Below are 144,179 nucleotides of genomic sequence, written 5' to 3'. Positions count from 1 at the left end.
GTTTAAAACTTTAAAAAGTTTCAGGATTTTCTTCTTTTGCCAAGTTTAATGCTGATATTATTTCCAAAGTAACTACCAAGGCTGATCCTTCTAAGGGCTCAATTTCCTCAGCAGCAGCTGAAATCCACATTAAACTGGTGTGTGCATATAGTGCCAGTCAGAGCAATGCAAAGATACCACCTAGAGTTGTACAGAAATATTAACAGTGCTGCAGTTCCTAACAGCCAGGCAGACTGATACATCTCTTTCAGCCCTGGATGTGATGTGGGTAACTCCAGAGCAATAGGTAATTTATTTAATCCACCAGCCTGAAGGTATAGTGGAAAAGTATGTTTTGAAAAAGCACCTCTTTTCTTTTTTGGCTCCATGTAATTCTCTTTCAGATTGGAATAGCTTTCTTTCCAATTCTACTGCTAGAAAGCAAGTGAGGCTGAACAAAAGTGGAAAAAATCAGTGAAGAATTAGTGTTCTTTACTATGTAAGCACCATGTATGAATACAGCTTGGAACAAATGTACCTCTGCTGACAGGTGGAAGAGATAGACTAGCTTGTGTTGATATAGCTGTATGAGAAAGGAGCTAAATTATCACTTTTCCCAACTATTCAGTATCCATGCTGGGAAGAGAGCTTATTATCTCTATGACAATTACTCTCCTGTGCATTGCAATATGGAGAGTGGTTCAGCTAAAGCATGCTGTCTCTGCTGAACTAAAAATGACAAATTTCACAAACTCATATTCAATGTCAGCTTCTCCTTTGTTCTTCAATTTTTGTGATCCACAAGATTAATCTCTTGGTTAACTCACTTAACAGCTACAGTACTTACAGCTTTATTGTTTTTACATTATCTAGCACATCAAAACCCAAGCCAAAACACAATCACCCAGGCCAAATTTTTGAATGGGTGTGTTTAGGAATGAGTTTTTCTTTGTGAATAAGGAAGCACTTATATAACTTTTTGATTAAGAGTAAATACTGTATAACCAGTGACAAAAATATTAATTTTGCAGTGATGCTTTGAGCATCACATGTTTCCTGTTCTGTGCTGTATTGTTGACTAAAGTGGGGAATATGGTTTGTACATATTTTACCTACACCATGTTTTGGTGTCTGTAGTTTTCCATGTTGCAACGTGTTCACAAAAATCCAGGATCAGGGGAAGAAAGCTCCAGAATGATGAAAATTACCAATATACTCTGAAGAACTGACAAAGATAAAAAATTAATGATGCATACAATAAAAAACCCTAAACCCATCCAGAAAACAAACAAGAGAACAAGCAAACAAACAAACAAAAAACAAACATAAGGAAAGAAGTATGTGAAATTATTTTTTATCATAACTTTGTAAAATGCTTTTATATCACTAAAAAATATTTCTTCAACCCTGCTGAAAAGACCAGTTATTCAAGACCCAGAGATTTAAGGGGGTTTTTTTGAGGCTAATACAACTGATATTCACTTTGACATACATAAAACACTCATAATTCTAGTCATAATTCAATTTTATCAGTCTAATTTAAAAATTTGAATCTGTATTCTGAAATCAGATGCTTCTATAGAATTAGAGGTTTTGCAAAAGGCCAGGTAGATTAGATTTCCCAGATTTTCTTTGTCTCAAAAATCCGATATCTTCTCAAAGCAAGTGAACAAGCTAGTACATAAAAATTACCTTAAACTAATTTGTTTTGTTCTGTTTTTATTTGCATTTTGCTGTGCTTTTTTTTGCAGCTTTTCCGACAATCTCACCTGCGTTTAAGAGCCCGGCAGCCCCAGCGCTGCCTGCGGCTGCCAGATGGAGAGGAGTCCTGGCCCAGACTTCTGCAGGGATCTTGCATTATTTTATGTCTGTGGCTCCAGTGGTTATCTCTGAAATGGAGCAGCCCTTCCTTTAAACAAAGCTGTGAGGAGAATGCCAGCAGTGGTCAGTGGCACCCTCCAGCCCCCCAGGAATAGCGGGGTGCACCCCCAGCTCCTCGTGGGCTCTGCGCAGCTCTGCAGGCGCGCTAGCAGACATGAGCGCACCAGGCCGCTTGCCTTGAAACATGTCTCTGTGTGGGTGCTCATGAGGCCCCTGCACACACCTAATCAGGTACCAGCCAGTCTGATAAAGGTTCTGGGTGTTGCCTTGGGAAGGAAACACGACTGGCAAATTGTTTCTTCCTATTCTGCAGAAGAACACGCTGATGCCTCCTGATTGCACGCGCTTCTGGCTATTGCCTCTGCAAACAAAGGTAAAACATGAAATTCAAGATGCTTCTGCCTCAGAAGAGACACAAAAGAAGCAGAAGGAATAAATGTAGCAAGTGTAGCTGTAGGGGATAAAGCTATCCTCCTTCCACTAAACATGTCTGCAGAAAAACACTTGAGATAAGCCTCATTATCTTTCTATAGACACCTTGCTAACACAGGTGGGAGGCACTTAGGTAGCTAGCAGATGAAGGGTTTGCTCAAGGTCAAGCAGACTCTGTCAAAGTCATTGTTTAACCCAGTGAAAAAATACATACTGAAAGCCTCCAACAGGAAAAAAAAAACTCCTTTTCTCTTTTCAAAATGCAAATTTCCTCAGAGAATGTATTTTTTCTTTTTTTGTTCAGTTTTTCCACACAAGTCATCAACAAAGGTTTGATTTTTTAATTGTGATTTTTTTAAGACCCCACATTTTTCATGTCTTTCCAGTGTTTTGTGTGGACAATATTGCATCCCTCTTAGTTGGAGTCGGTGCCAGTTGTGGAATCTGGAAGTACTGATTTCCAGACCCTTGTACTTAAGTATTTCATTTTATGTTTCAAAATTTCAGAAATACTATGGTTTAACAAAAAATATAAGAAAAAAAGATAAAGAAAGGAAAGGAGAAAAGAAAGAAAACTCCCAAGATACAGCTTCAAGTGATCTGCATAAAGCAAACAGAAATGGAGATGCTGGATTTTGTCCAGGGCTCCTGGTTTCCTGCGACACTTACAAGACAAAAGTTAGGGCAACATGCTGCAAAAAGATACCACGCTTTTCCAGCACTGATAGGCTTTCCACATCTGCAATGCCACAGCTATAGAATTCGTTTTCAGACCCAAATTATCTCTCTTGCAGGCTGTACTGTTCAAGTTGCAGTGCCATAAATCAAGGCTATAGTCTGGCAATCGGGAGAGGAAAGAGCTTTTAAATAAATATTTTTTAAAATCTATTACTCTTTTAAAAAAAGTAATTCCAAATAACTTTTTAATCTTTCTGATATTTCGTTTGGTAGTTTGGGGTTTTTTTCCCCTCCTCCTACTACTTTTTTGTGGCAAAAAGTTCATTCTGTGGGAGCTGCTGGAACAGGGACTATAGGGAAAAGACAAGCGTGCCTTCAGAGATGATGTTTTTAATTAATGGCTGAGGATTGCCTTGGAGCAAAGATGAGCTAGAATGAAAATCTGGATTTAAATATTGTTGAACTGGGACCAGCTCATGCAAAAACTTCAGGTACAGGACCTTCAGAAGCAGGTCAACCAGAACAACAAAACTAAATTTAAATCTGATTTGAGACAGGTCTAAAATAAGTAGGTTGATCTTACATCTCATTCCTTGACCCTTGTCTTTCTTATCCCCATATTAATATATGACCAGACTGTATTTGTGTTATTTTACCTTGATTTTAAATTTTTCTTGTGTAAAAAAAAAGAAGGGTTTCTTTGGAGGAGAAAAATATATGTGTATTTTAGGGAGGGGCCACCTGCTTCTATGAGGAATCACAGAAAAAGGAAATTTTTATCAGAGTTGGAAACCTGAATATGAATGCCAGCAGGAATGCAGTTGAAGTGCTACAGCACCATCTCCTGGAAGTCAAACATTTCTGAATTTCTAGACCTGATTTAATGCAGTCATGCAGAGAGATGAAATTTACCTTGGGGTTAATTTATTTATCTTCAAAAAAATGTTTTAACAAAATATGGAGCTAGTAAAAAAGATTCCCATGACCTATAATTTCAGGAAAATTTTTCTGTATAGGAGTTTGCTGCCATCAGGCAGTACTTAGTCCTTAAATTCAAGCATTTGAGGCTAAATAATGAGAAAAGGGAGTCATAAAATTTCACACTAAATTTTATTGGAAATTTTTGTCCTTCAAGTATTAATTATTATGTTAGTTTTTAGTTATTTATTGTGAGATAATAATAAAAATATCAAACTAATTCTGTAAAAGATAATAAAATTATCTAATTCTGGAAAAAAAAACATTAAAAGTACTATTCAAGATTTTGAGAGTTTACATTATTGATTTCTGCTGTCCTAGAATCAGCTTCATAACACAGTAGCATAAATTAGTCTTCAAAAATAAAAATCAACATGTAAATATGTGTTTAAAAAAAAAATACAAGTGTTATATCCTTTTGCCATGAGGATTCTTGATGATTTCCTCCCAGATAACTACTGAAATGATTTAGCTGATCACAGTATGTCCAGGCATGTTTCTTCCCAAACCCAGAGGTTTTTCTCCATGATAAGAGAGCAATTTCCCACTCTGGCTGAGGATATCTCTCCCTGAGTAAAGGTCCTGCTTATCCCCTGCCCTGGCCTGGAGCCTGTCCCAGTGCGGGTGGCCACAGCTCTCCCAGCTGCTGGCCAGCATCTCCCTGGGCTCCTGCTGGCTCCCGGGCACAGAGCAGAAGCTGCAGTCTGAGGAGCCCTGACTGAGGCAAGTCACAAACAGGGCTGGCAGGTCACCTCTGTTTTCCAGCGCAGGTGTTTTGTGTTGGGACTAAATCTTCTCTTACCGTGTTTGTGTTCCATATGCATTTTATCTGCAGAGGGTTAGACCCCACTTTTTAAAAAGTGATGTCCAGCAATAATAACTCAGAGGGTCCTGGAAAGTTGTTTCCTTTGCTACAGCTCAGTTCAGCAATATTGATAGATCACAGAATCACAGAAAAAGCATAACAGGCACTCAACAGAGCTCAGTGGGCTTAAAGACAATTTGCACTACTCATGCACCACTGCTGAGACATATTTTGGCATTTTTTTATACTGAATCCTTCTCTCTTTTCTGCCTGCTCTCTGCAAGAAGCTGCGTCTTGTTGAGACACATCCAGAAACAGCTTATGTTTTTGCGGTATTCACATTTCTGTTTTAAATTTACAGTGTGAAATGTCTCAGAGCCGAGTTTGGCAGGCGGGGCAGCTCGCTCCGTGCCTGGCAGCAGCGCCCGCAGCTCCCCGCGCTCCCAGCCCGGGCAGCGCACGGCACAAACCGCGCAGCGCTGCCCGAGCCGGCACAAACCGCGCAGCGCTGCCGGAGCCGGCACAAACCGCGCAGCGCTGCCGGAGCCGGCACAAACCGCGCAGCGCTGCCGGAGCCGGCGGAAACCGCGCAGCGCTGCCGGAGCCGGCACAAACCGCGCAGCGCTGCCCGAGCCGGCACAAACCGCGCAGCGCTGCCGGAGCCGGCAGAAACCGCGCAGCGCTGCCCGAGCCGGCACAAACCGCGCAGCGCTGCCCGAGCCGGCACAAACCGCGCAGCGCTGCCCGAGCCGGCACAAACCGCGCAGCGCTGCCGGAGCCGGCAGAAACCGCGCAGCGCTGCCCGAGCCGGCACAAACCGCGCAGCGCTGCCCGAGCCGGCACAAACCGCGCAGCGCTGCCCGAGCTGCCTCTGCCCTGCCGCGCCTTCCCTCCCGCAGCGATGCTCTGGCTCCATCCCTTGTGCCAAGCGCAGTTCAGTCTGGAGGCACCCCGAGGGAAACCTCTCAGAGGGGCTCAGGAGGAAGGGCTTCAAATTCTACCCCTCTGAGCATCGCTGGTCCCTTCTACTTTCACCAAGTCAGGAACTCAAACGGGGCACACAAAAGGTTAATGCAACAGCGCTTTCAACATGGAAAGTAAACTCCTCTACGGACGAATCATGAAGAAATCACATTTAAAGATAGCATTTACCATAGGGCTTTTCCAAAATTATTCCAGTCTTGAGTGAATAATGGCTAAACACTAACTGTCTCATATCAAAAAACCAGAACCATAAAAAATAGGATTTGAAAGAATTTCAAAACTCTACTGCTCTGAGATCAGTTACACTTTCTAATCACACCCTAACTATGCCTTGAAAGTATAAATATATAATATTTATGCTAGATCTCCTAATCATCAATCAACCTCATCCACTGGTTCACTAACTTCTACTTTTTTTTTTTTTATTTCAGTATGCTTCCACAGTGCCTGAACTGTCTTCTGTATTTCTTCAATTCCCTTTGTTGTTCAGTATATCCCTACTGGATGTGAAAAACAGATTATCCTTTTGGTCTCTGTATTAGCTCTTTCCGTTCTTGAATCTTTTGTTCTGTCTTCTTTCAGGTTTCTCTTTTTCAGGTTGCCCTGCCCTCCCCTCCCCTTTAGTTATATATGACAGCATTGCCTCATTACTCATGCTCTTCAGACATCTAATTCAGCTTCCACACTCTCCAGAAGGTCCACTTAATTCTTGCAGTACAGCACTCAGAGCTGAGCTACTCGACAATAGCTGTAATGGTCCAGCTAAACCCTTAGCAGCAAGCAGAACACTATAGTTAGCAGTACTTACTTCTGCCTTGTTTTTTGTGGGTTTGGTTAGGTTTTCTTTTCAGATATAAATATATCTGCTATCTTTTATGTTCTTGTGGTATTTTGTCATCAAGTGTACATTGTATTCTATTATACTGTTCAAAATTCCAAAATGGATAAAAGCACACCCTCCCCTTGGAAATCCAGTCTTTTTTGCATGTGAGCTCTTCAAAGTCAAAGCACTCTCGTCCTTGAAACACAGGCTGGGGTCATGTCAAATGTATTCAAGATTGACTTTGTGATCAATGTTACGGTCCAACAAGAAGACAGAAACCAAATGGGCTGAGAATTTCATTCCATTTGGAACAATAGCAAAACACAGTTGGCCTGAGTTTCTATCCATCACACCTGGCTCAGAGGACTTCTAAGCTAAAGAGTCATGCCGGCATCAGCTGTAGATTACATTTTTTTTATTATTTTTGTGAAATTCCAGAGGAAAGAATGTTGAAACGCTGCATATGTTACGTATCAAAACCACCTGGACATATGTTGCTTCAACTATTGACATTACATCATGACAACTGAAATATCATTGCATAAATCTCTCTAATACCCTTCATGAAGGCCATCAATAATTTTTAAGTGTTCACAACCCTCAAGTGTAAGATAGAAAAGATAGTGTTGCTCCTTTGGATGTAGACATGCATTGCACTTAACCACAGCATTTTTAATAAACTCTCCATAATGAGAAGGCACATAGTGACATGATGATGGTCTTGATTTATACCTCAGTTACTTCTGACAATTTTAATATCTTTAAGCAACTTTACTTGTACTGCTTCTCATTCTCTACTTTTTCACAGTTGTAAAATGGACTTACTTTAAGATACAGTTTGAAAATTGCTTCCGGATCAGAAATATATGAGAAACGTTGAAACATATCGCTTTTATTTTCACATTTGTGTAGTCAAGATTGTGAAGATTAAAGTCTTCCTTTAAACAAGTAGTTTTATGAACTTTATAGCCCACTATTTGCCTGTTTTGGGAATAGCAGAAATGGTATTACACTGTAAATGTTGTAAAAATCTTGCAATTAGAAACAGACTGGAAAAGGACTTTGGGCTGTCTAATAGAAGATACCAGGAAGAATATTATCTGTTAGACATGTAATGAGAAAAAAATATAAAAATAAAAATTACATATCATTATATTTGTAATACATTTCCCTTTTCTTGCCTTGAAATTTAGTCTGGGAACCTGTTTCCACTGGAGAGGCTTGCTGGCCATGGACAGACCCAAGAGCACTGACAGATTCAAAACTCCAGGTGCCACATGTAGGCCACCATTGTGTCATTTGACACAATGTGGGAGAGGCTGGCTCTGCTTTATTCTGTGTGCAGCTGCAGGTTGCTGTGCGAAGCAGCATGGACAGGTATTTCTCCTCAGCAGTCTCTCTTATGAATTTAAGGGATCAGGAGACAGGAGAAAAGCAAAAAGGATGCTGGAAAAAGAGCACTGCAGCTAATGAGGAAAGGCAATAAAAGTCATTGTGAGAACTGAAAGGAAACATTTATATATGTCTGTTATATATATATACACACACACACACATACATATATAACAAACACTAGGAGACAGTCCTAGAGTTTGGAAAGAGCCTAAATATCCCAGCTTCCATAAAGCTCCAAAGGGAGCAGAGATATTGGGAAACCTTGAAAACCACACCCTCCAGGAACAGGTGCTCCATGCTGGCTCATTCCACCTCTGTCCTCTCCTAACCAGGTAACCCACACCTCCATGCCTCTGTGAGAGGGAAGTGTATGAGATCTGTCCCTAGAGAAATGAAGCAGCAGAATTAAATTGAGGAGGAGGAGGAGGACAAAGAGCCTGTTAGTCACTGCCTGTTAGACAGTGAGGAACAGGAATTTTTTATTTATATAGGCGCTAAATCCAGGTTGAATTCACAGAAAGGTCAGCTCTGATTTACTGGCCCTGCAAATGTACAGGGGGAGGTGGGGAGGGGAACAGACTTGACCACTCAGGGGGAAAATGTAAAACAAGGAAAGGTAAAGGTGAAAACTGCACATAACCAGATGACATGAAAATACCAACTTGCCTGTGTAAATTACAAATTAATGGTCAAAGTAAATGAAGAAAAACCAGAAGAGGATAAAAATGTAAAATTGAAAAATATGGACAGTGCATCCCTGCTAAAAACAGTCTTTCATTAAGACTGGTGAGAGTTTCAGAGAACCTGAAGAATGTCAATGACACAAAGATGACACATTATGTCAAATTAAAGACACATTAAAAATTGCATTAAGCATAGAAGAAAGGCATAAATTTGAAAAAATATAGCCACTGAAACAAGACAGAGAGCAGGTACAGGAGCAGTTGCTTATAAAAGCTGAGATAATGCTGCCATTTTATCAGATTCAGAGAAATCCAGGAAGATCCTATTCCCTATCTCCTCCTAAGTAGAAAGCCAGAAATCTGATAGGACAGGCACGAGAAAAGTGAGCTTATATCAGAAATTGTACTTAGAATGCAAACATATATGAGAGAGGGAGAACCAGATTAAGGGTGCTGTAACACTCTAAAGTTAAAGAAAACCAAAACAGCAACCATTTCTGGAGTTAAAATTCCACTTTTCCCCTGCTCCCTATGAATAACATTTAGCAACAGCTGTTGCCTTCAGGGGAAGGCAAGGCGACCTGGTTTCAAGGAACAGCACGGCAGCCCAGTCTCCCCTGGGCCACTCGGGCCAACGACACACGCAGACACCAGTGTGGTGGACGGTCGAAAGCCTTTATTATCTTATCTCATGGGTTTAAATAGTCTTGGGGGACTCTGCTACGTCAGGGGGGGTTGGTAGGGTCTCTAGGGTTAGTCAGGAGTGGAAAACTACTGGGTTAGGTGTGGTTACATTCTTTGGGGTAAATGGATAACATGTTGCAGGGTGAGAGGGGGAAGGGGTCTTTCTTTCCGTCACATCCCGAAATCTTCCGTTCGCCTGTCCCTATCTACTACATCTCCCCCCTCCTTTTCATAAGTAACATGAGGTAGTCGTAGATATAGGCACTGGAGTGAGGTACAAACTTGTAACTTGGTAAGGAAAAAAGGGTTTTTGGTAAACCTGAGTAAATCTCGCAAGGTGAGTTTTGAAGGCTTTTGCAGCTGATTGTGTTCGCACTTTTTGGTTTACAGCATTTGTTGCTGGCCTACAAACAGAATGTTTGCCCGTTCTAGACGGGCCTGAACAAATGAGACTAGCTTGTTCAGCAGGCATGGTCCTATGGTAACAGCTAAAAGCAGTATTGCCAGTGGACCTACTAGGGCAGAAATTAAAGTGGTGAGCCAAGGTGATTGATTGAACCAGGATTCGAACCAGCTCTGCTGGGTTTCCTTGTCTCTCTTTCTTTGAGCCAGTCTATCTCGGAGTTCTGCCATGGAGTCTTTAACGACTCCTGTATGATCTGCATAAAAGCAGCATTCCTCTTTCAAAGCTGCACACAGTCCTCCTTGTTGCATGAACAAGAGGTCCAGTCCTCGCCTATTCTGTAAAACTACTTCTGAAAGCGAAGAGACTGATTTCTCTAGATAGGAGATGGATTTCTCGATCCTCTGCAGGTCTTCATCGATGGTCATTTGCAGCTGAGAGAGTCCGTGCTGTTGGGTTGCGATGGCTGAGACACCTGTGGCTGTACCAGCTGCTCCCAGGCCGAGCAGCATTGCGATAGTTATACCTGTGATTATTTCTCTTTTGTGCAGTCTGTCAGGTTCTTCGAAAAGGTGGTACACTTCTTCATCTGAGTGGTATAGGACCCTAGGAACAATCAGAACTTGGACACAGAAGTCAATAGAGTCATTAAATTTGGCAAGGAACACACAAGGACTCACTCCGGATCGCTGGCAAACCTACATCCCAGATGCGGATGGGACCACCCACTTATCGATCTTTCTGTTGGGCTTGACAACTTTAGTGCAGAAGTTGCCTTTCTGCTTTGCTAAAGTTGCATTACCAAAACATTTGCCTTGTCCTGTGATTTGACTCAGGGTGATTCCTCTGCGGGGAGTGTCCCATCTGCACTGGTGGGGGGCACTGGCTGTGGAGTAACTGAAGGGGGTGTCTAAAGCAATGCCTTCGTAGAAAGGGGGTTTAACATCATAACAAAGCCAACAGGAGTTAGTCAGGTTCGGTTTGGTTTCGTTTAGGGTTAGAAAGGTAGCTTCTAGCATACGAAAAATTGGGTTTGGATCGGACTCGGCTGTGCGGCTTATCTGGAATACATCTGCATGGCCAGCCAGGGTGTCGGTGACTTTTGGGGGCAAGGTTTTGGGGTGGGTTGTGTTTTTCCCTTTGAGCACATTCCTGATAACTTTATTGGGTCCTACTGGTCGAGGTGCTGGTGGTTGGAGTTTGATAATTCGTACATTCACCCACCTTCTCGGTCCTCTGAGGACCACTGTCCACGTTCTACCCGTGGTCCAACTAGGGTGGTCTGGCTGTAAAACGGTCATGTTATAACTTACACATCCCCGATATCTAGGCTGTGCATTGTGATCTCCGCAGCCAAAGGGTGCCCAGGTGAACTGTAAGAATTTGTCGGGCTCCTGTGGTTGCCACCCATCTCCCCATGGTCTGGCATCTGTAACAATGGTTTCGCAGCCCCAATATCCGCAATGTCCCCACCCCGGGTAGTCACAGTACCTTTTCCCTGGGTTGGACGCTGGGCACCAGTAGGCTGTGTACATGAGTACGATACGTGGGTTTATGGGCCGTTGTTTTGGTTGTCCTGGAAACAGATCGGCTATGTGGAACACGAAGGATGGGGTGTTTGCTGTGGTGACCTCTTTGAACACCTTGTCACTTGAGAGATGTTGCATCACCCACCTGAATGGCTGATGAGGGTAGTGGCCTGGGTTGGCTTGCCCCCCGGCCACAAGCCCCAACAGCAAAATTGCACAAAGACACTGTGCATGTCTGGGTCTCACCGGTGTGGGACTCTTGGGTTTTGTCTGGCAGCTTGCTGGTCCGTCATCTCCCTCTGGAACAGGGGTGTACACATCACGGGGACGGTCCACGAGCATGTCCTGCAAGTAGAAACTCACAGTTTTTCATTAGCTTCATTCTGAAAGGTCAGGTTTGATTGACCTGAGTGGACACCATTTGGTTTTGCCCTCTTTTTTGACTGCCGCGTACCCTCGTCCCGTAAGCGCCAGTCTCCAGCCCCGTTCCCATTCACCTAGCTCGTTTCTGATCATGACCTGCGGGCCCTCCTCTAGTGTCTGGGTGGCCCAGTGTTTTCGTATGGGACTGTTTGTCTCATCTCCCCTAGGGAATTGGTTCAGTGCTAGCAATGCGGTTGCCAGCATACGCGTTTGGTCTTTTGAGGGAATGGAATTGGCAAAGCCCTCTGCCTTTGCCAATACTTCTAACTTGGCTTTTAGGGTTTGGTTTGCTCGCTCAACAATGGCCTGTCCGGTGCTGTTATATGGGATTCCCTGTACTAAGGTGATGCCCCACACCGAGGCGAATTCCTGCACTGATTTGGAGATAAAATTGGAAGCATTGTCAGTTTTAATTTGCTTGGGGATACCAAGCCATGCCATAACTGTCAGCCAGTGCTGGATTGTGGCCTTAGAGTTGGATTTGAGGTGCTGTGTTGCTATGATCACTCCACTGTAAGTGTCTACTGTCACTGCAAGCCATGCTCGGGGCTTCAGCAGTTCACAGAGAGTGAAGTCTGACTGCCAGATTTCTGAGGCCTTGAGACCTCTCGGGTTGACCCCACCAGTCCATAGGGGTGATTTCTGGCAGTGAGGGCAAGTGGCCACTACGTGTCTCGCGTCTGCTGTCGAGATCCCACATCTCTTTGCCAGTGCTTTGGCTCCGATGTGGAGTGACTCGTGTAGTTGACGAGCTTCCTGTAATGTCCACACTCCCTTCGCCGCGGCATCTGCTTTGTCATTTCCAGTCTGGAAGAAGCCCTTGACTGGGTTATGGCTGTTGATGTGAATGACAGACACAGTGCCCTGTCGTGAGGAGAGTGCCTCTTCAAGCATCGAGGCCGCTGTAGATGTTGACACACCTGGTCCTGACATGGCTAGGCAAAGCTTTGCCACGAATATAGAGTCTGTTACGATGTTGAGGTGTTCATCTTGGAAGAGTCCGCATGCCAAGACCACTGCTGCTGCTTCTAGCTGTTGCACTGACAGCGTGGGGTCACAAGTTTTGACGCAATGCCATGTTTCTTCTGCCTGCCACACCGCTGCTGCAGTAGAAGTCGTGGAGGAGGCGTCTGTAAAAACCGTCGGTCCTGGCTGCGGTCTGTCTATGACCTTTGGTGGCACGTCTACGTCGACAATGGTCAGTAGCTGGGTCCAAGGTGGTCTGGTGGCGTAGGAGACTTCTCCTCCGAAGCCAGTGAGAGCGAGGGCCAGGTGCTCCGATATCGCAGTTGACTCTACAGTCGGTTGCTTGCGGAAGGGGAGATGGATCCTTGCCGGCTCGGTCCCCAGGTGTCTCAGGGCGAGCTTCCTGCCTTTCATGATGAGGTTAGCAACGCATTCGACTCCTGGGGAAAACGCTCGAGTTGGTCTTCCGAGGACCACCCATTGGATCGGCTGGGATTTTTCGGAAGGTCCTTGGGCCAGTGCTCCCACTCCTCCTTTCTGCGTGAAGTGGACGTATAAATCTAGCGGTACACTTGGGTTCCACCTGGCAAGCATGCCAGTGGACATCTGATGTTCTATGAAGCTGAGGGATTTCGTTGCTTGTGGTGTCAGCTCCTTGGGGTCCCAGGGGTGTTTTCCTTTCAGGAGGTCATATAAGGGGTCCATGACCTCTGGAGGAACTAGGATGATGTTGCGGAGCCACTGTAGAGATCCCACAAGGCGCTGCATGTCATGGAGGGTCTTGATGTCTCGGCGGACCTTCATCCTGGGTGGAGTCACGTAGGAACTTGTGACCCCCACTCCCAGGAAGGTCACGCACGGTCCTCTCTTGATCTTTGTGTTCGCGATCTCAAAGCCGTTGGCCTGGAGAGTTTCTGTGATCGTGGACACTAGGTGGTCCACTTGGCTTGCTGATGGTGCAGCGACGAGGATGTCGTCCATGTACTGAATGATGGTTGCAGCAGGGTGGGAGTGTCGGACTGGCATCAGTGCCCTGTCTACGGTGATTTGGCATATGGTTGGGCTGTCTACGAGACCTTGTGGTAGCACCTTCCATTGGAAGCGGAGGTTGGGTCGCTCGCCATTTGGGAACACGATGGAAAAGGCAAATCGTTCTTTGTCCTCAGCATGCAGGGGTATTGAAAAGAAACAGTCTTTGATGTCCAGCACTGCGCATGGCTGCCCTTCGGGGATGGCTGAGTTCGCGGGCAGCAGTGTTTGAACTGGACCCATGGGCTGGATTGTCTTGTTCACCTCCCTCAGGTCGTGGATGAGACGATAACCTTCTCCAGATCTCTTGGGGATTACAAACACGGGGGTGTTCCACGGGCTGGTGGAGGGCTCTATGTGACCCTTTTGCAGCTCGCGATCGACCAGTTCTAGCAAGGCTGCCATTCGAGGCTTTGACAGGGGCCACTGCTCGACCCATACGGGGTCTGGTGATTTCCAAGTCAGTTTGATTGGCAGCAGTGGGTGTACGGCAGTGGCCCTTATTATAAATTTGTAATCCTGACTCCTAACATAGCAAGGATGTCCCTTCCTATCAGGGGTGGGGAGTTTTGCAAAATGTAGGGGTGGATTGCTACTGTTTGTTCTGGTCCCTTTTTTGTATGAAGCGTTATGGCTACTAATTGGGTGCTTTTCCAAGCTCGGGACGGCCCTCCCACTCCGTTCACTGGGGGGACTTCTTTGCATTGCCAGTGTCGGGGCCACAGTGCTTGGGGAAAAATCGAGCAGTCTGCTCCTGTGTCTGCCCAAAACTGAAGCCCTATGACATGGGGGTCCTGACTGCCATAAAGGCAGCACGTCCCCCACACCTTCGGTGGCTCCTTCCCTATTTTCATGGCCAGGGCCACCCAGGGGTCCCGTTCTGGGGCGTCCCCTGCTGACCCTGCGGCACAGGCGCTGTTTGCGGCAGTAGTGGGTACGAAGGTACCGCAGGCTGTGTTGCGAAATTCGCTGGCGAGGGTACGAAGCTGGCTGCCTCCCGTGGGGGTATGGGGTATAAGGGCGCCCCGTCCCACTGGGGGTTGGCATAGATGGGCTGCCTTGCATTTGCAGCGGGAGGAGGCTGGGTGCAGCCCGCACGCCCCCTCCCTCTCCCGTTTCCCTGGGGCTGGGACCTGCATTCCTTAGCGAGATGTCCTTTCCTCCCGCAGCTCCAACAGGCTCCTCTCTGGCGTGTTTGGGGTGGAGGCGCCGCGGCGGGCTGCCGTGTCGGCTGGGGACAGCTCACCGCGATGTGACCTGCCTCACCACACTTGAAACACGCCATGGCACTGGTCAGGGTGTGGACGGCTGCCTGAATGGGTGTCAGGTGTTCTTCCCTCACTACATGTCTGATCATGTCAGCCAGGCTGGCTCCGGCTGGCAGGGAACGTAAGATATCTTTGGTGACAGAGTTGCACTGCTGGCGCAAGCAGTCAGCTACCACGGGGCCCCTTGCCTCTGCCGGCAGGGTAGAGGAGTCTATTGCTGCCTGCAGGCGATCCACAAACTGCGTGAAGCTTTCGCTCTCTGCCTGCCTCACGGTGGACCACGGCGATGGCTTGGCCACGACCCGAGAGGCTGCACGAATAGCCTCCCTAGCAGCCTGAGTGGTCGCCCTGACCTCCTCAGCCCGCATCTGTGTGGCTTGTTGCTGAGGCGTGATCATATCATCGTGCTTTCCCATAAGCCTGGATAGAGTCGATCTGTGTAGTGGCTGCCTCGCGCCAGATGCTTGGGCTAATAGCTTTGTACAATTATCCTCCCATTCTTGTCTAAATACAATCATTCCCGCGCCATCAAGTATCATACGACCTATTCGCTCGATATCAAAAGGAAGCAGGTCGTCATTACTAAAAAGACCATCAATTAGTGTAGAGACCATGGCCGAATTGATTCCTTTTTCTGCAATGGCTTTGACAATTGATTGTACATCTTTTGGGTTTACCGGGGCATATACCCTCTGCTGGTTCCCTTCCGGGCCGGTGATCCTCACCGGGAAGGCTTGTACGGCGGCCGCTGGGGACCATTCAGCACAGGCTATTTTTATTTCTCCCCAGTCGGTAAACTGGGCTGGTTCGTATTGTGGCTGCTTTTCGGTGCGGCTTAAAGCTTTACTTGGTTTTGTTTTAAATTGCATTGGCTCTATTCTCTTTGTCTCAGAGTTCCAGCCGGCTCCCGTCAGCTCTTCCGAGCTGCCGGAGCTGCTGCTGGACTCCGAGTCGGAAGTCGAATGCCAGTGTACTTCCGGGGCTCGGTGCCGTTTTGTGCGGCTCCGACCCCGCTCCTCCCCCCGGGGGTGGCGCCGCTGCCGCCCCCCGGGCTCGCCCTGCCTCCTGCAGGGGTGGGTTTCTCCCTTATATGGTGGCAGCGTCAGGCGCGGCTGCCGATCGGCTCCGAGCCCCCTGCCGCTCTCCTCCTCTTTCTCCCGCACACGCGCATTAGCGAAACTCCGCGCCTCTGGGCTCTTCGCGCCGAGACTGCCCGCGCCCCGCCCCTCCCCTTGGCTGCCGGCGCCATTTTCAAAGGGGTATGGAGGCGGCGTGGGCAAGATCTCCTCCCGAGCCGCGGCTCCCGCGGATCTGGCTTCCCCCGCCAGTCCCTGCCAAAAGAACTCTGCGCGCTGCTGCACCTCCGGTACCGGGTCACCGACCGGCGGTGGCGGGGCGGATGGGGAAGCCGCGGATTTTTGGGAGGTTTCCGCGGGGGGTCCCGGGCCCCGTCCCGGGGAGGGGGGCGACGCGCCGAGCCCCCCCGGATCCCCGCTCCCGGGCGGGTCACCCTCAGGGGCGGTTTGCCTTGCCGCTCCTACCCCTAGCTTGGGTGTAACCAATAAACACATACGCGCTGCGCTCCATGTCTCCTGCTCTTCTATTGCTCTGCGCAGGGCTTTCTCTACTTTTCCCCACGCCTTAAGGCATTTGCCGCTGCCTGAGGATTTCGTGTCCTCGGCCAGCGCGGCTGTGCATTTTTCCCATATCTCCGGATGCAAAACATCCACAGGGCGTTCAATTGCCCCAAGCTCAAGCAGCCTTGCTATAGCAAGATAAAAGTCTTTGAGCTTACACTCAATTCCCCATTGCTTATGAACTTCACTTACGACCCTGGCGAAGGCATCCATGATGATCGCGGGTCCTGGGACGTCTCCCTTGCCGAGAACACGGTTCCACCGGTCCGGCCGCTGCTCTTGTCCAGGCGACACCCGCTACCCGAGCGAATTATTCCCGGGCTTCGGCACCAGTTATGTTGCCTTCAGGGGAAGGCAAGGTGACCTGGTTTCAAGGAACAGCACGGCAGCCCAGTCTCCCCTGGGCCACTCGGGCCAACGACACACGCAGACACCAGTGTGGTGGACGGTCGAAAGCCTTTATTATCTTATCTCATGGGTTTAAATAGTCTTGGGGGACTCTGCTACGTCAGGGGGGGTTGGTAGGGTCTCTAGGGTTAGTCAGGAGTGGAAAACTACTGGGTTAGGTGTGGTTACATTCTTTGGGGTAAATGGATAACATGTTGCAGGGTGAGAGGGGGAAGGGGTCTTTCTTTCCGTCACATCCTGAAATCTTCCGTTCGCCTGTCCCTATCTACTACAAACAGCTATTCTGGTCCTTTAACCAACTTCATTCTGAGACCACTCTGTGATAACCAAAGATTTAAAAACCCCTATCAGACTTAAACAGAAGAAATTATACTAATTCTCATCACAAAGAAAACCATGTCAGCAGGAAAAAAAGCAGGGGAGTTCACTGCATCTTGTTCTGGAAAATCTATCATACCACGGGCATAACTGCGTTGCTATAGAGAAATAGTCGCACAGCAAGCTGGAAAATAAGGTTTGCCACTTTCCTACCCTTTTTTTTTTTTGCAATCTCTCCATATCTTTCTCTATGATCACATCTCCAGCGTTTAGATGATGGTTTAGTCATGAGGACTTTTTAGAAACTGAAATTTTAAGAACCTCTTGAAGTACTCCACTGAGTTTACTGACTGAAATAATAACAGACCTAATTTTATGCCCCATTTTTTGTAATAGTTTTCAGAAGATTTTCTTGAATAGATCTGTTCAATTTTTTTCTGTCAACAATTAACACCTGATTTACAGGTGGATCTTTTTTAAAGGACTTTCCTTTTAAAGTATTATATATATTGACATAATATGAAAATACAATAACAGGTGACTAACTATATTTGCTCTGAATGTAATTCAAACTAATATAAAATATCCCATTAACCACAATGGCTTATGTCAACTCAGTTGCTGCTTTCCTTTAGATCCCTTTTCATGTCCCCTGCCAAAGGCTATTGACCTTGATTTGTTTAGTTTGTGTCATAAAAGGTGTCAACATAGGGAAGTTCTGGTGTTTTCCTGGAGATACTGGGGGGTGAAATGCTGCTGAGCTCAGTGGAGAAGTCGGTACGAGAAATAAATGGGGCCCTGGTCAATCCATTGCACTTAAGCACAGAGGTTTAATCCAAGCTGTTGGTCTGGTCTTAACTTGTGGCTCAGGGGCAGCAGCTGTGAGGGTTAGCTACCATGGAGAAATGCTGATTAGTAAAATGCCACTAAGAACCTCTTCAGAACATCAGCTGACATTTCGAATCAAATTTCAGTTTCATCTTTGAAGAATTAAATCAGGGGCTTAATTAGAAGCCCCCTTTCCCATAGAAAGGTTGGGATCACTTAAACTGCAACAGATGGCAGCAAGAGAGAATTTCATAAGGAAATTGGAATAAACCAAGAGTTTACATGCTATGGAAAAGAAGGCTATGTGACTTCTCCCTGCTAGAGCTGTCTCAGCAGCCAGCTCTTCCTGCACCTGCCCTCAGGGGAGCTATGACCAGACTAGGATCCCAACTGTAGATGTTTTTATCTTGGTCACAGTCTGGATTTTCAGGGAATGTGGTTTATAATAGAATCCAGAAAGCCGGGGAGTGCAATTTCTTAGAAATCAAATGGAAGAACTACAGGAAGAAAGGGTGGGCTGAAAATATGAGGGAAAGCAAAAACTTCATAGATGTACTAGGCATGGAGACTCTGAGAACAAAGAAGCTGAGGTCTGCAGAAGCCCCAGCAAAAGAAAAGGAACACATTTCTCCACAGGGAGAAAGTTGGCTGTGACCTAGTACTGCTGGCAGATGGAGCTTCAGCCTCAGCTGGCAATCTATTAGGCTTTAAAAAAAGTAGTAAACTGTCTTGGCAATGAGGGGGAAACCAACTGCATTGCTGAAGGAAGAAAAACCACATGCTCTGACAGCTTAGTAGTTCATGACCCCTGCTCACAAAAGAAACTGAATGGTGGCAGTTGTTGGTGACTCACTTCTCTGCATAGCAGAGACATCAGCTTGTTGGTATGACCTAATGCTTATGGAGAGGCTTTGCCCAAACCAGAGCTATTGCAAAGTTTGCCAGGGCTTGTTCAGCCCTCTGACACCTCCTCCACATGGCTCAGTCACTTCTGAGCTAATGCCACTGCTCTAGGAACAAGCAAGGGAAAACCATAAAAACCAGCAGGCATTCTGAAGCGATGGTGAGAGAATTGGAGCCTCAGCTGGTGTTCTTATCAATCCCATCAGAGAGGGTAAAAGCCCAAGCAAGGACAGACACATCCTGGAGATAAATATATGGCTGTGCAGATGGTGAGGCTTGGAGTACTTGGGTTTCCTGAAGGAGGAGGCTGTATTCATAATAGGGTCATAAGAAGGATGAGAAGGAAATGACTGAATCGGGTGTAGATATGTGTAAAGTATTTTGCTTTGTATGATGCAGGATGCATATGTTCACTCTGAGATCTGGAGTCTGGAGGGAGATAGACCTGTTAAAATTCCCCAGGGTAATGACAGAAGGAGGAAAGGATATCTTTGGAAAAGAAATAAAACAGAATGCAGAGAATGCAAACCACAGTATGTTTAAATTTATTTTAGTCTTTTCATAGTTAGGTACCGAATTTAAACTAGTCATGTAGGCTAGTATTGCAATCAGACCCTGTCACCTGTCCTAGACTGCTATTTTATGATGAGAAGAACTGCCTCTGAAGGAGTTTGTTTCTCTGCAAGGACTCTGAATGAAACCTAGATAATGGAGTGCCTAAGACAGAAAAAAAAAAAAAAAATATCTCTTTCACAGATCTGAGTAGAATCCAAATCTCTTCTTGACTCAAATTTGATCAAAAAGGAAAACATGACTGAAAATAGTGAGGGGCAGGTCAATTAAGGGAGAATGAGCAGTGAAGTAGTAGAATTGATACATCTCAGAAATGGAGGAGAAAAGAACACTGGAAAAACAGGACAGTGATCTTCAAGAAAAGAGACTTTCATAACTTATTGAACTGAACCCATTAGGAAACACAACTATAGGAAAGAGTCCAAGGGAGTTGTAGCTGGCAGTTTCTTAAATAAGACACAAAAAATACGAGCAGCAAAGTAAGTATAAGGAAGAGTGGCCATTGAAGGGCTTGATTTAACCTTTTTTTCAGCAGCATTGGAAACGGAAGTGAAATCTTTCACTACCTCACAAGTTTTTTTCTCCCTTTTCTCTTAATTTCCCCAGAGCTGAAATGAAAAAATATTCCTTATATGTTCCACCTCTGATTTTCCTTGAAAGAACATAAATAAACACAATAGCGAGATGCTTTAGATACCTCTTCAGTATTTCACTCTCAAGAAAGAAATTAATATAAAGTACAAACCGGCCAAATTCTTAATGACAAGCATGACAAATGACATAAATGTGAAGAGCCAATGGCAGAAAGAACAAAGAAAAAAAAGTAAATTTCAGTGCACTTGTCTCAAAACACAATTAGCATCAAAGTCAAAGGAGTATGAAGTCTGCTGGCAAAAGAAAAAAAAACATCTTGGAGGCTATCTAAATAAGTTAACTGCTTTAAAATAATTTTATACTCTCTTTAAATTCTCCTCAGAGAAATTAGGGCACTGTCTAGGGCAATGCTAGAAAATGTAGTCATGGAGGATAGCTGGGCTCCAGAAGACAGAAAAAATAAAACACAGTGTAATGTGTATAAAAAGGAAAAAATGAGTCATTTACGGGTCACTGGAGCTTCACTTCCACTGTACAATGACTCTGGAATAAATAAATACAAAGAAAAAGGCTGTAAGTATTTGACACATAGATTAGTAAAGAATAAACATTTTTGAATCCATTGAAAGACCTTTGATGGCAGAATAAATGAGTATGTGGATAGGAAAGAACCAAGTATGACATAGTTGTGTTTTTTGAAGGTTTGACTGTCTTCTATCCCAATTCTATAAGCAGGTTAGGAATATATGGTTAAAAAAAAAATAAATGCAACATCAAGATGGAAAAATGCATAAAGATGGGATCTACAATGTTCTGTGGATAGTCTAGTAGTTTCTAGATGAACATTTAAATTATTTAAACATTAAATAATTTGGACAGGTTAACATAAAAACGTTTTTGCAATCTGAGGCTGTACAATCCTGTAACGATAATTGTAGTAGACAGCAAGATTAGAACTCTAAATGACTTTGATAAATTCAATATATTCTTGATGTCAAGAATGATATTGAGATTGAGTAAATTACATACAATAAATGGGACACAATTCAACAAGGCTGTGTGCTAAATATGGCACTGTGAGAGAGAACCAAAAGTGAAGTACAAATACATTACTAAATCAACTGGCTACAGGTAAAGCACTTGAGGCTACAGTGAATAACACAGCACATAAACTGATGGGTCAAATAAAGTGCAACTTCAGAAAGATCTCCATTCTAAATGTATTTCTGAAAGGCAGGACACTTTTGGAGATTGTTCAGAGGTCAATGACAACTCTGATCAAAAATCTGAAACCTAGAAGACCTAGCAAGGACACTAGAAGTCATTGTGTTGAGAGTTTTGTTGGGGGGTTTTAAGTGCAAAGAGAAGTGAGGGAGATACTTAAAAGCAGTTTTCAACAACATCAAAGTTTATTCAAAAGGGGGAAGAAAGTTTTGGCATTACTTGTTTTGAATTTTATTTTCATACACACTGGAGACAGAGCAAGTACTACTAAATTACAATAGTAGAAACCTTCACAAAGTTTTCTCACTGTAAGGAGAAGGAAAGTCCAGATTGTTTTGTTAAAGATTATTACAGTATCCTCAAAGTATATTAACCAAGTTAAGCAAACAGGTATTATACACAGTAACATGAGATGGAGAGAAGGAGGAATTTTGCATCAGGTTTAGACATTTTGGGTTACTTCTTTTAGTCTTTTTCCTACATACTTTCTTTGAATCTATAATCTTAGAAAATAAAAATTATTCAGAGCAATATTAAACTCTTTTTGATGCTTCAATCCTTCTGCCAGTTGCTGGAAACTGTATTCATTTTGAGAAAGATAAATGTGGAGAAGAGAATATGACAGTCATGACACTGAGATTACAAACTTCTCTGGAAGGGTGATAGATCTGTGATGGACTCACTTCTACTCCTGTGGGAAACTTCATCTCACTTGCAGATGAGACACACTGTACAGCATAAAGTTATCCCAAAGGACCTGAGCCATCCATGGCCCTAGATTTAGGAAGTTATTTTTAGATACCCTGGGTTTAGACTACAAAGAATCTCAAATGCTTGGACTACAAATTGTCTGACAGATTCATATTTTGAAGTATGGCACAAAATTAGTCCATTTGAGGGGTGAAAAAGACACAAACCATTCCTTATCACTCAGGTAGAGCATTATTGTTTATCTTCAGGTTGTGTGCTAGAGACAAAAAGAATTTTTATTGCTTTCTTGATTTAATAAAGGTTGATATCTTGTTCTATGTGAGGAATAAATAAACACAAGTGTTCTCCTTTGTGATAAAAAAAACATAACAGCAACTTGCATTTCCATTCTAATTATCATGGAACTGTCATATATCTCTCTGGTCTTTAATGCATACTTTAACCCTACAGTTTCAACCTTACTTTCAAGACAATTTTAACTTTTCTTATGCATGTATGGGAAGAATTAGTATTTTGTGGATATGTACTCCAAGAAAAAAAAATATCAGGAAAAAACCACCAATGAGACATTTTATTTTTATAGAAAATCTATCATTTTATAAAATTCTTTCTAACACCTAGCTGACCTCATCCATTTGTAATTGTTTATTAGCTGAGGAGGAAAACCCAAATAAAAATAAGTCTTCAGCACCTCTGTTAGGTAGTGGATAATTTTTTTTCTGATTTCACATAAAACATGGGAGTTATAAGCCTAATAAGCCTACTTGGTGAGTGCTTATTATTAATTCTACCTAAAAAAAATTTAACATTCAGGAACTAATGAAAAAGAAAATCTGATCAATTTAAGTCAGAGGATTTTTTTAAACATATATTTCATTACATATTGGAAGTTTAAAGAAACTGATTATAGAAAACTTTTCAGGGGACATTTCTCATGTATTTGTCCTAAGAAAACACATAAGGCTTAGTCTAGAGTAAATTGGGAAATGATTGTGTTTATCCAGCTTTTACAATGTCATAAGAAAAATGCTCCACACCACTGTTGTTCATTGCAACTGAAAATGTCTTGCTTTTTGAGAATGGTATGTGAGGAACACTGGTTCATTTAAATGTGCTTCCTCCTCTAGAGAGCTGAAAAAACAGACATCAGTTACTCTTCCCCCTGGTAAAGGTTTTGAGTGTGAATAATCAATGCCAGTAAGACCAAGGTAACAGAACTAGCTAAGCTGAAAATTGATTTTGAAGTTTTCTTACTCACAGGATCAGCATAATGGTAAAGACCACAGATTAGTGTGACTGAGCGAACTTTGTGCAGTTTGCTATACAAAGGGACTGGAACTGAAAGGAAAACATGAAGATGATAGAATATTTATAATATATCTATTGGATAAAGTACTCTGTACCAAAAAAAAAAAAAAATATTACTTGGGCTCTTGAGAGAGTGTGTGGAATAACAGGAAAGTCAATCCTTGCACTGGTGTATCTCAGGCATTCAATTACCAATGTCATTGTTTCCAGAAGTTTGTAGAATGCATTTAGGGTAGGTTTCTTCCAGGTTTCCTGTGTATCTGACCCAACACTAAGGTAAAATGCCAAGCAAACAAGAAATTCAGGGCACCTCCATCCCTGAATCACATTTCCATAAAATCAAAAAATTGTTAAAATTCAAAGGCACTTCTGGAGCTCACCTAGTACAACTCCCTGCCCAAAATTTAGCTGACCCTGCTTAGGGTCAGCTAAGAGCAGGTTTCCCAGGACTTTGTCTTCTCAGGTGTTAGATATCACCAAGGCTGGAGATGCCACAACCTCTCAGGGCTTTCTATTATAGTGTAAAACCAGCCTTGCATTAAAAAAAAGCTTTTTCCTGATGTTTAAATACATTAATCAGTATTTCAGCTTGTGACATTGCCTCTTGTATTCTCACCAGATACCACTGAGAGGAATCTACCACTATCTTCTGATCAGGTATTTATATAGATTGACAAGATTCCCAAGCATTCTCCTCTCTGGGATGAATCAACTTTTACTCCTATGTCAGATACTCCACTGCCTTCATCATCTTTGTGGTCCTTCCCTGGATCTGTTCCAGCATGTACTTGTAGTGTAGAACTGAACAAAACTCTCCATGTGTTCAGAGCTGAATACAGAGGAAGGGTGACTTTCCCTGACCTGATGGTAATGCAACCCCTGATTCAGGCCAGGACATTGTTGATTCTGGCTGTGAGGGCACATTGCTCTCTCATGGTCAACTTGGTGTAGACGGGTGCCCCCAGGCTGCCTCTGCAGAGCTGCTTTCCTGCTGGCTGGCCCCTGGTGTGCCCTGATGCACAGGGTCACTCCCTGCCAGCTGCAAGATTTGGAATTTCCCTTTGTTGAGCTTTATAAGATTCTTGCTGGACCATTTATTGAGCTAGCTGAGGTCTCTCATTGCAGGGCAAGCACCTGGTGTGTCAGTGTGTTAACCCTAACCCTAACCCTGCTCCTCACAGTTTTGCAATGACGCTGATAAAAGTGGACACCATGTGTTTATGCATAGCACTGATGGTTCTTTACACAGACATACACACACACAAATATGCATATGATGCACTGGGATATATAAACAATTATGTAGGCACTGGACTGAATGAACATAGTAGCTTCTTACAACTGAAGTATTCTATTTTATGTATATAAATGTGTTATGTAAGGATGTGTGTGTGTGTGTATATATATATATATATATATATACACACTGATAGGTATACATGTGGTGTACTAGAAAAATTCATGGCATATGAGTAGCTTTTAGGAAGATGACTGTCATTTAGACCAGGTTTTGGAATGTGTCAGTCCCATCCATAAGTCACAGACAATGGAGAATTATGTTGATGGACAGTGAGCCACCCCAAATCTGATCACCAGAATATGGCAAGCACAGCACAGGGGTGGCACATACCAACACTCTCCTGGATCTCTCAGTTCTTCAGAAGGGTGGAGATTGTTGTACCTATGTAATATCAGGGTTCATTGAAGCACACACATACTGCCTGTTATCCTGCTGAACAAAAATGCCTACCTTGGCAGCAAATCACAGAGAAGATGGCATTAAAATGCCTCTTTGCCTCCACCCAGTGCAAAACTCCTTTTAAAAATTTTCTATGCTGCAAGAACTGTGCTAACTGTTATATTCAATATTCAGAAATTAGTTGCATTTTGTTGAGCATTTTAAACAACTTAATTAAATGGTGCCTAAAGGAGAGCTGACATTCTTGAATGTCCTTTAATAGGATATTGCAACCAATGCCAAATCTAGCAAATAAGCTGTATTTAATGTCTTTAATAAAAGGCTTTGGATGTCATAGCCACAGCAGGAAGTAAAACCTGGATTTAGAGAGAAGCAAGCTGATGTTTAGATTGAAATAGATTTAGATATGAGATTTAGGCAGAGTGGACAGAAAAAGATGTAGATGGGTAGACACAGTGCAGAGATGGAGACATGAAGAGATAGATACAGCAGATAGATTCTCATGGAATAGTCCTTCCGTGTTTGGTGTGCAGCTGCATAGCACCTGCCTGACATTTACAGCAGATAGCTTTTATTCATTTCATGGGATATTCATCAAAATGTGGTTGAGAGATGGAGAAAATTCCAAGTATGTGTCATCACTTTACTGGTTTGTGCAGCTGTTTCCTAAAGCACACAATGATGTTGTGTTGTTAAGGAAATACACTGTCACCCTGCTGAACAAATAAAGCATTTAGTTTATTGAGTAACATTACAATAACGATGGGAGATAATAGACTAAAAATACTGTTTATTCAGTAAGAATGGACAAAAACTTTACTGTCCATGAAAGAATCACTTCATGTACAGAAAATAAAAATTGTATTATTTATTTAAGCTACCTTTTTAACAGTACCGGTGCAAAATACTTCCTGACATAAGCTTTGATCAAGGATAAGAACCAGCAAACATCCTTAGTGGCAGAACTCATCAGACTAGAGCTCATACTGGAACCAGACAGGGGACTGCATCTACCACATGCAACAGCAAATAATTATGCTGGCAAATACAATAAAGTTAAGATAGATAAGGGGTGGGGAGTGGGGTGGGTGCTGTGGTTTTTTTTTTTTTAGGATATAGAATTTATAAATTTCTGGTCATAACAAAGACTCATGCTACCCTTTCCTGCAAATAAGCCTGTCTTGATTTTACAACTCTTTTTATAGGATGCTAAATATGTCTCAAAACCTGATGCTTTCAGAAATATTTATTTAAGATACTTCTGATGAACACGGTATGTCAGCCAAATCACCTGAGAGAGTTACACAAGACTGGGCTGTTAATTGTATGAGATTCTTTTACACAGGCAAATCTAGCCCATAGTCATAGCATTTTCTTGTGTCCTATTTTGTTTCTTTCGATTTTGCAACTGTTGCAGGAAAAAAGGAAGAAAAAAGGAAAAGAAGAAAAAGAAAAAAAAAGAAAAAAAAAGAAAAAGAAAAAAAGAAAAAGAAGAAGAAGAAGAAGAAGAAGAAGAAGAAAAAGAAAAAGAAAAAGAAAAAGAAAAAGAAAAAGAAAAAGAAAAAGAAAAAGAAAAAGAAAAAGAAAAAGAAAAAGAAAAAGAAAAAGAAAAAGAAAAAGAAAAAGAAAAAGAAAAAGAAAAAGAAAAAGAACAGTCTGTCGTAATATTTCCTTTAGAGAGACAAGTCGGGCCAATTCTCTTGTCACTTTCATTTGTAATAGTTTTTTCATATGTTTTTTAATGTTTGAGCTTATGTTTTGGGGCTCTTGATTTCAAGACTGTGTGATGGTCTAGACTGGATCAAAATCAGACTTAATTTCAAGCAAGGCCCCTTTCATATGCTTTGCCTGCCTCATGCTGAAGCCGTCACGGCCTCCGCGCACGCTTTCCTGTCTGGGATGTTCTCCAGGGAACCCTTCCCTGCTCAGTGCCCCGGGCCCGCTCAGCAGGGCGGCTGCCTGGGCTGGGAAAGGGCTCCTGTGAGGGCGGTCCTGGGGCACACACAGCCCAGCCCCTGGCTGCGGGACAAACGCAAAGCTGCATTTTATGGGCCCAGGATTACCCAGCAAACCAGCGTGAGCTTCCCTCACACGGCCAAAGGGGATGTGCAAAGGACGCGAGGCTGTGCTCTGCCAGACCTGTCTGATGGAGCAAAGGAATGGCGCTGGCAGCCAGGAGGGATAAAAACTTCTACAAACGCGAGAGAGTGCAGGAAATAGCGTTCAATTGGTTTATGGGTCTTTTTACTAATTTATTGGAAATCAAAAAAAGAAAAATTCCTCTGTGAACAAGTCGCTGCAGAGGGCTGGATGCTGAACTACTGACGTAAGCCCTCAGGACGATCCCTGCAATCAGCTATGGTGACACACAGTTGCTGAGCTGGTCCAGGCCATCTGTGGTGGCATCTGAAGCAGGGAGCTGGGATGCACGACTGTAATTTATGGAGCCCTCCCTGTTCCAGTGGCAACCCCAACCACTGCAACCACAAGCTTTTCTGACTTGGGCACTCAGTAGCATCCTCTCGAGTAAAAGGAAAGTTTATTCAATTCATAATGCAAACTGTCTGCTGAAGCCTCCTGGAGTTAAGTAAGGAACTCACAAGTGTTGGAACATTTTAGGCTTTGTCCTTTAGAAAAAAGTTGTTAAACTATGACCTCATGGTGCCTCTATCTTGGCCTAGATCCAAAGGCAATTGAAGGCAACTCCTATTGACTTCAGTGGGCTTTGGAATAAGCCCTCTTCCACTTCAGCACAAGGCTATTTTAAATTAATCAAGAGAGCCTCATTGGAATCCATTTTGGCCTTTAAAAATGGAGTGTACTGTTGCCCTGGAACTGAAGGTCTCGTCATGATGCTTGGCTGTGATATCAGGATGGAAGCAGAGATAAAAGCCCTTTTTTGCATCAAGCTGCTCCTGCTGGAGCTGCTCTTTTCTTGTTTCTTGTTGCTAAAATAAAAGTGTTATTGTTTTCTCTATTGGTCTCATCTTTGGGGATTTGGAAGTCCCTTCTAGGGCAGGCAACCTGCACACACACACACAGATGCCCTCAGACCCCCCCTGTCTGCACAGCTATTTTAACTTCATTGTCTACAATTCAGGGGTTACCTATTCAAAATAATTTATTTTTGCTTATGTATAATCCAGGACAGATTTCCCACAAGAATCTGCTATCATAGTGCTATACACAAGCACTTATTCCATTTCTTAAACATATGGCAAAACAACTACATACAATTTTTTGTGATCAAGGGAATTGTTTTTTACTTTATTTCCATTAGTTTTCATAGTGTGTTGTCCTCCCTAAAATAATCAATTATCTAGTAACATAAACAGGAGATATTGATTAAAAATAAGGGAAAAAGAGGGAAAAATTGAGAGATTTCATTTTTTGCTATGCTACTAGAGAGCAGACACCTCCACAATCTAAAAAAGAAAATAAAATCAAACTGTTTTTCAGCTATATTTTTATCATGTTATGATGTGTTACAGGCAGTGTAATTTGTACAGTTTTTCAGACTGTGATTAATGATAGATGTTGACTGTCATATGTATAAAAGAAGAAAATCTAATTTCATAAGTAAAATATAAAATTGAAAAATGATCTCTGACTTGATATTTCAAAATGTGAATAATTTCTTAGGTTATCATAATTTATAATATTCATGTCATAAGAAATCAAAGATTTATAGAATATGCTGAGTTGGAAGGGATCCACAAGGATCATCAAGTCCAACTCCTGGCCTGCACAGCACCATCCCCAAGAGTCTCATCATGTGCCTGAGAGCACTGTCCAGATGCTTCTTGAGCTCTGTCAGGCTGGTACTCTGACCACTTCCCTGAGGAGCTGTTCCAGTGCCCGACCACTCTCTTGGGAAAAAGCCTTTCCCTGATATGCCACCTAAAAACATTGTATTTCCCTAATTCAGAATGAGAACAATTTTCAACATGTTACAGTTTCTTATGAAAATTAATTACAATTTTGAGCTACCTCTGAACTCTGAGGAGGTCAGAAAACCTGCGTTTCATGACAAAAAAAAAAAAAGTTTTTATTTTGCTTGATATTAATAGAACTCATAAAAGGAAATATTACGAGCTTTCACTGAGCTTTGTGAATGTAAGTCACCATAGAAATGGAAAGTATTGTTATTAAAAAGAAAAACAGTGATTTCAGGTCCTGAGCCAAAATGAGCCAGGATATGGAAAGAGCCACTTCCAAAGCCCTCTGGAATTAATCAAAGTCTTTCCATTGCTTGCTGTGGAACTTTATTCAAATTGTGAATTTCTCATGGTGACATCTGTGCGTCCTTCAGTGATGGATGTGGTGAAACAGTGCTGGAGACAATCACAGAGAGATGCCATTGCTGCAAAATGACAATTTCCTGGCTTTGTGTACCATTTCTTCAGTTTTTCATGTCATTCTTTGGATGTCATCATTCATCTGTTTCCCACGACTCTTTTCTGTTTCCTACTTGGATTTAATTCCCCCCTTTATTTTTCCTTTCACAAGGTAAAATAATAACTTCTACAATCAGATATAAAACATCATTCTGGAAAATGACAAGTCATACTCTCTACTTTCTGTTTTACTCTATAACATTTATTTTCTGCTTTTTTATTTTTCTTCCATAAATACAATACAATACAATACAATATAATACAATACAATACAATACAGGTAAGGGTGGAAATGAAGTACAGTATTTGAGACTACCTGAGGTCTAGAAAGGGTCTCTAGATTCCAGAAACACTGTGATATGGCAGGCTTTTAAAGATTATTCCACTTTAGTAAAACAATAAGAAAACAAAGAAAAACTATTGACTTCCCAAATAAGTCTGACACAGTGAACATCATTGCCTGCTATTTCTTTCCCCTCATAAAAAGCTTTTTTTAAGCACCACACCTAATAACTTCAAAACCATCAAGTCTTGTCTCCAACTAAATTAATATTTCATTCTATCTGAAATCTAGTCAATCTGGCAGGGCTGGTGTACCAAACTATCCCACTATGTGGTTATCAAACAGAAAATAAGGTTACTGAATGTGTCTGCATCACATCTTGCCTTCTGAACAAGCAAACTTGGTTTGACATAGACCTTTGAAGCAAGGCTTTCCTTTCCTAAATACCCTTTTCTGTGTTTTTTATTTCTTGAGCTCTCTCCATTCCCAAATTTATGTTGAAACTATTTCAAAGTCAGATATTTTTCTGTCTCACTCTTTTCTCAAAGCCTCTATAAAACGACCTCATTGTGCAGGGTGGTCTGTCCTTTCATTTTAGGCTGTTGGAAGGAAAAGCAAAAGCCTCTTGCATGTGTTAAGCAAGACTTCTTTGTTGACAAACAGCCACTAAATGGTGACATGGATACTCACATTCTGGAAGTAATCATGTGAAGCAGTAGCTAGGATAAACTAAAGCTGCCTTCTCCATGTGCTATCTTGAATATTTGCCTCCAGGGAGTGAGATTTTAGTATCATTCCTCTGTTATAAAATACTTGAGTGACCACAGTAACTTCCCCAAGTGTATGACCATAAGTCTGAATTTTCCTGAAAATTTGGAATAGGTACTCCCTCAATCGTTACAGATAACACAAGGTTTCATGGTGGATTTAAAATTGTTGAACAGGAAAGTTCAGGTGTTTTGTGAGGTCCAAATCCATCACCAGAAAATCGTCTTCCCATGGAATATTTGTCCAGTCTCTTATTAAAACTTTTATCACAGAGAAGTCTGAAAATCTTTCACCTATTCTTGGGCTTCACTGGCTCTGCAATTGGTAAACTTTTGTTTCACTTCATTGTCCTTTTTTGTTTACCCATCCACTACAGGCAGAACATGCCTCAACCATTCAACATCTTGCTCTGAGAAAAGCAAAGCAGCTCAGTTATTGCAGGATAGCCTGGCACAGTGGGAAAAGGTGATAGGAAATGATAACAAACCCCTGCCAGAAGAATTTTGATGTAATCTTTGATTTAGCCATGTAAAGTATCTATTTTAAAATTACTCCATAACTATTGGTTCATAACTTGGAAAAGTTATAGTTGACTTCCTGTACATGAAGAGGACCTATGAGAGAGCTGGAGAGGCACTTTTTACAAGGGCATATAGTGCCAGAACAAGGGGTAGTGGCTTCAAACCTAGAGCAGGTTTAGATTAGGTGGTAGGAAGAAATTCTTTACTGTAAGAGGGGTGAGCCACTGGAACAGGTTGACCAGAGAAGCTTTGGATGTCCCTCTCATCCCTGAGAATGCTCCAGGCCAGTGTGGATGAGGTTCTGAGCAACTTGGTCTAGTGGACTATGTGCCTGCCCATGGCAGGGGGGTTAGAACTGGATGAACTTTAACATCCTTTCCAATCCAAACCACTCTATGACTCTGTGATTTTGTAAGATTACTGTTTAGGTTTTCAGGGGCCGGCTGCATAGCTGCAGATCAAAATAATTGGCTGAGGGGTGACCAGTGTTCAGGTGGAAACTCAATATCTATCTGAATTTTAAATGAAATGCCCAAACAGAAGAGGCCCTTCCACTTTTCATACAGGCACATATCTTCTCTGTGCAGCCAGGAGCTGAAGTGAATTCTCCAGACATCTCATTTACTCAAGTCAGATTCTGGCAGGAGACGTAGCAGAACCTTTCTCAAATACCACATGTACTTCAGTAGCCTTGTAGGCCATTAATTGTAGAATCCCCAGACCAAGTGACTAAAATAGAAACTATTTTCTTTTTCATTCTGATTCCCAGAACATTGTCACTTTGAGTTAGGAAGGGATTTAGAGCACAAAATATAAGATTAAAAAAAAATAGATGCTTCATCCTAAGTCTTACTACTACAGAAATAATATCACTGGTCATGGCCTTCAGATTTGGGAAATTATGCTTTCAAACAAAAGTGAATATAAGACACAAGCAAGACTCGATTTCAGCCAAAATATATTAAGAGGTAAGACTTGCCAAAAATACAATAATGGCAACAGTAAGGGAATTTAGTTTGACCTGCATTTTTTGAACATATTTTTCAGTATAAAATATTATTTTGGAATATCAAATTGCCCAAACTGCTTAACTTGTGTTAAGCAAGTCTTATAGAGTCACACCATAAAAAGAATTATTTTTTAGCATTTTTCAATAAGAAAATATCAAAGCATTCATTCTTCATTGGGATTTTTGAAAGTATCACACTCATCTATTTTTAAACTGATGAATTGCTCTAAAAACAAAGATCGGTTAGAAAAAATAAACCAGAGGAGACTATAGACTACATAGAAGAATTCAAAGTGAAGACATATGGCTTCTGGCACCAGTGTTCTGCAGTTGTGCTGAAAGAGAGAAGAGAATGGAAAGAAGGAATATTATCCAAAATGGTATTGATTTAAAATGTGAATGTCTTGATATGGATCTTCTAATATGTGGGTTACACCTGGATTTATGAAGTAGTGAACTGCTAGTAGGAAAAGGTACAACTGCAAACCTGGTGGATATGAACAACTATAAACAAAAGAGTCACCAAGATGGCCCCATATGTTTTAGTTGAGTTTAGGCAAGTGTCCCCCACAAATAATTCGGCTGACTTACTAATCAGAGTTCAGAACAGGCACAAAAGCTTAACTATTTGCATGTTTGCTCTTCATTAAATTCACTTTGAGTTTCCCATGTATGTCTGTATCAAGTTCACTGCTTTAATTTCTTCACTATCAGGTACTTCCCTCAGGAATTCAATTGCTGAAATATGGAGCATGTGCTGTTTGCATTTCCCCAAGAGATTTCTAGACTTTTTTTTCCCCACAGAAATAACACTTAAAAACAGCATATCTATCCTGACAGCTCAGAAACTCAAATGAGAGGCAGGCATTCAGGAACACAACACTCTAACCAGTTCCACAGAAACAAACATACAGAACTTCTCAGAAACAAATTTATCTCAGGATGTTTAAACAGGTAAAACTTATTCATCTCAGACTGCAATTTTAAAGTGACTACAGTGATACTTCCAAGGGGCTGCCTAATGTACATGTGGAAAAGTATCCCACAAGTTCCAATGTTGGTTCTTGGGAAGAGAAAAACCTTCTGTCAGGCTTACTTGGGCTGTGGAAAACCAACCCTATGGTTCTTCAACATCAGTGGACTGAGAGAGGGAGCATTTAAACTCATCTCAGTTTTCTTAGATACCAACCTAAACATAACTTGTGGGATAAGCCTGCTCTGGAGGGAACTGTTTCTTCCTGTTGGATGTGATGGGAGGCTTTAATGTATAGCTCTAATTCATAGACATCCAGTTTGGCTGAGATAAAAAAACATGAGAATCAGTGTGAGAAACACAGTTTTGGGCACCTCATTACACCTCTGTGAAAGGAATGAATAAATAATTTTTCAGAATTTAGTAATTAAGCCCATCAAATGTAAATGATAGAAATCTGCATGTGTGCGTGTAAAAGGAAGAGAGTAAAAGAATTTGAAGAAATAAGGCTGTCTTGTAAATCTCTATTTCTTTTGGACACATTTTCACTGTTGCTATTTATACCTGGTCCCCAGACTAAAGTGGGATGGAAAGTTGCTGTGTTACTGCAAGGTTTTGGTGTATGTTTTGCCACCACTACTAGAACCATCACTGCTGTTTGATGTAGATTCCTTTAGAGTTCTTAAAAATCAGAAGTTTCTCCAAGATACTTAATGATTTGGTTGTTTCATAGAAAAAAAGTAAAAGGAAGAGAAGATGCTGAATAATATAAAACAAATTACTTCTGTGTTTACGTTTTGGGTCGATTTCTCAACTGGTTGCAGTATTTGCTTGCAACACTGAATACAACAAAATGTTCTTAGAGAGAAAGGATTGGAAAATCAGGGTCAGAGACTTTGCAAATGTGGAATACAAGTGTATTTCTTTGGAAAGATGTCAGGTTCTATCAGCAAGGCCAGCAAAGACTGCCACCTAAACATCTAGTCCACAAAAGGCAGCAGTTTCCAGCCCTGTCCCCTGAGGGGTTTGACCCTTTCATCAGTAGCACTGTGTTTGGTTGAGAATGGTGTCTCTGGCTCCCATCAACTTCCTACTAGGATTGCTTAGCCTCTAACTTGGGCAGGAAAAATACTGACTGGAAAAATACCCTTGAAAGGGTGCCAGTCTCTGATTTCAGTCCACTTTCTGCCAAGGTCAAATTCCCCTCCATTTCTAAACTTTTTTCATTTAGTGTTATTCCCTGTGGTTGAGAAGAATTTCCCATGGACACCATTGGAACTGTTTCATAATTCTTTATACTAACCTAACTCTCATTAAATGTAAAGTTATAAGAAGCTAAAATGACAGTATTACAATATTTGGCCCTTGAATTTGCCTGGTACTATGATGAAAAGTGCCTCTCTTCAGTGACCCTGGTTGGAATGCTGGATGAAGGCAAGTCAGTCTGTGCTCAGCCAGGTGGGAATGCTGCTGCTGTCAAGGGAAGCGTCCTGCCAGCAGTCCTGCCTTGAACAGTTTTGCATAGCAGAAGCAAACTAACCCTAATATGCACTTGTCTACACAGACAGTTTATTAAACCTAGTAGAAATAGTTTTTTACACAGGTACTCTAGGAAATGTATGTCTTTTCATGTCAATGTTTTACACTTACTTGATTTGTTGGTTTTATTTTCTTCTTTCACTTCTATTTGCATGATGGGCTTATGCAGTGGTTTTGTTTTGTTTTTAATTACACTGCTGTGTGTTTCCTTTTTCTCATTAAATACAGTATCCTCTTGTACTCTGTTGGACAATTCTCTCCTTATACTTTAGGCTTTTGTCCTTGCCCCCACATGAATCTGCTTTGCCAAGTTTTCAGCTGACATAACATTGTTCATGTCCAGGAAGTTACTGAGCTCCTACTGCTTTCCCACTTCTGTTTAACTATGGATTAAACAGACAGCCTCTCTTCAGCTGCCTGCAAGGTCTCCCTGTTCTGCTAGCTAGGACCACATTTTTCAGAAGTGACAGTTTTGGGAGCATTTTGGGGGAAAGGGTTTTCTGGTATACATCAGGATTCTTGACTGTTGCCTGTGTGCCAGTCTATATGGAACAAAACCTGTGTCTCATTATTGTCATGCATAAAAGAAAACAGAGTAATTTAAAACAATATCCAAAATAAATGGCAATAGTAATTTGTGGAACTATCTGAAAATATGCTAGAGCAATTCAGATGCTAGAAATCCTCCAGTATAATCTATAACCAGTGCTGGCTGCAGGCAGTACAGATGCAAAACACTGAAAGAGAGCCACAGTAAGAGAGCCACAAGGAAAGCACTACTCCTCAGATTACCTGTGGACTAGTACATCTGGTTATTTCCTTGTCTCTTACCCACTCTCATTTAGTCTCACAAATTTCTTCAGAAAGCTGATACTAAAGTGGTATCACATACCAGAATATTTTCATCCTGCATCTTGGGGAAGGGTCTACACCCCCAAATATTTCTGTTGAACTGAGCAATTTTCTGTTTTCAAAAAAATATGAGTTCACCTCTTTGATGCTCCATATGTGGAGCCAAAGAATCAGGAAACATGCCTGACTTGTCTCTCCCATCTGGTAAGTGGATCAATTCCTCAACACTGCATGGAGGACATGTCAAGATGTTGTTCAGTGCTTGTTGCTACTTTTTCTACATGTTCTTTCTCACTTGTTGCAATGAGTTGATTGTTCTGACCGAAATTAGTTACAATATTCAGAGGTTATTTATGCAATACCACTGATCCCTGATGCCAGTCTGGGAGGGCATTAGCTTCTGGAATTTCCAGTCATCAACATATATAGCTCTAGAAATTGTGTTGAGACCCCAAAGGTAAATAAGTGTGGAGAAACTTGGGATCAAAGTGCCCTCCAAGTAGCTCTCACTGCATGCAAAGGCTTGAACAGTGATGTTCACAAGCTGCAGGACTGCTCAGTGCCTAACTTCTGTGGGTTATCAGCTCAGTTAAAGATCTCCTTTCCCCTTCACTAAGTCAAGAACTAAATACACTGTGACATCTGAATATAGGTTTTGCCCCCTAAAAAAATAGAGTTCTTCATGCCAATAAAAAAAGCTTTTCTCTTTCTCATTATATAAAAAAAAGAGAATATTCTGTTTAGTCAATGGTAGGTTGTTTGTGGTTATCTTGAACATGTAAGTCGGACTGATTTGGCATAAAGGAACTAAGCCGCAAGCAAAATATTTTGTACAAACAAAGAATAAAATTCAACACCTTGTTGTCTCTATTATTTATTCCAAAATCCTACTTTTGGAGATTGTGCTGTATCTCAGATTTGATTTGTTTTGGGATTTTTTTAAAACATATTGGTTCTGGTGATCATTATGAATGATAACTTGCAGACATTAATGTTTGTCATTCAAAAGCCAAAAAAGATGGAGATAGATAATTCAAAACTTCCTTTTTCTTTATGATTAATGTTTTTACACCTCCCATGATTTTCCAGAAGCTGCCTCATAAATGGGTCACTCACACATCACATGGGAACTATTTATGCATCATGCAGAACTGAGGCTGAAGGAATCTGCTGCAGGGTCTCTCAGTCTGCATTTCGTCCTTCACAGGATGCACATTACGGCTGCAGGTGGAGGTACAAAATAGACTTGCTGGTACAGATTTGCAGGTTTGCCAGAGCTGGCAAACCAGAGATGGCATTCCAGGTGTAAGAATTCTATCTAATGGTTAAAAATTTAATTTGGTCCTCTCTATGTAAAAAAACTATACAATACATGACTCTTTAACAATGCAGAGCAGAAGAGAAAAATGAATTTAGTACTTTGGCTTTGAATGAGGAAGTAAACTGTAGGCTGGAAAGTCTAATTGAATTTTTATTTTGTTCCCTTTGTGTACCATCAAGGTATCTTTCAGGTTAAGGCACCACCACATTGAAGCAGGTACTGAGCATTTCTCAAATTAAACACGTTCTCATATCTGATTAATAAGTCATAAATCAAATCTTTTTAGGGAAATTGTTAACAGTAATAGTTGTAGAGCTGTTCCTGTTAAAAAGAGTATGCTTTGTTTTACTCTTAGAATTCACTAAAGTTTAACAAGATCTGTTCCACTTAATCACTTACTACCTCTTCCTGCTTTTTCTTTTGAATATTCTTTTGTCTCATATCTCTGTAATAATTCAATTTTCATTGGCAGCTTGTTACATACTCAAATTATTGACCACAAGATCTTTACCAGACAAAGAAAAAGCCGTAGTAGCAAAGAGTGCCTCTGACATTGCTTTGTCAAAAATAAATCAGGAGGCCAGGCTAAATCAAACACAATATAAGTAGAGCCCATCTTGCCTGGATTATAATTAATTTTGAATTCCTCCTGTTGCCATGACACCATGCATGAAAAGAAATAAGCCAGGCATTGTGCAGTACTCAAGAGCTTGTTGAAATTTTGGGGTTTGCTTCTTTTGTTTAAAATAGGAAGAAAATAGTGAAATAAAGCCAGGAGTAACACAATATATTTTCCTCTCTGTGAGGTGGGAGAAGGGTATATGCCAGATATCTTTATATCTTTTTAAATTTTGCCTGTTGAAGGAAATAATAATAAATTTGAGATGTTTAAATTTTCTGATTCTACTCCTGACAAATCAAGTGATTATCACACTTTCTAATCTTTGTGGACTACCTTAATTTAATATTCCTCTGTGACCACCCCCTCCCAGCTGCTTCAGGGGCAGCAATTAGCCTGAGCACTGCACACAACCCACACACTCTTCACATAAACCTTATGTTGAGCCTTCATTAGTTCTTCAGAGAAGGCTGGAGAGAAGGAGTTCTTCAGGTGGAAAAACCTTTTGTACACAAAGGACATACCAGATACTCTAGAGAGGAATAAATTTTTTTCTGAACCTCATCTTGTTACTGCTTTTGTGGCTTTTAAAAAGATTATGATATTTTCCTGTTAAGTTTTGAAAAATGTTTTCTTCTCCCTACCAACATGTTGAGCGCTTCTTGTATCCAGGAGCTTTGTTTGTAGTGTTTCACATGCGGTTGTTGAACACTCAGATACATAAAGCTCTATTAAACCCTTCCATTGGAGCGTTGTTAGTTGTTTTATTGGCAAATCCTGCCTGACACAGCCTCCTGAGCAAGTCCAGTAACTGTTGCTCCAAGAAACACCATAATCATTTCTGTGGGGCTGCAGCCCATCACTATTTGGAGACGGCCATCTCGGAGCAGAGACAATCATGACCATTGCTAGGGAATGCTCCACGGTGCTGTGAACTGCATGAAAGGGGCAGGTAGCCCCTCAGCTGCTTTGCTGGCACTGCATAGCAGCTGGAGCTCCTCTGCAAGCTTCATATTTGAGTTGGAGTAAGCAAAGTCATAGTCTATCCAGCTGAGAGCAGTATTATAACCTTACTGTTATAACCTTACTGAGCTGTGCTGACAGGCTCCACATCTGAGGCTGCCGTTAAAGACTTTAAATACTGAGTGTCCTGAAGGGTCATTAAGGTATCCTGTGATTCAAAACAAACGTTGCTGCAACCTCAAGCATTTCTCAGCTTCCTTTCCCTCACAGCCACAGCTTTTCCCTGCAGCTTCTGGCCAGATGCTGTGACACAGAAGGCATTTTCTCAGTCTTAATGTTAAAAGTTATGAAAGAGAGATGGTTGCACCAAACAGAACTCTTTAGGTTTAAGGAGCCCTGGGATCCCTCTATAAGGACAAATGTTGCTTGCAGGTGTTGTAGCTTTTCACATTCAGTTTACTCCCACAGCACAATAGCAGAGAAAATATCTGGGTTAATTCTCTCAGTCTTAGGGCACAGGAGAAGCTGAGTCAGAGGGTCAGCTCTCACATAAGGCACTTGTATTTTAACCCAGTCACAACCCTCCTCTGCTTCTCCTACCAAGTATTAGTTGTAAGGAAATGCTAGTACTTGACTGCAGAACCTGCAATGCAGCACATCCTGAGATCACAAGTGAAAGGATAAAAATTGCTGGTAAGGATGATTGCACAGAGCACCAATGTACATTTTAATCACAGCACAGGTAGAGGCAACATAGATAAAGGTGAAATTTCTTATTGCCTCTGCCTTTTGCTGCTCTGGATGTGTCTCTGCTCTCTGATTCCAGCTGTGGGAAAAAGCAAGATAGCACACACCCTCTCCCCTTCAATTTGCATCTTTCAAGGGCTATTCTTCAATACTCTGCACCTAGAAACACTACCCTGCTCCTGGGAAGCCAGGAAAAGCTGCAAGGAACACTGAAAGGCTGGAGGCATCCTGCACTTTGAAGATTCTCAGTCTGTAGCTCCCTGATTGATATTGAAGGCTGGGAAAATTTCCTGAACAAAATGCATGGATATGGTGTGGGGAAAATGTAAGTGGTCTGGTAAGAGACACTGTGTTACCCCAATCCTCTAATTGCTCTGCTTCACCTGAGAAAATGTCAAGGTTCTGAAAAGGAAAAACAGATTCAGCTCAAAAACATACTCCAAACATATTACTAACAGGCTGTAATTGGCATGAATTCCAGGAGTCCCTGGAATTTTGTCAGAGAGATGGTGGCAGCCAGGACTGCACATTACATCTTTTCTTAAAAAGGTTAATGCTTGTGTTAGTATTGGCAGGATCCTAAAACAAACCTCTAGTCCACAAAAAATGAGAAACCAACTTTTCACTTTGCTCTATTCAGATATACTTGGTGTCTGGGCAAGGGTAGGAAGACACACAAACTTCGGAATGTGTATAAATAGAGAGGTAAAGACAGAAGTAAAACTTCTCTGTTGCATCTTGCCTCCCCTGCCAAACATCTTGACTGCTGAATAGATGGCTGGAGTTATTGTTTGGACAGTTGCATTGTTTCTGCTGAACATCTGTATTAGAGAACACAGACATGACAGCAGGAGTGGGTAGGAAGACAGAAAAAAAAAATAATTTGGCTGAGCTACAATATTTGTCCAATATAAAACATAGAGAAGATGCAGTGTTATTAGCCAAATCTTACTCTGTTAGTAACCAACTGATTTTAGTGTTCCCCCTTCTTCTCCCAGTAAAATCAGTGCTTTTTGAACTCGGCATTTTCAAAGAGACCCCTGGTTTGCACCCCTCATTTTACATCTGTATACTGGAACATCTCTATATCTTCTTTTGAAAGTTTAACCCTTGGTCTTTTTCCATCAGAAAAGGTTTACACACCCTCAGAGAACAGGAGCAATAATGTATGTTAATATCAGAGACTAGAACAGCCCCAGCAGTGTGAGCAGGCCCATCATAACATCGTTATTTTTAGCCCTATCTTTACAATTAGCTCTGAAGCAGACTTGACAAGCTCGAGGTGGAAATCTGGCTCCCAGGGATTTCTCCTGCGAGGCAGCCCACGCTGAGCTGCGCTGTCGGCGGCTGCTCCCTGCTGGCAGCCCCGCTCACTGCCCGACACCTTCCCGGGAACTCTGCTAAGGCAGCGGGAAGAGCTTATCCCTATTCCAACCCAGGAACCCCTCAGGAGACCTGTACCCCTCGCAGCAGTTACATGGCACTTCAACTAAATGGATTCACAAGGCATGAAAACAAAGAAGCCCTGAGCTCTGCTCATCTGCCGAGGAAATTTAAAAGCAGTTTTGTGCAAGCTCCTGCATTTGTCCTGTGGCTAACCCCTAAAGCGACAGTGGCGTTCTCAAAATACAGTAAGACCTCAGGGTGTTAAAGCAGCTCAAGTATTTCTGCCACCCACCAAAACATCATTTTGAGGGAGCAAAGAGGAAAATAAAATGTGTGCTCTTTTGTAATTGTTCTCAAGAATAACATACAGCAGTGAGATCTCAAGAATGGCTGAGACAACAACTTTAATTTAGACTGCTATGAGGAGGTCAAGGCCTACAGAACCTGTTAAATTATTGCATTTCCTACAAAATTATGCAATAGAATTTCTTCCTGTAGTCATATATGAGTACACAGACTAGAAGACTCATTTGACATTCTAAAATACTGCACCAAGTTAGGACACCTACAATTTACTCCCAAGCACTCTCTTCATTTGGCTTAGTGTTAATTGCATTTTTTGCTTTAAAACCCAAACAAAAAAAACCCAAACAAACAAAAACAACAACAACAACAAAAAAAACCAACAAGGAATATAGAAATAAATTCACAGATGGCACACACAACTTGACATTGTTCTCTATGTCACATACCACAAAAGAACAGGATTCCAGTCTTTTAAGTGTGTTTCCACTGCTTGCATGTGAGTTGGTTTGTACAATTTACAGCATCTAAACATTTTGTATGTGGCACGTATGTTAAGTTATGGTTATCACATAGAGAGACATCTGGAAATACAGAGTAACCTGGTTCTGATTTGCAGCACTGAGTCCTGCCCTGGTGTCTGAAAGCAGTCCTTGTGATAAGGCATTCTATGGCTGCTGTCCTCAGTTTTAGTCATGTAATAGTTATATGCCTGGACAAGGACAGTTTAGACTTCTGTCATCAAAGTATATGAGAAAAAAAAAAAAAAAAAACACACCTGAGAAGCAGCTTGAGAGGCTAAAAAAGTTAATTTGTCTAGACAACAACCTTAGTAAAAGCATGGGATGGGAAGGGAGATGTTGCAAAAACTCAGGAGATGTGTCTTTGCCTCAATTACCACCAGATGAGGCCAGACACACATATGTGAAGGCACCTCATACTAGAGTGATGTCAGATACTATTAGGCTGAATCTTGGTTCCCAGAGCACAGAACCTGGGTAGCAAAGACTTCCTGGTACAAAATAGCCTTACCTGTCATTCCCCAAATCAAATAAAGTTTCATTGGTTTCAATATATCCTGCATAAAATAACTCTTGATACAGATTCAGTGTTGACAGGTCAAGTACCCAGGGCACAAAATCTCTTATGAGGAACTTCCTAGCTGATCTTCAATTAAAAAAAAAAAAAAAAAAAAAAAAAAAAAAAAAAAAAAAGGTGCTTTGTGGATGCTGTGGATGCACTGTGCTCACAAGCTGGTAGTTACAATATCTAGCACAATCCCCCATGCATGTATGTGTACACAGTGCTAATTCCATTAGCATCACTGTAACAAGCAGAATGCCAGAACTAGCACAAGGGCTTTGTGCTGTGCAATTCTCTTGTCTCAATCTTTCAGTTCTTACAGGACAATTAATGACATTATTCTGAGCAGAACTCTTCTGTCCACTGCCCAGATATACCTCAGGAGTTATTCTGGGGCTGTGATTCCTCCTAACAGAACTTACTACTATGGATGTGATTCAGCTCCAGCAACTGAATGATCCTGGACACTGTTTACTAGAACATACATGTGCTGTAAGTTTGCCACTTGAGAATTCAACTCCTATTTTCTAATTTTAGACAGATGACTGTTACCCCTCTTAATTTCTGCGGTGCTCAATTCTCTAATGACAGCCTTCTTGTGCAGAAACCCAGTAACACAGCTGAAAGGCACAGGTTAGAAAATCCTTCTACAGCAAGGGAAGATGAACCTGGTAGAGAAATAGAGGTACTTCCCAAAAGCAAAAGGTCACTAAACTACACAGTTATTGCACAAGACTGAGAAATAATCCTACTCTTGAAGAGAAAACTGCAACATCAGACATCCATTAACTGGAAGCAACACAAGCAGAAAGATCATTATTAACAATACCTGCCCTAGAAGAGATCAAAACCCCTTATGGCTTTTAGACACTATTTTCTGCCCAATTAATTGAACAAAATATCTAACTTGCTCTTACCTTTGTGGAGAAAAATCATTATGTTCCATGAAAATGAAAGAAGAAATGAGTTAGTAGCAACTATTACATGGCCTTTTTAAAAATTGTCAGGTAGAAAGCACATATATACATATTCTTTATGCACACCATTTTCTTGAAGAAATTGTGCCTACGCTTTTTTTACGGGTATAGACAAATTGTATCCTAACAAGTGAGAAATAAACTGTGGGAACCAAAGGAAAATCTACATTCTCAATTACAGTTTAGGCGAAATGCAAAATGCTTGTTGATGAAGTCAAGAACATGAGAACTCATTACCACTGTTAGAGAGCTAAATATGCTCGGTTATTCAGGAGATTGGGCTTTACTTTTAAATTTCCACACCAACCTGAGAGGAGTACAAGCTTCTTGCAGCCACCTGCACCAGACCTAAACCCATGGTGGCAAGAACATGCACACACCTCAGTGATCCCTGGGGCAGCACGTTCACCTGCTGTGCATCAAATTAGTTCTAGAGATATCCAGATTCCCTCTTTTAGCTAAGCTGGGAAATGGGGAGTCAGAAACCACAACTATGTACAGAATTGTGGCAGGAGGTCTCCAGGCCACAGGCTGTGCTTTCTCCAAAGGTCTGAGAGGCAGAGAAGCACAGGGAAAAGTCACTATGAAGAATCACAGGAAACACATTCATTTAAAATATCTATTGAAATTACAAATTAAACTCTCCAATATGATTCAAAGTACAAAACACCACATTAAAAGGCATTCAACAGCTCCTTTATACATCACAGTGTTAGTGGCACAAAATGCACTTACATTTCAAATACATCAACAGAACTATTTTTACACTGGTCAAATACATTATTTATACATATGCATGACTCCTTCATGCTTATCCCTATACAAGTTTAAAATACAGCATAATAAAATGATCAAGAAAGGTTCAGTTATGTACCATGAACCTGTACCCAATGTTCCTGGAATTCTTGTAAGATACACACAAATCAAAGCAATAATGAAGACCACAGGGCTCTAAACACAAACAGCATGCCTTACTTAGTACAAGTGCGTTAGCAATTAAGGGCTGATGCAGGCTTTTTTGATGTCCTTAGTATCACTGTCATCAACAACTGTAATTTACTTGTTTTCTTCAGGCTTTTAGATTATGTACATGAAATGTACAAACTTTGGTTTTAGAAAAGCAAACCTGCACAAAGGTTTATGCATGCTGCACCTTACTGGAATGATAATGGCCTGCATGAAAAAAATGTATTCCTGTACAGTAAAAGGCCTAGAGATGAAATGCACAGAACTTCATTATCATCTTCCTGCCCATAACAATTAAAAAAAAAAAAAAACCACTTTGCATTTTTCTCATATATGGATATTTTATCCTGTCAGCTCCCTAAATGAGCTATCCTGCCAGCTCCATAAATGAGAGCTATTCACTAATTTTGACTGTTTTCTGCATGTCAGGAGCTCAGCTGTAAACCGAGAGTTGGTTCAGTCTGCTGTTATTTGGGATTTTGCCTAATTTATGCACCAGAGTATCTGAGGAAAGATCATGCTTCTTAGTATGTGTGGGAAAGTATTCTAAATTTTTGACATGCTAAAGTCAGTAGTAGGAGGTTTCAGGATGAATAGCAACATGAATAAAAATGAAATATTAACATAAAACTACAGTAATCTTTTATATATAATTGTTCATCACAAACTTTTGAAAAGTTTCAAAACCAATGAATTTGCCCTCACAGCCCCCCTGAGGTAAACACTGGTCCATTCATTTAAAAGATGGTTAAACTGTGATAAAAGGCAGTAAGTGACTGCCCAATGTCACAGGGGAAAACCCAACACTGCCACCATTGAAGATGAAGTGGGCTGTGCTCCCGATCTCTCTCAGGACTGGCTTCAGCCCAACTAATGGCAAGGCTAGGGAGATGCACAGCCTCTGGAGCTGTGACTCCACACAGACATGACACCCCAGAAGAACATGCAGATGATGTACTGGTACAAACTCCATTAAAAAACATTTATGAACAGACGAGTCACTCAAGGTCTGGACTTGATCCTTGTGGGTGCTTTCAAATCAGAATATTGATTCTGATGTGAATATAAACCCCCTAAATAATAGCATAACCATAAAAATGCAGCAGAAATCACACTGTGATACTTATTTTTCTGGTGCAAATCCAAAAAGCCATAGCTGTTGTAACAGATTTTCATTTGAAAAGACAAAGAAACAAACATTCCCTTTCTTATGGCAGGGGGTTTAAATGTCAGAGTTTAAAACTATGTCTTTACAATTGAGTTTTGGAGTATTAAATGTCACACTATCAACATAAGCTGTAACATAAAAGCATCCTGAACTTAATAAATCACCACCAAAAGTTGCTACTTTGGAACAAAATCATCATTAAAAATAATAACAGTAATAATAATAACATTAACAACAATAAAAACAAACAAAAAAATCCCCGAGAATACAGATGGAATGATATTTAGCAAACCTGAAAAGACTGGGTAGGTATTTGGTAAATATAGCCTAGTCCAACAGCTGGGATGTGAAACTAAAGTTGTGTCATAAAAATCACCAGTAGCAATTCAAGTATGTTGAGATCAGAGACATACTGACACAGTTTTCTGATTGTATATAATGTTACCTATGAGTAGCGATTATAAATTATCATTTTAAAATTTCTATATATGCAAACAACTTATTTCTCTTTCTTTTTTCTTTTAAATGTGGAAATGAATTAATTCTGACACTGATTATTAACTAGCCACACAGCACTTTGGAAAAGTAAAATTTTGCTGTATTTTGACATAAATTCTCTAAGAAAGGCACAGAGAAAATAAACCTCCTCATACCAGGACACCTAATACTGTTCACAGGCCAGTGAATGTCTCCTGTTTACTATGATCTCAGTAGGAGAGTTGGTCATCAGTCACAACCAAAATACAGCAACACCCCTTAGAGTCCCAGCTGGAAAATTAAGAACCCATGAAGTCTTTACATCATATTGTCCAAGGTTTTTTCCTCCAGTTAAACAGGAGTACAGGGCCAGGAAGGAAAGGACATAGTTCAAGCTAACCTTCAGGAAGCTGTCCTTTGCAGAAAGGTTTCCACTAATTTTGGACAGTGAAGTTATGATTCAGGACAGCTCAGGTGCGTGGCTTGGGATCCTTCTGGGAAATGGACTGAGCTGATGCCAGAGGGAGAGAAGCACCTCCCTGCCCACTGAACCCAGCAGTGCTTCACAGACCCTGGAGCTGGCAAACAGGGATCAAATGCACTACCAGATTTCCCTACAAGGATTTTTGAAGCAATTTTTAATAACAAAGATAGCCAAGATACTAAAGGTACTCAGATAACAAAAGATCTGAACTGTGCATTGCCATAAACAATCTGAAGATATCATGAATTCAGATTTGCTGGAAACAAGCTATCCTTTTTATTCACATTACAGAGGCTGAACTCACTAAAATAAAACCAAGTAAGCAAATTGCAGACAGTCTCCAGCTCCTAGAGTTAAAATCTATGGTTAGATACAGTTTGAATTTGGACAGCACTCAACTTGGAAGATAAGGGAGGAGAATAGTTTTATAAAAATAAATTAGCATTTTCAAAACTGTGCCCTACAATATTTTTATTAAACAGATAGACAGTGTAAACCAAAAGCCAATAAAGAGTAATTTTTTTATGGTTGAGCTACGAAATCATATTCCCAGCCTGTGAGAGCAGCCAGAAGCAGATGCCTTTAAGGATCTTAGGACATTTTCAGTGTAAAGTTATCCTGGCTTCAAGATATTCATTCCTGTCAGGACATTGCTAATGGCAGAAATAAATTATGAACAAAAAAATGTGGTAAAACTTCAGTCCACAGGCCATTCAAAAGAATGTTTTCCTTCGTATTACAGACATACACATTGTTGCAGGTGCTTCACATTTCATGGCAAGAAATTATAAGTCAAATTCTTGTTGGCTTTAAAATAGAGCAAAATGGTTTTCAAGAAAATATTTCTACAGAGAAACCTCAATGGTGTAGTATGTTGAACAGCACACTTTACTACCCTGAAAACAGAGCACTGAATTCTGCAAAACTATCAAGTGATTAGCTTTCAAATAAAAACTTATTTTGTCACAGTATTGTTATTAGCACAATACACCACATATCATACAATACTATCTCTGAAAATGGGCTAAGTAGTTTAAATGCAAACTATTCCACAAATATCCCAGGCATTTTCATATTAACTACAGGGATAACAATGATGTATTTTTGTATTTAAAAGGAAAGACTCATTGATAACCCAAAAGTCTGCTAAACAGTAAAGTTAGTCCTGTATTTTTTATTAATTGTCCTAAAGACAGAAGCAAGCTATTCTCAATTTCCAAAATAATTCAATAGCACAGCTATTTACACATTTGGTTTAAATAGGGTTTTATATATATATATATCTATGTATCTATAAAAAGATTAAGATACCTGGATTAGAAGTTACATAGCCCTATAAGTGTAGCAGAACCCTAAAGAGTAACAAAAAATAACAATTCAGAAAAACATTAGTGGTCCAGGGGTAAGCATTATCAGTGTATTTTTAAAAGAAACTTGATGAAATAGCAGGTTTATGTCACCACTCAACCTTACAGCTTCATCAATTAATTTTTAAAATGTAGCTTTTATTCAAACAAATTTCTTATAAAATTCATGGAAGGCAGCAGGACCAATTTTTTCCCTCTGATCCTCCCCAAATTTCAAGAAAGGCATAGGATGGCCTGTATGCACCTTACTACTTTTGTTATACTTGGAAAAAGCACTAAAAAGGACATTGAGATGGCTTTAACAAAATCAGATGTGCAATAAAGTCACATGAAGTTGACTATCAGATTTAAATGATAGTCAACTCAAAGATATGCAGGAGTAAGACACCAAATTTGGAAGCAAACAGATATGCAAAAGTTTGTAGGCTTTTTCAGCTTGGTTTGCTGATGCCGTTCAGTACAGTCCCCAGTACACCAGCAGGGCAGCACCAACCTTTTGCATTATTTTTATAATAAAAGCAGTATCATCTCTTAATTTCAGACAGCTACCCAGGTCTGTGCTCTCCCTTTAGCACCAAACTTGCCTTATATTACCCTCCTTGTCTGTTATCAAGTGATCTGTACAACAGTAGTAACAACAGTTCCTGGAATCAAGACTGTGTCAATGAAAAGCAGAATGGGCAAGTAAGGCTACAGCAATGTAAGTGCAGGAGGGAAACATAACAGCAACAGTAAAATCAAAACATGTTGTCCAATCTTGACATGAGTCCACTCTTCTCTCAGTCTAGGTTGGTAGAGGGTCATCATCTCCTTTATTACATTTGCACTTGCAGCACAGAACAAATGGTGTAGCAAGTAGAAGGAAAGGGGAAGCCACCAAAAGTAGAAGACCAAATCCTGCAAAAATGCCTACCACCTGTAAGAGAAAGGGATAGCATTGTGTCAGGGATAGCATTGCCTAGATTCTGTGTCTGCTACATCATTGCATCATCTGTATTCATCAAAAAAACCTCAGCAAATGCCACTGACCTTATCAAAGCCAGAACTACCACGTGTATGACTGACTCCCCACAGTCAGCTGTTGTGACCAGAAAATGCCAGTGAAAGTAGTATGAATGTTCATGTCTTATGGTTCCTGTCAGAACTGTGCCAAAGAATTCTGTTTTATTACACAAGGTGATGCAGATGGCTATTTGCCTTTTTGAATCTTCTTATATCTCAAACAACTAAGGAAGCAAATCACTACTTCTTTTGTTGATCAAACCTAAATACTAAATATTGAAATCAAGGCTACAAAAAAGACTTCCACTTTCAGGTGCTCCCTTTTTTTCTGGAGAAAGCTTCAAGAAGAATCAGTCAAGGCATTGGTGGTGTTCAGAGAATCTGGGAAGAACCCCACAATGTCCCACCAGCATGCACTCAAGCTTGGGAATTTCAATCACAGATTACTAACACCATGGACTATAGCAGGACTTTGCAAATGCAATGACTTTTTGCAGTCAGACCTGAGCTCATGCTGCTGCTTCAGGGCACACGATCTAACTCCTAAGTGCATCTTTTTCATTGACATTTATTGATCACCTCCTTCCCAGCATGAGCAGGGGACTATAGACTTACCTAACTGCTCAGTGCAACAAAGCAGTAATTTCTACAGAGCTTAAATTTGGAAAATCATTTTTAAAAACATTCAAGTTGAGCTTCATCCCCTGAGAAAGTTTCCCATTTGCCATAGGCAACTGTAAGAGTGATGCTGCAATGATATGCCCACAAATTATTTAAGAGAATAATCTAGATTTATTCACATGAGAGTGTCTGTGAATAATTTTGAATAATGATGGCAAGAGTGGAATGCTAATGCAGAAGGCAAAATGAAATTAGAGCGCAGCACTCATTAAGGAATCTTCTAGTCAGGGCTAGATACGCCACTTCAATTAGCTGGCACATATTGAATTAGCCACGGTAGAGATGGGATGGTGCAGTAGCACTTTGCTGGCCACGACGGGCGGCCGCGGGAGGTGGCGCTGCGCGACAGCGCCGCGGGCGCGCCGGGACCGGCTGCCGCGGGGCGCCGCTGCCGCGGGGCGCCGGGACCGGCTGCCGCGGGGCGCCGCTGCCGCGGACGGGCCGGGACCGGCTGCCGCGGGGCGCCGCTGCCGCGGGGCGCCGGGACCGGCTGCCGCGGGGCGCCGCTGCCGCGGGGTGCCGGGACCGGCTGCCGCGGGGCGCCGCTGCCGCGGGGCGCCGCTGCCGCGGGGCGCCGGGACCGGCTGCCGCGGGGCGCCGCTGCCGCGGGGCGCCGCTGCCGCGGACGGGCCGGGACCGGCTGCCGCGGGGCGCCGCTGCCGCGGGGCGCCGGGACCGGCTGCCGCGGGGCGCCGCTGCCGCGCCCTCGCCGCTTCACTCCCTCCCTGCTGCAGCGCCTCCGTCAGCTTCACAGGTGGGCACGGTTCGCATCTCATTCTGTTTTTTTTGGTGGTGGTGCTGACAAGCTGATGGAACTTCTACTAATCTCTGCATTTATTTCCCAGAAAGGAAAGTTAAATTCTCATATTTAAAAAAACATGAGCTGCAACTACTGCCATGCTGCTCTTTGCAACCCAGGCTGACTGCACTGGTCAGACAGAGCCAAGCTAGAAGCTGGATATTCAATGGACTAGACTGACTACTGGTAATTAATATAAAAAAATCTATTTATACTTTCCTTTCAACTTCAATATGCCATCAAAGAAATCATTGAGTTTTAATTTTTTTGTTTTGCTGGTTTTGTTTTTTGATGTGGTTTTGTGTGTGTGTGTGTGTGGTGGGGGGTGTTGTTTATTTTTAAGTAAAACTGCCCGCTGAGTATTTACTTACTTGTTCCTTGGTTCTTTTTCTTCTGAAGAAATTGCTGCCCTACTAGGCATCAAGCCATTTTCTCTGGCCAAAACAAATATTTTTTTAAATCCACAAACAACAAACCAAAGACTTACCTCAATTTGCTTTGGATAAATCTAAGAACCTTAACAACCTACTCAAAGTTAATATAAGGAAACAATTGCAGTGTTGATTTGGTTTCAGTGGGTTTAGCTGAATTACATCCTGACTAGTAGTGAATATCACCTTCTTTCTCAACAATGACCAGATCATCAAGCATTCCATACATCAAACATATTTGCACAAACTGCAGTGACTTAGAAAATATTCCAAATATCAGATTAATCACCACATACTACAGGTTTATCAAGTAAACTTAATGTACCCACACTCCTCCTGAGATACCATTGGCTAATCCAAGCAAAAGCCAGTCCACAGCTCAGATACCCAGTGGTAAGGGTGAAAGGAGAGGTGCGAGATCCTTCTCCTTTTATTTCAGTTTAGCTATTTATCCAGACTTGATGATTATTCTATAGACTTGGGGTTTATGCTCACATGGAAAGAAGTCTGTACCTCAAGAAAAGTACCTCTCTCAAGCTAAGGTAGCTTTTTCCAGGCACACAGTAAATTTAGGAAGAGATGACTCAGATACACAGATGTCCCCCTATCTCTGAAGTGACTGTAAAGGCAGTAGATTGGACCAAGTCACACATTAGCATTTACACTGCATGCATCAAAGTGCTGCAGAGAACTCTTTTATTGCCAGCACTCTTGCTGAGTCTAGCAACACTGAATTTAGACTAAAAGAGATATTCCTACACTCTCTGCAATTGTCAGTTTGAATCTGTGTTTGAAATTGCTGATAAACCATCAGGGTTACTTTCTATCCAACCAACAGGAAGGAGTCAGAGACCACAGCAAGATAATGTCTGTATTCATGTTAATTCCTTTCCAGTTTTGGATCCAGAGCTAAAAATGCCTTGCAAAAAGAGCTTCCTTGTAAGTAATACTGATGGTGGCAACCTAGTTCATCCTCCAAATTCAGTGAGAACAATCTAGACTGGCACTGAACTGGCTCTGCAAGCATACATCTTCTGGTTATCTCAGGCATTTTGCCAAGGAGGGACTCCTCTAGGAGAACTAATTGTTCCACTCCAAGTTACTGCCCTCTTTTTATCTGCTACAAAAATGAGTTACAAAAATTTGGCACAGAATTTATCCTAAGGATTTAAAATGAGGCACTATGACAGTAGTAGACCTGTAGAGAGAGCTTTCAAAGATCTGAGCTTTACCTGCGTCCTGTGCCAGATAACAGATGCCCTGGAGTGCCCCAGCTTGTTTCGACAAGGTCCTTTGTCATAATGTATAAGGAGAAAATCATCCTACAAATATTAAATGAGAAGGTAGGCAATAAACAGAAATTCTTCAAGTTACAAAACACTATATTCTGACAACTTAAACCCAGGAATCACATAGGAAGTAAAACCAAGTGGACATGGCCATGTCCAACCTTTCCAAAGTGCTTTGTTTCCACTTAGGTATCCTCAAAAACAGGTTTGTTTGGCGTGTTATAGATATATAACAAATTCTTCTCCCAAAGGGTCTAAAGCTGCATATTTAAACCCTAGCATGAAGTTTAGCAAGAAAATACAAGAAGATAAGCTGACCACTGCATGTATTTTACACACATATAGCAAGAGCAAAGGAAAATCAGTACTTGTGCTGCAGACTTCCCAAAGTTGGTTTATCTAGCTGAAGAACAGAATGACAAAACAGATTTTTGAGATATTAGACTCCTATCAATTCTGTCAGCCTCTCAAAAACCAGACAAGATAATAAGTCTAGTTCTAAGGAAACACTCCTTTTTTATCTGTGAGAGCATGTGAGAAGCCTGTAACTTCAGGATTGTTAGTAAAGTATTCAAATGGGACAACCACAAGATTTGAATAGCTGGAGTAGCTCTCAGGAACCTAATTTCCTTTGCTATTGTTAACAATAATAAAGCAAAACTGATGACATGGAAACAGATGTTGTGTATTGCAAATACTCTGATCTGTGAGCATGATAACAGGCTGATTTAAAAAAATTATAAACATATGACAGCAGCAGCTTATAGACCAATAAATTCCTGCTGTTGGGAGAACACTGTATTCTTTCTCCTATGTCAGATATATTTCTTGTCCCATGGAATACAATGAATGGTAAACAAATTAGACTGCTAGTGACATACCATACCACATCTAGTTTGTTAAACATCCTCAGACTAAGAGTATTGCTAGTCTCATACTGTAATGCCTTAAAGAAAGACATCAAAAAGTCAGCACTGGAAAAAAAAAGCAACACCCTTCCCTATGTTAGGCGCCATGTAAAGATTGTAGACAGATTAGCGTCATAAAATTTTACTTTTTAATAATTATTTACTGACTCAGAACAAATGCTAAATTCACACAGGTCAGATAAGTAAAACAGAGGATACAAATCCTATCAAATTCTCAGCACCAGCTCTGATGAGTTGTGGCCAGAAGCTAGTGAGCTATTTAATTGATTAAAGAGACAGCTGGATGGCAAAGCAATGAACTAAGCTTCTGAGAGCCAAGAGTGTATGGCATGTACTCACATCAAGAGATTCCAGACAGTACCAGCAAAAGGCATGTTTGCAATTCTTACACATCATTTGGGCACAGCCTTCATCTCGTTCAATGTAAACTTTACACTTTGGACAGCGTTTGATTGGAGCATCATCATCTTCCATTTTGAAAACTGAACTGTGGGAGAGAGTGAGAAATTAGCAAAATGCATGATCATGTCAGTTCAGAGAAGAATGTCTAAGAATTGTGCTAAGAAGGTAAGCCTGCTTTTTTTGCTTAAAAAAAGATAAATTACTAGAGATTCAGGAATTCAAATTATTTTATTATTCAGATATTATGCCTGTAGAATGCTTTTCAAACATATCTCTAGGAAAAGATGTTTAATGACTATAGTGGCTACATAAAAGTTAGGATATTTTATTTACCATGCAAAAAACATCTGGTTTTGTTATCTAGCAATAATAATAGATATTAAACAGTTTTCCCCTGTAATGTACCAGAGGAGAAGGAGGTAGCTCACACCTTAATATTTTATACATCTAGATTATTTTCCTTTTCTCTCTTTTCTTTCTCAGATAAAGAAACAATCCCTTGATTGCACAAAAGCCCTAGATCACATTCCTTTGGACTAGGGCATCAGGGATATTACTTCTCTGTGCTCACCTGGAGGATCCTGCCTAGGAGTTTCCCTCCAAATCAAGAACAAGAAGATTTTGGTGCATATTGCTCTTTCAGTTAAACTTTGTCTCTGTTGACAGACTCCTAACAAGTCACAGCTCATGAGTTAGGGTCACCACTGATTGTTCTTGCACAAGGTTGTGCAAACCTGCAGGTGTTCCTTCATATCATGGGCACAACACAGAGGAATGCTGAAACAGTGGGATAACTTTTATTTCCCTTGTGTAGCTTTCTATGCAGGTTTTATGCTCACTAAGAACTAAAATGTACCTTAAATGACAATTCCTGCAGCTACTGCCAGTGTGACATACTGATGGAATGAAGAATGACTGATGGACAATTTGGTGAAAGCAGGACTGATCATTGATCAATCAATCAATTGATTTGCCCAATAGCAGGACAAAAGGGCACACGCTAATTATTAACACTAGAGGTGACTGTACTAGAAAAAATGCTTTGTATACATAAAATGTACATGAAACTCCTAATTCTGCTAACAGACACATTATGCTCCACAATAATGAAAATAAAAATTACTTTTACTTGATGGAGTAAAAAAATTAAGCATGGAATAAAATCTAAAAGAAACCAAAACACTAAGCAAAAATAAATAAAGTTTGTTACCTTGCCATGAAATTTAGCAAAGTGCAGTTCTTGTCATGCATACACAAAAGCATGTGCCAAAATTAGTATATTTGATCAGGAACTCATCATGACAGCATCCTAGCTAGTCATCTGTTACAGCAAAGCTTGAAAGAAGACAAGGTATGAGTAACTAAGTTCAAGGCTGGGCAGGGCTTTAATGATACCTAGGAGTGCAACACCATTTTTGAAAAAGCCCAGGCATGAAGTGGAACTCATACATAATGGCCTTTCTTATTCAGTGGCTGCAATTTGCCACCAGAGCCCACTTGAAACAGAACTTAAGATCATAGGGCAAATGTGCAGCAGAGGTGATGATTGGCAGGGTATCTTAAAAATCATTGTCTGGCATGATATTAAAAACTCTCACATTGTCCAGGAGAGCAGCAATAACAAGATCATCTCTCAAGGGAGGCTGATGAGCTGCCTGGATGTCACATTTTTCTCACTGGGGCAAAAGGCCAAAAGCTCAAACAGCTCCTTTGTGCTTTGCTGGGAATGCTGGCAAAGAGTGAGGCTGCCAAGAGCTGCTTAGTTTTAGAATACAGCTTTAAAAGAACAGGAACAACTAAATGAAGGAAACAGCTTTAGAACAAAACATCGGGAAAATGCCTCTTTGAGTTTTTAGCTTCTAAATACTTCATCTTTTGCAATATCTTACCTTGTTTCTCCTGGAAGAAAAGAGATTGGCATGCTCTCTTGACAGCCTTGACCTGGATGCCAATTAGATTTGCAAGCAGAGCAGAACTCAATGTCACACACTTTGCACTGGACCAGCTGAGGGTCCTGTGGGCTTGATTCCTGGAGCTGGCAAACTGCCTGGCACGTAGAGGATGGACACCAAGTTCGGCATGGATCCAAAAGCACTTCTGCAAAGGGACATAAAAGAACCAAATTCAAAGGCAGATACAAGATCAGCCTTCCATAACAATGCATTTCAGCTGAGGTTGACTGGCAGGGCATTTGAAGAACAAATTTTCAAAAGGAACTTTTTAATTTATGTGACACAGATTGACATACATCTGGCCTGCTTCGCAAATAGGCACCAAACCAAAGTGAGTTTCATGAGTCTCAATTAATTGCCCTCTTTCATTCACCAAAGTAAACTTGTTCTGAGAATGAGATGTATTTTTTTCAGTTGTACTTGAAGTTAAATACAGTGTATACTATGCAGTTAAACCCACCAAAAAGTGTTTTTACAATGCTTTGCCCTGTAGGAACCTATTTCAAGTTGACCTCTATCCTAATGTAACCACATGATTAACAACCACATAAGATACAGTTTTATCTGTTTCTTGGGTACTCTTTACCGATAACTCATTTCATGTTTCACAGCCCAGTTCAGGCAATAAAACCTGCTAATTGCAGTGGTCTCTAGCAAAACTTTAAGTTCTTTATGGCTACACCATTCCACATCTCCGTAGGCACAAGGTCATCTTATGTGTTTGTATCTTTACACACAGAACCGCTCATTAATTCTGTACCAAATGCTAACCCAGGAGATAATCGTGGCTCTGTGAAAGAGGTCAGTATTCCTCTCCAGCCCCTGTAACACTAGTAGTCAACTTAAATAGCAAAGCTCAAAATAGAAATCACTCTCTCCCTTAGTTATTTAGAAATATAATACATAGCAATTTTCTTTCCTTAGTTTATTCCCAGAGTGCTGCAGTTCTGGGAATCATGCAGGCAAGAACAGAAGCAATTACTTTTTAGGTTTTGGGGTTTTTCTTTCTGATAACTAAGCAATTAACACACAATGCTACTGCAAGAACATATGCAGGGATTCTGATTTATAGAATTGCTCTGAACAAACCCGCTCTCACAGCCTTCAATGGATAGTGTTACATGTGTTACCTCTTTCAAACTGTAGCTTCTTATACCTTTGCATGATTTCTGATGCAACCATGCACTCAATCTGTTGAAAAAAGGAAAAGAAGAAAAAATTCTAATTAGGAACAGCAATAATCTAGTAATTTTAAATAAACAGAGTGTTTTTGACCTTTGAAGGATTAATAAAAACATATGTTGTCAACAATGAAGCTGTAACATAAAAAGCAAGCCAGATTTAAACATCCTGTTTAAATCAATCGAAGGAAAAAAGCCTCTTTGCAGGAAGAGTGTACCTCATTTTCTTGCAGATGACCTCGCTTTGGGCAGGCAGCATCAGGGCAGCTGATTGCTGTTTCTAAACCTTCTTTGATCAGAAGTTCCACATACTGTTTTAGGCACTGTAAGAGAGCCAAACACTGAGTTAACTATTCTGCCAAGGTTAAATCACTCAGTATTTTAACAGCTTTAGTCTGAAAATCTGAAGAATTCAAACTTTGAAAAAACAGGCACTACTGTGTCCCTTTTACAGCCATAAGACACATTTGTAGCTTTTGTTACAGTTATACCTTTAAGCAGAAAACACAAAGTTCATTTCCCCATCAAATCATGGAATCATTAAGATTGAAAAAAAACTTTTAAGAGCCCTTAAACCAAAATTCACCAAATAGCTTTTCATCAATATAAAATATGCAGCAAATTAAAAAATAACAATGGGGGAAAGAACAAATCAAAGAGGATGTAAGAGGCAGAAAATATAAGAAAACATGATTTTAGATTAACCACACTCTAAAGATCTTTGTGTGACTAGAAGCCACAACATATTTTAGTAAGCAGTAATTCTCCATAGATAGACATCTGTCAAGCATACTAGAACACAAAGGGAGTTGCGTATCTTGACATCTATTCTTGGAAAACAACTATCTGAACTTCATGGTTAAAGAAGTAAGTTTTCCATAGAAAGGAAAAATGTGAGAATTAGGACTCCCTGAAGAACTAGAGTTTCCATGGGGACCAAATAATAAATATTGGCAATACTAATACTTTCTCCCCTAGCAACCACAGCATTTTACCCAACTCACAACTGCAAATGTAGCCTCCAGCACAGCAGGGCACAGCATGGCTGGGTATCAACAAAGCAGAGAAGAAATGCATATACTTTTGACCAAAGGAAAATTCAGATTAAACCTTGTTATTCTTGATGAGCAACAACTCCCCTCCACCTCTATCCTTCCTACATCAAGCTGAGAGCTAATGCATAGGTGTCTCTTGGGAAGACAAGGGAGTGACAAAGACCCTGCTCTCTGCTGCTGCCATGCAGCTTCTACCAGCCCAGCATTACACAGAAAGAGCAGACGACGTTCTGCTTCCCAGTGGAAGGGGCACCCTTTGATGTTCTCACCTTGCCTATGTGCTCAGCTAGCATAAGCAAACTGGAGATGATAACAGAACGAGGTCCCTAACTCTGTTTGCAGATGTGTGAATAAAGAGTGAGGCTAGACCAACAGCAGAGTAAAATGAAGATATGACACCAGCTCTGCATAGAGCTCTGTGGGAGGCAAGAAGCATTACACACTCTGCAGCAAATTGGCAAAACAAGGATTTCAGTTACCATTTCCAGACATTTACTAAAGATATGTAGCTTCTGACTAACCACCAGCCTGAGAAGGTGAAGGACTGCATTGACTGTGCCAAGGCTGGTGTGCCTAGCTTCAGGTCAGAGCACAAAACAACTTCTCTCAAACTGCTTCTTCCTTCATCCTGTGCAATCAAATAATCCATCAACAAGCACCTTCCAGCCTAACCCTCAGGCATGTGGCTTGTAGCTGCTAAAGTTCAGACTTCAAACCTCTTTATCTTCTGCCTCTCCATTTATCTATTCAGCTCCTTTCAGACACCTCTATTAACAACCTATTCTAGATTTTGCCTCTCGCAGCTTGATTGCAGCAAAGACTATACCTCCTACCCACACAATCACTGCTGCTTTGGTCCACAGCATTTCTGGTGGCAAGTTGCCACCACCTTGATAGCATGATGAATCATTTCTGTTAGAGCTCCCTTTCTCTGCATCTCCCACACATTAGAGAAAGCAGGTTAATTTTTTGGAAAAGAAAAACAGATCAGATAATTGGTATTTATAAAATTTTTAATTGTGCACAGAAATCCACATGTGACAGACAACACATAGTCTTTATCTTCCTCGGCAGGGGTTTTATGAGGACAACTGCTCATTTAGTAGATGTTGACTCGCAGAAGGTTTCCAAGCCTTCGCTTGGAACTCTGCAGGACAGGTGATGGAACACTTTAGGAGAACCCATATCACTAACCACAACAGGCTGAGCTCTGCAAGACCCAGACCCTAGGCTGTGTGTCTTGGCAAGCTGGGATTTCAGCTGTATTGAGGTATTAGTGCTGCTATAATGACACTGCTGGCTCTCCCCTTTCTTCTCCATTTGCAGATGCCAAGTGTGGATTAAAACAAAAATGCATACATTTTTAATGCCAGCACTTAGCACTTATAGAAAGTACTTTTCAAGCTGAATGAGCTTTGCTATCATTAATCATTAATGTTGCTAATTCTTCTCCTCAACCTGTTTAGGACTATTGCCAAAGCCTACTCTATTTGCTTCCCTTTCCTCTCATTTTCCAAGAAACTACACAGTTCATTCCTGCCATGAGCAGTGTTCATGGCCTTTCCCTTCCCCTTGATGGGGCATTGGCTGCTGTCTTCTCAAAAATCAGCACAGCCAAGTGCACTTCTCATGCTTCACCTTCTGAGAAATGCCTTAAGGCTACAAAATATAGCTGGAAAATAGGCAGAGGCTAAAACACGCTATCCACTCAAGACTCCCCTGAGACTTCTTGGGTGCAGAAAGAGAAACACAAAGCAGTCACCAAAGAATTTGATGCACAGGGTACCTGTGGCTTCTCTTGAGGGCAGACACAAGACATGCAACTTGTATAAGACTGGCTACAGTACCAGAAATGCAGCAGCATGCAAGCAACACAACAAAGCAGGATTAGGTATTCAGTCATATACTATGAAAAATTCATTGTAAAACAATTACAAAAAGATGACAAATTTTTGCAAATTTTCTATGCAACTTGATTCAATGCTGGGGGAAAGTATTTTCATAGTCCTTCCATTAAGGCAATAAAGTACTCTAAAGCATGAACAAAAAATGTGGGAGTGTAGGTCACCCCAAACAACATTCAAAATGAAGTCTATTACATAACTTTTCTCAGAGAAAACAGGAGCTAAAATTAGATACCTAAGGCATGAGATTGGAGTAAGGTTACAGGAGTACACTGATGTGTATAAAACTAATATGCTGAGGAACATCTTTATTATTACTCTAATGGATGTGTGTCAGAAGAGACCAGTTAGCTCCCCTGAGCACTACTCCTGTATTGTTCTCTGTGCATGCATACTCCTTGTGCATCCCTGCTCTGTCCTCTTTCCATCCCTGCTGTCTTTTCTGATGTGTGCATAACTTTTTCTGTCACCTGGTAACCCATGAATCCTACAAGCATTTGCTGTCCCCATGACAAAGGGCAGAAGCACATGAATTTTTAGGAGTTTTGACCCAGATTCCCTCACAAAGATCAACTGAGACCCCAATTCAGCAGCAATTTTACTATAAGTTGCCTATATAAATTGGGAACACTTTTTTTTTTTTCTGTTGCCTCAGAGACAGATGACTAATAAAGGAATGACTTTCTGAAGCTGGGAAGCACAGTGTAGTATTTAAAGCTTAGCAAGATGTGTTGTACTTCTAACCTCTATACATCAGGGATTGTGCCACACAGAAAGGTATGAACAGTGACCACTGATGTGCCATGGCTTTAGAGCTTCGTATCACACAACACAATCTTGCTCTATTGCATTTAGCTCTAACAAAACTGCACAGGACACAGCAAAATTTTTTGATTTTCCTTTTCTTTTAGAAGTAGTCCAGGAATAATCATGCTTACTTCCCATGTTGGTACTTTGATTTATTTCTCCTGACATCAAAACCTAAATAAATCCCATCATAATTCCAAAAAAGGAATCTTGAGTTTCACTGTTTACATGGGTGGCAACACTTATCTACCATCTACTTTGACAGAAAAAATGTGTTCACTTGGTGCCTGAGGTAATTTTACAATACAAAATGCACACAATTAAAAACACTTGGAGATGGTTTGGGAAAGTTATAAGTTATTTATTTTTAAGAACATGTTATTGCTACTATTGCAGCAAACAAGGAATGGTTTTTCAAGATGTCACATTTGAGTTAGGTAGACAAAGATTACCCTGCACTATTTTCTTAACAGCTGATAGGTGGAATTTGTTAAAATGTAGACTTCTGACTACAATAATGCTGTGATGCAAGTGCCAAATCATATGGGAAATTTTTAAATCAGTCCATGTATTTGGAAAGGCAAAAAACACATGACAAGAGTGAAGTATATAATCACTACATCATTTGATTTATTTCTTAAACCTTCAAATATATTTTAGTGCTGGCACTAGGCCATAGCCATCACCATATGAAGTGTGCACTAAATGCAGAATCATCACATGCTGGTATTGGAAAGTAATTTTTAAAAAACCGAAACACATGCACTGATAAAATTGAAAGGGGGAAAATAAAAAGATGATATCTAGCATTTACCAAGTTCTAAAAAAGAAAGGGAATTAGTTTTTGACAAAATATTTAGTAGCAATAAATATTAAAGCTAGGCAAAGACAGTTGCTATTGTGCACAAACATTAACCTTGGCAATAAACCTGCACTTTGGAGACAATCACTAGGAGTTTACGCTGTACTTCAGAAACACAAGGAAGGGCTGACACGTTTTTTCAACAAGGGAGATTTTTTAAAGCTCAGGCTGAAAATCTTTTCAAATAGGATAATTATTAACATGCAGACTAAATTCCCAGTCTCAAATTCTATATCTTCTGCAAACTAGGATTAGATGAACATCTAAAAATATACATACATAAATACACACGCACGTGTAATTACATAAACTTACATTCAACTACATGAAAACTCAGGAAAAGCTGGTTAGTATTTTGTGATCCATGTTACAAATGACATCAGGCTAGGCACATGCAAAGATCCCTCTGGGCATAACATTCTAGGGTAAGAAGATTCTTCTGTATGAAGAATATGAAAGGATATTGAGTGAGAAGCACTTATTTTGTGTCTCATAGCTAAAAAATCTACAATTTGGTCTATGGGTTGCTTTTATGCTAACAGGATACTAAGCCAAAGCTCAAAATTCATGTGATAGGGCTACACAGACAACCAAAACTACTACAGCATGAACTACATTTGGTAGTAGTTTGTAGTATTTTTATGTTCTGCATACTGGGATTTTTTTTCTTTACATTACTTTAAAATGAATACTAAGATGGTGATATATTTTCCTTCCATGAGACAGTGCAATACCAAAGTTATTCTACTGCTCTGTGCAAATTTCCCTAAGCTAATTCTGCAGTCAGTCTGGTGAATAGGTAGAATTTATACTTGTAGACAAACCGCCTGTAAATCTTTTGGGTAACATGATGTAATGTCTTATTTTAGGTTAAGATTAGAACAGTGCAGTGATGTAGTGTGCAATACTCACTGGGGCAGGGGAAGACAGCATGTGTGAGAGAGTGAATTTCTTTCACTCAAAAAAAAAAATCTGAGCGTGTCTCAGGTGAAGAGTAATACTCTTGGAAAAATAGCTCCCTTGCTTTCATCCAAATAACAAATTCACTCTGAATGTCATTGTCTAGAAATATTTTCCATTCAGACAAACTTGAACAATTTCAAGAAAAAAGACTCCCCTAAAACAAGAACCTGCATCTGGGGTGTTCTCTGAAGAAGAAGGAAGAATGATACAACAAGACTAGAGGCCTTCCCTATTCCTAAAATAAAGATTCTAGGAGCCTCATATAACTACCATATGCTACCTTTTTAAATCTTTTGGTGCATACTTATAGCAACAGGAATGCTCATCTGGTAATAGGACAAATCACAGAATCATAGCTTGGTTTAGGTTGGGACATACCTTAAAGATCATATAGTTCCAACTCCTTTGCCATAGGCAGGAACACTTTCTACTAGACCAGGTTGCTCAGAGCTCTAGCCAGACTGACTTGGAACACTTCCAGGGATGGGGCATTCACAACTTCTCTGGGTAACCTGTCCAGTGCCTCACCACCACCACAGTAAAGAATTCCATCCTAGTATCTAAACCAACTCTTTTTCAGTTTGAAGCCATTTCCCACTTGTCCAATCACAATGCGCCTTTATAATGAAAGCTCCTCCAATTTTCTTGTACAGCCTCTTAGCTGGACTCCCTGTAGCAAACCCCATCATAAAGTTACCTGTCCCTGCCCTCCCTTTAATCCTGACCCATAAGCTTTTGGTCGTCTCCTTCTCGATCCCCAAGTGTAGCTCCACACCCTCCAGCTGGTTACTGACATATAGAGTCACACCTCCACTTTATTTCTTCTGCCTGTCCTCCTAAAGAGCCTGTATCTTTCCATTTCAACACTTCAGTCATAAGAGCAATATTATTTAATCTTAGTGTTTTATTGAAAAAGAAAACTTTCTGAGAAATTTCCATGGTATACTTACCACACACAAGAAAACATGTGTGATGAAAAAAAAAGTGTATATTCCTCAGACAGGTTTTAAGCTTCTTTCGAATTTACTACATGGCCTTTTTTTGTGTAAAGTAGTTATAATCTTGCCTCAAATCTATTGTTGCTTAATAACAGGCTTAACTTGAAACCACTCTTGCACTGCTGCTCCAGTGTGCCCAATTCTCTACAGTAGACCTACAATCTAGCTTTTCAATATCACCCTAATCCTACTTAGTTGACGAGCAACTTACTGGGAAATATCTATGCACACTTAATCACAGGGATCTGTTTGAAGCATATGCCTGACTGTGGGAGTGATTTTGCTTCTTTACTAGATAAACTGTCAGCTATACTGACCATATCTGCAAGCACAAGTTACATTCAACTTCACAAAGCACCTAGATCTGAGACAGATGTACATTAGAAGTGTTTAATGTTTGTGGTACTAGATTGAACTTGAATTATTTTCACTTTTACAGACATCTTTTCAGAAACAATTATCTACTTGCAAAGAAATCATCACTATTAGAACTCAAATTTTTATTAACCGTAATTTATCGTCTTAAGAATAAATCACAGGAAGAACAAATTCACTTATCTTGACATGCAGTACTTCAAATCTGAAAGCAGCAACAGAGAACTGTCTTACATGTTTATCCTTTATATCCTTTGTTTTGTTACAGAGACAAAAAATTTGCTACACAAGCATACCCTTGACTCCAAGACAAGCACCTGCAAGGCACTCCAGAGCCCCACAACAGGAAAATACCTAGAGCCTTATGCTGTGAACAAGAAGGTACACACAGAGGGACTTTGGCCAGGACCAGAGAGAGATAACAGCACAGCTGATACATGTTTTTCCCAAAGTGGTAAGCAATTTGGAAGACCCCTGTTTGACAGGTTTCCTGTCTCCATCTTCCCAATACTTGGCCTATTTTAAAGATACTTTTTGTTTGAAATTGCAAAGGGTAAATGCCTCTTTTTCCCTCCTTGCCATCAATGTTTAAAGACTCCCTCAGCTGTTCTGTAGCCGTGTCACAGACTATACTGTCAGTCTAAACAAAATCACATCATCTTCCCTGTGGATGATGGTCAAAGAGGATGAGGGCTGGGAAAGATAAACACAACCCATGTGCTTCCATGTTTGAGGACAAACCATCTGAGCATTCTTTCCTGAGATGCAAAAATTATTGTTATCCAAGAGTCCCTGTGCTCCCAGCAAAGTCCCCCATCGTAGCATGGGAACTGGCCACATCCTGGCAGGAGCAGGCACTCACCCACTGCAAATTCTGCTGTAGTTAGTGCAGTGATGGCTGTTGATTCCTCCTGTGGACAGCAGAGTAGACTTTGCTGCATTGGTTCTACCTCTGTCCAAATGCCTTCTGACAGTACACCCAAATATCACAGCAGTCCATGGTACATGCTTCTTAATGAATGCAAACAACACCTCACAGATAAGATGTTTGTATCAGGGATGAGATGCATCATCCCTCTGAGTCCAGCCTCCAAATCCTCCACATGAGACTGCACCAGTTTGAGTACAGGGAACAGGCACCATCAGGCCATCAGTCAACAAATGATGAAGTAAGGCAAGAAGAAATGTATTATCAAGAAAGCAGAAAGAGGAGCCCTGATAACTACTTCAGCTTGAGAAATGTCAGAACATGGCAAATAGCCTTTGAGACACAGCAATCAATGGCTGCAAAATCATAAGCAAGACCAAGTAACCAGAACTAAAAGCACTGGAAAAACAAGTGCCTTTCTCCAGATGAGTATCATGAAAGAGAAAGTAACACAGATTTACAGCTGCTCAGCCTTTGAAGTGGTGGACTTGTTTTTTTATATACACATTTATGGCTGTGTACTGTAACATTTATAGAAGTTGAGCAATTTTTCTTCAGAGGAATCAGACAGAGCAGCAGACAGCAAAAAGTAGCCAAATGACACAATAATACTTTGTAATACTTCTTCACATTTGAATAGTTATTTCAAGTGGATATACATGTAAACTTTTTCCATTATGAATTTTTATCCCTCCATTACCTTTCACAAACTTTTTGTTCTCACCTATTTAGAGCTGTAATTGGTAAAAACACACAGTAAATTTTACAAAAAATAATTTATATTCAAATGCCAACATATGTGGGATGAAAAACAACTATTCAGGAGGAAAAAAACACCACAAAAAATCAGCCTTATATGCTTGAGAAAAGCTTATTCTATTTCAGAACAGAAATAGCAATTCTGAGTGGGAGGAGAAGACACCTGCAGCAAACAAAGGCCCTTCCCTTTTCACATGCGAAACCTTATGCAAACCAAAATTAGCTAGTTTTCCCAACAGCCTGATGAAGACAGATAAAATTAATCTCATTTAGTGACATCACACGGAAGAGAACTGAATGCTCTGGATCAAGTTTAGTTTTCACCCAGGGTTCTGTGGTATCTGCTTATTAAAGCAGGGAGTTGTGCCATCCCACCACCTACAAGACAAGTGAGAACGCAGCTGGCCACGTGAACTGCTGCACAAACACACGGTGACCTCTAACCGTGAAGCCTCTGCTGACACATCACGTGTCAAGATCAGTATCAGGTCTCTGCTAAGGTTAGGGTATATAAGCACAAGCAGCAAGCTCTAAGCTTTGGTGGCGGGAAACAAACAGTACAGCTGCTAAGAAGGACCTTGAACTCTATAAAACCTCACAAGCCATTAGGTTTCCCCCTCTCTCAGGTCTCCAAGCAAGTGAGGCACTTCCTTTGGTAGAGGTGAGGAACAGCCTGCTGTCAACTCAGTGCTGCCATGCAGAGACAAACTACACAGGAACAGGGAGGCAGCCAAGCCCACCTGTTTCCATCCATGCTGCTCTTGAGGTCTGCCTTGCCCTGGGGGAAGGAGAGGCTGATGCTGCTTCTGCCTCATTTGGAGTGAGTAATAACACTGAGTAAATCACTCTTTTTTATCCTTCTACTCAGAGACCCTTCATGTTCTGTTGGTCAACCAGGACAACAAGAAAGCAAAGGGGGTGCCCGATACAAGTGATAGGCAGGATAAGTGCTTTGCTGATCACAGCCTACAAGGCAGCTCAAATAGCAGAATGATTAGAATTAAGCAGATCTGTATAACCAGTCATGATTAGGCAAATAGAGTAATCCCGTTTAAAAATGAGTAGTGATAACAGAAGTCTCACTTGCCTACTGTCAAGATACTTGGGATACAATACAACAAACTTAGAGGGACACCTAAAGGTCCAGTTAAGATTAACCAGCTGGCTCAAGTGCTTAGGGAAAGAATCAGAGTATGAGTATCTACAAAGCAGTGTTAGTTTGAAACACCACAGTTGATACACATGTGCTATCTGACCAAAAAGAAACCACAAAACAAAGCAGAAGGCAGGTCTTAACCTTAGTTTTGTTATTTTCTAACTGCTAGTAGCCCTCTCTTTCATTTACCTCACTACAGTTTCTCCTTCTATATGTAACAAGATAGACTACAGAGGAGTAATCAAATTTTTTCACTGAAATTTTATGTCATGCTTCATATTTCTTCTAGACATTTGCTTGCTTGGACTGCCCACTTGACAGAATTTTGTTTTAAATTTAGTAAAGTAAGCAATGAATCCACTGGTACCAGAATAAACAGTAGTGAATAACATCTTGAAGGGAACTGAATAATCTAATGTGAGGTCAAAAGGAGCTTAGCCTGTCTTGAGTAATAGTGGCATCACTGCACTTGGAACACATTGACACATGTATGTGTGTGTTTTTTATATATATATATATATATATAAATTATACAGTATTTATGTACACAGATGTACATGCAAATCCTGAACCAGAAAACATTCAAGCAATTAACTGCTTGACTTCCATGCAAGAATATAAACTGCAGAAAACCTTTTGTAACTTCAGCACATATACAATTGTTAACACATCAAAGAAACATCCTGCCCATCATGATGCACATGAATTTCATCACAGATTACAACATAATATGAATTTCCAACAAGAACTGGATACAATTGCCCCCCGCTTGTCTCCCATCATCCCCTTAAAAAAGCAAAGGCTAAGTAGTAAGTGAAAAAAATTAGTCCAGCAAATAATTTAAAAAAAATATTAAAGAAAAGAAAAAGTGGTGTTCTCTGCTTTACTCTCTTTTTCCTTCTCTAAGTGTAAACCTTTTGGGACAAAATATGCAAAATCAATTATTTCTTCTGAGGCAAGCAACTGCTAAATTACAGTCTTAGTATGTAAGATTATTGCCTATGTATTGTGTGCTATTTAAGTGGGGAAAGAATTTAATAAAAGGCTATTTAGGTGTTTGGTCCAAAAGTACACAAGCACACTTAAGATTGGTCTTATTGTTAACATGACTCTAAGAGATACTGGTTTGCCCCTTGATAATACTCAGAAAAACAAACAAAAAGCAAACAGCAGTTAGCTTGTTTTTCTCTGTTCTTTAGACTTATGTTTCTCTGGTACTTCAAGCAATCCAACAATGGATTTGCTTGAGGTACCAGAGAAAACACATTCTCATAACATTCCTAATGGATGAGATATACAAAACTTGAGAGCTCACAGCATTGTCTGGGCATTAATGATCACAATGATAAAAACTATAATGGAGTATTGTATTATCTGGCAAAATAATACTATGGGAAATTGTAGTGCCTGTGCCTTATCAGCACAGGAGTGGCAGTCTGCTCTATTTAATCCATGCACAGCTCTGCCAGAAAGCAAATGCAAACAGCGTCCCTATTCTATCTTTCTGAATAGAAATACTATGCTACTATACAAGTGTCAGGAAGAGACAATCCTTCATGGTATCTTCACTACAGCACTTCTATGATTATAAACAGTCAAGACTTGCAGACAGAAATATAGGACTGAGAGACCTGTATATTGATCCAAATGCTGCCAACATACCAGTAGTACTGCACTTGAAAGATGTCTTTGTAATACATACTCATGTTGTTTCAGCTTGCTGTGATTTAGACAGAAGGGCTAGAGCTAGTGGCAAACGCTGTAGTAAAAACAGTCCTCACACTTGTATGGATATCCCTTTGTCTTTTTTGCTCATATTCCTGGAAAGGCCATCAGTTATCTCTGTTCACATACAAAAAAGAAGCCTGAACAAAACTACATATTGGTCAACCAAAAACAAAGCAGAGATTAACTGGATCTACTGTACATAGACCCCAGGCAAAATCTTGAGTCAAAAGGCTACTCTTTTTGATTGTTTGGCCATTTACAAAGCACAGTTCATACAGTGTCCCTGATGTTTCTGGAAAACATTGCTGAAGGAACACCAGTGGAAGATTCTGCATACATCTGTCACACTCTTCCTTAACAACTGTCAGTAGGCCAAAAAATCTTGCTAGACACATGGGAGTATTTTCTTTAGCAATTTATCAGCCTTCAGGCTGGCCCAAAGGTACTGATGAAGGCCTTGGGTTTCAGATGAAGGCCTGGGCTGTAACAGGTTTATAGCTATTGCCTCTTGCATTTATTTGGATTGATTCTCAATACTTCCCACGCTATCGTCAAGGAAAGTAAGGGTAATACTATCTGTTAATTCATGGGAAAGTTTTAGGATAAATATTTTTTTCAGGGCACTCAAATGTCACTGTATAAAGCTTATTAGTGGCAAACAAGAGGCAGGCAAACAACAAAAATTTCTTTAAACAGGACCAAGTTGAATAAACTATTCAAGACAATCAAATACAAGTAGTAAAAACTGGCTTATGATTACTCCTGAACAGAGTTCAAAACACAAATTCCATGTCATCAGTCAGATGACTGTATCAGCTGCTAAGAACAGGTTATTGGTAAAGGCTGCATATCTGATGCTGTTACATCTTTCAAAACAATTAGAAGAGTCAGCAACCACATGCTAACCAAAAAATCAGAAGAGTGGGGATGGCAGTAAACATTGAAAGGAACAAGGTAAAGATGAAAAAATATATTTGGTAACCCAATCCTTCTGTTGCCATGGAAGTGTTATTGAAAACTGACATTTAAATATTATCTGCATTCAAACACAACACTCAGCTGTAAGCACTAGAAGAGAAGAGTTTTCATGGAGCCTATTGTTTCATATGCTTTTGCATGCTTTAGCAACATTTCTTTCACAGTAGATCTACCTGTTCCATTGGCTGCCTCCTATATCTTCAATAACCAAGAAAAATGAAATTTACTATTAAAAATTGTAGTATTTCCATTAATAAAAATAAAATAAAATCCTTCTACACACCAAAAAAAAACTTTTCTGGGAAGAATTTTTAAATTAAAAAAAAAAAAAAGTCACCTAATCCCATGTCTGAGTCTATAATACCATATCATAAACTCTTGGGAAATTAAAGTTTGATCATCATGTATCCCACAAGTTATAGTCTTACTGATAATACTCCAATTTTTCCTCTGCTGAACCATCATTACAAGGTTTTTGGTGTAATTGCACCCATTGCAATATTTAATGAACTCAAATTTTAATTTAAGTTCAGTATTAGGGTTGGAAACCAACTAGTAGTTTCCTGTGTTCCTAAAGTAGCAATATCCATTTACTGTGATGATGATGTGCTTTGTCAAATACTACATATGTTCCCCAGTGTTTTGTATTCAACTGACAAGATTCTTGTTATTCCGGGTAGGCATTTGTACAATATGGTAATGGAAGCCTGTTTTGTGACTGTAATTACGATACAGTGAAATTAGAATCTGCAATACATTAAATACTTCTCTACTTAGAAGTGTGCACATGGCTATGCTGGGTACTGTTGAAAGGCATTTAAAGAACAATGCAATCATCAGGCCCCATCAACACAGGATCAAAAAGAGACTGTTTAACTAATTTGATAACCTTCTATGACAAGGTCACCAGACTGGAATTAAGGATGTAGTTTCTCTGGATTTTAATGAGGCTTTTGATACCCTCTCAGCACCCTTCTGCACAAGTTGTCCAGCTGTTAGATGAGCTCTGAATGTAAAGTTGGGTTCCAAAGGTTGTAGTGAATGGGACCACATTTGCTTGGCAACCAGTCACCAGCATTGTTCCACAGAGCTCAGCTCTAGTGTCAGTTGTGTTCAATGTGTTTGTCAACTGTTTGGACCCAAGAATCAAATATACCATTAGCACGTCTGATGATAAAAACTAGAAACTGCTGCTGATTCTGTTGAGGGGCAAGATGCCTTGCAGAGGGATCTAGATAAACTGGAATAGGGAAATGATTAATGGCATGAAATTTAACAAATTGAATTGCCAGTTTCTGCACCTGGTATGGAATAACACCAGGCACAGGTATGAATTAGGAAAGGAGTGGTGGGAGAGCAGCCCTGCAGAAAGGCGTCTGGGGTGCTGGGTGACAGCAGGCTCCATGTGAGTCAGAAGAGGCCAGCAGCCAGGAGGGCAAAGCCCATCCTGGGATCACCAAACCCAGCACCACCAGCTGGCTAAAAGAGGTGATTGTCCCACTGTGTTCAGAGTTGGTGCAGCCTCACCTTCAGCATGGGTGGAGTTCTGGGCCACACCACTTAAGGATGTAAGTGTCCTTGGATGCATCTCCAGAGGACAACAAAGCTGGTGAAAGGGCTGGAAGGAGTGTAGGGAGTGGCTGAGAACCTTAGGTTTGTCTAGTTTGGAGAGACTGAGTGACCTCATTGCTCTCTAAAGTTTCTTGAGGAAGGAAAGTATAAAGGGAGGTGCTGAGCTCTTCTCCCAGGTATCCATTGACAAGACATGTAGGAATGGCTCAAAGCTGCACCAGGCAAGGTTCAGATTGGACATAAGGAAGCATTACTTTACAGAGAGGGTGAACAAACATTGGAACAGGCCTCCTGGAGCAGTGTTTATGAGGTACTTGGACAATGCCTTTTAACACCATGCTTTAGCTTTTGACAAGCCATGAAGTGACCAGGCAGCTGGACCATAGATAATGGTTGAAGTTCTCTTTCAACTGAAAGACTCTATTCTCTTCTAGAGTTAAAAAAAAACCAACCAAACCACAAACACCTCAGCACCCAACAAAAACCCAATCAATCATAAAACCCCAGTAGACTTTGATATTCAATTAATTGTGGGCATGACTCCACCAAGGTCTCTAACATTTCTGAAAAAAAGTGAAGATTTTGTCAGTCTTCCCATTCAGTTCAACTCATTAGAAGTTGTCTTTTATAAGGTACATAAGGAACACCAAAACCACCCCAGATCCAAGCCACTGATAGATAAAAGGGAAAGCGTAAATAGCCTTGGTAAGGATATAACTATACAATATACTGAAGTGCAGAATAATTTTTTAATTGCAGGTAAACAAAGGTTTACTTCCTAGCTTTTGTGTCAAGTACACAGCAATAGTTATTTATTTCCACCGCAAGAGCAATACTTCAGGGTGTGTCCTACCCAGCAGAAATGCACTATTTCTGCAGTTAAATCTATGTCTTGTTTTTTTTTAATGTCTAAAACTAAAGAACACAAACTCACCAGGGTACAGAAGATGCATTGGCATTGTGCTATTGTTGTCATCTGCTCCACAGGGTATTCACCAAGGCAGAGCTTACAGGACACTAATGGGTCAAGTACCAAGTCCCAGGTAGGCCTGTATCTTGCTGTAGTCATTGCCGAGCAGTCTGAAGAACAGCATAAAAAGATACTCCATTATTTCCTTATATTGATACTCAGTACATTTGTGCCATTGAAAATCACATTGTCAGTTATTGCCTCTTGTGTTTGTTTTTTCCAACAATCCAATTAACCAGCAATAGTTATGCAGCACTTGCCAGCAAGTGCCAGCACTTGCACTCCCTTTTATATCCCCTGCCTGATAGAACTTGCAGAAGGTAAAATAACTCCACACATAATACACTAAACATCTGAATGCAAGCAGAAATACCCTTAGGTTACAGGCTTTTGTCACATATTACAAATGCAAAAATCTCATTTCTAATTCCTGTGATTTTCATCACTAGTTGTTCTCTCACAAATGTTAAAATTTACTCATGACATACCTTAACCTCAGCTACGCAGGCAAGACTCAAAAGATCTTTCATAAGCCAGGTATTTATTATGCCCTTTTCCAGAATGATGATATTTCAGCTCACAGAGCCAGATATTTTTGTTCCCAGAAGCATGACAGATCAATCAGTTTGCTGTTAATTTTAGCAAGAACAATAAATATTTTGAGTACACTGCAAGTTTTAGCCTGCAATTTCCTCCAACCCTTTCAATATGCTGAGAGCACAACTTGGTTGTAGCAACAACCATCTGGGACAAAAAAAGTGAGCTATAAGAATAGGCTATAATAACCTATATATCACCCTCAAGACAGTGATAGGATAGGATCATGCAGAGCATCTTTATCTTCAGGGCCCAGATGGTGTGTTGTCAACTAACTGAGCAGGAAGAAAATCTCACACGTAAGAAACGTATTCACAAAGAGAAAAGCTAATTTATGAATTTTACATTAAGAATTACAAAACAAAAACCCACACACTCCCCCAGAACATCTAGGATAACTTATGGAGTACATCAAATTTTAACAACATATTTACTAGTAGTGTTTTATCACTGTGACATTGACCTTCCAAGCATAGAAAATTCACATCCCAAGCTGCTGAAAGGTTCACATTATCATGCCATCCTCCTTCCCAAAATTAGATGGTTCCTTACCATCATTACACCAGCAGTTACATTACTCAAATCACGGTTACAGTTTTTCGGGGTTAGTTTTCTTTTTTTCCCCTCCTTTTTTCCCCCCTCTGCCTTCACTACTCCTTGCAGAACTGCTAATTTTTAAGTCATATCTGTGAACTTTGCAAGCCTCCAGAACTGCAACAAACTAATGCTTACTATATTAGATTTAGGCAAATGTTCAAGAAAAGCATGCTTTTTGTCCCCCAAGAAATCACATGCAGACTTCATAAACATTTCTTTGAAGTCCAAGTCTTTGATATTCAATTAATTGTGGCATGATTCCACCAAGGTCCCTAACATTTCTGAAACAAATTGAAGAGCTTATCAGCTCTCCCATTCAGTCCAATTCATTAGATGTTTTTTATGATGTACATAAGTACCACCAAAAGATTTTTTTCTATGCAATCAACAGGGAGAAGAAGCAGGGAGAGAATAAAGGCTAAGCAACCCCATTTCCAGGGCTGCTCTAGAGCACTTCCTCTGAAAGCCCACACAAATATGCCACACTGTTTCAAAGGAAACATATTGAATAGCCCCACAGAACAACACCTCACAAAATACAACTTGTGCTGTGCAGTCTTTTCTGAGACCTCCACATTAAAGTCCAACATAGTGATATGAGTAAAACCACATGATTTCTAAGGCTACTAGACTGCTTGTGTACTTCACCACTACTTTTTCATTTCACACACAAATTACTAGCAAAACCAATTTTCTTCTTCCAAACTTTGGTTTATCTGACATTTACAGACAGATTCATGAGGTCTTTGAGAAGTAGTGACCAAACACATCTGAACTGTCTGCCATTAGCTATTTGCTTGTCCTGCCTAGTTTATTACATATCTGATGCTTATGGTTTCAAGTAGATGAAACCAGGAAATGAACAGTGAAGGACAGATTATGTTAAGGATGCACTTGCATACATCAGGAAGACCAAAATCACAGCAAATTTTATGTAGAATTCAGACAATTCAGACTAAAGCTCACTGAATGTATGGCATGGCTCAATTCAGAAAAAAATATATATATTCAGTGTGGATCAATCAGTGACAACAAAGGGAAAATATCAAGCTTTGAGCTCCAAGGCTTAGCCTTGTTTTCTAGGATATTCAATAGTGGCTTACTGGTATCACTGTAGTAATTCCACTTTTGCAGAACAACTATACTGCAATAACACCTCAATGGAAAGTATTATCCTCTTCTGCAAAGCAAGAATGAATCAAGTTAAATGCCTTCCAAGCTGGCTTTCAACAGACCAGAAGAAAATCAGCTGCCCCATACAGCTGGCATGTAATCCATGCTGAATTCAGCCAAAACCTGAGCAAAATCTGAATTCAGCCTCAAATGACAGCAGAGCCCATTCCTGCTCTCTCCTCCTTGCCAAACACCTTCTTTTAATAAAGAAATTTTACATTAATTATGGGGCAAGGAGAGGACATAATGTCACTGCTGTTAAAGCAAGGACCAAGAAATTTGCCACCTGGCCTAAAAAAGGCTTGTATGAAAAGCCTCCACACCCCACTGGATCACCTCTCCTGGGTACCCCATAAAGGAAGAGAGAATGAAGCTTTTCAGTGCATGGACTAAGTCCTGTTTCATGATCATACAGCACACTGCTGCAACTAAATAAGCTTCTCTGTTTACATCACAACACTTAAAGTTTAAAAAAATAAAGCATAAAACCAAACAACAAACTCGTAAGAGAAAAGTAGAAAAACAAGCACCTTCTTTCAAAGCCAGATTAAAAATCCTACTGTTCCACAACTGTGGCCTCTTACGGCTTCAGATTGTATTCTCATGCTTTGTAGTGATGTGCAATACTTCAGGGAGAATGCAAAGTAATTGCAAGAAAGACAAGGTAACTAAGAGGATTTCTAGAGGAACAAAATATTGAAAAACGTTTTGGAGTGATATTGTGTTGAATGACAGCACTAGTTAGACAAACAGGCAGTAGAAAATTTTGCCCTATAGTTTGGCTATTGACTAGGAGGTCCCAAGAAATCATGCTAGTGAAGGTACAGTTCAACAGACACCAGCACACTAAATATATAGTTCACTGGAGATTGTGTTGCTTGCCAAACTCAGTCCAAACTTCAACACTGACAGCAGACACACCAAATCACACTCAGAGGCACAGAAAATCAGAAGAGAAGTTGGTCATCAGTCCAAACTCCCAGTTCTACTGCAGTCAAGGTCAATCTCATTTACATATTTTTGCTGTGGTCCACATCTGGTAATACTGAATTTGTAAGATACATGGTAAGATAGCACATGATTTTCTGGGACACCATCCCAAAGCAACCTGGAAGTCAGAAGCATATGAAACAGCTTTACTAACAGTTTATTCAGAGCAATGTTGTCATAAATAATTAACAACCTGACTAATGACTTTTTAATTGGTCAATCATGCAAGTCCACACTGAAAGGGAACCTGTGCATAAAGAAAGAGAAGTGACTAAGTCTTCTTACTGTAATAACACAATATATATGAATGTGACTCTTAGGCACTCCAAGAGATGTGCATGGAATAAAGGAAACTTTCATTATTTCTGAAGAACAATGAATTAAGTGAACATGAACTGTATTTCTGAACAGTAAGCCATCAGCTTTTGGTCCACCTACACAGACTACATTTTCTAGAGAGAACAAGTAGCTGATAACATCTGATAAGTCAAGAACAGAACAACTCTTTTTAGGCCTCAAAGAGCTGCAGAAAACAGTGAAGCAGAAATACTGTGAAAACTTCTATGAAAGTAGGAAATGCAACTTTCTTACATAAAAGTCATTCAAGAAATCCTAAAACAATATGATTTTTCTTATTGCACACTAGTCAAGTATTTCACAGCATAGTTCATTTAAACTGCAATTGCATCATAAACACTTAGGATACATGACTGCCTATGTGAGAAGAGTGACTAGAAAATAGGGTTGAATAGAAGTCATATGCAGCACACTAGCTGGTGGGTCTTTTCCATCAAGCAAAACTCAAAATAGAGATTTCAGCAGAATCTCAATTTCAGCTTTAGGTCAGGGATGAGTTTGATTTCTAAATTAAGGGCTTCAGTCCCCCCTCCTACCAGACAGTTAATCAGGTACACTTAAGTCATCTGCCTTAAGAAATTAACTTAATCTCAATTTATTGACATGATGAAAAGCAGCTCTTTTAGAAATCAAAGGAAGGGACTTAAATGGGATTTAAAATTTGGTCTCAATCTTCTTGTCCTTCTTTATCAAAATAACTCTAATTAAAGTAATATAGGCTACTAGATGAAATCAGACAATTGCTATAGTACAGTTTTAGTATTGTAAGTATTTATAGATTTAAAAAGTATATAATACAGATTACATTTTCTCCTATATAGAGTCAAACACATCTGTTAGTACAATTGTATGTATTTTTTTAATATATGAAGTATGTTTCTATACTATACATTTATACACTAATATTTATAAAAGCATAAATCCATACAAAAAACTATATATTTTTGCTTATGTGGAAGAAGCCCACAGATGTCTGAAGTGTAGTCATTTGTAGAAAGGCTACTACACTGCACTTTGGAACTGGGACTGCCTGCCACTTCTTTTAAGTCAATATTTTTGACTTTGAGCCTTCCTCTGCAGCCACTGCTGTGGCTCATTGCACACAATCCCACAGCTATGGGCCGTACCCTCAGGGCAGCAGGGACTACCTCCCATGATCCAGGCTGGTGGCCAAGGGCATTCAGCAACAGTCCTATTTGCTACTCCTCTGTCAGAGCTAGAACTTGATGCCATTTTTCATTGTTCCTAGGCTTTTCCAAAGATCTTCAGAAGGATCATATGAAAGAAGCCTAATTGACCACTTTGCAACTGTTTTGTGTTGGTGCCACCAGTTTTTATTATGCAACTATATCACAGAAAAGATCATTTTAAAATCACTTTATAAAACAAATTAATTATTACATCCACCCACCAGGTAGATTTTACAATAACACAAACTGGCAGGAAGACTTAAAATCTCTCATTTATCAAACACAGTTAGTTATTGGCATCTATCACTGAAGTATCTTTCTCTCCAAGTCTTCATCTTCACAGAACTACCTGGTAAAGCAGAATCATTCTCTCTGATTGGTGTCAGTCACACTAACACAAGACTGATTTACATGGATGTTTAGGGATGGCGAACTTCAGAGTTTTGATGCCTGCCTTCCTTTGGTCCTTAAATCCTTTCAACCTGTCAAATGCCTACCTAAGTCTCCAGACTCATTGATAAATCTGATCCACAATCAACTGCACAAGTCCAGCAGATAGGTATCATCCCTTGAATTCCAGACAATCCCACTAAAGCCACATTCTTTATTCCAGCAGTATAACAGGCTGCTGTTTATAGGGATAACTCTTTTCAATACGTACGAAATTTCAACTTATAATGCAGAAAGTCATGACAGCACATTGTCTATTGTGAGCTCTTTAGACCTAGCCTTTAAGACTCTACACAGACTAACCACCAACTCCAACCTCTCCAGGCTTTTATCTTCAAGCTATTCCAAGGCTCAAGCCCAGAAGAAATAAAAGATAAAAGCTTTAGAACACTGTCAGGAACTTCAGTCTACAGGACAATAAAGCACATGGGAAACAAGCTTACTTTGAGTTGAAACAATTATTCCAGGGACTTCAGTCCACTCATGAGTAGCTACTATGTTTCTTTGCTTTACCTCCCTGACTGATAAAATCCTGTATTTTAAATATTTATATATGTATCAAATATACACAAGCACACGTGTATGTATATATGTATATAAATATATACATGTATAAAGATTACATTGAAACATTCCAATGCCAAAAAAAAAAAAATAAAGAATGTGTCTTCTCAATGATAAAAGGTATCTGAACAGTAACACTTACTGCAAAACAAAATAAATCTAGTGGATTGCTTCAGGGACAAATCACCTTTAGGGCGTGTTAAAAGAAGAAGAAAAAAAACCCACACCAATTTCTTTGCTAAATACATGGGTAAATTTTTTGTTTTCTAGAGAAATTAGAATATTTTATACGGCAACCACTCCTGCCAAACCTTAGACAATGTGGCTTGATTACTGCACAGACCATGAAAGATTCTAAAGATTGGAAAGCAAAGGACAGTTTCTAGATCTATGGATATGAGAATACTGCCTTATCAAATACATGGGTGGGTAGAAAGGAAAAGATATTATGGTGACAAACACAGAAAACAAGGGATTGTTAAAATTCCACCTTCAAAAGAATATTACAAATAGACATGCCATAAGCTGTCCATGCAGAAGGGCCCCAGAGAGCTAGATCCTTGCACATATTCCAAAAAATACAGCCACTGAATGCAACAGACCCAAATACTTTCCTGACCTTGCATTTGCCTATGTTTGGCACCAGCACTGGTGCCACTGTGGCTTCTTGTAGCACTGACAAACAGCAGCAACCTGAAATAAACTGGGTGAGGCTGTTATTCAGATCCTGTAGGCAAGGGTGAAAACATTTCAAAGCAAAAGAAAATCACTTAATTTCATCTGAAAGAAACTGCAAATGGGAAAGGCAAACGGACAGAAGGGAAAGAACAGGAAGATACAAAGGTAAGAAGAAAGAAATATAATAAGAAAAATGGTGTTATAAGACAATTGAAAACATAGGAAATACAGAAGAAATCTTGAGAAAATAGCTGAAATAGATCAACTTCCCAGCTCATCTCAGAAGAAGTGTATACAGAGTAAAATAATAATTGAAATGGAATCCCACTGCAATATGACCCAAACATTCAATATTCCCAAAAGATGACATGAACAAAAGGACAGGTGTGTAATTACTAACAACTAACTATATTGCTCAGAATTCATTTGTCTAATCAGTTTTTGCTATCCAAGAGATTATGAAAGCATTGGAGCAGCAGATGACCTCAGGCAAAAGCTGGGAAGCCCTTGCACCACACCATTTCCCAGTACTGGAGTCCTAGATCCTCTGCACATCTCAGAGCACTCTCAGCAGCTAGAGGCACAAGACTTAAGACAATTTCAAACAGCGAGGTCAAGATGATATGCATTTTAAAAGCATCCTCATCTCTTCTGGATGGGAAAACTCCATCTGACGTAATATGGGAGAAAAGCCTGGACACTGTAGAACTGTTTTTTCAACTGAATCTAAAACAGGTACAAATGCAACATGTTTTGGTCTGGAGTGAACAAACCTACCTGCCTCATTTTCTTGCTTTAAGAGTCATGAACCTATTAGAGACTTCCATAAACTTTACTGCAATGAACCAATACCCTGGGGCCAATACCAAAGCACCATCTGTGAATTACAGATAGACATAGGTATATAGGTACAGGTGTATAAAATATAATATACAAAATATATACAGAAGTGAGGGAGGTCACAGGTTAAATCACTAAAAGTCAAACTGTTAGAGTTAAGCACTGAGTATTTTAGAGAAATTCCTAGACCACTCACTCAAAAACAACTGCTTTGCTACGTCTTCCCTCCATCCCTTATATTTCCCAATGTTTTTATTTTCTCTTCTCCAACCTTTTTCCTCTCCACCCCCTTTCTTGTTTCCTCCTATTCTTTCTCTCCTTTCTGCTTACAAGAATTGATGAATTAATGCACTGTGGGTTGTCTCCACACTAGCAATAAATCAGTAAGGAGTGGTTTGAAGCTTTGACGTACAACAATGTTTTTCCTTCTCCAGAGCTAACTCTCTCAGAAAAGTAAGATCTATGTTTACACAAAGTCCAAATAACACCAAGCTTGAGCTCTGTAAGAGCTTTCTTCCTGGGGGTAAAGAGAAAAGCCTTAGAAGCTTCAAGCTAGAAACCACATTTAAAGCTATGCAAAGTTATTGTGAAACTGAAAATATGAGCAAGGGGTATAGAGCCCTAGTTCTGACTGAGGCATTTGGACCACCTCTCAAAAGGAAATCAAAACTGTTCTTTTACTTGCAACTAGGACAAAATGCATGCTTAAGGCATGCTGTAATTTCCATTTGTGCTTCACAAGTCTCAGATGAGGAACAGAGTACATGGGATTGAAAAACCTACCACAAACTTGCATCCTAACAGTGGAGGTCAGGTTTGAACAACAGCTCCTGCATTAGTTAGACAGCACATATCTAAGCACCATCCCTTCCTATGCTAAGCAGATAAGCTGCTGCCTGAAAGCAGCATTCTGAGTGGGGTGAAGTCTGGCTAACTTCCCTGTAGCTCTTTGCTCTTTTGACTCAGCAACAATCACCAAATTCCAGGTAGGTATTGGTAAGAGACAGCATCCTTCACAGCTCTCAGTGTGGACAAGTTCCTGGTCTCATGTCCCAGATCAACCCTTCAGAGAGTAGAGTGAAGGGTTCCCTTGCTCTGAAACATTATCTTCCACACACAGTATTAAGAGGGAGAAGAACCAAGAGAGCACATTTAATCAATAGGAATAGAAAAAATGTATTGCCAAACAAAGGAAAAGAGATTCTTCATACAGTTAACACTTCTTTATAGATATGTTTTGTGCACTCATTACAATCACATGGAAAAATACTTTTTCTAAAACTATTCCTAAAACCAGGAACTCTAATGAGAAGTCTCCCCCAGACCACCAGCTTGTGTCATACAATTTCACCCTGTGAATTAGAAGACACAGTCTACAAACTCATTCACCATGCTGGTGTGATACACAAGACTAAGCATAGAGAAAAATTTAGGATGGGATTTAGACTGCCCAAGATAGTTATGCCACTGCTGGCACCTAAAGAAGCAGATTTTCAGATATGTGCCTGTACTACTTATTTAGAGAGAGGAAAGAAAGTGAGAGGAAGAAATTCAGAGAGAGGAAGACTGTTTCTAACACCAGGCACCTCAGCCAAAGGAAAAAAGCCCACCCAAACAGGAAAAAACCAAACCACCACACATGTTTCTTGGAATTCTGTTCCCTAATAATAAACCAAATGGCTTGAGCTATGCAGTGGGATGAATTATATCAGTACATTTCTCCCCCCACCAAACACTGATAAAACTGATACAGCCTGCTCAGTACATCCTGCAGACAGCATCTAATCTGATCAACACTAGCTGCTACTGTTTTTCTTACTAGTAGTCCTAAATTTAAAAATAGATAAGGGAATATTTGTATCATTACTTGTATCATCTGATGCTTTACATGATAAAAATTACAACTATCTCAGCTAGGACATTTTACAACAAATCTCTGGTGTCAAAAACTTGATGACTCTGAATTCAAATCTCTTTTTGTACAGTTCAAATACAATTGATTATTCCCCAGCGTCCCCCTAGGAGTTCTGTCTTTTTATCTCCTATTGTTCTAATTTCCTCCTGCTTGAAGGAGCCTGCCCTCTTCCCATCATATCATCTGTAGCACAATCCAGTTTCTCACTCTCACTGTCCTACTAGGCAACTGGCTGCTCCTTTCTTCTTTGGCAAAGAGGCATTTTGCCTCTAAGTACAGTGCTACAAAATTTAATTATATTTAGGTCTAAGTTAATATCTCAGCCATGCTAGCTTGATTAATAAAGTGGTGCTTGTTTCCAAGTTTCATCTCACACATCCAGAATTCCACGTTCCAACTTATGTCTCCATGTCTTTGTATGACAGCCAGCACATGCCTGTGCACAGACATGTCACTCACACAGGCCACAGAACTTAAAGACGGATGTTTAATACACAATAGCACTTGGATTAGGGACAGATGCTTAGATTCTCTCTCTTCTAAGTGATGGTCAAGTCATTTAGCACAGGCCTTGCAAAACCTTCAACAAACACAATCAAGGAAAAGTTCTTAGGCCAGTGTCAATCACCAAATTTGCATGTACAAAAAAAAAAAGAATCCGATGATTAGAACGTCACCTGAGTTATAAAGAAGAACTGATAACCTCTTCTGTCCCAAACCTACTGCACAGCTGAACAGCTCACGTAGCTTAGTCACACAGACACTTCAGATAGCACCTACCACACCACATGGGCTGAGCAGAGGATGTGGGGATGAGTAGTGCATTAGCTGCTTGAGTACAAGTTTTCCTGCACTTCTCCTTCTGCAGAGAATCAGTATGTAACCGTATTCTATATATATATAATATATATAGAATATATTATTCTATATACTATCATATAATATGTTAGCCTCAACATCAGCCCCAGCTCTAATCCTGCACAGTAATATTACTGTTGCACAGTAATGCTTCCAGCTTTGTTGCTGTTTTTTCCTCCCTCCCCATGTTAAAACAACATTTGCAGTGCAACACACATATAAAACCCTCGTTTACTGCAGAAAGCAGCAGCACGTGGCAAAGACCGTGCCTAACACTTCTGCAACCACACAGGCAGAGATACCAAAACCAACAGCTGAAGTATTGTGAGGGCAAGTAGAGATAACTGGAAGCATAACAGGGAAGAAAAAAGGAGTACAGATTCACCATAGTGATGGTAATTCTCTCTTCAGGGCTCCCCTTGTCAAGGCAACAAATATATTAATTTACAGACCTCTTGATTTTGGGAACACATGCAGAAAAATTCTATTGGGATTTCCTGTGTACCATTTTCTACACTTGAGGACAGCTCAAAAGTCAATAGGTGTTGATCTCTGGTTTTTACTTCTAGCTTACATTAAGTTTTCTCCTTTTACTCATGAATAATTGTAGCCAATTAAGATTAAAAATTAAATTCTGGCACTTGAACTATAGTTTCCTTCCACATTTACAACAAAATATTAAGAACAAGCTTCTGGAAGTTCTACAGTGGCAAATCACTTTCTGTACCAAATAATTCATTTAGTAAAGACAAGAGGCAGCAGAGAGAAACTGATGCACTTACAGTGGCAAATCACTTTCTGTACCAAATAATTCATTTAGTAAAGACAAGAGGCAGCAGAGAGAAACTGATGCACTGAAGGTTCTGCCTGAATATGAGGAAGAACTTCCTTACTGTGGAGGTAACTGCACAGGAACAGGTTTCCCAGAGAGGTTGTGGAGCCTTCCTTACTGGAGAAATTCGGTAACTGTCTGAACACAAACCCATGGCATATGCTGCAGGATGACCCTGCTTGAGCAGAGGTTGGACTGGGTGATCTGCTGCGGTCCCTTCCAACCTGACCCACTCTGTGACTCTGACTTTTGGGATTTTTAACCTTTATTATTATGGAAGAGATTTGGCTCTTGAGTTACACAAAGAGGAGATGTCAAAAGTTATTCAATGAATATACCAATAAAATAAGCCATCAAAAATTATTTAAATAAAGCTTTTCTAACATGGAGTTAGTGAAATCAATTTGAATTGCAAAAAAAATATAAATAAAGGATACTACCTCACTGTAGCATAGCACTACACAGCATGAAGAGAAAGCTGAAGGTACTTAAGTCAATCCCTTACATCTTCTACATATACTCATAATTCATCCTGTTAAGGAGGAAACACCTCAGGTACCAATGGTGCAGGCACTAATACCTAGTGCACCAGAGTACTTAACTCTGCTGTAGATTCAGTATGCAGTGAATGTGACAGCTCCTCAAGAGAGAAATTGCCTGCTACCATTTTGCATCATCTTCTAGCACTTCTAGACCATATCAACCCCTTCCCCAAAAGAACACATATTTTGCAATTGATAGTCCTGCTGTACAGGATACACTCCATGCTGAACATCCACTGGAGCACTTTTGGGTTTTGTATCTGTACAAACCACCTGCATCCTGCTCAAGCTGTAACTTTTACGCACTTGTGCACATGGGCAGGAACACAGCCCCCACTGCACATCTTGTGGGTCATAGTGCTGACCTGCTTACCAGCAGAAAGCATGCTGAGCACAGGGATGGAAAACATCTACTTTTCAGTTTCCCAGCAGAGAAACTGGTTTGCTGCATAAAGCGACTGAATTTTGCATAGACTTATTCTGGCAAGGAGAACAGTGTTTTTAGGGCAGCTTAAGCTTGTGGCTATTATTCTAGGGATTTATAAAGAAAAGCTTTAAAAACAAAGTCAAACAAAGCTTTTTCAGTGAGTCATGATGGTTTTTAGAAGAAGTGAAAATTATCAGAATTAAGTGATTTTATTCCCTAAAGAAGAAAATCAAATAAAGCAGTGATACTACTATTTAAAGCATTTACATATACAATATTTTCCCTAAGCCACTTCATAAAATGAGCTCCTTCCACATGTAAAAATTATTAGTCTATCATCCATTACCAAAAAGGTAACTAAAAAAAAGGTAACTAAAACTTGTCCCATAAAACAATATCCAGGAAAAGGCTAAGAGTTCTTTGAAAACATGCTTCTCCTTATGTATAATAACTATGTCAAGCTTTTTATCTTGGATATCAATTATGTCTGAAAAAACCTTTTCAGGACCTTGACATATATTCATGAGTACTCAGAACAGTCCTAAACAGTTTATTAACAGAAATCAACTGCAAATTGCTCTGTGGGGAGAAGATTTTCTTATGTTTGCATGGTGCACACTGCAGTAGGTCAGAGGTTACAGAAGTTTACATCAATACAAGCAAGCTGTAAGACAATTCAACTAATATCAATAGCCTTGGTACTAAATTCTCTGCCTCAGGAAACATGAGTAGCTGAATTTAGCAAGCAACCATTTTCTGCAGAGCCATTTGGGCATCAGGAAGTATTCTGAAGCAGTATTTGCCTGAGCAGTTAGTTCTGATTCCTGTAGCTTCCATTCCTTTGTATGCAGCCCCAAAAAAAGTAGACCTGTCAAGTCAACATTGAAATAAGTAATAAAGAAAAAAAAAAAAAGCTTTTTTTCTTGAAAAAGTTATGACTAAAAAACTGAATTTAAAAATGGTAGGTAAAGATACTCTACACTTCCCAGAGGTCAAGTGTACATTTCAGATAGTAGGAAACTTTCCAAGTTCAACTCATGCTTTCCCAAACCAAACAAGACACAAACCACAGAAGCCTGCCCTTTTCCCAGCTGCTAGAAAGATCACAGATGAGGTGGTTGGGACCACAATGAACAAAGTAACATGGCACACACACCACCACCCACCTCTTCAAACATACCTCACTATTTAAAGGGAATCCGCTGTACTAAAAAAAGAAAAAATATTTTTAAAAATTCTTTAGTTGTTATTTTTTCCTATTTACTTTAATGGTCAAAGTGTTTTATGTTCGGGACATTGTGAAAAAACAGCCAGAAGTCTGACATACTGCTTTAAAATAGACATTTAGAAAGGAATTGCTGAAGGGGTTCTAAACCAAACAGCAAGGATTACAACCCACTATTTAAAATGAAGTTTTGTGGTTGGTTTTTAGATATTCCTAGTAACAAATTCAATCTGATTGCTCTATCTTGGCTGAAGTTATTGCACCTAGCAATCTAGGAGGCCAATTGTGAGAACCCCAGCCTTGCTTTGGGGCCTCATGTGGTGGTGAAATTCCTCCTCCAACTCGTGCTTCCAAAGAAAAACTCCACAGGCTTAGCTGTTCGGTCTCAAGGCAGTTTATTGCTAGTTATCTAACAGATTATGTTCTTGGACTGCGGCTATTTGATCAGCGGCCTGGGTAGAGGCACACACACACCCTGACATCCTCTCTATCTGCTGTCTTCTTCGTCTCCCCCCGTCCAGGGCTGCTGCTATCTTTTATAAGATATATTACATATAACATGTTTACAATTATTCCCCAATACCTACTACCTACGTTGCCAAGTGTTTTTCTACTCTAAACCAATCTGTGAGTGCCAACATCACCAAGAACATGGAGGTAAGGAAGAAGGAGGAAGAACAGGATCAGCCCACTTTCCTCCATCTTAGAACTTCTGACCCCCATGTACAAAGTGAAAACCCCCCTGTACAAGTGTTAAAACCCCCCTGTACAGTACTAAAAAAATTTCCCCTCTACTTTTTAACTACTTTTACTATACTATCTAACCTTTTGTGACTGCTCGTTCCACCTCCAAAGTTGGTAATTCATTCCATGGCTCAAACTCAAAATCACAGCTGTTTTTCAGTTGTCTGCCAGGGTCTAGAATGCTTCTGACCAAGGCCTGGAACCTCTAAAAATGTCTGAGAGACATTTTGAGTTCCCACAGCCAATAATAGAAATTTCATTTTAAATATGGCTATTAATGTTCCTAAATATAGTCTACCACATGACTGACCTGTGTAACAGGCCTTAAGTCATTCTCTGGGGTTTTTTTCTTGACCAAAGACAGTACATGATTGACTAGGACTTAAAAGTTTAACATGTTATTGGGATTAAATAGTTTGTCAATATTACAGCTACACAAAAAAAAAAAAAAACTTTCAGGAAGGAACTAAACCTGGAACATGGTGCATGTTTAATGGCAAGAGCCGACCACCAAATAACTGTTCTTTAAACAGAACAACTGTTTAACCATCAAAGGTATCCCACATTTCTTTTCTGAAATCTTTGGGTAAAGCCTACATTGTGTCCTAACAGAGCATTTTGTCCTAGTTAATTGGCAAAGGCAGCCCTTGAGTTTCTTTCTAGCAGGAAACTAATTAAAATAGATTCAAAAGCAAAGCAGTGCTTATGAAGGGAGAGGAGTACAGGAGCTGCTGTTGCTTTTCCAAAGGAGTTGGAACAAGCCAGTCCTTTAAAAGCAGGAGATGCAAAGCAGTGCATCTCCTTTAGATTGGTGAGCATAGATGGGAGCAAGAGCATCACAACTTGAACCAAGGTGCTCGGTGGCCTTCAGAACTCACTAAGCTGGGAAAGGCTAGAGCAGGGCAGTGTAGGAAGACCCTATAGTGCAACAGAATAATTTCAGGGGTTTTTTCAGCCACACCAAAGTGTTCTAGATGGAGAATAGGGAGGATTTAGCATCAGACATAGCAGACCAGCTGTAAGCCAAGGCAGTGCTACATAAACTCTGAAGTCTAATAGCTGAAGTCATGCAGTTGAGTTAATGGGGAGCTTGGGAATATGACTCACAAAACAACTAGGTCAGTAACTACCAGCACATTCATAATCTATTTGTACTTGAAAAGAACAAAAAAACCCCAAACCCCACTAAAGAAGGCCCATGGGAAATGGTGAAAATGAGAAGGATACATAGACCAGGAATCATCCAAATATTAGATTTAAAAACAAAGCAAAAGCTGACCACATGCAGCCTATAACCATGTGGTTGTCAGAAATTAATAAAAGTAACCAACCATTTGTAAAAATAGCTAATAAATATTTTAAAAACATAAAAACAAATTTAATCACTATAAAAGGAACGAATTAAGGACACAGATAAATGGCACTAGAGCGAGAATTCAGAGTGCTGGGCAGAGACCTCTTCATGCTGGTGCTGAACAGCAATACAGGCTCTCATACTTGGGCACAACATTTTAATACTGAGCAACAAACCGGACTTCTAACCATAGATCTGGATCACCTGAGCTGACTTGAAGAGGATGCTACAATACCTGCTAGTGACCTGAAATAACCAGGAAGTCTGGGCTCTTACAAAGACAGCAGTGGTCAGAGAATTAGCAGATGGAAAAAGCAGGCAAAGTGGTATGTAGTGCATAAGACAATATAATTATACTGTGACAGACCGTTTGTGCTCTCTCCTGCCTTCCCTACTAACACTCAAAATGAAATGTTTTCTTCTGTGGAGACTGGTTTTGCTGTTTGGTTAAATAAAGCAGTGTTGAAAAGTAGCTGTTGGGTTTGGAACAAAAAGCACTGAGGTTTGAGAGGGCTCCCAAGTGCTTGGAGAAGTTCTTTCCATATGCCCTGAGATAATCAGCTTGCTTGTGCAGCTCAGCTTATGCCTGACAGACCAGGCACCAATCTGCTTCCTCCCCAGCCCTGAACTCAAGGCCTAACAGAAATGGCAACTAGCACCCCAATTTATAACAGAGACATTAAAAGGACTACTGAATAATATGGCAAGCTGTAAATCAGCCTTTTACCTCTATGACAGAAAAGGAAAGGGATGAAGTGGGCAGTTTCCCTCTGAGATCCAGATCCCCCTAGTAGTTTCCTTCCCATTGGCAGTTCTTATTCTGAAGTGTTATTTCAAGCCAACCAGCAAATTTTATAGAAAAGTGAAATTGGATTGAGACGTGCAAAACACAAGCCACAAGAAAGCAGGAAGAGCTGAATTTGTAACTGTTAGGGATGGAGGAAGATTTAGTAATACTGAGATGAGGGAACACAGAAAGAGCTATCAATCCTTACTAGGATCAATACCTTACCAGGAGAATGGAAAACTGATCAGAGAAAATTAGAGGCTCCACTGTAATGTCTGAATCTAGGGACAAGAAAATATCTCAAGTACTGCTGTAAAGGAGTTGTGTACATTGCATTAAAAAAAATAGAAAAAGTGGAAGAAAGCTTGTGATATCTTAGGAACTGACTGTTATGCAACAATGAGATTCTTTTGCACAAGACAAATTGTTGCAAGATGTGCAGTGGTTACTTAACTTTATAAAGGTCAAAATACACAACAGTAGACAAGTGTCTTGACTTGTACCTCTTTACCTGCTTTATACATTGCCAGTACATTCCAGCACATTTAATCCTTTGTATATTTGCAGTAGTCAATGTCCTCTATTTCCTTTCTTACATACTGAGCTGGAGAAAATTAACCATTCCTAACACCACCCAACACTAACTCTTGCAATCCCCTCTTAACAGAAAGGTGATCAATTTTACAGAACCTAGAACAAACTACAAAAAGCCAATGTCACATATACATAGCATCTGTATAAAAAGTAAACATTCACAGCCAGACTTCATTCTACAAAATTCAGAAGAGGTGAAAAATAACTCCTGATCAGGGTTTGGTATATGGTATGACCCCAAAATGTTCCTATGTTAGAAGCTAATACTGGTTTTAAAAAAAAAACAACTGTTGCAACAACAATTACAAAAATATAGGAAAAAACCTTCCAACATTTGAAACAGAGCCTCAGAAATTCAATCTATGGCTATTTGTTTCTATAGGATGCTAAGTTCTTCTGCAGCACCAGAGAGGCATTTAAAACTAAGAATTAAAAGCAATGAAGGCTGAGAAGGTCATGCCTGGTCAGAAACACCTCCATGTTGATCTGAGCTAGCCACAGACCCAAACACATAAACAACCAGGTAAACAAAGAAACACAGATGGCTTAAGAATGAGCAGAGAATTTACTTCTAAAACTTTTGCATACTGATAAATATTTCCCACCTTCAAATCCTTCTTTTTTAGTGAGGAAGATGTTTTGTGACTAAGACAAATACATCTAGTTTTTCATCTTGTTTCATTAAATATTATTAAAAATAAATTTTACTTTGTGGCTGACATCACAGAATGAGTTTGTCACCTCCAAACTGTAATTTTTTCTTTATGTCACAGGCTGAAAAAAAGTTTTGACATTTGTAGACAGATATTTACATCTTTATCAAATTTTATTTTAGTTACCAGTTTCCTATTTTGGACTGAGCCAAGTTGTTTCTTTGGCTACTGCTATAAGACATAATTATTACTGTATCACTAGATCTTGATCACATACTTGTCACTAAATTATGGTACAAAGATTCAGTTTATATAGGTCTCAACTGCCATTAAGGTTACGGACAGCTACTTAGAAAACTTCTTTATCTGAAACAAAGCCAAAATATTTTGATTGTTTCCTTCCACAGTGAAATGAAACATTAGAACTATTTTAAGGTTATAAACAATGGGACAGAAATTATCAACTCTAACAGAAAATCTGACTGTATCAAGCCAACACTAGATCATTAGAGAAGAATTTTGCATTTTACTGGCAAACTCTGACTTTCCCCATCTGCTCCATTCTCTCCCTACTAATGAGCAGGAGCAAGCTATGAAAGCATGTCTAAAGATGACAAGAGCACAAGCCTTTTCAGATGCTTAGGAATGATCAATGAGCTATCCCCCTATGTTCACTATCACACAGACAGGAGTGGCAGGATCTTGCCTGCCAGACGAGGAAAATCAGAGGGCAATGCTTCTCTGCTTTGTATTAATCATCTGAGCTATCTATGGCATGTTCTTGTTCTTTACACAAATACCTCATGATCATCTGTATGCCACAAATATTTTCCAATAGAGATCTCTGCCAGGACATGCTCCATTTCAGTAATCCCTTAGAGCCATTTCAGTGAAGCAGGGTTGGAAGGCAGCAGAAAGATTCAAGAACTCAAGGCACATTTTAACTGTGTATGTTCACAAGATGTCAGAGCTGCTCTCACACTGACTGAAGGACAGGAAAGACCATAGACACTCACAGTTGTTTGACTTTTACCAGAACATATCACACTCAACTTAGGTTTCCTCTTGTTTGAGAGAATGAAAAAAAGACTGGGTAGTCATGCATGCTTTTCCAGGACAATGGACACAGCTCCCAAGAGTACGTTAAACATGGTTTTTCCCCTCATGTTTGAGAAAATGGGATATGGTGCCTGGAGAAGTTTGAGGATCTTTAGAGGCACCTCAGCAGAAAACCAAACAAACAGCAAAGGTGAGAACAGAACAAGCTGCACTGCTGAAAGAACACAGTGGTGGATACGTGCAGAGGCAGACCACTATGCCTGAAGGCACAGGACTCCAGAACAGGGATGGAGAGCTGAAGGAAGGGAGAGAGAGGCTGAGGGACCTTGGCTCATTTAGCTTCCCACAAGGAGATCAAGAAGAGGTATGGTCACTCCTTGAATACCCAAGATGCAGGGTGAAGTACATCACTAAGTGGGGAGAGGAACTATTTCAAGAAATCGTTGACCCCAAGGACAGACATGTATAAACTTGCCATTTCCCACTTATAAGGATTTTCTTCAAGTTTCTAAGTATCAGGAATGAATGATGTTTCTAGCATAATTTCCTAAAAGTAGGAAAAATGCTGATTACTTGGAAGATGAAAGTTTATAAAAGGAATTAACTATAGCACTGTGAAGGACACAAAAAAAAGTATTTCTGCTTCTTTGCATTTAAATTTTAAACCAACTAGCTAAATTAAAGACAAAAGCAATATAACTGTAGATTTTTTTTTTTTAACCTCAACTTTTTTTTTTAAGCAAGGGATATGAAAGACAGTATCAGACATTTTGGTTTCAAAATATGTTATCTCTCTTCTTTCCCCCTCCCACTGAGATTTTCTGCTTCTAAAAAAGACATGAAAATACAGACCTTTACACTTAGTACTAAAAAATGGAACAGAAAAAAAAAACAGATGAGAAATACGTAAACTAGTTATATAATTAAGAAATACCTTTTATATTAAGATATGTTACTCAAGCAGAGCATACAGATTTTACATTAAATCTTTAATACTTAAATATAAGCCAATGAGGGCATGATTATGTTTTCACAGGAGGTGTTTCCTGTAGTCAAAATGAGTCAAGTAAGAGCACCATTACACTGTGATAACTAAGCCAAGAACATGAATTTCAAAGAAAAGGAGGGAAAAAAATTGTACAATCTTGCTAGTAAGTGTATGACTTTTTAGTACTATTTTCAGAGAATGTGTGCAAAAGCAGCATTGCTTAGAAAAATGGAAAGCTACCAACAGCAAGTCACAAGCTCAAGCAAATAAAAATCTAAAAAAGTCATTATTTCTGCATATAGCCATATATTAGAGCAAGCATAAAGCTACATTTGCAGCTGTAGTGATAGTCACAGAATGACCTTTCCCAAACCACAGAGAAACAGATAGGTTTTAATTTTTTTAATACAAGTTCTGCTGCCTTCTAAAAGATCTGAAACTAAATATATCAATATATATATCAATAGTTTGCTATGGAGTACATATAGACCTGTAGCTATCTCAAAAAGGAAATCACTATTATCTCTCTCCTTTATTTAGAATATGAAATATGTGAGACATATGGAGTACACAGGAAATGGAACTATTAAATCAAAAACCATATATGAAAGCACAAGAGGATCTGTTATAGAGATGAAGATATATTTTATGTAAGTGTATATATAGATACATATATATATTGAGATTTAAAAATTAAAGCCTAGTGAGCCCATTTTAAGTGGTACCATTAAACTGAGCTTTGAAGATTGCTATCAAATAAGTCTCTGTGACTTGGCTTTTGCTAGGAAGCTAATTAGAATGCAGATTTGGTTGCTTTCCTACATTTCTTTGGTAAATGAACCAACATTTTTCATGGTAGAGCTCCATAATTAAAAGTAAACTTTTACAGATTCCCTCCTCTTATACTACCCCAGGCTACGTGGCTTCCACTTTTATGGGGAACCACAAGAGCAATTCCAAAGACTGCAAAACCCATCTCTCAGGTGTATTTTTCCCCCTCTCACTTCTGTTGGCATGAGTCCTATGAAAGCATGGCTGCATTGAAAATTGCATCTGTCTGGGCCCCAGCCAAGTGTTATCAAGACAGCCAAGGCAAACACCTACCAGAACAATCTCTCCTTTGTCAGTCACAGGGATCCCATGAGAAAGCACCAACCAGTCTATGATTTTGGTAGTCTTAGACAAGCCTGAAAGACAAAAGATAAGGATCACACTTTATTTCAACTGACCATATAAAACCAGAACTGAGAGTTCTATTTTGCCAAGTAGCTTTTAAAATTGTGTGACAGCACAGTGTTAGCAGACTAAACTTTGTGGTGGACTTGGCAGTGCTGCGCTAAAAGTTGGACCTAATGATCTTTGAGGTCTTTTTCAACTAAACAATTGTATAATTCTATGAATTCAGAAAACAGCAACTGGCAGAAGTCCTACTTTCACTGCAAGCTATTCCTCATTTTTCAGATTTATCCAATAGTGCTTTTTCTCAGAAATAAACCATCAGTTTAGTTCCTTTCCAACAAATACTCATAAAACATTTACTCAAACTAAACATGTAGATTTTAAAACCTGTCTTTTGTTATCAAATGCAGCTTGGAATAAGTTTATAGCCAAATACACAAAATTATGATCTTCCTTTCCTTATTCAACTTAAGTTTTAAACAATATGTTAGTTAAAAATATTTGTATTTACTGAAGCATGCCTTAACATTTAAAACTCCTAAAAGTATTTAATTCCTGCAACATTCTCATCCTTCTGATTTCCATTTAGAGGGAGATGTGATATGGGAAAAATATCATCCATACTTCTAGAAAAAACAGAGTAATTACTGTTACTCAGGCAACCAATGCTTGAAAAAAGTTCAGATACATGTACTCTAAAATTCTAGGCTACTGATTAGTTATTCAAGGCTACTGATCAGTTATTCAGCCAACAGCTGTGTCACCAAAACAAGGTTCCCGTCTCACTTCTTCCACATCCTCCTCACTTCTACTTTCCCCTCCTACTTTTTTAAAACAAATGTTGATTAAAAATTAGGAAAACTGACAAAAATTGTTATTGCCCTCTTCCTAAACTATCTGGACATTTCAGGAAGAAAACCAAAATTTATTTTCATTATGGTCTATCTACTTGTAAAATAAAAAAACTATTTCCTGTGCTCCAGAGTCAGAAGGTCCATAGGATGTATCAGATTCTTAACCTGAACACCACAAATTATTATACATTTACCAAGTATCCTGACAGCAAGATGAGTAGCTTTTACATGGCAAACAAATACTGCCTAGGCATACAACCTGCCTTGGGCTGGAAACCTCAAGAGATTCACCACTTTCTCTAATGGCAGGAAGGGCAATTTACCAGTTTGAAGAGCTAGAGCTGTTCACCTTTCTATTTAGCTCTTTAGACAGTGTTTCTAGTTAGGTTTATCACTCTCTAAATGGGAGGAAAAAGATAAATTTTAAAAGGAAAGTAAAAGAATTGAGTACAACACACTTTCTAGTCAAGGCAGTCAAGATGTTCATTCTCTTGTATCAGGGTATGGTTAGTACTTAAGGTGCTTTCCAACTCATTTCCTAAATTTCCACCACAGATATTTTTCATCTCTTTTGTCAGCTCTCCTTCTTAGCACACAACTTGTGTTGGGCCAGTGCTCTAAGTCATTGCAACAGCTTCATCTGACTTAGGCATCTCCTAATCTCCTTCTTCCTCTTAAAACCTTGTCCTTGCCAGCACCTCGCTCAGCACTTCACTAACCTCTCTACCAGCGCTGCCTTCCTGGGGCCCTCTCTCCCACTTCTATCTTGCAAAGGCAGGAGAGATCCTCAGGAAACAAATAATTCTTTATCAGCAGTCTTTGCCACTCCTCCTGTTTGCTCCTGGGCAACCTCTTCCAACCACAAAAATTCAGTTTATCCTCTCTATGTAAGGACCTCAGAGACTCCTACTCCGTCTCTCTCCCCCCGTTATCCAAACTGGAAATTTCAACCCTTCTCTCTGACTTTTCCTCAGAGTTATCCAGCTATTAGGTTAAGCTCTAAACAGATGGACAAACTACTTATCTCCCCTCCCATACAGACTTTCCCAAGAGGCTCTTCTTAAATAGCCAGCATCCTGCCAGTGCCCCAGTCTGCAGGCTGATCATTACCTTAACAAGAAGTTGTATGTCTAAATCCTGCAGAAAGAACATACATATAACATACATAAAATGCAGTCTTTTTTCTGATCTCCTAGACAAAGAAAATAATGGTATCCTTTTATCCTGAATGATCTTTCTCCTTTTCTCAGGCTTCAACCAAATGAATCAACTTCAAGAATTTCTGAAAGGGCATAAGCAATGGTCATCTCCTGCACATGTTGCTGGGCTATTTTAACTCTTTTACTGCTATATAATCCACGTGAACTGTCCCCCAAATGCTTTTCCCATAATTTTAATAACCTTCTCAGCCTTTTCTCAAGATCATTTTTTACTAGTGTTTTATCCTGCATCAGCAACTAAGCAATTTATTTCACAAAAATGACCCTACTAATCAATCTATTCAACATTTTTTAGACATTTATCTTTGGATGACATGAAGTCTGTATTAAATTTATCTTGACAGAAATCCAGTAACTACTATTAAAAATGTAGATGGAAAAAAAAAGCAGTTGCTCACACTCCACCCTTTCCATATTACATCACTTCCAGGAATTTTTTCACCACTAGTAATTATTGTGGCTCTTTCTATCCACCTGAAGGCTTTCAAAAGACCTTTTAAAGATGTAAAAACTAGTATCAGATACAGAATTTGAGCATTATTGTCATTAGTAACACCTCTATCATGCCAGGAGAAAAATGCTTATTTTATAAATCCCACCAACCAAGGATTAAATTATTCCTATCTTCCCTTCCTATAGCAGCGCACTGATACCTTGAGTCCTGTATCCAGACTGATCCCTACACTTTTGCAGAGCTGCTGCTGTCCAGGATGCAGTCCCTGATAAATCATGTCTGGAAAACTTTTCACCAAGAAACCTGAACAGCTACATCCTGTATATATACCTTTAGTTTTACTGATCAAAAAAGAAATAAATCATTCTCTGTGGCTACTTACTTTTTATTGCAATCTGGTAAACAGCATAATTGAATGTTTGGGTTTTTTTCCTTTTTAAGCCTCTGTCTTAGAAATGAAAATGTTAAATGGCATCTTGCCTAGGCCCAGTCCTGGAACATTGTGATTCTCAGTTTATTTCCCACAGATACCTATCTACTTGCTTATATTTTACAGCTGCCTGCTGCTCCATTCACCTGGCAGGCTTTTGCTGATGTGGCGTAATGGATGCCCAACAAGAAAACTGTATTGTACAGAGCCACAAGATGACAGGTAGAAGAGTTAAAAAACCTTTGTCAGCCCCAGCATAGGACCAGCGGCAGACGTGGAAAGAAAGGCTGTGGGATCTATTCTGTATTTGTGTGACAACCCATGGGTGATCTGTTTTTCTGTGTCAGCCAAGAATAGCCAGGAGGCACAAATGGCCATGAACTCATCTCTCTCCACTTCATCCTGTCAGAGCTTATGATGCAGCTCACAGCCTGGCAGCCACAGGGTCCAAGGACAAACGCTAAAGGGCACACAGGAAAGAGGATGAGGTTTGACAGGTTATATGCACAAGAACGAATTTCAGCTTTGGATTCCCACTTTACTCACAGTGGTGACAACTTGTGATTATGCAAAACATATTCTCAGCAGCCTCCTTAGCTTTGTCAGGAGACAGCATTTCATACAGTCCTACACTGTCAGCCCTAGTCACAGGGGGAAGAGAGTGAAAGATGAGATCCCTCAGCAGCACCAGCTCCCACAGCATCCAGGAACACAACACACTTTTCAATGGGAAATTCTGTTGTGCAATAACAGGCCACAAATAAATTGAAACCCTGTGCCAAGGAGACACAGAGCTACATCCTGGAAACTTAAGCGAAATTTAAGTGTACAGCTTAGAGTAGAGAGAAGCCCTTATGAACTCTGGGTAAAGCTCCCTGCTGCACAGTGCCAGCTTAAGTATGCTGTTGCTCAAGGCAGGAAAAGAAATTCCCATGGATTCTCTGAAGCAGAGTAAGAAGCTACCCACCTGCCACAGTCCCTCCCCTCCTTCCCTCTGGTTTACATATACCACACCATTTTCTCTTGGCAAGCAATATTCAGGTTACTCAACAGCTATTTGACTGGCTGGTTCCCAACAGTGAGGTGCTTTTCATCACATCACATGTGGGAAGATCTTTAAAAGGCTTTTTACAGAAAGCAGCTACATGATTTCATGAAAATAGAAAAGCTCAAAGCACTGTGATAAAAGGCATTTTAATAGATCCATTCATACTAATACAGGAGATACTGTGTGCTGAAAACAGGAAAATTTAAGACATTTCTAGCATGATAGGCCAGAAGATTTAATTGCTAGCTTTGCTTTGAACTTGACAGTTATTACTACTCTACTGACTCTTGGATGCACTTCTAAAGAAGCTTTGTCATTTAAAATTTTTAAGAGAAATGGTTAGATTTAACTATCAGGTTTATTATAATATATGCAATAGAAAAGCAGAACTGAGTCTTTGTGAGAAGACAATTCCCCACCACATACACACCTGCTTATTAAAAAGCTGGAATGGGAAATGTCTTCCCTGTATTTATTCTTCCCACCAATGAAGAACAAACAATCAAAACCTATGGTTAAAATAATGAAGTCACAATTACATATTCATTTTACCAGATAAGCTTTTCTAAGCCTTCCAGAAGATCCCCAAATGCAGTAACATTGACTAAATATTGTATGTTTTCCTATAAAAAGGTAGAGGTAGGCATATCACACAATTTCAAAAAATAATATAATTTTTTGGGAAAAAAAATGCTTTTTCCACACGGCCAGCCAAATTTCCTAGGGAAAAATATTAAAATAATTTGACCATAATTGGGATCTGAGTTATGTGTAAAAACATTGTAAATTTTGCAACTTTCTCATAATTGTATGAGAACATAAACTCATTTTTAATTCCCTCATTAGCAAGTATTTTTAAAGTTATTGTTCACTTACAAGTACTAGAGAGAAATTAAAATAAAGAAGGGTCTAAGGTTCAATCTAACCTAGAAATCAACACAGACTTAACCTAACCTAATTTTCTCAGTCAATCACAAATGGACCAATGAACTTGTCTGTAATCTCAGAAACCTTGAAACACAGAAGGTATTTGACTGAAAGAAAAAAAAGGAAATACTCTTTCATTTTGAAGACCATAGATTCACGTTCCTTCCCTCCTGAAACTTGACCACACAGGAAGTTTCTAGGTGAAGAGGAACACACCAGGCAACTCCTTTCGGGCTACAGATTGGCCCCACAACACAGGAAGAGGCACAGATGTAAAGTGAGGTGCAACTGCATTTTGCACAGGCTAAGCCAGACGGATTAACTTGGCAATGGCTCCACCACCGCAACTGGCAGTGAGCTGCACAGCCAAAATAAAGACAAAACAGGAGGCAAGAAGAAATTGATATAATGGCATTATCCCAAAGCATATACTCCCTGTAACCCTGGAACATTTGGGGACAGTCTCCCTATGTCTGTTGGATGAGAGCTGTTTCAAGGTGACTGTCAGTACTCTTCCATATCCTGTGCCATATCAGACATTTCCCAAAAGCACTCTACTAGTTAAGAGAGGACTATGCTTCTTGGATGGAAAAGGGAATTACATATGCAAATTATCTTTAGTTTTCTGCCTCAAAGCTAAGTCTGGATTCTCAAAACTAAGTCAACTAACCAACACCCCTGTCCTAACACACACAAGAAAACACACACAGGGACAGCATACAAAAAGAGGGAAAAGATCCAAATAGCAATAATCATGAAGGAAAATACAGCTCCACATACAGAGCGCACAGCCTCTTCCCTGCGTGCCCATTTATGAATTTATGACAAGGCATGCAATCCTTAATTCATAACACCACAGTCGCCAAAGGCCACTCAACCTGGCTGCCTGCGTGGCTAAAACCAGACAACCTTCTGAGAGGATTCTGGAATAACTCACATCTTCCCCATCATACAGCACTGCTCACTCATTGGCCTTCAAGCCTTCACACATTACGAGTTAATACAGTTTAAGCTGTACCATCAGATGTCCAACATTTGGTCATTTTTGGGACAGACTGCCCCAAAGCCACTCTTTGCATCTGCATACTTTGCATTTGTGGTACTTTCCCAGAATAGATTATATCTACAAAAGTATACTGCATTGAGAGGAAAACCACTGTATTTACATTATTGTTTTCTGAGGAATTCTTTTTTTTTTTTCTTTGACAGTTTTATTATACTCCCTAACTGTTAACATCCAAAGAAAACGTCAACATTCAAACCCAGCAAATATTTTTGGAAATAATTCATGCAAAGTATCCCTATTTCAAAATATCCTCATTTCCTTATTTCCATGTACTGAATGGCTGCTGAATAGGAAGAAAATGGAGGGGAATAAACTGGAGAAGGCTTTTTGTATTATTATTATGAAAAGTAACTTGTTTTAAAGAAATATGAAAACAGTACATTCAGGAAAAAAAGCTCTATGAGGGAATCTAAATGAGGGAATCTTTTCTGATCCCTGCAGACTTTCCATCACTGTAGGTATGTAATAATTTTAAATATCAGGAGCCACCTCAATTAAAGAGAAAGTCAATTTGGCCTCCCTAAGAACATAATGATGCAAATCACAGAAGGTTCTGTTACAAAGCCTTTTTGAGCATTCAATAAACGCATTAAAACATGATGTGCTTTATCTGATGCACATATTCAAAAATTAGGTGTCCGTATAAAATAGAAACATGAGTCTTCAAAATTATTCTTTATTTTCTTGTTACAGCATTTACTGTTTACTGGTAGTGGAGTTCTACATATTTTCACTAAATTTAAAAAAAAAAAAAAAATCAAGCCCAAAGAATGCCCAGGAACAATCTTGTTGAGTAACTTCTGATTTCTCCCAAAACACAAAGACTTTAGCTAATATGAAATACCTAAACTCAGGTCTACAGCTGCCACAAAGAACATTTCCTACACATTTCTAGGAGGACCTATTTGCTGATGGACAGATATTAACCTTCAGCAGCCTTTCAGCAATTTCCAAGAGCGTAGACACATACTGTTTTTCATTTAATCCTGCTTGTTTTAAGCTTTCTTGACTGTAAAGACCTTTTTTTAAGATAATTATTTCCTCTCTTTCCTGTAAAGCTCCAGATACTGTGAATTCTTCACAACCAGTAGGGCTGAATAAGTCCCAAGTTAAGGCAATCACACGGAAATTCCCTTGGTATTGAGAAAACAAATAGATTTTGACATTACTTGAGGTGATTTTAATAAGACATCCTTATGTTCACATATTGTTTTACCTGGAACTCTCTAGGTTATAGTTTTAGTAACATCCTGTCCAGCACAGCACAAAAACTGTTTTGTTTTGCAGGGTTTGTTGTGGGTTTTTTTTTCCCCTCCAAAAGTAGCACCATCTTTGCCCTTGCACAGTTCAAGATAGAATTGGTTGGTAACACAGTGAAAATACACTGTCATTTTAATGAAAAGGATAGGCTCAGTCTCATGGGGTAAGAAATGAAGCTGCACAAGAAAAGATACCAAGGCAAAAGGAAGAAAGCAGATTCTCACTGCCCTTGCAGCAATCCTTTCTGAAGCTGCCACTGACAGCAGTGTTGCCAGCCAGCAAAATGGTACATCACTATTAGCACAATGAAGGGGGTACAATGGTTTGACTCTTCCTTATATTGACAGCTGTGGTGAATCATCCCATCCAAAATCAACTATTCCTACTAATAAAATTGCAAGGACATGCCTGTGTTGTTTCAATACAGTACAAGTACAGTATAGTATTGACCAATATAGTAGAATCTGGCAGGACAGGAAACAAAATCAAACCAAAGAAACCCCCAAAAAACCCCATGCAGACCTTTCAGAGAAGACAAAGCAAAACAGTAAACCTTCCAAAAAAAAGCAGCTCCTGGAAACACATTCATCTGTAACTGTAAGAAAGCTTCACAACAGTAGTCTAAATTGAAAAGAAGGGAACACAGTCAAACATTTTATTTCATTCAAATCTGTGAAGTTCACCTTTCTAAGAAGGTAGCAGAAATGTGAAGTGTCTGATGCAAATATTTAGCACTAACTGACAGTTTGCTAAAAAGATAGCACATTCTTTGGATTTATGAGTTGTCTATTAATTTGTCATACCTTGATTTTTGACTACGTAACATGAACTGAAATTAGAACTACCCTTTTGCTCCCTCTTAAGTGATATTTTTAAGACAATGACAAGCTAGAATAAAAGAGAACAGAAGACAGAGAAATGGCTTATCACACTCCTAGCAACTCTACAGATGTAAAGGGGTTAAGACAGTAAAACCACTAAGAACTATTACGTTTCACCCTCAATAAAAGGCAGTGGTAAAACCTTTAAGAATGGATTTTCAGACATAAATCCATGCAAAGTAAATGGCCAATGCTGCTGTTCCAGTAGACATCACATCATGCAAGAAAGGAGAGACATGACATGACGTTACATATTCTGAACACCACCACAGCTGATGCCCAGTGACAGCAACAGTTTGATGGAGACAAGCTGTTCACTTCAACAAGCGGCAGAGATGAAAAACTACAGTGGAGGGAAGATGAACTCGCACTGCAAAGAATGGCTCCCTCAGAGCCACAAGGATCCAAAATACAGGGCAGAACCAAACACACAGAGCAGAGCCCCAACTGCATGGAGCAGTGCCAGGGTCAGCAGCACTGCTTTGAGCAAGCTTCACACAGCACCAATTTTTCCAGCACAACCTTCCCCAAGGCCAGCGACTGTCACATCACACGGCAAATAGAAACAAAGAAGCTTGTAGCCTTGAGACAAACTTACATCCTGCAGGTGAGTATGAATGGATGAGCATCCATATACTCTGAAGGTTTTTAAGTGCTTACCATCAGAACTACAGATAATAAACACTACACCCTTACAAAGCGGCTGGCTTCAGTTCCTGTAGCAACTACAAGGTTCACCACCACGTTGTGCTTAACCTGCATCATTTTCACTTCTCAGTGATTAACAGGAAGAGAGGACTGTTCCCTTTTACCCGAGGCATAAAGCTTATGTCAGCTCAGTGTTTGGAGCAAGCCAGAGCACAGCAGTCTCCAAGTGTGGTCCTAAGGATCAATGAGACCAAACAACAAGCTGGAATAATCAAACAGCCCATTTGAGCTGGCATATGCATCCTACATCTGTGACTGAGGTTATCCTACCTCTCACAGCTTTCCAGCGACAGTGAGACCTAATGAATACTATCACATCTTTGCAAGAAAGCTAGACACATACACACAACTAAAACAGTAATTGACACCAGCAAAAACCTGGTGATTTAAAGTAGAGAAAAAGCACCAAAAACCTTTCAAAAATATAAGTTGTCAATAAATATTGGAAGTACAAAAAAAAAAAAAAAAAAAAAACCAAAAACTGGAAGCTCTAATAAAAGCTAGGGCTCGGTTTGGTTGGTTTTATTTAAATATATGCTGCCTTTCCACAAATCTAACATACCTTATACTCCCTCAACATGTATCTTTTGGTCAGCACTTTTTCCACAGAAGTAAGAATAGACAGTACACATCAAAGGTAAAAGTAATGTATAATTAATCTAAGAAAGTAGGTGTAGGTGTCTTCTCCTCTAGGCTCAACTGCATGACAGGAAATGTATTATTCATGAAAGAAGATAATGGTACAACATTAATCAAGTCAGCATGACAAGACAAAGACCACAAGATGTATTCAACAGATAGCAGCACGGCAAAAGTGATCAGCTAACTGAAAGGTTCACACAGAGTCTGTTTACAGAAAACAAACACTAAGGAGAAATACAGAAATAAGACTGAACTGTTTCAGTTTGCATCCTATTAAGTCTTGTTCCATTTGGGGAACAATCTTTATATGATACAACTACAAAGAAAGTTTCTGGGTGTCTAAAGAGTTGCTATTACAAAGTAAAATTAATAAAAGAGTTAAAACAATTATTTTAACAAACAGGAATTCACATAAGCAGGACAGGTATGAAGAACAATAATAAAATATTTTTAAAAACCAGTGAATCTTTCTCATGTACTTTTTGCCGTATTATTAAGCTACTTGGGGCTAAAGACTAAACACTTGCTCTTCATATTCAACAGCATTGCAAAAATATTCAGAAATGAAAGAACAGCATAATTTGAAACAGTGTCAAAAAATATGAACACAATGTAAGTTGATTTGTAAGCAACTGGGCCAGTAAAACCCAGTTTCCTAGGAATGGGTCAAAGTTGCAGGAAGAGTACAGACTTCAATTTGTCCTTCAGCATGGATCTTTCCATCTGCTGAGGCTACCTACTGCCAGAAAAGGTGTAGGTTTATTGGACATAAGCTACCACCCTCTCACAAATGTAATTGGAATTGCTCAAAAGGTTTAGAAATTAAGAGCAACAATGAAAGTCAGACATTCACAGAGAGTTGTACGCAATCTCTATTTTCTCAGAAAAGCAGGCTAAAAAAATATATACACTGACTGCCCATAGCTTGGTCTTGAAGTTTCTGTTATGAGACTGCATTGGAGACACAAGTCTGACCACACAAGTCACAGAGCACTGCTCTCATTCTGTCTGGATAGATGCATTTCTTAAAATGGGAATAAAGAGTTGAAGGGAAAACTGTAGGAATAGAAGGAAACCCAGACTTAAAAATCATTCATTTTCCTCCTAAAAGGACAAACACTGTCTGAAGCATCAGGCTCAGAAAAATACAGTTACTTTACAGAATGCAGCAAGACCCCTCCTGTCACGTGTCAGGGAGGGGGGATTTGGGCAAGGAACAGACTCTGCTCACCCATATCACCACAGCCATCCTGTGTGGTCACTGCAGAGAGGCAGTCCTGACTGAAAACATTGGGTGGGAGGACAGGAAGCAACCACTTCTGATGATTCTGTCAGACCTGCCCCCATCACAGAAATGAAAAAGGTAATTTATATACATACACTGCATAAAATGTTCTACATAGCATATGCTTTACATACATACACATAAAAAAGTACACATAGAAGGAAGTTAGTATCTCTGAGATTATAAAATCCACACACAGATTCTCATCAGTGATCAAACATGAAGAAAATCAACTGCTGAACAACAGAAATAATAAGTATAGGAAGAAGCTGATAATGTATCTGATTAGCAAGGGCTAATGATGGATTTTTGCCTTAATATATTTTCCTAATTCATTTTCATATTCCTTGTATCTCATATTCCTGGCTAAATAAAAGTTGTCTGCAAGGACTGGATGAGTAGAACAGTAAACAATTCTTATGCTATGTATGATCTATTTAGTAGAGAGTAGAGTTGAGACAAAGGCTGGTCAGCTGAAACTGCCTCCAAAAACCATAGGGATAGCTTTCACAGCTTGTAGTTCAAAATGGAGTTTTATGGTTAGATGAAATAACCTATATACTCCAGAAACAGAACAGCCAGTAAAATTTCCAAGTGAAAATCAAGAATAATGACTCCAAAACTATGAAATCTGGCTGTTCACAAGCAAAGCAGTAATCAATGCAAATAAAGCTGAACATCTGTGTACAATGAAAAAAATTACACCTGAACCTGATAAGTTAGAATTTAATTTTCCAGACAACCTGCAAGACCTCTCCACATTCTGAAGTATTTCAGATGATCCATTGGACATCAAGTCTGTATTTATAAGCTTTAGTGCATTTTTTTCAATCACATGTCATCTGCATTCAATATAAACAGGATGAAGTTGTTTTGAACTGTCAGAGAATAACAGCAAGGTGTTTCAATGCAACCAAGGTGTTTCAATGCAAAGCTAGCACTCACTTGATATTCTATGAATGAAAAGGTGAAAAAGTTGCTGTAGTAACAGTCACGCCAAGACTAGAACAGTCTGACAAGATATTCTGTCTTCACAGTAAACAAAAAGTTACCAGACATACCGATTCACCTTCTCTGTTCCTCTTTTTCTTCAGTCTTTTAGAAAAGACACTTAATGGTGTTATCACTATAAGTGGCCCCATCAGCAAACAACCAAGCTGTTCGAAAATCCATTTTATACTATCTTTGCCAGCTCCAGAATTTGCTGACTACATATAGAGAAAAACTGCAAGCATTTCTGATCCCAGTTGATTAGGAAATACGAAAAACATATCACTTTGCAGCAAGCAGCCAGAAGACCAAGTCTATTTTCAACAGCTCCTTCCCCCCAGCCATCAGAAGTAAAAAACAGACATTATCATTATGATCTTTTTGTCAGATCTCCTTCAAAATGAATTTTATGAGCTTGTTTCTGCAAATCAATACAGAAAAGGATCTTGCCTTATAAAAAGAACAGCTGACCACAGCCTAAGTTAGACACAGCAGAATCACTACGCCACTCCAAATGAGCAGTGGGTTAGTTTGCAATTGTTTTCCATTTCCTTTTTGTAACTCAAGATGCAAAAAGGAACACAATGAAAAGCAAGTCTTCTAATCAATCCAAGACTACTAACTCAACTGCATAACTATTGATACTAATCCACAGGAAATATGGTAAGTGTAACAGGTTCCAGTTCCCCTGCTGCATCAGGTCTCTAAGAGAAAAATGGTCTGTGCTCGCCGACCAGGAGGCAGGATGATCAGAGCCATTATTTTTCCCCGAATCAGCACTGGGAGGGCAAATACAAGTTTTCTGCCAGCCTATGAGAGCATTCTTGTAAATACAGCAGATACACTGAAGCCATTCATACCCACTCTATGACACTGCAGCCAAAACTCACATTTAAGACAGCAGCTTTGTCCTTTGGCTTAACTGAAAGAAAAGCTGTCAGAAGTTATAAAAAATTCTACATGAAATCTGACAAATACTTGGAATACAGTATTGGGGAAAAAAAAACAAACAAACAACCCACACTTAAAACCAAAGACCTTAAGCAACTATATAGTCTTTTTTTCCCCTACAAATTATTGTTTTAAACTACTGAATCAGGAAAAAAAAAAAAGTCCCTAAGTGTTACTTCTAATAGTGTAAATGTGTAACTTTTAAAACTGTGCTTCAAGGGCAAAAATCTACCATAACTGCAGACGACAAACACATGATTTGATCTAGCAGCACCTAGGCTATGAATCGGTGATTTAGACATGAGGGGAAAACAACCCTGTTTTACATAAAGGATGGCTTATTGAAAGTAGTTCTATCAAATTGAAACACCTATCATTGTAGTATTATTTCAATCACAAGTGGTTTTCCCCCTCATAATACATAGATTACACAAGAGGATAATGATAATGAGACATAATGGCCAGGGAAAGTGGGGGAGTAAAAAAATAAAACTTCATCCCAGGGGGCAAGGATTGCTATGGGGAAAATCCTGTCTTTTTCAAGACACTCCTAAACAAAAGGAGCTATTTTTCCCTCCTACCACTACCCTTCTCACTTGATCTTGCTTCTCTTGGGTATTTAACAAACTTCCTGTCAGGACACCTAGACACCTCACTGCCAGGAAAAAATAATCTAAGTTTTCCCACACTGTAAAGTCCCATTAAAGTATAAACTAAGCATTTTCATTAAAAGGCACACATTTTCCCCTCACTGTACTACAACCTCACATACTCTTTTATCCCCGCAACTACACCTTCACTAGCCTCTGATGCCTGTGAGAGAAGCACACGCAAGAAGACAAGCCAGCCACCAGCAGTTTAAAGTACTGATGTAATCTCCCCAGTAGCATTCTGCCCAAGAACATGTAACTTCAGTTTAGCCACTCCTGGGCCAGCACTGATAAGCTAATGTGAAATGGAGCAATCCATTTCCCAATGTAAACAGCTGTTTGGCTACACGGGGAACAGTATAAACAAATGGATCTATTTATAAATCATCATTTATGCTTGTTGTAGAACAGGAATATTATGTTCCAGGGCAGAAGTGACAGTATTTCCAAGAATACAACAAGAATTCAAAGAGCTGGTATCTTCTTCCATCAGCCTGCCCTGCTGACACTCCCTGTTCCAGTTCTGTAGAAGCAATACACACATGATGCAGGGCCTGATCTGTTTAGCAGCAAGATACCCTTGATCCAGCGGGTGGGGAGACAACCTCATTGTCGTACCTATGGGTTCTTCCAACAGCTCAAAAAAAAAAGTCAACGGCAACACCACTTCAGCTCAGGGAAGGAAAACCCGAGCCTTACTCCTACTTCTTCCACCCCTGCAACCCAAACGATGCGGCTTCTCCCCGGGCTGCACACTCCGCTTGCACGTTGAGCACGGCTGGGGGTGGCACTCCACAGACCCCTAGGCTCCTTATTTCCCCCGCCCGAAGAATGGCCACTGCGCTCCAGGCACTGGGCTCCTTCGAGACGTTCGCGCTCCTTTATGGGAGCGCCAAGACAGAGCACACGCGGGCCGAGCCGCCGCTGTCATTCCGCCCCCGCCGCGGCGCTCCGCCGGCAGCCTGCGCCCCGCAGCCGGGCACCGCTCCCGACACGGCCACGGCCCTTCACGTAAAGGGCTCGAGGGTGCCCCGCGCCGCCTCCCGCCGCCCCCGCTCCCGCCGCGCCGGCTGCCCCGCCCCGGGCGCCTTACCGTGACCGGCGGCAGCCCTGCGGCGCTGTCCCCCGCTAGCCCGCGGAGCCGCGGCAGCACGCCGCCGCCCCAACCATGGTCTCCACCCCCCGCGGAGCCGGAGTGTGCGCGGCGGGCGCCGCTCCCGGTCTTTTCTCCGACGGGGGAGGAGGAGGGTGGGGTGAGGGCGGGCGGGGGCGGGCGCGCCCGCGGCGGGCGGGCGCCATTAACGGCCGCGCTCGCGCCGCCGCCCACTTTGAAGCGGCCGCGCCGCGCCAGGCACAGCGGCGCCCCCTGGCGGCGGCGAGAAGCGCCTCCCGGCCGCGACGCGGGGATCCCGGGATTTCCCGCTTGGCAGCGCCGCCGGCCTGGGCGTGCCGAGCCGAGCCGCGCCGCGCCGCGCCGCCGGTCGTACCGTGAGGCTTTTCATCTGCTTGAAGCAATAGCACCTCGGGTTGCCTGAGCCTGACGGGCCAGGCTCAGCAGGTCCGCCAGCGGCAGGGAGAACAACGGGGCTGGTTGAGCCGAGGAGGCGGGGGGTTTGTCCTGCCTGCCAGGGAAGGGAGGGGAAGGCACGGGAACCATGACGGGCACGGCTGTTCTGCGGGAGCTGTCCGAGCTTCCCGGGTGTCGGTGTCAGTGCGGAGCAAGGGCCGGTGCTCCTGCGGCAGGCACGAGGCACGGCAGGAGCCGCACGGAGCGGGGAGGCGAACGGGAGCTGCCTGGCGGATCCATCGGGCACTGCCCAGCCCCGGGCACGGGGCACGCTCAGCCCGGCAGCCCCGGGCACGGGGCACGCTCAGCCCGGCAGCCCCGGGCACGGGGCACGCACAGCCCGGCAGCCCCGGGCACGGGACACGCTCAGCCCGGCAGCCCCGGGCACGGGGCACGCACAGCCCGGCAGCCCCGGGCTCGGGACACACACAGCCCGGCAGCCCCGGGCACGGGGCACGCACAGCCCGGCAGCCTCCCCGGCGTGACACAGCCCGGCAGCCCCGGGCTCGGGACACGCACAGCCCGGCAGCCCCGGGCTCGGGGCACGGTCAGCCCGGCAGCCCCGGGCACGGGGCACGCACAGCCCGGCAGCCCCGGGCTCGGGACACACACAGCCCGGCAGCCCCGGGCACGGGGCACGCACAGCCCGGCAGCCTCCCCGGCGTGACACAGCCCGGCAGCCCCGGGCTCGGGACACGCACAGCCCGGCAGCCCCGGGCTCGGGGCACGGTCAGCCCGGCAGCCCCGGGCACGGGGCACGCACAGCCCGGCAGCCCCGGGCTCGGGACACACACAGCCCGGCAGCCCCGGGCACGGGGCACGCTCAGCCCGGCAGCCCCGGGCACGGGGCACGCACAGCCCGGCAGCCCCGGGCACGGGGCACGCACAGCCCGGCAGCCCCGGGCACGGGGCACGCACAGCCCGGCAGCCCCGGGCACGGGACACGCACAGCCCGGCAGCCCCGGGCACGGGGCACGGTCAGCCCGGCAGCCCCGGGCACGGAGCAAGCACAGCCCGGCAGCCCCGGGCACGGGGCACACACGGCCCGGCAGCCTCCCCGGCGTGACACAGCCCGGCAGCCCCGGGCTCGGGACACGCACGGCCCGGCAGCCCCGGGCACGGGACACGCAGCCTGTCACTGCGGCACTTGCTGCTGGGCGCCCTCACACCACCGCAGTGTGCGGGGGATGGCAGAGAGGAGGTAAAAAGCAAGTATGCTCTCACACACAGCCAAATACTGTGAAAAGCTCAATTTGAGGTTGTCTAGTACAAGAGTTTACCGAGCCTGAAGATGGAAGATGAGCTTGAGAAGCTGCTTGTCTTCAGTCTTCTAAATAGACTGGCTTTTCTCTCTTATTTACCATAACAGAAGATAATCTTATTTCTGTCCTCGGATATTTATGGATAGCTGTGCCCTTCGTGTCGGCTGTCATCTGAATAGCACAAGGTATTTGAACTGTCTTCTCCCAGCACAGACCAGTCCACTCAGGCTTGTAACAAGTGCCTTTCATCGCGAGGAGAATCACCACCATTGTTCTCCGTTCGGCCTCGATGCTGCCCTTGGCACCGTGCAAGCAGCCCCCATGCTAAATACAGACTAAATGCATCCAGAATTATAGATCTCCTGTGAATGCAGCCACACGTTCTGCTAGTATGACTTGTATTACAGAAAAAAAAAAAAAACTACAGACAAACTTAGGAAAATAGAAACATTTATTGAAAGGTGCAACACAGTCATGAAAAACTTAGCACTAATTATTTAACACTATTGGTCCAAAATAGATCATTTGTAACATTCAAATATATCAGAATCTTTCACACTGAATAAGAGGGCATGCTAAAGTGCATCTTAAGTGACAATTTTACTTGCTACCCAAGGTATAGGCACAGTTTTATCAGAAGTCATCCTCCCAAACACTCATTCTTTACATTTTTTTTACAAATAGAAACAATTGTATGTTAGTAGAATGCAGTGTGAGTTCCTTCCCAATTCAGCATCTTTAGCAAGTGCTTAGCTGCAATACTATGATATTATACACAAGGATACAATTAAGCATATCTGTGCATAAGATATAAATTTAATTCTGACTTTTCATCATCACAACATAGCTGTAATCACTAAGCCTGGGAGTAACCCTGTTGAATTCCATTTTATTTTTCTAGTCCCATACTGTGTAATTAAAGCCTAAAGTCCACTTTTGGTCCAATAGGAACTGTGTTTATAATTATTTTTAAATAAACTAGATTCACCAACTGTAGCCAAATTTTTGTTGGTTTACACAACAATAAATGTGGCATATAAAAATGCCAATAGCTGTTCATTAACTGAAATCACTCTCAAACTATGAGTTGCACAATGTACACAACTCATATTTCCAATGTACATAACTGATATTTCCTTTGAAAAGGAGTTTCACACAGAGCAGAAACCTTTTACTAATTATTTATGGTAACAAGAGGTGATATGAAAACATTTTAAGAAGGTAAGAACACAGAACCTTTTAACAAAAGCCCTCTTAAATGTCTGTGCATTATTTACTGGATTTTGACATTTTCAGCTCCTTCTTGTTTCTCTTGCAGTTTCCTCTGTAGGCACAGAGGAAGCAAAAGAATAGCCATTTACAGGGTAAAATGCAAAGCAAAGAATGGCAGGATTTCTGGATCTGAACAGGAGTTTGTGTACCTCATATCTGTGTGCTGTGCTACAGCTGGCATTTTCTGCAGAAACTGCAGGGTTGTAGATTTTTTGGTACATTGAAGCATTAAATCATTCCCCATGCTGGGACTGAGATAGCAGCAAAGGAAAATGCTTATTTTCTGTTGTGGTGTAGGTACTGAGGAAGAGACTAGATTCAATATTTGAGTGGGGGAAAGTCAAACCCCAGTTACATAAATTTGCACTGCCCATAGAGCCAGGGAGAACTCCAGCCAAGGTCAGTGAAATAGCTGCCAAAAGACTGTGGGGTTACGGTGTGTGGGCCACATTTTAAATGTCACTTACTGTTATTGCAAGAAAAAATATACTGAAATGTCAGTGTCTAGGAAGTGTTGTGATTGCAAAATGCAAAATACAAGGGGACAGAAGAGCACCACTGAATATATTTACTGTTAGGATAGTCAAAATAGAAACTGAAGGAATTATAAATGGAAAATTTTTCACAGAATATTCAGAGGAGTACTTTCCTTTACACAGAAGTAACAGCTCCTACTTAAGCATTTTGCCCCTTCAACTTTGAAGATGCATTAGGGGAATGCAAAACATCTCTTTCAAAAACGTCTTTAAAAAATCAACTAGCATTTCCAAAAAAATGGAAGAAGGTGTCATTTTCTCTATGTGATACATTTAATGCCTGCTGGCTCCCAACTGCTGTAAATATTTAAATGTGTGAGACAGTCCAGACATTGAGTTCAGTGGACAGGATGAATGAGTAGTGCCATCTCACTTCTGCTCTGTGCAGTGCCTATCCCTGTGCCCTTCAGACAGAGGTAGGATGGAACTAGTTAAATTTGAAAACCTGCAATTATAAAGCCATAAAAATTGCCCAGAAAGCAAGAATGATGGCAGTATATTAGAGATTTTTCAGGTGTTAGGGATTTTTTTTATTTTTTTGTATTTTATATTGATGCTACCTGCTCTTAAAATCAAAGGCAGCTCTCACAAAAACAAATTAGTTTCATGTAAAGTCTGCAGGTTTATAACCAGCAAGCTAATTAGTTACTGAGACAAGCAACCTTTAAAACAAGGTTGCTTGATATATGAACTTTGTTGTTTGTAGTTTCATGACTTAGCAAAATAAAAAGCTAGTATGCAACAGAAGATATATGTTAGGTTGTTCTACATGATATTAAATAGTTTGAGAAGGAATCTTCATCAGAACTGTATGCCTACAGTTTGAAAATAGTTTAAAATAATAAATCAATATTTGCAGATGAAAGGAAAATAAAATGAATAAAACTAATAAAATGAAAACAAGGTTTCACTGTAAATATTTGTTGTAATAAAGACATTGCCAATGTGAAATATGATGTTTATCATTAGGTAAAATGTACCACTAGGCTTTAGGATGGACGAATACAATATTTTCTTCATGACTAAAAATATGCTTTCACAGAAAATTACATCCCCCAGCATTTCTGCAAATATCATGTATGTATGCAGATGAGAGGAAGATCAGTCTGTGTAAAATACCAAGTGTAGTTAAAAGCATCAGATACAAGTATACACTCACCTATAAAGATACACCCATTTTTACAGAGTGCACTGCCCTAACTCTATATATTGAGTCACCAGTCCAGTTTCATATCTGCTTTACTCCACACATACTTTCCTCCTCTTTTTAGGAACATCTTCTCATCAAATCCACTAAATTTTATAGCTGCTTCTACACCAACATCCAGGATAGACTTGGAAGGTTCCTTCCGTCCATTTCTACAGTTTAGAAAACGCATCTGGAACGTAAGATAAATAAGATGATAAGATGTTAGAAATTCAATTTGCAAAATCTTAATTTTTCTACAGACTTAAGCAAGTTGCACTGCAAAGTTCCACCAAAGCCTATGTAAGTGTACAAAGAGGTTCACTCTAGTCCTTTGAAGGCTTAGAAACTCATGGTTAGATATGTGACATATCTTAGCAGGAACAAAGCAGTATCATAATTCTTGAAGACTAAACGTTGTCACTTCAGTTACATGTAAACTAGGTGGGCACTCTGAAACTTAACTTTCAGGGCAAGTTCTGTATTTTTATATTAAAGAAAAAAAGCAAAGATGTCCTGCAAATCTAGACATTTACACCTTAAGATTTGTGGTACATGCAGGCTGATGGCAATGCCTCCTTAGGTCGTACTGTACTGCAGTTCACAACACTTCTGATGGGCATAAATCACATCTTTTCGTTGTACTACATGGTCAAAATGTTTTATAGAATGCAGAGTAAATTAATGGTTATCACTGTTGTATACATACATATATATTAGCATACAAATACCATGTATCAAAAAAAGACTTACATATTCATCCAGAATGAGGTATGAATCTCTCATCTGTAATAGATCAAAAGAAAAAATTAAATTCATGTACAAATCAAAATTCTATTCTACTGAAAAAGGAGGAAAAAAAAAGCAGACAACTTTTCATTCAAGGTCTGATACAAATCTTTGAAACAGCTGCTGTATCACCACTATTTCAGTGAGCTTGGATAAAATTTATAGAAATAAATGACAGAGTTATTAGAAAAACTTTATTTATGAATAATAGGACCTCTCCAGTGTCTAAGTGGAACATGGGTACCCAACTGGAAAAAGATGTTTTCAATAGTATCCAAGTTTTCTATTAATCTCCACACCAGAAGAACTTAAGAGTTTTGTATGCTGGAATGATTATGCCAATTTCCAAACAACTGATATGACCATTTTAACTGGGATGTTTAATTATAACCCCACCAAACAAAGGTGTTCTGCTGTCTCAAAGGTAAAAGAGTTCTCAGGTCTCCACAAAGAAATATTTCAACCAACAGCTGAAATAAGACAGGTTTGCTTAGTTAAATGGGCATCTCCTAAATCCTCCTTAAAATTCTCTGGATAGCTGGAGCCTGCTGCTGTGTATAACAGGAAATCTGATCAATTTGATGTTCATCTTTCACATAGGTGTACCAGAAATCAGAAACAGTCTTCTGGAATCAAACCTACTTTCTTAACCCTTTCTCTGATGAGTGCATGAGTGCCCCCTCTCACCAAATGCCTTAAATGATAACTTGGTTCAACTTGCTATTTCTTCACTTAATACATAAGCTTTCCTAAAAGTGAGTCTTCTAACTCTCCTCATCCCATGTTTAGGGTCTGTAGGCATTTACAAAGTGGCCTGAGCTCCACCCTTAGGCACCAAAGTCCTTTAGTGTGGTTAATGTAAGCTGGATGGCAGCTGATCAAGTTAACTGGTAGGCTCTGCAGAAGCACAAGGAGTCTTCTCCTGAATAAAGAGCCTGAGTGAGAAATCCAAAGGAGTTCAGACAGAAAATGTTAAAAATGCCACTTTTTTGTGAGAAGGATTACCCAAAAGTACTATTAGTTTGGTACTGCTCCTCAGTTCCCAATATAATGTTGGTTGGGATGCTGTCTTATTCATGTAGGTTGATGACACTGGCATAATGTCAATCTCTACTAGGAAACTATACTTAGACTATTGTGTTTACGTTAACTCTGAAATTTTCAGGACCTTGTGCCCAACTTAGGAAGAGTACTCCCACTGGTGTCCACAGGAATAGGAACAATGGGTTTTTCCTCTTCCACTAATAACTTTGTTGTCAATGAAAAGCCTTAAAAAAAATCAAAAATCTTGGCTTCTACCATAAAAAAACCAATTGCTGATAAAGTTGTACTGCACTTCTTCTAAGCCACTTTTAATAGGGAAAGTATTAATTGCCATTAAAGTTTCTTGTTCCTTTCAAATATTCTAGCATTATTAAAAAAGTTACAAAGGGACAATTTAATTTTTACCTTCTGATTAGATTCAGGTACCAAGCAGGAGACATCTTTGTGGCGATCCAGGAATCGATCAAAGTCTTCATCACTGATAACAAACTTTTCCGCTTCTCTAAGAGCATCCTCACCACTGTTCTCCCCTTCAATAAGCAGGCACTGAAATACCTGAACAAAGAAAGCACCTGGTTAAGATGTTATGTTTTCACTTGCCTTGAGGATAAGAGACTTCAGTCTCAGTAACAATGTCTTTAATTTTTCTGTCAGTAGAGCCAAAATGACACAACTTGTGATAACTCAATACTCCACAAGGGGCATGGTGCAGATTTATTTTTTGTAAATTAACATTACAGAGTTCTAAATGTTATAAATTATGATTTTCCTTACTATCTGAGATTTCACTTACAGTGTTTTTTGGTTTTTTTTTGTTTTTGTTTTTTTTTTTTTTTGAGTAGCTCTGTGTCTATAACAATATCCATGAAGCAAATAATGAGAAATTCCAGAAGTTCTCCCATATTTATGTCATATTATCTCTACCCATTTTCAAACTTATTTCTAGTAAAAAATTAATAATATGTGTCCGTTAATCTCTAATACTCTGTAAGAGAAAATTAATATTCACTTATATCTTGCTAACAATGTATTGACTTTAATGTATCATTGTTCAGTAATTTTTCCTAATTTTCTCTACACCATAGCATAGTTTCACATGCTAAAGGCTTTCTGTGTTAATTTTAATATACTAAAACAACCTAGATCTACACACACTGAAATTTTCTGTACATAACACAACCAAAAAAAGATTATGGAATTGCTGGGCCCCATTTAAGGGCAGAATGAGATAGAACCTATCTCAGCACCATGCAGCATTGAGAAGAAGGCTCCTAACACCAGCCCAAGCTGAAGCTAAGATTCAGGTCAACAGAGGTTCAGATGACTCCAGGACTTCATTTTTTTTCTTTGAACAGGAAACATGTGTTGTGTAGTACTTTCTTACCTTCCAGCGCACAGGGTTGAGTGCCTTGATCTGCTCGTTCATGTCTTCTTCAACATTAAATCTGTTTATGACTGAATTTATTTTAAAAGCAACTGCATACTCTCGGCACCATTGCCTCAGCTTATGCAGATTTTCCACATGGTTCTTCTTTCCTTGATGACGGCCAATTAAAACGTTGACATCCTCATCAAAACTATCACATGAAATTGCCAGAATATCTAAATATTCACCTGGAAACAAGTTTTGAAAATTGATTAATATCCAGTCCATCAGCTAAAAGCTGTGAGGACTCTGCTCACTTTCACTTCCTTGTCATCTGTCACAAAATGCCATGTAAATGCAGTTCTGTGGAGTCATCCTATCAACCACAAAAGCCACATCAGTATTGAAACACATAGTTTGTGTGTGTGTGTGTCCCCAGCATTATGGAAAAAGGTGGAACTATTGTTTTATTACGCTATTATACCAAAAAGTTTTTATGGTATAATGCCTATCTTTACAACAGATAATCAAAACTGTTTCACTGGTAATTACATTTCATTTGCATTTACTAAAAATTGAACACTAAGAAACCATCTCCCACTTGCCCTCAAGCCCATCCATGGGTGAGGCTGCCCCATGGAGGCTCCCCAGCCCAGCTGTGCCCAGTGTTCCCTCCTTACCGTACTTCTGGAACCACTGCTTTCTTATCAGGCTGCCATTGCTAACAATGCTGACACTTGGCAGCTCCAACTCCTGCTTGCAAAACTGGACCAGTTTGCCTACAAATTCGCCTCTGTCATGAAGAAACGGTTCTCCTCCCGAGAAATTGATTTTCTCCATTCCTAGAGCAGGACCAAAGAAAGATGCTATGAATCTCTGCTGCCCAATGCCTGCTCCTGTTCAATGTTATCAATGCCCCAAGACAGCGGGACGAGGGGCATCCCCGGGATAACTTTTTCCACGGCACTTGGTCCTGCGGCGTCCCCATTCCCCGGTTCCCTCCGGCCCCACCTCGCCTGGACTCACCTCCTTCCTTGAGCATCGCCAGCCCCCGCTTGGCCTCCTCCAGGGGCAGCACGAAGGAGGTCTTGGCCGTGTGGAAGCAGAAGCCGCACTTGTAGTTGCACCGCCGGGTGAAGTGGTAATTGACGCTGGTGGGCGTCGGGGGCGCGTCGTCCCATTCCTGCTCCCGCTGCGGCCGCGGGGCCGAGTCCCGCCAGCCGGGCAGGGACAGGGACAGGGACAGCGACAGGGGAGCCAGGCTCCAGCACAGCGCGCCCAGGCGCCCTCGCAGCGCCGCCAGCACCGCCCGCCCGACGGACAGCAGCCGGGACAGCAGGGCCAGCTGCATGGCTCGGCTCGGCTCGGCTCGGCTCGGCTCGGCTCGGCTCGGCTCGGCTCGGCTCGGCTCGGCTCGGCTCGGCTCGGTCGGCTCGGACCCAGCGGGATGTGCTGCGGGTTTGGACTCGCCTGGGCACAGTTCGACTGGACTTGATTCGGCTGGGGTCAGTTCGGCTGGTCTCGGTTCAGTTCAGTCCGACCCGGCTCGGCTCGGCTCGCCCCGCAGGCTGCAGAGAGGTGTCCGGAGCTCCGCACTTAAATGTGCGGTGACCGCCACCCCTCCCCGCCCATCCCGCCGCGCCGCGCAGAACCGCGGACAGCTTGGTTTCGTTTTCCCTTCTCCCAGAAGCGAAACTTGGCTCCGAGACGCGGTGTTTTCCTCCTGCCGCTCGGCCCCACCCGTGGCCCCAGAGTCCCCACGCTCCAGAGCCGCTTCTGGAGGCCACATGGTGGTCCGCGGCCACCGCAGACCCCGCCGCTTTCCTGGGGCTGGGAGCAGGTTTGAGCACCTCTGGGTGTGAGCGGGTCTGGAGCCTAGGACCCCTTTTGGTGTGTGTGAGGTCTCAGTGACTTCGGCTTCTTGTCGTGAAGCAGGGGGAAAAGAGAGCTTGTACAACCGCACTGCACCTTTGTCAGGCATTCAAGAGCTCCTGTAAGTTTAAACAGTTTTGCATGGAAAGCAACCCAAGGGAGGAAGCCTGATGACTTCAGATGCATTAAAAGGAAGTAACTGCAGGTTTTTTAATTCTTGATCTCCAGTAATGCTCCTCAAGTAAAGCTACTGCACCGAGTTGAGCACATGGTTAGCCTTAACAGCAGCAATAGTTGACAGCCTGAGGTGCAACACTGGTGGCTGCCCACTCCTGGTAACACCAGGAGGGACCAGGACAAAGCTTCCAGTTTCCATATTCCATAATTCCTTGATGGTACAACAGATACTGATGAGAAGGACCCCCTCCATGATAATACCGGTTGCCATCTTCGGTCTTCCAGTGCGTCCAGACACACCAACAGGATTGTCATGGAATTTCAGCCTCACTTTGTCTTCAGCCAGCCTGTCCTCACTCTTGCATGGGCTGTTTGGCATTGCCACTACTGCCAAGGTACAGAGTCATAATCAAATCTTAGCACCTTCCATGTTATCAATGGCCTAAAATTGAGCTTCCCTAATTTACATTGACCAGTCAATACTGCTGATGTAGCCAAGCAATCTTGCCCTCATGTTTTCTTCTTTTTATTTCCCCTTTTTTGCCTTAGAAAAAAGGGGTAGAACTATCTTCATTCTATGCAATTTTCATGAGAAACAAAACCTGCTTGTGAATAGGAAGTGTTAATTAGGCCTGTCATTGGCTATTGTCAAATTCCCGTCATCTTTCCTTCAGTCTCCTGGAGGTGATTTTCTAGCTGAATAATGTCTGGATCAGTAAAAACAATTTTGAACAGTTTTTATTGTTTGCATAGTTTTTATTGTTGTCTCTATCAGCTGTTTCTTGCTGGAGCAGGTTCATACTAGTAGGGCAGAATGAGAAACTTCTTGCTGTCTCTGGCTCCAGTAATGTCCGCTCACAAAGGTACTGCTGCAACATGATGGGAAACATCTCACTTCTGAGGCTTTCCAAAATGGTCTCAGAGGCTGTCAGCAGAGATTATTCCAGCAGGAGTTAACCATGTGCTCTTCCAGTTCCTTGAGGTTTATGTAAGACACAAGATTAAGGATAAAAGCAGGATATTTTAATAAATAAAGAGTTTGTTGGTCACAAACTTGAAAATATGATTGGAAATGGAGGTGGACAAGACAATGCAAATTTAAAGTGAAATCTGACATTGGAGTTGATAATTGGTAGCTTCAATGTTTCAGTTAATATGGAGAATTCTGATATGCCCTATTTCTCCTCACTCCATACATCTCTTCTGTTGCATGTTAGGAACCCTATTTCATTTCTTATCTTGTTTGGCCTCAATTCAGATTCCTTTCTGTCCTCATTCATATCCCTTGTTCATGTCAAGTTAAGCCAATGCAGTTGTATGAACTACAGCCTTTTTTCTTTGAGGTGGGAGGCTCATGACTAGCCCTGAGCTTGTTGCCTAGCACCTCAGCTGGCCAGAAAAATTAGGTAAAGAATCCTCGATGATTATCAATTACTCTTGACAAAAGATTTACATCTCATATCCAAACACTCTAAAATCATGTCAGAAAAATATTGTTCAATAAATCAGAAAGCTAAAACATTAGCATTTTTGGACTGTTCTTCTTTAAAAAACCACAGATCTCTGTTTCAAAGAACGAAACATGCAGAGAGCTTTGCACCCAAGCATACTCAAAGCTTCCTGTTCTTTGTAATTCTATCAGTGTTTCCTTAGAAAATGGCAATTATAGTTATTTTTACTTTTTTTCTCAACTATATGTTTTCAGACGACACTCTGCTTTACTGTGAAGCCTCTCAAAGTAAACCCAGACCAGGATGTGCCCCCTGCATATATACAAGTTCCAGCAGCATCAAGAAGGACATTCACATTTTATATCCCAAACTGTCTTAGCTCAGAGGCTCTACAGTGAGGCCTTCAAGAAAACACAAATGTGCATTTTAATGCACCAGCTTTGAATCTACAAGAAATACTGCAAGCAAGAACTGGAATGAAATTTTCTGTCCTGATGCCTTCTGGAAGAACCTCAGAAAAGCAAGCATAAATGTTCTTTGAAAATTGTAGGAAGTATGAATCCTTCCTCTGGCTTCCTACAGAAGCCATCTTACAATGGCTTCTCAGAAATAAAATGATGGAGTCTCAGAAATAAAAATGTTTCTGTTTTCCAAAGCTGTATCTAAAAACCCTTTAAAGATTAATAAAATTTTTCAAAAATTATTGAATAATGTTATTAACAGTGCACTAGATAATAAATAAGTACACAACTAACATGGAAGAATCCAAATGGATAAACATAGATAATGTTCTTGTGCCTAGTTGCTAGGAAAGCAAAACCTTTAAAACAACTATATATTTATTGAATTAATGTAATTTTATATTTGAAATACATATATTGCTTTCTCCAGAGTGGCCATTTGGCAGTTCCAGTCAAACAGTATTTTGCTAGGCAAACCAAACTACTGATACAAACCATTAACATAATCAAGGTTAAAGGAGGAGTCATATCAACGTCACCTGGGAGAACCAGAAACGGTCCAAGGACAACCAGGCAACTCATGCAAATCATGCAATGGCAGATGCAATTTTAGAATTTGATAAATGTATTACTTCTTGCTCTAGTCTCAGCTGGAAATGATCTAATTCTCATTGCATCTGCAGCACTATAAATGCAAATCTGTCAAGGACCTTGTACTTACAGTGACTCAGCTCTCCTTGCGATGAAAAAATCCGAGGGGATATTACCAAACAGAAACATATGCAATTAAGTTACGAAAGACATATGAAACAGGCAATATGATTATAGATATAGATTAGGCACATTTGAAAGAAGTCCACCATGGGCCCTTAATGGTATATATGTGATATCCCATTCAGGAAGTATTAAAAAGATGGTTTCTGTGATCTAGGGAAAAATCATAAAATTGTGGAATGATAGAATACCAGGCTGGGAGGGATCTCAAGTATCATCAGATCCTTTCTTGACAGAAGTATGTTGAGAGAAAAATCCTTAGTGTCCTTTCCATTGCCTTCCCCAAACATCTGGCAGTGGCCACTCTCATGGATGGAAGAGGAATCTCTTTTGGCCTGACACTACACTGACTTCTGTGTTCTTATGGTCTTATCCCCAAATCTTTTTCTTTACTGGAGTGCCCTTTACTGATATTCTTTCAAGTTTATTTTGCACTAAAAGAGCAGTTTTACAGTTTTATTTGCATATATTCTATGTACCTACACATTTTATGGGCCTTTGAGTTTTTCCTGCCTGTGTTATCAGACAGCTGTTTACAGGACTGCAGACTTAGATATATTTTAAACTTACAGGCTAATCAATTTCCATGCTTTGGTTTTTTCTTTTCTTTTCTTTTCTTTTCTTTTCTTTTCTTTTCTTTTCTTTTCTTTTCTTTTCTTTTCTTTTCTTTTCTTTTCTTTTCTTTTCTTTTCTTTTCTTTTCTTTTCTTTGCTTTCCTTTCCTTTCCTTTCCTTTCCTTTCCTTTCCTTTCCTTTCTTTTCTTTTCTTTTCTTTTCTTTTCTTTTCTTTTCTTTTCTTTTCTTTTCTTTTCTTTTCTTTTCTTTTCTTTTCTTTTCTTTTCTTTTCTTTTCTTTTCTTTTCTTTTCTTTTCTTTTCTTTTCTTTTCTTTTTCCACTTTTTGTGGATCAAATATTTTTAATATTCATATGGCCTCTTGTTGTCTCTGTATCTCATCCCTGTAGTTTTATGTAAGCACAGTGGACATTCAAAGATGTAAAAATGCTCCTGCAAAGTGTTTTGTACATAATTAGCACATGTGTTCTTCAACATTTCTTCATATTATACAGAGGAAAAATTATAAAGGTCCTTGTAAAGAGACTGAAAAAGTCATACTGTCTTCACTGGTTTTAAATACAACAAAACATCTTGGGCATAAAAAGACAACTCTCTTTTCCTATATTTTTACTTGAATCCTGCAAGAGGGTACTTTAAAGTAATTAGGCAGGAAAATAGGCATCATATGCCTACTATGAATTATCTCATAAGCATATTATAAATTAAGGACTCACCACCAGCTTGGTTCAGGAAGAGTTGTAACAAGGTTTTATCAAGGCCATAAGATGGGAAAAGGGAGAAGAGAAAATGAAAGTAAGTGCATTCTATTTGTTCAGTAGAGAGGGGAAAGGCAGCAGTAGCATTGGAGAAAAATCAAACAAACAAACCAGAAAAAAAAAAAATACAGACAGGAAAGAAGCTGAGAGGTCAGTGAGGGAAATGGCCAGCTTTACAAGCGCTTTTGAAATGAAACTTGGCTGAAAGTCAGTTGGACCTCGAGCAAACAAATGAACAGAAAATTGGCAGGTAAGTTTCAGTATAGATAAAGTTTCGGTATAGATAAAGGTGAGGCAGTGCAGATCCAAAAGAGTCATCAAAACCTTGTGTACCTGATGCTGAGCCCAGCAGTGGCACTTGAACTCAGGAAGGAAGGACATCTTAGTCACTGTTGCTTCTCCTTTGAAACCAATGGGTCTATTGGGAGGCAGCAGAGAAAAAAGTCAACTCAAAGCTTAGTATCACCCCAAAACAAGGTAGATTGCATTACTCTGCTGGTCTGTGAAACTGGTAAATGCAACCAAACCCTGACTAATGGTACAGTTCAGGTCTCCACATCTTGGCAGGACCTTACCATTAAAGAAGTTATCCTTGTTTCTAACTGATCAAGGAGATGAAGTATCTGCCTTACCAAGGGATAGAGGCTGTAATTTCTGACATGAAAAAGATGAAGGGGAAATCTGAGTGATCTTTAACAATCTTGTAGGTAATAAATAAATTGAATGTTGAACTGTTATTCACCAAAATTAGTAATATTATTTGAAAGGACACTTGTTGAAATAAGGATGTGAGTTTAAAATTTATAAAGTTTTTATGCAACAGTAGAACTGCTGGAATTGGGGAAACTCCACAGGGGTTTGTGGAGGTAGATTGTATCACAGAGTCAACAAGAGATTTAGCCAACTCCATAAGCAAGGGTCCACAACAGGTGCTGAAAGGGAAAGATGAAAATGTACTGTTTAACATTCCTAATTTGGTGACTGTGGAAACTGGAGGAGCACAAGTACTAGGAGAAGGGACCATGGATAAGACAGGCATGCACAGCGTGTCATTCTGCCAGACAAAATAATGGCTGAGAAGAAACCCTACTCTCAATCAGTGGATATTATTATGGTCTTAAAACCACCTATTGGCTTCCTGTATAATAAAGCATATTTTACCCTGTTTCTTCTTGTATCCATACCCAGATACCATAGCCATGTGTTTGAGTGACATGGAATGGTGCTGGAGTTCTCAGGTATGAAACAGCCTTAAAAAGAACCAAATGAATTTTGGTACATGATACGGGGACTGTATTGAAGAGCTTCCAAGCCTGTGTTCCCAGTTGTGGCTCTGGCCCAGACTTCCATGAGCTTCTTCGGGATGGGCAGTTTCCAGCTAGTACAGATGATTTGCAACTGGTACTGCCTACCAGCTGCTCCCCTCTCCCTACAGTTACAGTAAGTAAAAGTTATTTGTGCAAGTGTTTGAGATGACCAGAGGAAGACAAGTTTCTAAGGAATTTCTTGTAGAGTATATTAATTGAGAAAACATGTCAGAAGTTTGACTTTAGATACCTCTAAGCAGCAGTTCTCCAACTATTGAAAAAGAGAAGTTTTCTACAAAGATGCAGGTTCTCAAACATTTTAAGTTAGATCTTCTGAAAACTCAAAAACTACAATGTAGGCAATTTAGGCAATGTTACTCATAGCAGCTGTCACGAGACTGTCTGTGCTATTGCTATTTGCAGTGCTCCTGGTTCCTACATCTGAGCCGATGAAAGCTGAAATTCGCCATTGCAAAATTGCTTGAAAAATGAAAACAGGCTTCTAAAAGACCAGTTTATTCCAACAACTATTTGTGTCTGTTGGTTTTGTTACCAAGGCACTGAATAACCAAATAATGGAGGCAAGTTACTGATATGCCTGACAGCCCAGTGCTGCTTGGGCACTGCAACTCAACAAAGTAGTTCAGTTTGGGTTTGGACTTGTTTGTCATTTTGGGCCAGTTCTAAGCAGTGGAGTATATTTGCACTAATAATAATTTTTTTGTTTTAGAAGATCACCAGGATTCAGCCACGAGATCCCGTGGAAATGTGACCCTTTGCTGCTGGCAGGCGGGCAGGCCGGATCCCGAGGCTGGGACACGGGATTGCTGGCGCCCATCCGCGCACAGACCCATTCCCCGCGGGACCGAACCCGCTCAACCCGGGGCCAGTGACACGGGGTGGGGAAGGCAGAAGGGCGTTCCGAGGAGTTTCCCTCTGCTCCGCGCCCGCCCCCGCAGACAGGCGCTTTCCCGGCCGGCCGGGCCAAGTTTCGTTTCCCGCTGGCTCCTCCTCCGCCTCCACCCGGACCCTCGGCTCTGCCGCTGGTCCGGCTCACTGCTCCCGGCTCCCGGCTCGCTGCCCCCGGCTCCCGGATCGCGGCTCCCGGCTCGCTGCTCCCGGCTCCCGGTTTGCTGCTCCCGGCTCCCGGTTTGCTGCTCCCGGCTCCCGGTTTGCTGCTCCCGGCTCGCTGCTCCCGGCTCCCGGTTTGCTGCTCCCGGCTCCCGGTTTGCTGCTCCCGGCTCCCGGTTTGCTGCTCCCGGCTTCCGGCTCGCTGCTCCCGGCTCCCGGCTCGCTGCTCCCGGCTCCCGGCTCGCTGCTCCCGGCTCCCGGCTCGCTGCTCCCGGCTCCCGGCTCGCTGCTCCCGGCTCCCGGCTCGCGGCTCCCGGCTCCCGGCTCGCGGCTCCCGGTTTGCTGCTCCCGGCTCCCCGGCTCGCTGCTCCCGGATCCCGGCTCGCTGCTCCCGGCTCCCGGATCACTGCTCCCGGCTCCCGGTTTGCTGCTCCCGGCTCCCGGTTTGCTGCTCCCGGATCCCGGCTCGCGGCTCCCGGCTCCCGGCTCGCGGCTCGCGGCTCCCGGCTCGCGGCTCCCGGTTTGCTGCTCCCGGCTCCCCGGCTCGCTACTCCCGGCTCCCGGATCGCGGCTCCCGGATCACTGCTCCCGGCTCCCGGTTTGCTGCTCCCGGCTCCCGGTTTGCTGCTCCCGGCTCCCCGGCTCGCTGCTCCCGGCTCCCGGTTTGCTGCTCCCGGCTCCCGGTTTGCTGCTCCCGGCTCCCGGTTTGCTGCTCCCGGCTCCCCGGCTCGCTGCTCCCGGCTCCCGGCTCGCTGCTCACGGCTCGCCGGCTCCCGGCGATGCTGGGGCGCTGCGCCCCGGGCTCCCCGTGCCCCCGGCCCGTGGCCCGTGCCCTGCCGCCCTCCGCCAGCGCCCTCCGCCAGCGCCTGCGCCAGGTCAGCACCGCGGGCGCGGAGCCCCCGCTCGGCTCTCCAGCGCCGTGGGGCGGGCGGGTGCCAAGGGAACGAGAGGTAATCGTTTTAAACGAAGGGAGGGCAGGTTCTGACCAGATGTAAGGAAGAAGTTTTTTACGATGAGGGTGGTGAAACACTGACATAGGTTGCCCGGAGCGGTGATGGATGTCCCATCTCTTGAAACATTCCGGGTCAGGTTGGACGGGGATCTAATAGACCTGATCTAGTTTAGGATGGTCCAGTGCTCTGCATGGGGGTTGGACTAGATGGTCTTTAAAGGTCCCTTCCGACCCAACGCATTCTGCGATCTCTCCTTGCAGTGTGCAGAACGGATCCCAGAGGCCGAAGCAGTACTCGACCTGCTGGAGAAATGCCCAGAGCACCAAAAAAAGGGAAGTTTTCCCGTCATAGTTTTTGAGGGGCTGGATGCCACAGGTAAGAGCAAGATGTGGTTGAAGAACCTCAGATGAGAAATTGTTGAAAGGAGCAGCTGCTACTGTTTTTATTAGGCATAAATCTTTAAAATAAAAATTTAAAAATCTCGGAAACCTGTGACAGATAAGGAATTAATAATTACAAATATCAATCTGTCTTCTCTTACTTGTAAAAGATTACTGTATGCTAATTTACATTCAGTGGTTTATTTCCTTACCTATAGAAATTAAAGAATACAGAGTGGAGTACTGAAAATTAAATTTCTTGTTCAGATGATGAAACATACTTTTACTGGAGAGTTTTCAAATAAATGTACTAAACTAGTGGTAGTCTGGGGAACTGCCAGTAGTTTGTCTAAGAAATATTACTTGCTTCTGACTAGCTTTGTTTTTTTAACTTGTCAGTTAAAGAGAACTGAAAATCCTCATAAAAAGAAGGAATTGGATAACCAGCATGGGAACATTTACATAAATTGCAACTGAGAAAAAATATTATAAATTAATATATATGGAAATTGCCATGAATATATAGAGAAATTGACATGCACCTAATGCATTTAAGGGAGTGAAAACTGAAAACTGGCTAAAGGAAGGGCTGGAAGGCCCAGAGAGCAGGAAAGGGAGTAATAATTCCTGCAACCAGACTCAGAATCATTTTCCACTGGAAACCTTATGACAAGATGCTCAGGTTAGATATTCAGATGTCAGAACCTGTACGCCACATGAACAGACACGAGCGTTTTTCAGTTTTTAAAACTCAGGTGTATCTGGTAAATAATATAATGAATGTTTCCTTCTGTGAATGAAATGCAGGTAAAACCACAGTGACCCAGGCTGTTAAGGACGCCTTGAATGGCATTCTGCTGCGGTCCCCACCAGCCTGCATCAGCCAGTGGAGGACTGTATTTGATGATGAGCCAACACCCATTAAAAGAGCATTTTATGCTGCGGGCAACTACATTCTGGCTTCAGAGATTGCAAAAGCATCCACACAGGCACCTGTGATCATAGACAGGTTTGTGTATTTAAGAAGCCCTCTTATATCAGTGCCATCATACAATTGTTCAGTGTTACAAGCAGTCAGTGATCATCTCTGTGTTTCTTCAGGGGTTTTGTTTTTTTTTTTTTTTTTTGTAGTTTGTTTAGGGTTTTTTTGGAAGCACTCTGCAGAGAGTCAGATAAATATTATATCTTCTAAAGAGTAACACTTATGAGAACAGTAAAATAGGGAACTTCAATCACTGTAATACTCATAACTAGCTTTAGGACGCATGAAAATTGTTACATCTTCAGTTAGGAATAGTGAAGGAACAGATTGTGCATCCTGAGCTAAACCAGTGTTTTGTGACAAACCAGAGGAGACTGTGGGCTGCTGCTCATGGATAGTCATTGTCATCTCTAAGATGCGTCTCAGATATAGGTGGATTGGAATGACTGAGTTTTAGGTAGACTTGCTCTTTCTGAATTTAAACACAGAGATATGCTTCCCACTTTTTTGTTTGTGTTATTTCTGGTTTTCACTAACTGTGTAGGCAGCTTACATTATTAGGGTTCATAAAAAAGTCTAGATGTACTTTGAACCCTCTGGCTTATTTCAGTAGGTGTACTGTAACCTTGGGCTAGAACACACACACACATACACATATACGTTGTTTGCATGTGAGTGCTATTTTCAATCAGCCCCAAATCCACTGAAATGTATCAAACACAATGCCTTGTAGTGGGGAGAATGTTAAATGCATGTGAGATTAGTAACATTAGTAATGCCTATGTTCATTGACATGTTTTTGAAGACTGCATGTTCTCTGCCAAATCTATTGCAGTAAGTAGGATGGGAACCACAAAAAAGGGGACTCAGAGTAAAGGATTTTGAGATATATTGTAACTCTTCTTTGACCTGTCTCAATATATGAGGAGACTTTCTTTTGATAGGAATATCTGAAACAGTCTCTACATAATGTTTTAATTAATAGTTCACATTAACTCTGAATAATGCACTATTATCATTGTTAAGAAATAATGGATAGCACAGAACTGTTATTCAGATTTCCCTTCAAAGCCACGGTGTCATCTACCTCATCATTATTGACTTGTTATAATGCCAACTGTCTCCTATATTATTGAAAAATTAATGTTCTCTTTAAATTTTCTCTCTCTCCATTTTGTACTTTCCTGACAGATACTGGCACAGCACAGCTGCCTATGCGATTGCCACTGAAACAAGTGAGAAAGTCCAGGATCTTCCACCAGCTCAAGATGAGGTGTATCAGTGGCCTGAGGATCTTCTTAAACCTGATCTTGTTCTTCTCCTGACTGTTAACCCTGAAGAACGAGCCCGGAGACTTCAGCATCGGGGGTTGGAGAAAACAAAGGAGGAAGCTGAGTTGGAAGCTAACAGCTTGTTTCGCCAAAGGTAGCCTTTAATGGGGAATAAGAGGCTGGAGGCAAACTTGGCTCCTGTGGAATCAATAACAAATGTGACTCTCACATTATTGGGACAAGAATTTCCACAAGAATTTCCTCTGTATAAGCTTTTGGTTTAAGCTTTTTTTGTTTGGGTTTTTTTTTTTTTTTTTTTTTTTTTTGGAAAGAATGCATGTCTGTTAGGAAGGGTAAATTCTAGCATCTTTCTCAGTGAGGTCATGAATGAGATGGACTTAAGAGTTCCAGGACTGGTAGGCAAAAAGTTGAAACACACAGCTTCCTCAGGAAATTCTGGAACTGAGCTCCAGATTAAGAGAATAAAATTAAAACATCCTCTTCTATATGTCATTAATTGTGCAGAGTGTTTCAGGTACCACTATAGTCAATATATTCAATGGAGCCTTCAAAGTGATTAATCTCACCACTCATTTGGAGCTCAGTGATCTAAACTTAAGTATCTAAAGCCTTTTGATATAAGATGTGATGCAGAACCTGTGGACATTTTCTGGACTAGGAACTGGAAGCTAAATGAGATAGTTCAGAGCATCTCAAGCAGTACTAGGTACATTAACTTAAGCAAATGAACGGCACCCTAGGTATCCTACTTCAGGGTGTGCTGAACTGCTATCTAGGCTCTGCCAAATGTATTGATTAGATCATCTTTGTCTATGGTGGAAACTCAAATACCCAGTGTTCGTGTAGACAGCTCAGTAGAGACACTTGAATATTGGTTTCCATATCTACAAGCAGGGCTGAAATCTACCTTTAGACTTTTAAATTTCTGGTGATAGAATGACTTAAAAATATTGTAAAGTCAAAAGTAGCTATAATTTGTGAAGCCAAAGTGGCTTTACAAAGGGGATATTTTGCCTGACAAATTCAACATTGGTGAATGAGGCAGAGTAACTGATGACATCTGCTGGGACTTCTGCAAAGTATTTGACAGTGTCCCACATGACATCCTCATCTTCAGATTTGAGAGACATGGATTTGATCAATGGACCATTCAGTGAATGAAGAATTGTCTGGATGGCAGCACACAAAGAGTCATGGCCAAGATCTTGCTGTCCACATGGGAACCAAAGACAAGTGGTGTCCCCTGGGTAGCTACTGGGGCTGATACTATTCAGCATCTTTTTGGTGACATGGACAGTGGAAGCGAGTGTACCCTCAGCAGATGTGCAGACAAGACCAAACTGTGTGGTGCAGTGGATATATGGGAGGGAAGGAACGCCATCCAGAGGAACCTGGACAGGCCTGAGAGGTGGGCCTGTGTAAACTTCATGAAATTCAACAAAGGGAAGTACAATGTCCAACACCTGGGTCGTGGCAATCCCAAGCATATCTACAGGTTGGATGGGGAAGTGATTGAGAGTGCCCTTCAGAGAAAGACTTGATGGTGATGGTTGATGAAAAACTCATCATGAGCTGGCAATGTGCACTCACAGCCCAGAACGCCAGCTGTGCCCTGGGCTGCATCTGTGCACCATGGCCAGCAGGTTGAACCAGGGGATTCTCCTCCTATACATTGCTCTTGTGATACCCCACCTAAAGTGCTGAGTCCAGTTTTGATGTCTCCAACCTAAGAAAAACATGGAATTGTTGGAGCAAGCTCAGAGGAGGGTCACAAAGAACTGGAGCACCTCCTCTATAAAAGCAGACTGAGAAAGGGGGGGGGCTGTTCAGCCTGGAAAAGAGAAGGCTGAGTGGACACTTCATAGCAACCTTCCAGTATCTGAAATGGCCTACAGGGAAGCCAGAGAGGGACTCTTCATCAGGAACTGTAGAGGTAGAACAAGGAGTAATGGATACAGATGGAAAGAGAGGGAATTTATGTTAGCTATTATGAAGAAACTTTTCACTGTGAGGGTGGTGAGATACTGAAACAGGTTTCCCAGAGATGCTGTGGATGCCCCAACTCTGTCAGAGTTCCAAGTCAGGTTGGATAAGGCCTTAAGCAACTTGGTCTGGAAGGGAGATGATTAGATGATTTTTCAGGTCCATTCCAGCCCCTTAACATTCTGTGATTCTGCGATTGCTTAATTTTGACAGAAACGCTGTGTGGACACACAGTTTGTATAGTGGGACCTGCATAGGGATGAGTTAGCTAGGGAACATACTGCCATTTAAGCATCTTTTACATTTTAATTCTTTTACAGCATATTTGTGTCAGAAAGCTTTTAGTTACTTCTACCTGTTTATTATGTCAATCTGAATATGAGAATATCCAGAATCTTCCTTGGTTTGTCTTGTGACTTCTGTCTTAAATAGCATTATGAGAACATAATATTATGGTCCCATAATATTAAAAATAATATTCACATCCTCATTCACACTCTCAAAGACTAAATGTGGGAGAGTTTTTCATTAGGCTTATAGCCTAAGTGGGGAGGTTTTCATTCTGTATTTTATCCTGTTATTCATCTGCTTAGTTGATCAGAGGAAGGGGTCGAAGGATACGTCAACTCTGTAATCTAATGAGTCAAATCTGAGATCAATGTGTACAACTACACAATGCAATGCCATATAGTTCAGAGATACCTTAGCAGAAACAGAAAAAAATTAATTTGGGCACAAGAAGCAGACTGTCCACTCTACTGCTATACCAGACTGTATTCAGTGATAAGCCATAAAGAAAGAAATACTTTATGCCATGCCTTGTTAATATGGCTGGAGCTCTGGGAATCAATGTCAAGGAAACTACGTGGTTTGAGATTTACATTGTAATAGTTACGAATGGTTTATTGCTCTTTGCAAGAGATTTCATTCTTAGCTTCCTATTAGATTTTCTATCCTCTGTCTCTGCAATGTGAGCACTGTCTTCTGAGACTAACGACTGATTTAATTTCATATCCCTGCATTTTGAAGTCTAATTTCTCTTGTTTTGGTTTTAGTGTTGAAGAGTCATACAAAAGGATGGTGAATCCTGTATGCCAAGAGGTTGATGCCAGCCCCTCCAAGGAAGAGGTTCTCAAGACTGTTCTACAATTAATTAAGAAACACTGTGCTTTTTAAAAGAAAATTTTAAACTGTAGTAGCACTTAAAAGATACTTTTTATTGCCCCACTGGTTTTGGTACTTAAAAATGCACAGTCATGTGTTTTGTCTCATAGAAATACTGAATACAGTTTTATTCTGTCTACAGTAATCTGTGCAGGGTATCTGTTTAGTTGTTGCTACTCTACTTTTCTATATAAGGCAAAATACTATTCACGTCATTCAGCATTCTTAGTAAAGAAACAAACATACTACAGTCATGTATGAAGTGCCTCAGTGCTTTTCTGACACCAGGACATTTTGAGATGCTATCATGTTGCATCTTCATCACCAGGAGAACCTATTCCCCAATCCATTGTGTACCAAAATTTGCTGCACTGCATCAGGAGCATTAGATGCCCAAGAGAGGCTGAAATATCAGCACTAAAACCATGAAATGATCATAGCATTTAGGAACAGAAAATCGTGCCCAGTGTTGATTTTTTTTTTTTTTTTGGAATAGAAGATGACCAGCTGTTGCTGTGATGGGAATCCTGGAAAAAAAATGTGTTGTAAATGAGTGCCAGTAAACACCAAGGGCTCTAAGTAATAAAGTCCAAACCTGTTTATATATTCAAATAAAATATCAATTATTTTCAGAGGGAAACCAGAAAATGCCAGCAAATGAGAAACAGAGACCTGAGGAGAACCCAAAATTAAAAACTTATAAATGATTACTAAAGTATTTTTAAACAAAATTTTTCTTTATCCTATTAATATTTGTTAATGAGATCTAGTATTCTTTTGAGAGAATGTGAAATGAAAAACTATAGAGATTCTGAGCAATGGGAATGATTGCACTTTTTCAGTTCATCTTTCTTTTTGTGTGGGTGTTTGAGCAGGTTGAATGTGAAAGCAGGCTACATCAAGACTTCAGGTCTGCAAAAGCTTATTTTTATGTATATTAGTTTAACTATTGTTACTCCTAAGTGTAAAAGTAAAACATATGCATAAGCCTTTGTGAGGTCAGAAATAATCACAGTTCCATAAAAAAAATCTTAAAATGTAAATTTGATTTAGAACACTTTTACTTACTTTCCTGTTTTAAACAAGTGCAATTATCAATGAATCTGTCTTCTAAATAAAAACATACTTGGTACTGTAATTCCTATATCCAGTCTGTATATACAAGGTGATAGAAAGAAAAACTTCTAAAAATACATTTTATTCATGCACTGTTTAATGGTTTTGAGTATGTTATTAATTTACTATATAATTTATACATTCTATACATTTATAAATTCTAGAAATAGATGCTGTTTTGTTTCGTATATTATTTTTATTTCAGCAGCCTTTGGATATACCATGCAGCAAACTGAAAATGCATACTTGTAGATGCTCCAATTATTCTAGAAATTATAAGGCATTCAGGTACTCAGACGATACAGGAAAATCTTATATAGAAGATACTACTGCATATGAATGATCAGGGTGCAAATATGTGCCGGTCCTAAATATTTTGTAGTCTTAGCTTGTCCAGGTAAAAGATCACATGGCCTGAGAAATTCCACTTGCCCTTTCTCCTTATGCAAACTAGCACATGAAGCCAGACTTTACGGATTTTGATGCTGTGTTCTTAGAAGTGTAGGTTTGTATTTGCAAAGGTGCTGGTAATATATATCTGCAAAAACTGACATCAGACATTATCAATTACACACATGCAGAATATATTCACAGTCTAAATTTATCTAGAACCCAAAGCTACTGATGCAGACTAGGAGCACAGCAAAGCAAGGCAGAAAAAACAAACATTCCCCTTTTCAAACCTTTGTTAGAATTAAAGGTCTGCAAGTAGCTTGTGCCACATGCTTTATGTTAATTTGCAGACCCACTCCCATACTTCCCATTCCTGTGACATTCCTGCCAGATTTTTGTCCACAATATCTAAAAATACTGCATTTCATTTACATTTAGGACAAATCACAGAATCCAAAAAAAATGGCTTAGGTTAGAAGGGACTTCAAGGATCATTTAGTTCCAAACCCCCTGCGGTGGGCTGGGGTACCACCCACTAGATCCAGTTACTCAGGGGCCCATTAAACCTGGACTTGAACACATCCAGGGATGAGGCATCCTTAACTTCTCTGGGCAATCTGTTTCAGTGCCTCAACAGCCTCACAGAAAAGAATTTCTTCCAATTATCTAATCTAAATCTCTCTTTTAGTTCAAAACTATTTAACCTTGTCCTGTCACTATCTGCCATGTGAAAAGTTATTCTTCCTCTTGTTTATAAGACCCTTTTAGGTACTGGAGGCTGTTTCAAGGTCTCCCAAAGCATTCACTTCTCCAGGCTGAACACCCCAGCTCTCTCAGCCTGCCTTTGTAGGAGAGGTGCTCCAGCCCTTCGATCTCATTTATGGCCTCCTCTGGGCCCACAGAGATGTTCAAATGTGAAGTTTGCCAATGAATCCTGGTGCACAGGCAGGTCTGGAGAGGAGCAGCAGGAATACACGAATGGCCATCCTGCTCCCAGCAAGAGCATCACCTGGGCTAGAAACCGACAGAAACTTTTGCTGGACAGTTTGATGGCCACCAGAGGTCAGGATTTTTGTTTTAGTGTTTGAAAGATCTGTAATCTTCAAGTATTTCCATGCAGATTCAGAAATTTAGGCTGTTCCTCGGCACGTAAAAGTGTTCTTCTGCAGCTTTGGAGGATGCTCGCTGTGTAGGAAATCCTGTGTAAGGCAGGTTAAGCCATGACACAGCGCAGGCCCATGGCCACCAGCCTCTGCCAGGCAGTCCTGAGCGTGGCCAGCCTGGAGAGCATCCCTGGCCAGCCCATGCTGGACACCAGGAGTTAGTAACAGAGAAAGACTGATCTCTGTCACCCTCAGGGCTGAAAACATGCCAAAGCCTGTTTAATTTATTACTATTATTACATTCATTACTATTACTATTAGTAATTTAATAATTTATTGATTCACTAGCTTTAGAATATAGTCCGGCAAAGACTCTAATGTTACAGTTCTCAGAGCATCTGGGTCATTAGGCCAGTAAATTACACAAGAGAAACTGAATCTCAAGTTTTGCAATTATTCTGTTAAAGCCAGTGAATTCAGCCCTTACTCAATAATAAATGCAATTTGTAAAACTGAGCTGTTTCTTGAAGGACGAAACAATACTTCTGTTGTTGTCAGATTAAATTTTGTATACTTTTCAGTTTATTAAAAAAAGAGTTTCAAATTAATTTTTCAATAAATTCATTTTTTATTATTTAATTTATTCTATATTGTATATTTTATTTCATAAAACACACTATAGTATTTCAAGCATCTCCATCTCATTTTTAATATAATTTTCTTCATTTTTTTGGTATAGAAGGGAATAGGTGCTAAAATAAAATGGTATTCAGTTGTCTAAACATAGCCATCCACAGCAGTTAGTCTCCCTAAAGTATCTGAGATGTCTGCGTGGGGGTGCCAGATATGACACGAGACATTTGGTTGAGCTGTTGATCTGCAGAGTGGCAGCTGGAGGCCTGCAGGGATACCATATGGTGCCTAAAATGGCACTATTCACCCATTTAAACAGTGAGAGGGTTAGAGAGCAGCAGTGCAGCCTTTTTGGGTTGAGTCTACATTAGCAGGTGTCCTGGAACAAGTGGGGATGATCTGTAGCACAGAGGAGCTGGCACGGGGGACCCAGGGTTTTCCCTCTCTGTATTTCAGGTTTATTTTAGACCATCTATAATCTGGTGACATTGACTGCCCTCATATTAGCAGCTGTAGTGCAGTAAGTGCACTCCTACACCAGATTTTTTTGTGTAGATTTGTCTGGATGGAGTCCAGTTGATAGATGCCAGGATGGTTTCAGCACATGAAGCAAAGCGTGGTAAGGATGGGTGGTCAGGAGGAAAGCTGCCACAATGCTCTGCTGGTTCAAGCTCAAGTTCTAATGTGGATATATTGTGTAGAGGAGATGTAGAAGCAAAACAGATCTCTGGGAAAGGTTTTTTTGGAGTCAAAACAGACTTTGGGGCCAGTTTCATCAGCATTCTAATTGAGGGCTAAGTTGGAACATGCTACAGTTTCTTTGGTCCATATTCCTGGGCTGCCTGCCAGATATAACCTCTGGGCAGGCACAAAGATTGAATTTTGGAGCGGGTTTGACCCCATCCTGCCATAGCATGAGGTATAGCTGTGGCCTCACCCAGTGTATCAGTAGCAACTGCTGCTGTCAGCTTGAGAGGTGAGGAAGCTACTTGCAAGCAAATACCAAATTTCAGGAATGAAATATAAGGCAGATGTTTAGCCATTCCCCTCCAAAATTTTAAGTTTGCAAGACAATTTCCACAAAGTCAGAGGCTAGGAGGTGACTTGAGAGCTCTCTCAGAAGGCATGACATATCCATCTCCACTACATCTATAGTTTCAAACTCATTATTTTCACCATTATTTTCTGTAGAGTCACCAAGCAATTTTATATGCAAACTGATATTTTATCAAGTAGGAGTTCACTAGTGCCTGGAACAAGCACATGGAAGCTAGAGAGGCCAATTCTTTGCTAGATTTTCTTCACTGTATCTGTGCCTTTTCCCCACAGCATTACCAGCTTCTAAAAATTTGTTGCAAACTGTGCATGCTGCTTCTGCTATCAATTCCTGCCTTTTCAGAGGCAGAAGAGTCAGGACACTCAATGGGACTTTGATGAAAGAAAATATGTCTCTCTCAAAGTTCATGATAAACAAAGCACCCAAGGAGTTTTTATTTTAATTTTTATTTTTATTTTCTTTTTTACTTTTTCCTGCTTATTCAGTCTCAGTTACTGTACTTCATTAATTTGAATAGTTGAAGAAACTTTTAAGTTGTTGCTGCAGGGGGCTGCACTGACTTTGATCTTTTTAATAGAAAGCTTTCTTCAATAAAATTAAATCAGCTCTTTTGTAAAGACAAAGATCATCACCCTCTGGCTTAACTTAACTAAACAGATGTAAGGTTTATGTAAATATGCAGTCAGTGCAATTTTATAAAATAAAAGCTAGAATACCTTGCCATTAGTGTAAAAATGCATTTTGTGTTAGCAGCTGGCCAATCATGACATTTTTTTCAGCCATAAAAGTGCATGTTAAGTACTCCAAAGCAGGGGAAATATGGTGAAAAATGCTATGTCTGCAACCTCATTGCTTATGAAAATACCCAGACAGAAAAGCTGCACTTTAAGCATGTGGCAAATACAAAATTAATTCCAGTATGGTTAATTTACTTTTCCTGCTGCTCTCCCCTCCCTGGAGCCACTTACACTGGTGAAAGATTAGTGCAGGCTGCAGAATTGCTGGGCTTTCAGTTTTATTTAATGAAAGATGTTGTAACCAAGTAGGCACAGCTTTCCCTGAGAAGACAGAAGACACAACTTTTGCAGATGTTTCAGACCACATCCCACATCTGTAAGTCTCCTGAGCCAGTGCTGAGGCTTTTGTTGGTGATACAAGTACCACACCTCGAGTACTGTGCTCAAGAGACCCCCACTATAAGAAAGGCATTGAGGTGTCAGAGGACATCCAAAGAAGAGCAACAAAGCTGGTGAAAGGTTCAGACCACAAATCCTATGAGGAGTGGTTGAGAGAGCTGAGGGCATTTAGCCTGGAGAAAAAGAGGCTTGGTGGATATCTTATCACTATCTACAGCTACCAGAGAGGAGGCTGTAGTGAGGTGAGGGTTGGTCTTTTCTCCCAGATAATAAAACAATAGGACAAGAGAAAATGGCTTAAGGTTGTACAAGGAAAGATCTAGATTTTATATCAGAAAAAAATTCTTAATGGAAAGGTTTGTCCAGCAATGTAACAGGCTGCTCAGGGAAATGGTGGCCATCCCTGGAGGTATTTTAAAAATGTGTAGATGTGGTATTTGGTGGTGCATTTGGCAGTTCTGGGTTAACAGCTGGACTCAACGATCTTAGAGGGCTTTTCCAACCTAAAAAATCCTATCAGTCTAGGATTCTTTGACCAAGAACCAAGTCTTCCTTGACTCTGGTGTTAGTCAGACTTGGAGGAGGTTGGAGCAGTAACGATGCACCAGGCTAAGGAGCCTCCTCTGCTGATGGAAGCAGATTTCATGCTATTGTCACACAGATGATATTGTGCTGCTGCTGTGTCTGAAGTTTGGTCTGTATCCAGCTGCACGCATTTCTTGTTCCCAGCCACCAAATTTTTGGGGTGAATACTCCAGGATTGCAGCTACCAGAAACTTGTTTTTCCCTCTTGTATTCCAAAGTGGTGGCAGCACAAGCTTCAGACATGCCTGATACCAATCTTGTGCCTCCAAAAAAGAAATACTCAAACATCTTAAGACTACTTATTGTTTTCTTCTAAAATGGGATGCAATGCTTCTGTGTTAGGTTGTCAAAAATATTTCCGCACTAATATTTTAATTTGAAAAATCCATTCATTCTACAACAATATTTTACTAGAGTTGATTACATAAATGTCAAATGAGCTATATAGACATTCCGTTGTAATGTCGTTTGTGTATCATGTTTATGTACTATGTATGTGCATTGCCCAAACAATATGAGTTTTGCTCTGCTTTTTCAATTTCCACATGAAATTTATTTGATAAATGGAACATAGGTCATTTTAGCAAAGAAGAGTACTTAGAGTTAGCTCTTATTTAGCACTTCACAGCTTCTGAACTACTGTTAGGTTTAACTGTGATATTTAAGATCAGAAGCCTTGAAGTAGCTGTGATTCTGCTTCCCCACGGCAGTGCAGCTCATCTCCAAGCAGCATTCCCATATGACTCTGATAATGCAGCAAAGAGTTCAGCTCTAGAGTTCATCTACCTTACAATTACAGCTGCCTCCTCAGAGGGTGCATCATCTGTGCAACAGCTGCTCTCAAGGTACCGTGAAAAGCCTCTCCTTTTTCTGTGTGGGAGTTTCACTGAGAAGACTGCTCAGAAATTATCTAAATGTGAGCTCTTCATAGCAAATTAAGATTTATTTATCTGCAGCTGCAATTCAAAGAAAACATCTATATGTAGCTTTGCCAGCAATTCCCCCAAATAGACTCACTTTCTCAAAGCCTTTGACCTTTAGGAAGCATTCTTTTGTTTTTTACCAATGTTTTCCTATAAATCTAATTCTGTTGGGAGAAAATATTGTTCATGTAAGTCTCCAGAAGCACTGGATCTACAGCATGGATTTTCAGGACAATTTCACAATTATCAAAAGAGACAGATATTGTTACCCTCATTTTTTCAGGGCAAAACAAAAAAGCATCTGTAGAACTGTCCTACAGAATGGAACAGAATGGTCTGCAGCCAGTTGTACACAAAAATTCACCAGATTGTCCACAGAACCCTGGGACACTGCCTTAGAAACAAAATCAAACATTATTGCAGGAGGCTGCAATAATGCAAGAAAGCCCCTTGAGGAGGACAAAGGCAAACAGGAAAAGCATCCCAACAGAAACAAACAACCTGGGACCTGCTCCAAGTTTGCAGCCCATCAGGCAGAGGGGAGATCTGAGTTAAATCTATCAAGTGTTGTGCTTAGCCCATGCCATTACAAAGAATGAGAGAACAAAAATGGTTGTATTCTAAAAAAAAGGTAGGCTCATAGGAATATACATTTCCCTCCTGAAAGGCCAGGCCTTACAAAGTGCAGTAAATATCCCATACAAAATTAATAATGGGAAAAAAATAAGAAATTGCAAAAGTAGAGATATTTGTGTTTCAAAAACTCATCATTTAGGATAGAATCACACTGATGCAAAATTGAAAGGATGCAAAGATACAAGGCTGAACTGAATGCACCCCATCCTGAACTGTGCACATGTGTACCTGTGTGTGGGTACATGTGAACACACATAATGCTGTGGGAAGGCATAGGGGATTACATCTGTCTCTAACACGTGACTTTGTCATATTATGGGTATTTTGTTTCAAGTGCCTCCCTGCTTGGAAGTTTAATTTACATTCCTAAGAAATGGCAGCTGTAGGTTAGTGGATCCCAGATGTTTCCTTGGGTTGCCTCGCTCTGTACAGCTCACCAGTGGGTAGAAATAATCCATGTATAACCTGATCTGTGATGCTTCATTGGGTGCAAGGATCTTCATAGGTAGTTTTGGCTCTCTAGCCCTCAATGCCCTCTAGCACATTTCTAAAACCACTGCATATCTTCTTCAGAAAGCACTGTGATCCGTTAGTAAAGCATGACTTCTTTCACATCCAAAAGATGAGGCTTGTGATTTCCTAATCTTTTCCCCACAGGGTTACAAGAGCAAAAGCTCTCTTATTCCCAAAGCAATTTCAGCCTGACTCTTACCAGGGAAAATAGACAAAGGATTGAATCTTATAAGGCAGAGTAAGGACCTGACCTGTGGTTTATGTCTTCTTGGAGTGTATTGTGTCAATCTGTTGTAAACAGGAAAAACATTTCTGTCCCTGTTCCTTCAACAGGGTGGGTGAGCCCTGGACAGGCTTTTCACTGAAAGGGTAACACCAAAGTAAGGTTGTGCTCCTGGGCAGATGTGAGTGGTGCATTTGATGGCGAGGAGGATCTAATAGGAGCCTTCTTCTCAGTCTTTCCACTTTGATATTTTTGGAGACCTTTAAGCTGCGCATAATTTCTGTACTGAGTTCCTTGATCAATCTACACTCTGCATGTAAAATGTAGATACCTATTCAGATTTCTGACAACATCTTTGAAAGACAAAAAAAAAAAAAGTGTTGATTAGTTTTTAGGGAACATCAGCAATAGATATGGGAGATGTATTCTGGGCAAAATTAAAACTCTTAAACCAAAATTGTAGCCTAAGAAACTGATAAAGAAGCTTCTGAAGTTAAACTTCTTTCATATCTCTCCTTGCCTTCACCCAAGACTATAAATGCTGAAGCAATAAGATATCCTGCTCACGGAGACGTATATAGCAATAAAAACACAGCAGGCTTGAGAGCTTTGCAGGAGGTTTGTTCTCAACATTGTTTCACCTCTCTGTTTGTGGGTTTGTTTTTGTTTTGTTCTCTTCCTCACAGCTGTACTTACTGAGAGAGACATGAATATATTGTAGATAGTGTTTAATTCATATCCTGCAGGAAAAACTGAAGAGGTGAGTGAATTTAGCATTTCCAATTGTCAGGTTAAGGAGCAGAAAATAGCTGTAGAATTGGAGGCATTGACATAAGAAGGCGTGGGGAGATGACCAGTGGGAAGGAGAGTAGAAAGATTTCTGTAATCAACGTCTTTGTTCTCATTCCCACTCTGCAGAGAAACAGCTTTTACGTAAATATCAAACCTTGCTTCACTTTAGTTACAGAATTGAAAATAAGCAGGAGCATACTAGCACACTGCAGGAGAAAACAATCATGTCCTTTGCTTCCAGCCATGCCAGTGGTACGGCCAGTTGTGATAAGGAAAGTCTGTAATCCAGTTTCAGTAAATCAAGCACAGCTGGGGCATCAGCAAGTCTGTGGTTTGCTTTTGTCCCCTGGGACTGGAGTTGTGTTAATGTTGCATGAACAGCCTGGCGAGCTGGGGTAAGTCACAGAAGTCTGGATCTGGGTCTCAGCTCCTTCAGGGGTCACAGCTGCTTTGACTAGGGATTTTGGGTTAGGCTCATTACAGATTATCACTCTGAGCTCTGGTATTCTTTCTCAGCGTGGAGTTAACAGGATCCACATGGTGGATTTGGAATCTAATATTCAGATGTGGAGAGCCCTGGGCACTAAGCCCTGATCTTTAACAGGAGCTGCGCACATGCTGAGACTTGGGCTAGCAGGTCCAGCATGTTGGTTAGTGGTGAGAAAGGGTCTCACTCTGTTTCACACAGTAGAAGGGGTTTAGACCCTCAAGATATACTCATTTTCAAATACTTCAATAAGACGAATCAAATGCATGAAGCAACAGAGCCATATGGGAAATACTGAAATGAATTTCAAAGGAATTCCTCTCATCATAATCTGCTCTATAGCATAAAAAGGCATGGAATGAACAGCATTTTGTTCAAATAACTTACTTCTTTTGTCAAACCTTGTCCTTTGTAAGGGCTGTCTGCCCATCACTGACAGAAGCAGAGATCTCAGATTGCATGCTTTTCCCATCACTGACTCTCTGCCTGCATGCCTGACCTATTGATGTCCATGGTGATCTGTGCAGAGACTTGCACAGAAAGGAACACTGCCTCTTGGCATTAGGATCCTCTGCTTGGACCTCTGGGAAAAGCTATTTTAGAGTGAATTTTGCCTGAGGCAGGCTCAGTACAATGAAATCCTCTCCTTGCAGGACCATGGGGGCCCAAAGGGAGACGCAGAGAACTGGATTCTGCTCCACAAAGTCTGTGAGGAAGTGGGGAGGGAGGGCAGAGCCCCAGTGACACACAGGAGGTTACTGGGTTTTGGCAGGCGCCCTCAGAGACCTACAGAGCCTGAGGCTTTATCTGCAGGGTGGCCAACATCTGACAAAACAATCTGCTGGAAGGCTCGTGGAGGGAACCTTGCAGACTCTCCTGATCCTTGCCCAGATTTCCCCACACAGGGAGCAGATCTGGCACGAGCTGTGTGAGCAGTTTGATTTCCAAATGCACCGTGCCATAAATTCCATCGAACGGGGAAACACTGCAGATCAGCTGCTGGGCTGCAACCCACCCATTCACTCCATTTGTGTGCCTAAACCAATGGGGATGCCAGTTCCTTCTCTTTCTTTTCTGTATCTCCTTCTTGAATCCGGTGTACCAAGCACGCTCGTGGGTGCAGGGAAACCTGCAGCACATCAGGTTGGTGCCGTGTCCCCTGAAGCGCTTGGTGGAACCGCTTTTGGAGGGGGAGCGCGGGGAGCGCAGAGCCGCCAGAGGGAGCGAGAGCACCGAGCAAGGAGCTCGGATTCACGCTTTAGAGTGATGCAAACACAGAAGTCAGAGAGACAGGAGGCGAGGAGGGCTGGCTCAGAATGTTTGTGGTTGCATTTAGATGGGGAAACCCCAAAGGAAATTTAGAGCCCATTTTGATGCATGTGGTAGTTTTTTTTTTTTTTGGTTGCTTAGGTTTTGGTTTTGTAGAATTTTTTTCTAATGTTTGATTTCTTTTTGTAATCAATACTGGTTTTTTGTATTGTGGGGATTTTTTTTTTTTTCCTAGTTCTTGATTTCTTTATATAACCAACACTGGCTAAACGGTATAAGCTGTCAAATGGCTTAAAGATGTACCTATTACAGGTACTTTATACCATTCCTCTAAGAGAAAGGCAAAAGTAGAATATTAAATAAAATGATTAAAATTACTCTCAGCTGCACAGAATTTAAACACAATACTGTATCTTTACAACAGTACTGCTAAAGCATGGTTTGCTTTTCTGTCACTTCTCCCTTGTGTGGCTATGTGCAAATAACCCAAACCCAAATCCTCATTGATAATAAGGAAACTTATTACTTATTATTAAGGAAACTCCGAAAAACAGCAGAACTCAAGTACCTAAATAATACTGTAGTCCTATTTCCCCCATTCCCCATTTGCTCTGTGTGTCTGAACTGCAGCTTCTTTCCCCCACAGAAAAACAGACCATGCTGTAAAGAGTGCACTAAAGAGTGTAAGATTTTATGTTTCAGGGATCTGGGGCTCAAGGGCTTTGATTGTTAAAACTAGCACAAGATAATCAGGACTTTTAACAATGCTATTTTTCGTTCATAGGACATCCTGGGCTGGTTTTCCATGCAGCCATGCAGAAGGCATGCTGCTGAGGCTACAAGCCAGGCATTCTGATTAAAAAATCAAGATCTCCAGAGATCTGCTGCATAGCACACACAGCATTGGTCTGTCTTGCTGTTACAGACGTGACTTTTGTGTCTCCCGAGTTTTATCAGTTTCCTTTATTGTACTGGGTTTATTCTGGATGAAATAATTAAGGGTGTGTCAGATTTTTCCATTGCAGATCTTACTTTTCAAGGAGTTATAAAATTTCATTATTGGCTGCAACCTAACATATATAGTTGAGAACCTGCTGCTTTTAAAGTATTCCTTGAAGTATTATTTGAACAAAATTGGGCTATTAAGATAAAGGGGACAGCACTCCATAGAAAATTGGTTATAAAATTGGAATTCATCCCCATCTTTCTCCTGATATCTCTCAGGCCACACATAATGGTAATAATAATATGCATTACTGATGTTAAATATCATGGCATCATTTATGTTGGAAAAGAACTCTTAAGTCCAACCTTTAATCTAAAACATACAAGTCCACCACTAGATCACATCCCAAAGTGTCACATCTACATGTCTTTTAAATAACTCCAAGGGTGGTGATGCAACCACTTCCATGGCATGTTCTAATGCTGGAAAAACCCTTTTCTGTGAAGAATTTTTTCCTAATATCCAATCTAAAGCTTTCCTACCACAACTTGAAGCCATTTCCTCTTGTATATCACTTGTTAACTGTTAGAAAAGGCTGGCCCTCACCTGGCTACAACCTCCTTTCAGGTGGTTGTAGAGAGCAGTAAGGTCACCCCTGAACCTCCTTTTAGTCCAGGCTAAACACCCCCTGATTCCTCAGCAGTGGCTCATATCACTTACTCTCCAGGCCCTTCAGCAGCTCTGTTGCCTTTCTCTAGGTTCATTCAAGCCCATCAATGGGCTGTTAGCCTAAGAGCCCATTCATTCCAGCCCTTCTTGCAGTGAAGGCCCCAGAGCTGAGCACAGGACTCGAGGTGCAGTCTCATCAGTGCTGAGTACAGAGGGACAATCACTGCCCTGGTCCTGCTGGCCACACTGTTTCTGACACAATCTAGGATGCCACTGGCCTTCTTGGCCATCTGGGTACATGCTGCCTCGTGTTCAGCTGGTTCTCAGCCCCCAAGATCCTTTTCCACCAGCCAGCTTTCCAGCCACTCTGCCCCAAGCCTGCAGTTGCTGTGATCCAAGGGCAGGACCCAGCACTTGGCCTTGTTGAATTTCTTACCATTGGCCTTGGCTCATCACCACTGTGCAGCTTTCCAACTCTCCAGCAGGTCAACACTCCTGCACAACTTGGTGTCCTCTGCTGACTGAGTGTGCCCTTGATCCCCTTGTCAGCTCATTGACAAAGATATTAAACAGGACTATTCCCCAAAGTGAGCCCTGGGGAACATCACTAGTGACTGGCTACCAGCTGGATGTGACTCTTTCTGTGCACCACCACTCTTTGAGCCTGGATGTCCAGCCAATGTCTTTTTCATTGTAGACATAACATGTAAGCTCCATAGCTAAGGCTTTATTGAATTTTGATTTTAAAGCAAGGGAAAGATTTACTGTTGAAAAATTAGTTGTAGTGCATCAAAAGCTCCTTCCTGCAGCACATGGGCCTCGTCCCCTGTCAGTCGCCTCCATCCTTCTCTCTGTTCAGGCAGATGGGCAAAGGCTGGGGCAGGTCCAATTGAGCACCAATGGCCTTGGAGGGTCAGGTCACCCCTGAGCAAGTGGCACAGGTCACTTTTTTTACACAGGTGATAACTGCGTGTCTGTGTGTCTGTGTGTCTGTGTCTGTCTGTGTCTGTGTGTCTGTGTGTATTTGTCTGTGTGTGTGTCTATGTGTGTCTGTGTGTCTGTGTGTCTGTGTGTGTCTGTGTATCTGTGTGTATTTGTCTGTGTGTGTCTATGTGTGTCTGTGTGTGTGTTTGTGTGTGTGTGTGTCTGCGTCTGTGTGTATTTGTCTGTGTGTGTGTCTATGTGTGTCTGTGTCTGTGTGTCTGTGTGTGTCTGTGTCTGTGTGTATTTGTCTGTGTGTGTCTATATGTGTCTGTGTGTGTGTGTGTATCTGTGTGTGTGTGTGTCTGTGTGTGTGTGTGTGTCTGTGTCTCTGTGTGTGTGTGTTTGTGTGTGTGTGTCTGTGTTTGTATGTGTGTGTGTGTGTATGTGTCTGTGTGTGTGTGTTTGTGTGTGTGTGTGTGTCTGTGTGTGTGTGTGTGTGTGTCTGTGTCTCTGTGTGTGTGTGTTTGTGTGTGTGTGTCTGTGTGTTTGTGTGTGTGTCTGTCTGTGTGTCTGTGTGTCTGTGTGTCTGTGTGTGTCTGTCTGTCTGTGTGTCTGTGTGTGTGTGCTCCTGGCTGCTCTGCCTGCCAGGGGACACCTGGTGCCTGCTGGCAGCAACGCTGATCTTTCAGGGAGAGGCCGAGTCAGTGGGAATTGTACTCTGGGTAAATGAAATGCTCTACCACAAATACAGCATATTTTAACTGCACCGTTTGAAAAATCTAGGGCTTGACATTTAAAATCAGGATTTAACAAATGAGGAGGAGGTTTTGATGTGCATTTTGCATCATCCATAGCAGAGAAGGGGAAGCATTATTAATGTCATAAGGATGCTATGAGGACAATTGCATTTGGAAAGCACTTATATACTGCTGTGACCCATAGACAAATTTGCCATTAAACGACTAATTTGTCTCCCATCACTGAAGCTTTCTTCAGAATTATGCCACTGAATTTTTATTTTCAGCACAAAACATACACAGTTTTTCAACAAACTGAAAAAAAAAAGGAAAAAAGGGTTTAATTTGTTAAAAATGGCAACTTTTCTCTATACAAGGGTTTTTTCCCTCAGAATTAATAAAACTTTTTTTCCTTTAATTTGGGTAGAAACAATTTAAAATGTCAAAAGCTTTGTTTAACTGGGAAAAAAAACCCCACACCTAAACAACAAGCTAAATAATTATCTAAAAAATCTATTATTTTGAGAAAAAATCTTGGAGCTCTTTTTGTTAATGGCTACTTTCAGATGACTACAGTAGGACTAGAATTTTATTCTTTGATCTTGTAAATGCATCCATGTTATCAAAGTATGCGAAGTCCATAGTAGAAGCATTTCTGCTTTCAGATTTGCATAAATCCAAGAAAGAGCATAGCATTACAGCTCAGTGTCAGAGATTAACAAGGTACCATGTTTAAGCAAAGTGTGATTATTGCTGACCAAAGTGGATAAAGGAATACATGTGAATAAATC

General features: G+C 40.9%; 3 protein-coding genes and 1 long non-coding RNA gene across 5 annotated transcripts; 2 read left to right on the top strand and 2 right to left on the bottom strand.

Annotated features, from left to right (window-relative positions):
- Window positions 1–43,489: 43,489 nt before the first annotated feature.
- Window positions 43,490–106,250, bottom strand: RNF144A (ring finger protein 144A). Of its 2 annotated transcripts, XM_077782415.1 has the most exons (9): window positions 106,120–106,250; window positions 91,586–91,668; window positions 71,032–71,177; window positions 56,231–56,335; window positions 55,962–56,022; window positions 54,769–54,976; window positions 52,817–52,964; window positions 51,492–51,581; window positions 43,490–48,262 (listed from the first exon to the last, which is right to left on the bottom strand). In XM_077782415.1, the coding sequence occupies exons 3-9, from the start codon at window positions 71,164–71,166 to the stop codon at window positions 48,131–48,133; spliced, it is 879 nt and encodes a 292-aa protein (XP_077638541.1). In that variant the 5' UTR covers window positions 71,167–71,177; window positions 91,586–91,668; window positions 106,120–106,250; the 3' UTR covers window positions 43,490–48,130. The 2 variants fall into 2 exon arrangements, with proteins under 2 accessions (XP_077638541.1, XP_031360307.1); XM_031504447.2 differs by lacking the exon at window positions 91,586–91,668.
- LOC110467969 (uncharacterized) lies at window positions 49,684–54,101 on the top strand. Its single transcript, XR_013339761.1, has 3 exons — window positions 49,684–49,783; window positions 49,875–50,014; window positions 53,363–54,101. It is a non-coding gene; the product is annotated as an uncharacterized LOC110467969 (long non-coding RNA).
- A 3,779-nt stretch (window positions 106,251–110,029) lies between the features above and the next one.
- On the bottom strand, window positions 110,030–115,399 carry RSAD2 (radical S-adenosyl methionine domain containing 2). The gene is made up of 6 exons (XM_021551159.3): window positions 115,075–115,399; window positions 114,729–114,890; window positions 114,067–114,296; window positions 113,088–113,237; window positions 111,603–111,635; window positions 110,030–111,042 (listed from the first exon to the last, which is right to left on the bottom strand). Exons 1-6 carry the CDS (start codon window positions 115,397–115,399, stop codon window positions 110,878–110,880), a joined length of 1,065 nt encoding a protein of 354 aa, XP_021406834.1. The 3' UTR covers window positions 110,030–110,877.
- A 7,872-nt stretch (window positions 115,400–123,271) lies between these two features.
- On the top strand, window positions 123,272–130,459 carry CMPK2 (cytidine/uridine monophosphate kinase 2). The gene is made up of 5 exons (XM_021551242.3): window positions 123,272–123,367; window positions 123,706–123,820; window positions 124,633–124,834; window positions 125,999–126,232; window positions 129,138–130,459. The coding sequence occupies exons 1-5, from the start codon at window positions 123,272–123,274 to the stop codon at window positions 129,256–129,258; spliced, it is 768 nt and encodes a 255-aa protein (XP_021406917.2). The 3' UTR covers window positions 129,259–130,459.
- Window positions 130,460–144,179: the final 13,720 nt, after the last annotated feature.

Source organism: Lonchura striata, chromosome 3, assembly GCF_046129695.1.
Source record: "Lonchura striata isolate bLonStr1 chromosome 3, bLonStr1.mat, whole genome shotgun sequence".
Classification (NCBI taxonomy): domain Eukaryota; kingdom Metazoa; phylum Chordata; class Aves; order Passeriformes; family Estrildidae; genus Lonchura; species Lonchura striata.
This window is presented reverse-complemented; position numbering and strand designations above follow the sequence as displayed.

Coding starts and splice junctions, on each gene's coding strand:
- RSAD2 (XM_021551159.3), bottom strand. CDS start 115,399: ATGCAGCTGGCCCTGCTGTCCCGGCTGCTGTCCGTCGGGCGGGCGGTG. Junction 114,297..114,728: donor GCAGTGGTTCCAGAAGTACG/GTAAGGAGGGAA, acceptor ACTTGTTTCCAG/GTGAATATTTAGATATTCTG. Junction 111,636..113,087: donor TACCTGAATCTAATCAGAAG/GTAAAAATTAAA, acceptor GATCTATTACAG/ATGAGAGATTCATACCTCAT.
- RNF144A (XM_077782415.1), bottom strand. CDS start 71,166: ATGACTACAGCAAGATACAGGCCTACCTGGGACTTGGTACTTGACCCA. Junction 56,336..71,031: donor AATGCATCTTCTGTACCCTG/GTGAGTTTGTGT, acceptor GCTCTCTTACAG/TGCCTAAAACAGTATGTGGA. Junction 48,263..51,491: donor TTATCTGGCACAGGACGCAG/GTAAAGCTCAGA, acceptor TTTCTCTTACAG/GTGGTAGGCATTTTTGCAGG.
- CMPK2 (XM_021551242.3), top strand. CDS start 123,272: ATGCTGGGGCGCTGCGCCCCGGGCTCCCCGTGCCCCCGGCCCGTGGCC. Junction 124,835..125,998: donor GCACCTGTGATCATAGACAG/GTTTGTGTATTT, acceptor CTTTCCTGACAG/ATACTGGCACAGCACAGCTG. Junction 126,233..129,137: donor AACAGCTTGTTTCGCCAAAG/GTAGCCTTTAAT, acceptor TTTTGGTTTTAG/TGTTGAAGAGTCATACAAAA.